Here is a 121,896-nt window from a genome sequence, read left to right as displayed (position 1 = left end):
TTTATCTTGACTCTAGTTCGTAGTCATGTTGATTCATATTCAAATGAAGTGCATATAAAATGAAATATTTCAGTAGGTTTCACGGCGTATTCACACTTTTTAATATCCTTAATATCATTTGATCTGCTTAGGTGCATTTTGTCCTTGTTACTGTGGTGTATATATTTTGGATATTTTCCATCATGTGAAGGCCCCTCACAACCGTTACAGTTTCTAATGTGGCCCTTTAGGAAGTTGAATTGCCCACCACTGTGCAAACTGACCAAAGCAGTCTAAAGCATTACCATCACCAAACCTGTAATCACATTTATGTTACTTATAAGTCATTAAACTTTAACTTTGGTTAAAAAAAATACATTCTGGTCTCCTTCTATCGCAACTAAGGAAGTGACCGGAACTGAAGCATCTGACTGTAATGTTGTGTAAATAGCAATAGAAAAACTTCTGGGTCATACTGCTGTATAACTGTCGCTTTGTCCATTTGTGTTATGTGTTGTTTTGAAAATGACGCTTTATATTTGCGTTCTAATTTCTCAAATGGGTTTCCACAGCGAGGAGAAACATTTCTCCCTCAAATAAAATCCATAAAACTTACTGTAAGGATCTGCTGGGTGGCCATCACCCTAACAATTAATGGCTTCTACATGGGTATTTGGCACACGCCAGCGAAATGCTGTCATGATTAATACGGACTGAATAGAAGGCGCCTCGCAACAGAACCAACATCTCCCGGGTGCAGGATGATTCATCACAGGGCAGGAGCTCTGAACTGGGAGCTGGACTGAAGCCATTCTGGGCTTTTCCACTCCACTTCCAGGGTTGTCTAAAGGAGAACCCTAAATATACTGAGACGTGTTAAGCTTCACAATCCGACCTCCGCCCCCTTCCCTCTTCCTCCAATATGTAATTCAACCCAAAGTAGTGAAGTGTCATGTGTGTTTCACTCCCTCTCACTGTTATATGTCAACATTAGATGAGAAGCTTAATAGTCATTGTTTGATGGTTGTCTTTGGTAAACGGTTTTAGCGAGGATGAAGCTTCATGAAGCTCAGTTGCTGAGCCTGTTGGTAGCACTCTCAACTAGATAATCTTGTGTTGATACCTCAGATAAATTGGGGGGCACCCTTGTTTACTGATCCCTGGCGATAAAAACACTGGTTCATGAAGCTTCACTGACTGATTTGTGTGTCTTTCTTCGCTGACAAGGATCCTGTCCTGACGTACACATTGTATATAGTGGGTGACACTGTTCCGAAAATCCACAAGTTGTAGTGCTTATTCTCACCAGATGCTGCCTACAATAAAGAAAGCCACAGAACTAGTGATGGGCAGATGAAGCTTCATGAAACCGTGTCATTGTGTTTAGTGCCCACAAGATGGCAATCTCTGCTCTGAAAGCTTTGAATCCGATCAACCAGTTCAGTTACTCCTCACATCATTTTTAAAGCCATCTGCTCGGCCACAAAAATGAGGACATCAAAGCTTTTGACCCCATCACAACGTGGAACCCGTGCAGTAAGATCTGAGGAGCAGACATTTCATCGTCTTCTAAATACTGCCTGTTTTCCAGTTTATTTAGTCGGGAAAAATAATTCCAATTTGGGAATGTGATCACACATGAACTACTTCTAAATCACTCATTTCACTCCTCACGTACCAAAATGAAATTCTTTGGAATCTTTCTTGAGTTCTGTTGACTGCTTTTTAATATTTACTAAGACATGCCGCCTTTAGGTCGAGAAAACAGCAGATTCAAGTCACTCTGGTAAATTAAAAGGCGCTGCTTCGAGCGACGGTGAATGAAATAATGGAACGTCTCCATCTAGTGGAGACGCTTCCGTAATTACAATCATATCTTGGCTTTTATTTGACAGTGCAAATGAATAAATAATTGGAATAAAACTTTCAAGGCCAGAATCATTGTTATTCTGCTACTGTTGTGCACTTTATTAACATTCCGTGCGCATACTTCAAATGAAAAAAGAAAAAAAAAAAAAAGAGACTACAGCAGCACATTGATCTTTAAAATAGAGTTTATTTACCATTGTTGTAATTCCAACAGATTACGATATACAGCAGACAGGACTACGAACATTTTGGCCCTAAAGAAGACGTGTTAGATCGACTGATGTGACAGAAGGTTCCAGTAGAACTGTGTGCTCTTGTGCTTTCGCTCCCCACTCATCCCGTGAGTCCATTTACCATAGCAACTTTGTGGCCTGTTATTGTTTTTTTCCCCACAGGAAGACCACAGGATCCATACAGAAATGTGAAGTATTTTCTTTTGCGGACTATATAAAACATAACTCTTTAAAGTGCGGCGGATGAGATGATGCTGTGATGAGTAGAGAAGCACAGACACAAGGTCCAGTGTTTGTTTTAATCAAAGGAAAGAAAAAAAAAAACATTTGTGCTTTTGTTAGTCCCAAACACACCGCTGTGTTCTTGGATTAGAAATACTGCATGTTTGAGAGGCTGTGTTTACATGTACAACACCACCCAGAGTCTATTGCGAACACAGCACAGATGTATTTTTGAGGGGCACCAGAAAGTTGGGAACCTATTAAAAGGCCTGCGTAAGTCAAGAGGCAACACAGTTGGTGGTTCAACTCTGTTGCTGATGCTTCTTTCAGTCTTGAATAAATGATGAGTCATTGGGTGTTGCACTACTTGAGTTTTCATCTTCATTTGTTTAGAAACACCAGAGTAAATTCAACAAAAATGATATAGTGAGGTGTAGGACGACTGAAACACATGAACTTTATCATATTCCAGTTATCACTGGTGTCAAAATCTGACTCCAAGACACAGTCTATCTATGGAAAAATGACCTTGAAAATTGAGATGTAAATAAAGAAAAAAAAGCAACATCTCAAGCGCCCTCTACAGGTGGTCGCCACCAACAGGACAGATGACCATGCCATCTTGTCCTTGACTGTGTGAGCTCTATGACCTTAGAGGAGTCCTGTGCTTGTTCACCACACAGGCACAGTCAGGGTGCTACTTGTGAGTTCACTGCCTGGGAACATTGAGCAGGAAGTCATAGGTTCAGAACCCAGCGAAGCAGCAAGGGTAAAAAGCACCTGCTAAACAGCATCAATATTTATCTTCACTTCAATTTGTGCCTTAAAAACTAGCAGCTTTTGACCCACCGTTGTTGTCCATGTAAACACAGCCAATGAGAATCCTGGTATAGGCAAATAAAAATGAAAAAAAAAAAAAACCATCACTGCAGAAATAATTTCAGTGTTGATCTCGCTCCAGTTTAAACGACATGAACAGCAGCCGAGCCAGTCAGATTTAAGGGCCACGACGTTGTAAACAAAGCTCAGGTGACATATACAGAGAGGAAATCATTAAAACATGGCGGCGCTGTGTTGACCGAGCAGACGGTGAAAAACCAAGTTCAAGTTTTAACCCAAAGCTTATTTTTGTTTGGCGAAACTGTTAGTACCAGCTGGCTTCACCTCACTTGTCTGCTCTAGTAGCAAAAATTAAAAGGTCACAGTGGATAAAATCCGTCATTTTGTTTCCTTCATTTAGTATAAAATGTCTTTTTTTTTTGTAATTATTCATTAATAAGACTTACGTGTGCTAATTTTGTTAGATTACATCGACATCGATACAACACCTGCTCTACCTGGCAATAATATGAGCTAGTACACTACACACAAAGTACACAATACATCTGACCTGGTCTACGTTACGCTACAAGCAACATAAAGAAAAAAGAAAATAAAATGAACAAGACGGAAAAAAAAAAAAGACAAAAACAAAGGCGAAATGATACCCGACCCAACCCTCGCCTGCAAACACACGCCACAACCTGCCTCCCGCAATACAAGTAAAACACGTACGCACAGTCTGATTATATATTTCTTTACATTACTGTACAAAGGGAGGAAGGGTTGTGGAGCCAGCAGAGATGGAGAGGGTTGGGATGTATAGCGATGGCATGATAGCATGGTGGCTAAGCGTCTTACAACAACAACAAGACTTTACAGAGAGAAGACGGCCTCGGCGTGACAGTCCAAATATACACAGATCACTAGGCTCAAAGTCTCAGGAATATTACTGTAACTTCTCGATGCAGGAAGCAGCATTTTGACAATGAATCCTGCGACAGGTGAGATTCTTTTCTAACCCTGTTCCTCTCTCTGTGCTTCCTCGTGCCACACTTCAGCGTAAGATTGCCCCATCAGATTCAGAGTCCAGTAGAACCCTCGGTGACCTAGATTCAGCTGTGCTTGACCTATATTATACATATCTATTGTACCTGCCTCAGATGTAAATATGCTCACTCAACTGTGATCAGAGGCAGAATGTAGCTGTTCCGTTAAAAGTCCGTGATTTCAGTGACTTATGTAAGGATGCAGATGAATTCCTCTTCCTGTCACTGAACATGGATGAAATGTCAAGGAATCGTCTTTTCATCGCCGAGCTCCAGGTCTATTATTTCCAGGCTGACAAGAGAGTCGACTAGTTGCTTGGCAACTGCTTCTTTTTGGGAGATGCTCTTCTGCTATGCAACCGCCAATCACCTTCAGTTGAAGGCGCCAAACTCAGCAGCTTTTGTTCCCTTGGTTTGTTGAAGTGAATTTTGGGATGAAGCGTTCCTCATCGTAAGGTTTATTAACTAGTGAACTGTATTTTCAGACGCCACTAGATGGCACTCTCTGCTCTAAAATTATTGGATTTGAGCAACCACAATGAAACCACACATCAACCCAAGACTGCCATCTAGTGGGCTCTGAAGATAAGGACACTGTTTCAGGAAGCCTCAACTGACCCATCTCAGCAATGATCATCACGCCTTTGCGAAGCCAAGAGACGGGTTGTTGAGGTGTTAAGGTTCTCACCCAAAGGACGGGTTCGACTTTTACCCTCACATTATTTTGTATTTACAGCAGTCTGGCTATATGGGGCCGATTCTCTAGCATTTCACCTGCTTTTGGAAATATGTAGCTTGAAAGAAAGAGCAAATGGACCACAGCGCGGGCGGGTAGAGAATATTGCTTTCAAAGAATGTCAGCGATATTGTGCTTTCAGACCCTACAAATCAAACCATTAAAATGTAATTCCACAAACATAGAGAACATTAAGAAAAAAACAGTATATACATACTAGATATACCAACAATTACTTGTGCCTAACTACAGTGTTGTGTTTTTTGGTTGCGTGTGATTTATGGGGCGACTTGCTACCAACCCAAGAGGACTACTTCCTCCAGACTCGACCTCCTCCCAGGAAACAAAGGCTTGGAAGACTTGGGAAGATGGCACTTGTATGTACAGAGTTGCATCCACATGTTTTGCACGTATTGGGGTGTTCTAAGACAGGAAGAGTCAGGCGGTGCTGGTCCTGAATATCTAAGAGCGTGAGAGCTTCCACAGGCGAGGAACAACAACACAAAGATTCAATTGGACCCTGAGAAATGGGTACTGGGGTTCTCATCAGTCAAAAAAAAAGGTTATATATATATATATCTATATCTATATATATATATATATGTGTGTGTGTGTGTGTATGTGTGTTGGTTGAGTGGAGGTGGGTTCACTTTAACTCGCAGACTGGGGACAGCAGCTCTCTCTCTCTCTCTCTCTCTGCAGCAGCAAGCGGCTCACCTCATCCTGCCTATGGCGGTGACGTATAAAAAACATACAGACAGAAAAAACCGAGCTGCTTCTTTTAAGATCAAGTCGTCGACAACCCGCACACATACACACAAACAGCAATCACTATTTTGTCTTGATTTCTTTAGAGGCAACACACAGCTAGATAGAAGAGGTTAGGGTCGATATAATAAGCCCTTACAATATGTAAAGGTCTCCAGCGAATGGGATCTCCCCCACAGTGGACTGCAGGAAAGCGGGGTTAGGATAAGGAGGGGGTCGTGGGGGGCGAGGAAGGAGATTCGGGTGGCGGCGGCGGCGGCGGCGTTGGCCGTCTATGCGCTGGGGTTTGGGTTGGTGTGTGTGTTGGTCGAGCCGTTGCTTCCCTGGATGGTGAGGCTGATGTCATCCTTGATCTCCTTCTCCTTCAGCTCTTCCTTGTCCTCCAGCGGGCGAGTCTCCATCGTGTCTTCAGAGACCACCGCGGCGTAGCGGCCTGTTCTATGCTCCTGGAGGGCGGGACCCCACTTCGGGTGGGGCTTGCACGCGTTCCTTAGCCGCTGAGGTGACAAGAGAAAGAGAAGTCAGTCTGTTTCCCTCTAGTGCCCATCCGAGGAAGTGCATCAATTTGACCATAAATAATCAAATAAATACACAGACAAAGATTCATATTTGTATCAATGACAATTCAGATGCCATTTTTCATTTCCTCACTGCGCTTTCAAAACAGTTCTCACCTCTCTGAAGGTGGCACCTGGGGACTTTGAGATCTTGTAGAGGGCGTAGATGGGTATACAGACCACCGAGGACAGAGCCATGGCGAAGCCGATGGCCAGGGACCAGCCGGGGTACACGTAGTCGTTGTAGGTGATGGGCTTGTACTGGATCACTGTGAAGATCAGGATGAACTGGAGAGACACAGCAGGATTTAAACTCAACAGTTCAACAGAAATAAAGTATGAAAACTGCCTCACCATAATACATATTAAATGTATATATTATATAGAGTTTATAAAATACATAAATACAGGTTTTTTGCTTCCAAAAAATCCTCTTTTCTTTAAAAAAATGATGTATGTTAAGTATTTTTCTTTTTTTTTCTTTTTCATTTCTTTTATTAAAGTATTATACAATATTTTTTAAGGTATTTGTAGTTGGTTATCACCACATCTGTCTTCCATAATTTCTTTTTTTGTTTGGAACCTACACTTTCTTCAATTGAAAACCTCACTGTCCAGAATCTGTGTAAAACTGGTCGTTTGTCGAAGTTTTACCATCTATTACTAAGTGGATCGAAGGAGAACTCTCATTCAAATCTTCATGCCAGGAGAAATGATCTGCAAACTGATATATCGGTTGAAGAATGGGAGGAAATCTGTTTTAAATGTCAAACCCAAACAATCAACACCAGATTCAGACTACTGCAATACAAATGGCTTCATAGAATTTATATTACACCGGCAAAGTTGCACCATTTTAATCCAAATATACCAGATGTCTGTGTTAAATGTAACAAGGAGAAGGGAACCTTGTTCCACTGTGTGTGGGAGTGTGAAGAAATACTAAAATTCTGGAAGGACATAATGGACTTGATCTCAAAAATAACAAAAATAAAGATTCCTTTGGATCCTCAATTGGCTATTCTACACAAGTTTCCTATAAATCTTTCTATTAATGCACATAAGAAAAAGTTGATAGTTTTCTGTTTGCTACAGGCCAAACATGTTGTTGCATTGAATTGGAAAAATGTTTCCGCTCCTACAGTTGGTCAATGGATCAGGGAAATGTCCAGCAATCTGGCTCTCGAAAAACTGACCTATTTATCAAAAAGGAAAGTGCATGTCTTCTATGATATCTGGACACCTTTTATGCAATTTCTGCAAGAGAAACCATTGTTTTCTTTGCTGTGATCGTGACTGTATGTGACTGGATTTTGTACACTGAAAGTAGATTTTGTACACTGAGAGTAAGTTGGCGTTGAGGGCGGGGGGTGGGTGGGTAAATATGTATTGGTTGTTTATTTTTTTTTGTCTTTGTTTGTCATTTGCAATTGTGAAAAAACTAATAAATATATATTTGAAAAAAAAAAAAAAATTCAACCCAGTCACAGTATGAGTTTGCACATTCACAACATTGACTCCACTAAATTGTAAATTCCTGTACATGTCAAAGACACTATCAAATCATCCGAGGACGGTGCCATGTTGGATGCCAGCTGACAGATTGAAAATCTAACTTGTTTGCCTTCCTATTGTTTGAGTTTGGGCTTCACTTTTCAGTGGAAAGCCGCAGGAGAACATGCATTCATCAGATCGGTGAAAGTGAGAACAAAAAGAGCATAAATCTGACCAGTAATCCAAAAACCAAAAAGAAAAGAAAAATCAGGGCTGGAACCCAGCTGCTTATACGGAGGTCAAAAACACGCCTGCGCGTCCCAGCCGGAAAGATTTACTATTAGAGGTTTGAGTTGGAAACAAATCCGGTCAGATTAGAGTCAGCGGAGGCTGTGAAATGTAGGTCAGAGTGTTTCTGCAAGGGTCGGGCAGAAAGTTGTGTGTGGCAAACTTACTGAGATAATGACCGGCGAGATGAATCTCCAGCAGACTTTGAAGAAGAGAGGAGGAGGGAAGCCCAGCATCATCTCCACGTCTTTGAAGTAGTTTCTGTGACCTGCCGAGACAAAGCAGGTCATTTGACGCCGATCGAAGGTACAAAAACCTGTGTGTCCTCTTGGGTTATTTCAGGATTTAAGTGTTTGCACAGACAGCAACTTTTTTTTGTTGTTGTTTAATGGTGAGTCGCAGTGGTCACAACACGTAGTACAGATGCAAGTCAAGTTTAGTGCGTGTCACTGCTCAAGTAAGACAATGTTGACCCCAGTCACCCAACGCTTTAACATGATGCCGGAGACTATGATTCTGGCTTCTGTGGGGCAAATTTGGTTCCTCTCAAAAAGTTGTGGAAGGAGGACTTGTGATATCCGTTTGAATTTTGAAGTTGGTTTCACAAAATATTTCACGTCCTTATACTGACATCTGAGAAAGATTACAAACTTTTGAATGTTTCATTTGTCCATGTATTTTGTCCACACTGCAGACAATAATGTTCAGTTGAAGACATGAAGCCGGATTCATAAATGAACATTGTTGAGATGTTAATGTTTAATACCAAAACGATACATCTGAATTTGTATACGTCATGAAATTACACATATCTTTCTGTTTCCATACTAATTGTATTTATTTGTATTTTTTAGTGAAATTTCTCATCCATCAGCTTTGGTTATAGCATCACGTTGTACAGCAATTGATGTACTGAAAAATGTTCCCCGCGTAAAAACCTTTATATATTACATAAACTAGAGCATATGTTTCTTTATTTTTGTAAATAATGAAATGAAACTAATGCATTTAATAGTGATGGGCTTCATGAAACAGTCTTGCTATTCCCAGAGCCCACTAGATGGCACTCTCTGCTCTAAAATCATTGGATTTGAGCAACCGCTTCAATGAAACCTCGCATCAATTAGAACTCCAGAGCACCATCTAGTGGGCTCGGAAAATAAGCACATGGTTTCATGAAGTCTCAGCGTTAAACAAAAAAAAATCTAAGTCACCCGCAGAAGCAGATATGGGCAGACGAAGCCTCGTGAGTGTCCTCAATTCATACAGAAGAGTGCCATCCAGTGGGCTCAGAAAATGAGGTCCTACATGAAGATTCATGAAGCTCACTATACTACTTACCGTAAACATACATGACGCAAATACACATGATGCAGGAGATGATGACCAATGAGAAGCTGGCAGCGTAGTTGTCCATCAGCAGCAGCCAGTAGATGCCAGCCTGCGGGGAAGGAGGGAGGTCGAGTCAAGGTCAGCTCCACCAGTCAAAATTCACCTGAGCTCACCTGTGTGGTCAGAGGCACCCCCAGCAAAAAGCCAACCACAGCAACACACAGCGTCACAATAGTCTTGTTCCGGATGATCCAGTCGGTACCGATCTCATCCACGATGGCGGTCACCAGCGTCTCCAGCAGACAGAACTGAAGAGACAACCCCACATGAGAGAATGGAGGTGGAGATGCTTCTGCATGGTAGGGTTAGGTTACCCCACCTGAGTTCCAAGTCCCAGGAGGATGAGCATGAAGAAGAAGAGCAGCGACCACAGAGGGGAGATGGGCAGCAGAGTGAGGGCTTCTGGGTAGGCGACAAAGGCCAGGCCTGGTCCATGGTCAGCCACTTCAGACACCGGCACGTTCAGGTGGTGCGCCATGAAGCCCAGAATGGAGAAAATGACGAAACCGGCGTAGACGCTGGTCGCGCAGTTTGTTATGCTGATGATGATGCTGTCTCTGTTGGGGTAAATAATGAGAAAAGCACATGGTAAACTAATGCCAAACAACCTCACACTTGATTCATGCTTCTGAACAAGAGGAAGACAAGACCTTCATCCATCAAGAACACAAGAACAGGGCTCTAAATCTTTTGTAACAAGGTGGTCCTATGGGGAAAGAATGTGGTGGAATCCGTTGACTCCTGTTTTGTGCCGTCCTTTAACAATACTAGTTTGAGGTCACCTCCACATCATGACCAACCTGCAGAACTGCACTATAAAAAGCACCACACAGCGATGGATGGCTACACTGACAACTGTCCCTGACCAATCGGGAGGCTGCGTTTCCAGGATCAAGAGGAGGGTCAGGTGACATGCCTGATGATAGGGTGGCCAATAGTTGGTCCGTTGATCTTACACCCCAATGATATACTGGTCAGGAATGCACATAAGTCACAAAATTCTTGATCCTCAATATAGGATCGGAGGGATCAGGCATGTTTAAGGTCTGACACTGTTCAGATTCCACGCCCTGTGTCTCAGTGAAAAATGATTCAGCCTCACCGGCACTGCTCACTTTAGCAAAACACATCATTCCCAGAATTGGAACCTTAAATGAAAAGCACTCAGCAAGAGCGTTCGCGAGAAATAGAAATTGTAATTGCTGTTTACAAATGTGTTTTACTTATGCATTTTTAGAAGCATTTTAGAATAGACAGTGATGGTGCCTGTCTTGCGTGAGGAGGGAGGAGGGAGGATATTCCTCAGCCAGACTGAGAATCCCCAGGCGTCACTCACCTTTCTTTTTGTTTTCGGGGACGTCCAGGAGCAGCCCACTAGATGGCACTCTTCAATGAAACCTCACTTCAATTTCAACCCGAGAGTGCCATCTAGTGGGCTCTGAAAATAAGGGCACCATTTCATGAAGCCTCATCAGCCCATCACTAGTTAACTCACATGAAAACCTCACATAAATAAAACAAAAAAAAAAAACAGCTGTGACAATAAAAGCAAGGAGCATGTTTTTATGCTGGTGTATGGCGCAACACCTACAAAATAAAAAGCAGGTTTCTGCTACTGTGAATGGAAGTGATGCCAGGTCAAAAAAAAAAGTGGCCACCTGGATTCTGGATCTGAGGTTGCTGCAGTTGGTCAGGTCTAGGTTCAGCAACAATATGTGCTCAAAGAAAGAGGTCAGCTAACTTCCTGAATATACTGCATGACCAGGTTATTCCCTCAATGGATCGTTTCTTCCCTGGTGGCACGGGCATATTCCAAGATGACAATGCCAGGATTCGTCGGGCTCAAATTGTGAAAGACTGGTTCAGGGAGCATGAGACATCATTTTCAGACATGGAGTGGCCACCACAGAGTCCAGACCTTAACCCCATTGAGAAGCTTTGGGATGTGCTGAAGAAGGCTTTGTGCAGCGGTCAGACTCTACCATCATCAATGCAAGATCTTGGTGAAAAATGAATGCAACACTGGATGGAAATAAATCTTGTGACATTGCAGATGCTTATGGAAACAATGCCACTGCGAATGCGTGCTGTGATCAAAGCTAAAGGCGATTCAACAAAATGTTAGAGTGTATGACCCTTTTTTTTGGTGGCAACTTTATTTTTTGGCCAGGCAGTGTGTGATGAACTCAAAATTAAAATAAATATAGGGAATGCATTGGGATGCTGATACGTTGGAGATTAGCTATAGCTAATCCAATTTAGCGTGCTAGATAGCGGCAATATCTTTCTCAGAAAACGTCAGAAAATGCAGGTTTTCTCGCCATGAAAGAGGCCAAGGAGGAGTTATCATACGAACAAATAGGACCCATCTTGCTAAATGGCTCTGTTGGTTGCTTCAACATTATTAAATAAAATTTAAAAATTTTGAAAAGCCAGAATAACAATCTAGTTTTTTGTGGAAATGAAGGTGTTAGGGAAAAAAATAAAAACAGCTTTTCTCCCAAAACATTATCCTTTTATCCCTGCACCACCACCACTGCTGTATTATCTCCTCAGACGTTTGAGGACTTTCATGTCACTCTATCTCTCAGAGCAAGCCTCCATTCAAGTCCTCTCAGTCTCACACAAGCATCTGGCCTCCGGCTCACACACCAAACGCTGATGCTCCAGGAGAGGAGGGCCGCTCCACGGGGACGGAGCTGATAAAGCGCAGCTGTCGACGCGGATAGCACAACTTCAAGCTCCTGACAGAGGGAGAGCGAATTATCTTTGGAGCCTCTCCACGAAGATGTCGGACGCTCGGACCACGCTCATGGACAGGAGTGAATGACAGCGTTTTGCGCGGCTTATCTGCACTTCAGTCCTGCGCTTCCTGCGACTTAACCTTCTCTGCAGCCAGTTTGATGCTCCCTTGGTGACGATAACTTCCCAGACAGACTCATCTCAACTTCTTCCTCAACACTCCACACTGAGAGGTACATGCCAAAACTTCATCCAGCTTTGTATGTTTGCTTTGTAAAACTGCTCAGAAGTTTCAACCCCAACGATCTGTGGCGCCAAGTTCTGACGTAGCTGCACAAGTCTTTCGTCGTCGTAGGCAGCTAATACACGTACAAATAAGTAGTTTATTGATGGTAATATATGTTCCCTAACCAAAAGTCTGACCCAAATATACCGTCATAGAACTTTACGGATGCGGATTCTGACAATAACCAAGCAACTAACAGACATTCTTTGCGTGGAAAACATCTTTTTTAACAAGACTTTTTTTTTTAACTTCACTACAGATGGAGCCAAGTAGTGTGCTACTTTCTTTTCAGCCATTTTATGTGGACACATCCTGCTTCTTTGACAACTCAGAAATGACAAGCCCGAGTCCGTAGAAATGTGGTGAAAACTTGAATTCTATTGAAATAAACTAATGGGTTTCATTGGGTAAAACACATCACAGTTCAAAACACTAGCGCTGCTAACATGCTAACAGCAGGTAGCAATATTATAGACCAATCTAAAAACACAGGCATCACTACATAAACACTTGTGAATATTTCCAAATGATGTATTTGTAAGTACCTGAAGCAGTTGTTGTGAAACTTGTTATAGGAAGCCATGGTGATGAGGCCACCCCAGGCACAGCCCAGGGAGTAGAAGATCTGGGAAGCAGCGTCGCCCCAAACCTAGAAGGTGGCCAGCAGAAAATGAGACAAGACATCCTGATGGTTCCTCATCCTGCGGTCTCGACTCCACAGCACTTAAATTACCTTTGCATCCAGGACCTTCTGCCACTGTGGGGTCAGGTAGTACTTGATACCATTGATAGCTCCATCCAGAGTGATGCCACGGATGAACAGGATGGTCAGCACCACATATGGGAAGGTGGCGGTGAAGTAGACCACCTGCGCAGTTATTGATGCTTTATTAGTCATATGATGTGGTATTACACTATCATTATAAACACTCCTAATATTTCATTATGCTGGATATACAATTGTGCGTACAGAACTGACACGTCTCACACATGCCTGACCTTCAGGAGAGAACAATACACCTTAAATAGAAAGCTAAGCTAAGCTCTACATTTATGTTTGCTATTATGTAGAAATATGAGCAACACAATGGTCTCTCTTATTCGATCTGTGATGAATATATAACCTCATGCTCAAGGAAAGTATAATGGATGAAATGTACTTAATATTCAAAAAGATTACGGCAAAAAACAATAAAATATTTATGTAGAATTTAAGAGTGGCTCATGAGTGAGTCACACAGGATTTGATGTAAAAAATCAGAATTATAGCGTAACGGCGGATGTGTACAGTCTTTGACTGACCTTTCCAGAAGACTTCACTCCCCTGATGAGACACAGGAACACAACAAACCAGGACACCGCCAGACAACCCAGGATGGGGAGACGCACGTCTCCGAAGTTGCCGATGTCGTCAGAGATGTCCAGCACATAGTGTCTGAAGGAGTCAGAGGAGTTAGTAACCTAGTGACTATGAGCTGAAATAATATATTCCTTTCTTGAAACTGTGTTTTTTGTGGTCTCAAAAGTAAAATAAAAATGTGTGGTGTTTTAGATAAGGCTCATAAAAGCAGCAGTGAGAGAATCTAGAAAACCAAAGATATGCTGAGAGACAGATACAGTATATATATATATATATATATATATATATATATTTAAATATATATATATATATATACACAAGTAACATCTGACTTATGACCAGGATCGGTCATGACCCACCCACCCGTAAGTCAGATTGGACGTCACTCGAATGCCATTCAAAATAGCCGACGCGAGGGTTAAAGGCACGACTGTAGTGGTAGAAGGCTGTGTGAGAGTGAGATGCTGGGATACTGTGCTGCTGTAACTGTTGTACGCAATGCCGGCTGGCTGCCATAACTGTCGGACGCATTGCCGGGATGCTACGTGCTGCGGTGCCAGACATTGAATAAAAAATAAAAAATAATAAGCATCTGCTGGACGTGGTCGTAAGTATGGGTGTACATAAGTCAAGCAGGTCGTAAGTCGGATGTTACTTGTGTGTGTGTGTGTGTGTGTGTGTGTGTGTGTGTGTAGAGTCCAAAAAAAGTTAGAGCAATGATAAAAACTAGAGCAAAAAAAAAAAAAAAAAAGGAAAAAAAAGCAGCCAAAAACACCACTGCCTGAGGAAGTCGAGTTTGCCTTTCTAAACTAAACATCTGTTGTGTTCCTTTGCTTTGGGGATTGTGTATTCTATTAAGCATTTCAGTGAAACAAAAAAGCAACAGAGCGGCTTTGCCTCACAGTGTGATATTGCGTAGTCTTTCATCTGCCCTGTGTTTAAATATTTCCTTTGGAATTAATTAATATTATGGTGGAGTTATTACCATACTGAGATGGACTGAATCCAATATTTGTCTTGTAGTCGTGATGTGTACATGGATTCATTGCTGTGTGGTTAATAGCTCTGTGTGGATTCGTGTTTAAAGGTTCACACGGACTTACTTCCAGTACTCCTCACTGGGGCTGGTCCTCTTGGTGCGGTTCACCACCTCAGTGACTCCAGTGACCAGGCTGGTGGTGGCGTTGGCGAGGCTTGCGTTGAGCGGGTTGCTGACCACACCACTGCAGTCGGGCGTGTTCCAGGGGTTGTTGCAGTACGTCCATGGCAGCAGGTTGGTCATGGACATGAAGAAGTAGTAGAAGGCAATGCAGATGACCACATTGTAGTAGATCCCGATATAGGTCGACACCACCATCATGCCGTACCCCACACCTGTCAGGAGACACACATCTCTGGTGAGCGTTCGCGTCCTTTTTCTAGTTAATACTATCTTTTTATTCATGATCACTGTCTGGCTTCAAGTGCATTTTGATATCACAAGTGGAGGAATCCCACCTTTGAACATTGGGCTGATCTTCCAGACGCCCAAACACCCCAGGCTGGCGAACTGACCGAACGACAGCTCCAAGAAAAACAGTGGGATCCCACAGAACACCAGCATGATGAAGTACGGGAGCATGAAGGCACCTAGCAGAGGGAGACAAAACAGAAGGTCACTTGTTTGCACTGAATGGTAGTCACCGTTTTCTTAATATTTTTGGTGGTATTTTCCAAAACTATTCCAAAGCAGAGATTATGAATAATGCATTGTTAAAATAAGAATTCATTCAAGTTGTTTAATGAAGCTTTACAAGCACCTGCAAATACGAATGAGATTTTATTAAAATATTATTACATTTAAAACGCAAAATAGACTTTTTCATGCGACAAAATAGAGAGCCAGGGCTCATCTGTGATTGTGATTTCCCTGGAGTGAGCAGAGAGGTCACTACACATTCATCCGAGTCTCTAACTCTCCCGTGGGTCGGCCAGGATCAGGAGCCAGACAGACCGCTATTCTGGGAAGTGGTGGAGTTGCGTGTGTGAACCCACTGGGAATCAGGTCACTACAACCAGGTGTCGCTGAAATGTCGTCCTCATGTCTACAGTGCGGGTAACAGCCCAGGTGACTTGCACTGAATGAGCAAATGTACATGGAAAAATTGTGGGGTAGCAAGGTCACCTGACGGAGGTTTAAGATATTCTCATTGAAATGTTCTACTATTAATGCAATGAATGAACAAATCTGAAATCTGAGTTTTATATAAAAGAATCACAAACTTTTATTCATGTTTTTTTGTGTTCATGTTGTGTGATCATTGCAAATGTTTTATTAGTGTTCTCCAGTGTGGAAGAAGAATTGTAGTTCAGTGACACTCTACAGGCGCAGAACCGTGGAGTGGGATTTAGATTCAGCCGGTACATTCCATCCTTGGTCTTCAGGTCACACAGCCATGTCCGCACCTCCTTATCTGACCATAAAAAATAATAAATAACACAGTGGAGGTGTCTTTCCACAAAGTCTGTCCGAACAGGTATTTATCCAGGGCAGTGAGTCATCACTCCCATGATCCTTTGCAACAACAACTACACCATCTAAACAGTTTGAAAATGAAATCGAACTGAATATTTTTCAATACAATTTTGGATTCATGATGTGGTTTGATGTAAAGGATTCTTACATTTTTTGAAAAAACTATTCCAAATTCCCACGTAGACAGGGTAAGCTATCACTGTTATCTAGACACAATGACTAAAAAGTGCATTACAAGGCATCACTGTTCTCAGCGTAGTCACCCTAAAATAGTAGACAAAGTCAAGAGCCAGACGTTGCATCCTTCAGTCTCTTAATACTTCATTAACTCAACATGGCAGCACGAGCAGCTGTTTGAAAGCATTCATGTGCAGAACAGAAGTGGAAGCAAGAACTGGCATCGTGCCTCAGTGACGTCGCAGGAGTCGCGCATTTGGTGCAGGTAAACAAGCATCAGAGAAGAGATGCTCAACTGTTGCTATTCTGCCCAGAATATGCAGAGCAGAAATGGGTGAACCAACTTGAAAGCAAGAGGCACGTGGCATCCATCCACATTTTGCCTTTTGGGTCAAAAATTCACCTCAAACGGGTTATGAAACTAACTGCAACACCCACTGTTGTAAACCAAAACAACATTTATTTATAGTTATGTCTTGGTTGACATAAGAACATGTCATTTACACATTAAGTGTCTCCTTCAATTTGCCACTTAATTTCACTAAACCAGTATTCATTGTTGATCTACTTAAACCAGACCTGGGCAAAGTGCGGCCCGGGGCCATATGTGGCCCGTTGCCTGTGTTTTCGTGGCCCTCATGAGGTCAGACAAAAAAATATATATATACAACTGGTAAGTCGTCATTTTTTAAATCCTGTTTTTGTTTTAGCCAGTACTGTTTCAACAGTAAATACAACACATTTGTGACTAAATATTTGTTTCTTCTTTTCATTTGTCAATTAGCATTTACCCCAAAATTGATAAAAAGAAGATTATATTTTGACATAAATTGTGTTTTTTAATCTTAAATGTTTGGTCCATAGGTTTATTATCATTTCTATAATAAGATGCATGTAAAACATTTTTTATAGGTTTCATGCCATATTTACACTTCTTATTATCCTTGTTTCCAGTGAATATTTAATGGTTCATTTTGTCCATGTTACTGAAGATTTTTTTCCATCACGTTTCGTAGTCATCAGCCCCTTTCTTTTGGCATGATGGCCCCTCACGACAGTCACAGTTTATAATGTGGCCCTTTAGGAAATTTAACTGCCCACCTGTGACTTAAACTATAAAAAATGTAATTACAAAAAATACATCGCAAAGAAATATAAATTCAGAACTGAGGTCACAATATCAACTTTTTCCATTGTTGAAGAACCTTATGTCAGACATCTCTATCACAGATTCTGCTACGATGCAGCGAAACCTGACAGGAAGAAACAGCCTTAATGGAAAAGCTGTCACTCAAAGAGCTTTCAAATAGATCAGGAATAATCCAAGCATCTCAGCTCCCGCTCCTTCTTTCTTCGGCTATACTTGACCACATAACTGGCAGACATTGCTTTTACTCAACACCTTTTCAGCTCCTTTCTTTGTGCGGTGTGTTGGGGTTAGTCTGACATTGAGGTATCGGCTACACTCCAGTCCACAGGTCTGGTCTGTTATAAATAATTCAACAGTTACTCCCCTACCAATCTGACTCTCTGACATCTTTCTGCCGCTCAGCTGCTGGATGAGTTGAGCAAGAGTTGACATTTAAAATGACAAATTTAGCAGTAATACCACATAAAATACAAGTCATTTCTCTGTCCTTTAAAGAAAGTACTCACACAACAGTGTACAGGAGTCACATGTCTTTGGGTCGACTAGAGAAGAACGCAGTAGGTGGATGGGCTGATATACATTGTTCGGGAAGTGGATTAGAAATTCCAGCAGTGCAGCAGTGGTAGGTATCTATCATTATGACCCCTCCCAACGACAGGTGAAGGGGCTGATGAAGCTTCACAATGCCTCATTTTCAGAGCCACTTAGGTGGCCCTCTCTGCGCTATAATATTTGGCGTTGAACGACTATTGGACACATCAGTTTTTACAACCGCAGCGCCCAGTGGGCTCTATGAATTGGGGCAATGCTTCATGGAGCTACGTCAGTGATGGGAATAAGGTGATAACAGAGATTCTCTTGTGAGCACTGAAGTGGTCGAGGTGCTGGTAGTACACTAGGACGCAAGCAGCACATTGAGACTTTAATGTAAATAAAATGCCTGTGATTTCATTGGTCTGTTAAATATGCTGGCAACATGATGCACATTCAGAACATCGCTGAGTTTGTTTTCATCTCTTGATGCAGGATCCCATTTTCAAACCTTGTTCAGAAGTAATGCTATGCATTTACAGACCACTGTCACCTATGTATCTACCAAAACTATGTTTTTTAGGTGGGCGTGGCCTATATTCAGGTGCACTCAAAACTCAGTTTTCAAGATGGTAATGTCCACCAACTATGTGCATGCTGTTACTAGCCAGAGTCCTCTATTCCATTCACAGCCGAAGCAACAACATATGCAGTCGGAGCCTGGTACTTTTTGTCCAGTCATAGATGACAAGCGTGTTGGCAGTTTGACTTTGCCAACTCATCCAAAGCGCCTCCATCACAGGCATCATGAAAAGCATCATAGACTGGGTAACACGCAATACTGCCATCCACTGGTGAATTTCCATACAACATCAGCGGGGCTCAATTTTCATTCCTCCTCATGTCGTCCTTTACTACATCCCTGAACCTCAATAGCTGACTTCCTCTTCCTCTTTTACCTGGTTCCTCCACCTGCCTTCATCCAGCATCCCCCCTCTGTCCTCTCAACGTGGCCGAACCACCTCAGCCTCCTCAGTTACTCCCTGACTAGGCAAACTAGTGCACACTCACACTTACAATATAAAGCCACCAATTAATCCAGGGGTGTTTTTTGGAGTGTGGGAGGAAACCAGAGTGCCCAGAGTGAACCAAAGCAAGGGTGAAGATACAAACTCCAAACAGAGACAACCCAAATTCACTCCAAGAATTCAGAGAAAATATTTGAAGTTATTGGACAGCAAATATCCCAATACTTCAGAGTAGAATACTGCTTGCAAGATTACTTTGGGACGGTCATATTTTACTGGTGTTTACGGTGGAAGCCATTAGCATAAAGTTCAATACACTCACCTCCTCCATTTCTGTAGCAGAGGTAAGGGAACCTCCAGACGTTGCCCAGGCCCACAGCATAGCCCACGCTGGTGAGGACAAACTCAATCTGGTTGCCCCAGTTCCCCCTCCGGGAGTTCTCATCCTTCTTCACAGGCTCGCCTGGAACTGCTCCATTCTGCAGCGAAACACAGCAGGAGGTGGCTGTGACTTCAGGTGAGGCATCAGAAAATCAGCTTCACAGACCGACAACTACACACAACTGCCATATGCAAGGGTTTGACAGACAAAAAATGTCAAAATGTTAACATATAAACCGACCAGAAATTCAGATCTGTGCTCTCATTATACTTCACTCATCTCAACCATGCAATTATTGTCCATTTCGGTGACATGTCCTCTGGCCTCAGTGAGCCGTGCGCACAGACATCTGCTCCAGGATTCATTTCACCTCTGTGTTTGCGGTTTGAGATGTACTTTATGATTCATTTTCTCAGCATTCGCCTCATTTTTTAGCAGCATTTTGTCAAACAAAACCCACATCTAAAGCAGCAACCTTATAAATTGGAATGCAGAAGAAGAAAGAGGCAACCACAGCTGAGGTTGTGGAGCGGGGTCAGCATCGTGGGACCATCTGATGCCAGCAGATGGAGTGATGGAGGGAGAGAGGGGGAGAGAGAAATCTGGAAAATAAGGACGACCAAATGCTTATCTGCTGCTCTTAAGGCGCTGATTTCACTTTACATCCCGTCTGCTCCAGCGCTCCAACCGCATGTTTGGACTAGAGCGTCCAGGCGATATTCATTTGTGAATCCCTTCTATGACCTTGAACCACGCTGTGTCTGCTAGTGGAACATTCAAGAGTTTACCATACACACGTGGTTGGAAAACACAAATGGTCAGATGCTTCCTATCTGGTTTTATAATTTCAGATCATCTTATAGAATGAAGACTCCTCATCCTTCCGAATAGTTGACTTTCACAGGTAAACCATGGTATCTCAGGAAACCTTTGGGTCACTTGAAGTGGGCGATGATCCCTGGTCTGAGGGTCATGAGTCAAAGTCAAGGCCTGAGATCCAGGTGTTTGCTGCTGCTTGCGAAAGACTTCAGCATGTAGTGGGCTCAAACATCAGAAACCAAGTCACCGCCAACAAATTCTGCAAGCAGATATTATAAATATCAGCAGGAAGAGAGGTGGAAACATCACCATATTTTTGTTTTTTTTAGTTTTTTCTTTTTTTTTCTTGTGACAGAAAGTAAGAGATGATAAAATAAGAAGATGAATAGATTTGATTTCCTGCTCAATCCCTTTATACATATGTTGTTTTGTATATTACTTCCCATTAATTCTTTTAACTTATATAAATGAAATTATTTACTTAAATATCCACCCAAGTTTGGGGTTAATGTAAGGGATGAAGGAATAGGGGGTAACGCTTGGGGTGCTTTCACTTGTAAGAAAAATAAAAAATAAAAAATACATTAATACAAATATAAAAATCTATAAATAAAAAATAAAGACTTCGTATCATGACTGTGTCTGCAGTCATGATATTTTATGGATTTGTCAAACAATAATCAATCATAATATTTTGGGTTTTTTTCTTCCAGTTCCTTATTGCAAGTTAAAAGAAAAAAACAAAATCAACACAGTCTGATCAGCTCATTCTGGCTTTATCTGAGCCACATGCTCTCGTCCCATTGAGACTCATTTGCTGGCAAATAAGTGGAGTCACAGTCATTTGTTAACGTGTCTGTGATTTGGTCGGAGTTCCGATCCAATTTGGCAGAAGAGAGTCGCCAACTAAAGCTGAGCCGCTGTGAGCCCCTGGACGCATCACTTAAAAAGACAAAAGGGTGCAGCTACACTAAGTCACATCTGACAGAGAATGATGGACTGTCACACCACTAACACAGCAGGAGCCTCCACTTCCATAAGACTGTCCAAAAACCGACTTGTTTTTTCCTTCAACGTTGAGCATCGGGAATCCACCAAACAGTACAATTCTCCATATGGTACTATTTCAACAAGAACTTGAGAGTGTCAGCCCCAAACCCAAGCTCAGATCTTCCTATAGAATCAGCTTCAAGAGTCTGAAGGAGAGAATAGAGAAGTTCTTGGCAGCTTCCCTCAAATCCAGGCTGGTGGGGGATCACACAGCGTAGTTGTTGATGAGGAAAAGCTCCGGCTGAAGCAGCGATCACAGCATGTCGCGCACCTCCTGCTTACTCTGCGTGCAGTTGATTTTGGATGGAAGCTCCATCAGGACCGCAGTCAGCGTGAGCAGCTGTGGGTTCTTCACGTTGCAGCCGGAGCTTGTCACGTCCTTCTGAATCAGCAACTAGGTGTTCAGAGGACATGTGCACCGCTGACCACGCGGCCTCAACCTGGTAAACACAGTGAGGCTAAAGGCATGTGGTGATGTGAAGGTAAATAAATATGAGCTACAGGTCAGTGCCAAACGCAAAGTATCTTAGTCATCTCAGACCACCAAATATGTCCGATGATTTTTGCAGTATTTGCAGTTGTTTTGCACTTTATATATTTTATTCAACAGACAACTGGAGGTCAGCTTTGAAACACCAATACAACACACACTTGTTTTCCAATATCCTTGAATGCACTACCTATTATAAACACACCGCTGGTCATGTTGACCAACCATACCATATAAGGATGCAGTTACTTCCTATAATTCTGAAGGCACCAGAGGTCATCGTCAGCTTTACCTTAAATGACACATATAGCTTTATGAAACTGGAACTTAAGGAAGCTGAATGCACATGTATTTACAAATGTTAAGACGTATGAATTTCAGTTCCTCTGCCTGAGGCAGCAACGTAAACAATTTCATCAGTCATTGACTCCTATGACGTTGATGTTTTTGATGTAAATTTCTGCAACTGTCAGGCGTTTCCAAGTCTGTGCCAGAAGTCCAGAGTAGTGGCAGCAAATCATAACTGCAGGGATGTTTGGTTGCTGGCGATGCTCAGTGGAAACAAGGGCAAAAACAACTGTGCATAAGAAAGACTGAGCTCAGTCTGCTGCTGTGGTGGATAAGTCAAACACCCCAACATTCAAATTCAAATTTTATGAACGATGTGCAAGCCACATCAGCTCAATATACAGTCGTACACATTTCAGCAGCCCTTACTAAGCCATTCAAAAACAGCCCCCGCTTTGTTGTGCGTCATCTTTTACTGGAACTGACGGAGCCAAAAAAGAACATGCTTGTGAAATCGCCGGGTCAAAGTGGAAGTAAACAGTTATAGTATTCGCCCAGCACATTCTGCTGTCAGTCAACAAACATGGCACGACCTTTGTTAAGGACAAAGTACTCATGCAAAGGTCACAAATGGATTTCTGTTATTGATCAGTGATAAAGTCTGGATGGGAGGAATTCTTCAGGTAAATCGAATCCCGGATGCCAAGAGATGATTGAGTGATGACATTGCTCAGGGATCATGGAATTTCCTCTTCAGTTCAACAACTCATCACTGCTGCATTGTGTTTTTATACACTGCTGACACCATTCAACTCAAAACTCCCAATTCAAAGTAATAAGTCAATTCTTCCTTTTCACTAATAATTTTTGAAATTTTTTTTTACCTCAGCCAAGGAATAACCATCCTCAGCCTGCTCGCACAAAGACTCAAAAATGGCAACACTGCGGCATATATACTAGCAAATACACAAATATGGTGACTGGTGTAGTTCCTACTTTTCACAAGCAGACGGCAGACACCTGTATCGTCAATCTGAGCAACATTTGACAGCGTGTTTATATAAGTTTTGAAGTAAAAAATGTTTGAAAACACAGCTCGGTCGCAGAATGAAGGGTGGATATAGTTAATACTAGGAGCAAAGCTGAGTGCAAGAGAGCAAATAAGACAGTATGAGAATCAGTGACGGCAGCGCTGTCTGTTTGTATTGACAGCTTCACAAGGAGCCAACCATGACGGCTGTAGCGTGAGTGTAAAAAAGAAACATGGAAACAGCAGCAGAAGCCGCAGGAGAAGATACAAACAATGGTGGATGCAGCAGCAACATTCATGATGCGGCTGTAGATGTTGAGCCATCATCGTCATCATTGTTGCTTGAGCGATGAGGAAGACTGTCACTGCTGGATCAGACAGATCAACACCTCCAAATCGTAATTCACGATGCCCGACGCCTGGTGACGTCATAATGTACACATGACATGAGTGAATATACTCCCATCCCATACTTTGGGTCACACTGAAGTCCACCTTTATTGCACACCTTCATCTCTAACAGTCTTCAGGCTACAACCTTTTGAAATTGCGATGTCATAATTGAATACTTCCCAACTGTTTAAACAACTAGCTACAGTCGACAGGTCACTGACTACTTCAATTGGTTTGGTCGACGAGTCAGAAGAAGTAAATAATGTTTTAAAAAAAACACTTGTGAAGTGCTGAATGTTGTTTTGAAATTTGAAAGGTAATTGTTACATCTTACTTTAGAGTTCGATGACTCTATTAGATTAGATTAGATTGAGAAACGGCCCCATACTTTTGCGATTTCGGGAGGCCACAGACATTTCGTCCCTTGTAGCCGCTTGTGCTAACAGTGACACAAGTGGTGAGGCCATGACTAGCACATTGTGGATAGAAATAAGCAGCGTGTCTCTCTTGTGCGCCTTATAGTATAGTATTGTGTTTAGCTGCACCCAATCCCAAGTCGGAGTGTGACACCAAAGCTTAAGAATGAGAGGTAGTAAGGGCCTAGGCCTAGAAGTCTAGCTAAGGAGACACGTGTGCATTATCTGCAAACAAACAGAGTCTGAGGTCCTTGAGTTCTAGTGTCTTAAACATTCCAAAAACGCAGAGGCAATCTAATCTTATCAATGACTAGAAAAGCACAGAGTGCGCGGACCTTCGCCCAGCACCTTCAGTCTACCCCCCAACACAATCTCCCAGTGTTAAAGTGTTCCTTTGCAACATTCCTGTATCCAGACGATGATCCAGATCACTCCCAAAACTGAATCATTAGTTCCTCGTCCCATTTCATGAAAAGTTCTCCAAATCCGTCCATAAGTTATTTTGAATAAAGACAGACCAAAGTGGTTGAAAACGTAACCTTGGCGGTGGTAAAAACAAACACCCGATAACGAACATTGCCAATTCAAAGTGCAACATCACGCCGACAAAAAGTGCTGCCACAGCAAGCGGTTTTTGGACCCACGCCCGCGGGGGCTGAGATGAACTTCATGTTGTGTCATGACTTCTCTCTCTAGACTGTCGCCCTGTGTCTGTCCCCTCTCTGTCCAGGTGCTGAGGCCTGGGGTGCTGGCTCCTGGCGGTCCCTCGGTCTCTCCCCACACACACACACAGCGAGAGGGAGATGCCCCCTCCATGTCTGTGTCACATGCTAATCATGGGCCATCTGTGCCTTTATATAAGACCACACATGGTCTCGTCTGTCTCTTTCACTTTCAGCAACTTTCTTCACTGCTCAAGGTCCCACTCAAAAACAGCTGCTCAGATGAACAGGCTTCAAAGAAGAATTTCTTACACCGCATGTCCAGGTATTTCCTCCTGGCTTTCTGATCATTCATAAAAAAACCAACCAACCAAAGCGGCACAACAGACGTCATTCATTTGAGGCAGGGGAGGGACAATATGATCACAAGTCAATACTGTCACAAAATAGCCATTAAAGTAAAACAGATTTCATGACAGATGGATTCCAAATACAAAATGGTGCTGAGCGTGACAAAAATATTTCACCCAACCCTGTAGTTATTTATTTAATTTCCCTATGCTATCTGGGAAAAGAAGGGCCAAAATATATCATAAATATATTTTAATTCGGAAAATAGTTTATTATTACATGTTATTATCTATTATTACTTGCCTAAAATATGTCAGTTTTTAATCAAAAAATCTTATTTCAGAAATATGGATCGAATGTAGTCAGTTAGGTGATTTATTTTCTTTATTAATTATGTATTACTATTATTATTAGCAGAACTCTTTGGATAACATTCAGACTATCCAGTTTATATTGAATTAAATAAATATCACCAGGCTGGAAGGAAAAAATAAACGTATAAAAGAACACGGGGTCTCAGGAAGTGAGTGAAATTAGTTACAAGTTACAAGTGGCAACTGAGAAGTGCATCCAGTTCACACATGCAGCAATGATGCAGCACTAAAATATTTCCTGTCTGTATGTGGATCTTTAACTGCTGGAGAGAGCATGATGACTTTTATTTGGTGCTACCCCAGTGCAGACCTTTACTAAGGGAAACAAGAACTGCTAGTTCCGATGAATGGAAAAAAAATCCTCAAACTACTTGAGCATATTTTAAGTGAAGGAGGACAGAGGTGGTGAAGAAGCTGCTGTTGGAGGAAAGACGCAGGACTGTATCTAGATGTGCAGAAAGGGTGGAATTGAGAGGGGAAAACTGGTCTTCCAAAACAACCTCTGACCACTTAAAATGCATAGCATTTCCGTCATAGACTCAACACCTCAAGCATCAGGGAGGCACCCTTTCACCAACTAATATATTTCCCTGTCAATCTTTCACTTGGGCTTTCAAAATTCTCATGAAATATTTCAGTGAAATACTCTCCATCTGTCTTTGCAGGATCAACACCACTTGTTTATTTGTTGATGAATCACATTTGAGTCGTAACATAGCAGACAGCATAGTGAAGTACAGTGATGCAGATTCATAAAATAACTCCAAAATGTTTTATTGCTTTATCGATACAGTGAATAAACAGTCAATCTTTTAATATTTCTGTCGTAAACTAAATTCCTGTCATTTTCAGGACAAGCCCGACCAAAAGCCATGAACATCATATCATGTAAAGTTAGATATTTCAGTCATAAAATGTATGACTGAAAACCTTGAATATTTTAAGGGATGCGATTGGTTGACCCTCAAAATAGTGTTGACATATCCTCCTAAAGTGTCAGATGAGTCTCTGCCACCCAACTCCGATTCATCTTCTCGGACATGTTAACAGTTTTGAAGCCCTTCCAGTCAGCGTCCTAAAGTGAGAGTTTGGTAAACATGTCTGTGTGCACTGGCTAAATCCACTCAGCTATTATAGAACTAAAAGTCCACCGGATCCCCCAAAAACAAGCCACTCAAAGCCCTCATTATGAGTGGGCTGTGAGGTGAGAGTAATGGGCCTTAAGACAGTGTAAACGTCGGCTTCCGAACCTGCAACCATGGAGGCCACATACCAAAACATTCCATTGGACAGGGCCGGAATTAATCCTCAACCACGGCTGATTAATTGAGCCCAATGGCTGGGGTGTCAGGAAGGAGGGAGAGATGGGCAAGGAGGAGGAGGAGGAGGAGGGAGCGGGGTAGGAAATAACCAGGGGGATATAGATGGGTCCCCCAGATGTGTGGGGTCCCATTTGGCCAGCTCAGTCCAGTGGCTAAGAAATGTAAACAGCAAATCACAAATGCAGCTAAGATGCCTTCTACGGAACCAAATTCTACAAGCACAAGCGGATGGTTCCTCAGGAAGAAGAAGTGTCTGACTTTGAAAAATCTATTATAAATCATGTGACAAGTTTCATGTCTTCCGTCATTAGTCTGGACAGTAAAAGTGTGAGTCAGGTGAGCAGCTTTGGAAACTGTGCCAGTGCGTCGTGCTTGTGGCACTAGAACAATAAACAGCCCAGATTTTCAGGCTTTTTATTACAGTAATAACTATTCCAGAACATGCCTTCTTCCTTCTCCGCTCGCATGCTGTGCACTGAACAGATCCTCTGGTGCATCTTGGAATTTCTTGTGGCACATTTGAAATAACAAAATTATTTTTGAACGACGGATATGATGAAACATGCCGAAAGCCAAGAAGCCACCATTAAAACTGCAGAGGCAGAACACAGGATATTTACAAAACAGGTTTAAATCCAGGCTCCAGGCTCAGTGTTGGGGAGGCTAGGAAAGGCCCTCCTCCACCAGGGTGGAGAACAATGATGACCTGAACTAGTTCTACTGCAAATTTAACCAACACCCAGCTAAACAATTCACACCTCACTCATCGTATCCACCCACTAAGGCTACATGAACGTGATGTGAAGCAAGTCTTGATGCCTGTCCACCACCTTCACCTCAACATCACTCAGTCACGAGCAGCAGACCAACATGCTGCAACAGATTGTCAGACAAACATCTCAAGCAACAGGTCTCCCTCCTCATCCAGCCTCTTCTCCCTGCGGTAAGTGCTACAAAGCAGCAATAAGACAGGGGCACAGCTTCTTTCTCCAATTCCTACAGCACCTCTGCAACAAACAAACACTCTATATTATTGTAGACTGCTAGTGTAGTTCATCACATAAGTGTTTTAGTGATGAAAATACTGAATAAATAAAGATGATCAGTGGACAGTTCAAGAAGACGTCAAGCTCAAAGTATACATTTGTGGTGGACAAACTAAAGCAAACATTGACATGTATGAGATATAAAACATTAAATACGTATGCAAACTGGAGAACGATTCATCTTTCACACAAGAATTGTATCAAAATTCTAGTTGAAAATAGTAGCATCTACTTGACTGTTGACCACCAGGAGGTGGTCTCTTGCCCTGGTTATTCCCTGGAATAGTACATTGATGCTTATTGTTTAAATGTTTTAAATATCAAATTGGGAAAACCCAAAGATTCCATTCAGTAAACTATGACGGCGAGAGAATGCTAACTTCCACTGTTACTCCAGACAGCCATATTGTCAAGGCAGTGTGAAACTTTCATGCTTATATCACCAGCCGACTTCCTTTCTAGAAATACAGCCATCAACTGCTGCACGCTTTATTCATGCGGGTCAACTTCCATGCGCACAGTTGTGACAGTGCTGTGATTTATTGTGAAGAGGGGAGAACCAGTTACATTTCATTGATGCAATGCAAAAGCCTTTGGCTAAAGCAGAGATCACAATTCAGCTTCATAATCTTTTACCTGGAGCGACCCATTTCTGATTTAGAAACATGAATACAGGCTGCAGATACTGAGACCACGAGGGAGGGAGAACATATATCTCTCATCATCAGTCCCCAGAATGAAACAGGAACGTGATCAATTGTCTTCAAGAGCCTTTAAGGAGTCACACTAAATGTTGCACATTGCTTGTATGAGTGATGATGAAAAACAATATTCAATGGTCGTGCTGTTTCAGTGAGAGGTTAAAGGTTTCATGTATTTGTTTTCGCATTTAGTTTTGTAAACCTGAAGGGCACAGAATCTTAATAAGCTCCAACAGTGTCTATGATGACCAAAAAATACTTTGGAAATATTTATCTTTCATGTTCCTCAGTCTCTATACAAATGATTTTATGACAAACCAAAGTTTACCACAGAACTATCACTTCATGACAACGGCAACAGATGTTGATAAAATTGGATATATGAACACAAGAGCTTCCCTTTTAACACATTCTCACTGTCAAATAGCAGTGTTGCATGTACACATGTTGGGCTTTCAAGTGAAGCACACACACCGCAGTGTGTAGCGTGTCGCAAAAAGACAGAGGTAGGGATAAAGATTAGACATTGGATGGCACGCCATACGCTCCATATACTACAATATATACTGTGTATATAGCGCCTCAAATGACGAATGACGTGTTTCAGTCCCGGTGATTTTGAAAGGGAGAGCGATATAAGGTGCTATACATGCCAAGTGACATCCAATGTAACATAGTGAAGACAGCTTCTCCAGGCGAGCCTCAACTCCCACTGCTTGGATCGTCACACTGGGTCCTTTTTTTTTTCTAGTGTCAACATGGACGCAAAGGTCACTTAGCGAGAGTCGCTATTCGACACCATGGGAGTGAGTATGCATGTTCCCTTTTATTAAATGCCGCACGGCTCCAAACATATAGAAGCATTTAGGAAAGCTCATGTTCTCACTCACCATCTCATCTAAAATTTTACTGCAAAACAGAACTGACAGAACACAGTCTATGCAACATGGTTTTACTGGTCAGCAACACATCAGAATTTCTGTCGGAAACCCTGTATACACGCATCTGCGAGTGCCGACAACTTCCTGACACAGGACTGCCAAAGAAACTATTGACAACTTCTGAACTGTGCATCTCAAAAACTGAGACGTTGACAGCTGGAATGCCACCCATCCCACACTTAAGGCCAACTAAAACTTTTGAGTACCCACAGCACCCACAAGAGGAAAACAACCTGCATGACATTTAAACCCCAAAAAACCTTTAGTCCACCTGGATTTATTACTGAACAACAATACACAAGAGCATTTCTGACCATCTGGTACCACTTGGTGGGTCAGATGAAATTAACCCCTGCACTTTGGACATTGAGACTTTTAGTTTCCTGTCTGGCCTTAAAAAGGATTTCACTTAATCTTTAGCCCCTTTAATCATTTGCTCCGTCAGACCTGAATATATGACATAAATTCTCTGGTCATCTTCTGCACTGCACTGAACATGTTTTCCATAACAGTCATCACTTTTTATTTATTATGGATTTGAAAATTGAGAAGAAAACTCTGGAAGAGATCAAGATTGTGTCTGTTTTTCACCGCTGAATTAAAACTTTTAGCTGTTTGCACACAAATATTTTTTGAAACAGGAAAAGGAATTTTAAAATGAAAAAAGTTGAAACATAACAGCAACTTCAGAAAGTCAAACAGAAAAAAAACCCAACATGTCTGTTGAAACCAACAGCCGGTTTGTTTCAGAGTGAGGGCCAAGTGTGGCCCTCATGTCAGTAACTCCATGTCAGTTGGTGTTGAGCCTGAAGTGACCCAGTTAAAGTCAAGTCTGGACAGCATCATGGCCACAAGTGCATTCCCATTCAAACAGAAAAGATCCAGAGTGTGAGTTGAATTTAAGTTGAAAGAACCCTTACCTTTCCATAGTCTTCCATGTTTAGGAAGTCTGAGTGATCAGACAACTCTGGTTCCTAGTGGCAGGCCACAGTGCTAATCTCCCACATGCCTCAACACTATACTACTACAGCCATGCTGCAATCCTTAAATGTCTTGCCTCAGAGACAGAAAGGGGGCAGGGAGTTTGTTATGTGAGTGTCTTTGTAGGAGGAAGAGTGAGGGGTGGGTGTGGTGAGGGCAGAGTGCAGGGGGAGCGCATCTAAAGATTGTGACAAAGGCACGGTTCTTCAACGATCGAAAGTGGTCAACAGCGGACTCCGCTATTCACCTGAACAGTATCCAGATTAGTACTGTTCTGGTGAAGCCCCGAGGGGTGGGAGGCGGGGGGAGAGGGCTGCATGGGGCCCAGGAGCAAAGACAAAAGTGTTTTTAAGGCAGCTAAGATGGAATTCCAAACGTGTTGGGGAGTGACGTGACACATCAAAACGGAGACGCTGAATGTGAATACACTCGTGGGCATTTTTAGTTGGTTTCTTCCAGACACATCAACAGGACTACTACTTTTACATTAAAACGTGTCAAGTTGGGGGATGAATCTGACCTGCCACGTCATTTTATACAGCTTAAATTGAAGTTAAATACCGGGAAAAATCCAACGTGTCACAACAGCCAATGACAACTAAGACACAAAAAATACCCAGGACGTTAAAGCTACCTAACAAACATTAAAGACATCCACAACCAGCACATCAAACAACACAAAGCTAAAAAAAAAAAAAAGTCACAAGCTATAAAACACGACAAATAAATAAATAAGTAGCCATAATATAAAATCATGACAAAAATGAATTAGTAAATCAAGTAAATAAATAAAATAAAGGTAAAGATAAGTAGATAATACAAATTATATAAATAATAAATTGCATAAATAAAAAATGAATAAACAAATCGACAAGTAACAAAGGGTGTGATGCAAAAAGTGCACCATCTCTGATGCATGTTGATCTCTTGACCCATGAAGTCTGTAGTAACCAAGCTCTTCAGTTAAACCAACATATTCTCACTTCTAATATCAGCTATTTCTGAATGGATTTTTGCATCCAAGAGAGACACGGAAGTCAGCCGTCTGTTGCACCTCACACAACTTGGTGTATGTGGCGCCACAAATGTTGAAGTGCATGACGACATACTCAGGTATGTGACCCCCCCCAACATATTAGTCCACTGAAACCTCTATGAAACATGCAACGCTGACTTCTGCATCATCATTGGACACACAAAAGCAAAAACGATGATAAGCAAAAACAAGTCTGAAAAATCAATTGTGTGACTTGTCCTATCGGTTGGAACAAAAACCTGGACCGATTTGGACACCCCTGGGTTAGACCCACATTTCCTCTTAAAGGCATGTAGTATACATCTTGCTTGCCTCAAAGCATTGAGTAATAGACCATAATATTACTGCCTTACCTCTAACAATTGATATCGCACAGGTAGAAATAAAAGTATTCTTGTAAGATGAGGATGGCTTGTGTTTCCACAACCTTTGGGGACAGGCATGCAGTAATTCCAAGAAGTGACATCACAAATGGCTGAAGATCAATTTGAAAGACTCTCTAGGAAATGTTAAAATGTAGGCCTTTTTGGAAGAAGAAACAAGCCCAAGTAATAGTATATCACATTTCCATGATCTTCTACTTAAGGGCCCTCGGCGGCACAATCTGTCTACGTCTCATTAAAAAGTCAAAGGCGGCGTGAGTGGGTGTTAGACATGTGTTCAAGCCCAGAACATGGTCAATACATATTGTGCCAGAGGTCTGGTGGCCCTCCATCAAGTCATAATGAGCGTTGACAATGAACTATTCATATACAAGACCACATATGGGTGCAGTTGAATCCTGCGTGAAGGACCCAAGTAATTGATGGGGTACTTGTTTTGGGCTTTGTGTGGTAAAATTACATTCCAAACCGGGGCTGCCCTTTGTCCTGCCATGTTACTAACCCATGAGATTGGAACACTGTGATATCTTTCTTCAACTCTGGAACAAATACTTTCAAAAATAACCTGTTGATAGCTAGTTTTAGTGACATCTAGATGCTACATGAACAACATTGTCATTTCCATTGTTATGACAGTGGCCTTAAGACTAGTTCCGTCGACGCTTGTAACAATACGGATTACAGAATTGAAAGTGAATGGGTCACGTGAAATGATAAAATAAGAAGGCAGATAATGGCTCATGTGTGCAGACAGTCCTGCAGGTGTCGATGAGGCCGTGTGCAGCGCTCCAACCCTCCACTACACTGACCCCAACAGTGCACTCCACCACCCCCTCTGCTGTTCAGTGATTTGCTTAACAAGTTCATTTATGCGTAGGTTTTCATCGTGTATGGCTGTCAAGTGATGCGCGAGACTGGCCCGCGGAACTATTGGCCCTCGCAAGCTGTTCACCTGCATCCCCCTCACCCCACTTACACACACATCAACCCACACATACAGATGTGCCGACGCATATGTCTACACATGCAGCATAAATCCCTATAGAAACAGCGGTGGAGGACAATAGTAACATAGCAAGTAGCCAGTCTCTCAAAACAGGCCGCAGCTCTCACTCGCTTTCAAGTACATCAGCTGCAAACCCTTTTGTTGGTGGTGAATTTTGTGCATTGTCTTTGAAAGCAACTTCAACAAGAATGGTCTCTAAGGAGTCGCCCTAAATCCTCTCTGTGCCAGTGCGGTGCCTTTTACTTTCACCCCGAAATCCTTCCAATCCTCACATTGTGAATCCCCTCATATCAATCGAACTGCTGTTCAATGGAGCACTTGGTAAAGAGTGGTCGGACAATTCAATTTCAATTTCTTTAGCGGATCCAACGGATTTCTGTGACTTTCACCTTGACCTTTTAAGGTTGTTGGGGCAAAACATGTTCCAGTCACAATAGACAGTCGCTCAGAAATGGCTCTGAGCGCTTCATCAATAAAGCTTTAGGAAAGGATGAATAAAAGTAAAATGAAATGCTTATACACAAACTCAAAACAAGCATATGAAAATAAATGTTTCTTCGGGAACAATGATAAGGTGATTTTTTTCTAACCTTGTCTTTGGAACCAGCTGATATTTTCTCACACCACAAACTTAGTCTTGGTCTACTTCCTTCCTACAGTACAACTGGAGTGGGAGTTACTTTATATTATCTTGCCAGCTTCCACTTTAAGTCACTTTGCCTTTAAGGTCAGTCATGTCTTCGGCAAGTCCGCTAGATAAACAGAGGATGAGGGGACTTATTTTGACACCGACATATGTCACATCACAAATGATATTAAGATTGGACCTTCATTGTTTTATCATTAAAAATACAAATGCAATTTTACAAAATAAATAAATACATTTTAATAAGCAAAAGAGTGATCCTAAACACCGGTGGAAAACATTTTTTACATGACAAATACAGAAAGATAAACTGAAATTCTCATGTGATTTACTAAAAAGTAAATGTAAGAATGAAAATTTTAGCAATATTTACAATACTGAAAATATCAATGACCATGAAAGATCCAAAACCTTAATACCTATACCAATGCAAATGAAATGAAAAAAGCTAAGCATCATAATGGTTCATTTCTTTATATATTACATATTATTGTTTAAATACCAGATTTACCATTATGATTGGAATGTTGGCATAAATCGACAAAATAAATGCCAATATTTAATAACAAACTTGTGTCAAGTATCTGTTAACAAACTATGATTCACCTCAAGTTTAAATACAAATGATGAGCTACTCATACTCATAGTTGAAACCTTTCCTTCCAACAGATGGATTGACTTGTGTAGATAAGTGGTTTATGTCATTCAAACATTACAAACTCAGATTTTTTCCAAGCCAAGTCTAAAGAAAACTTTTAAACGCATGCCGAATGAACTAAATGTAAAAGATGCACAGTCCTTGTAAGTTGAATTGATTCGTTGAACTGAAAGCCAATTCTCATTCAGACCCATTGAGTTTCAAATTGCCAGGAACTTAAGTTACGAGCAATGCTACCTTTTGACCTTCGCATCCTTAACACTTGAACCCCACGCCCCCCTCAGCGGTCTTCAAAAGGGTGTTTTCCGACAAACTATAAATGACTCAGCAAGCTTTAATGCTCTGGCTGCAAAATAAGGAAAGTCCACAGGTGGACTTAAACAGCAGTGCTCAGAAGATCAGCAGCATGTCTCAACCTGCGATGACCTCAACCTTGAGTTCCACAGAAGAAACGAAATTGTGTTAAACTTTGGATGTGGGACACTTCCACCCGAGGCTTAATCTGATCAGAAAAACAAGGATGTGCCGAGGTTCATAGCTATTACAGAGAATTCAAACGCTCATGTGGACCACATCAGCACCTATATATGTCAACAAAAACAGCTTGCATAGACAAGACTTCCTCCAGGGGGCAGAAAAATGGGCCAACTGCGGAAAAATTATTTGGCGAAGTCAAGGGTCACTGTCATTCCTGAGGCTCCGAAATTTAGGTAGGTCCGAACTTGTTTCAGCCCACAGTCCAAAGGTCTCGGGTGTCATTTTTGTGTCATATTTCTGAGCACATAAGACGATATGTAGCGCACCCATAAGTGATATTTCAAAGAGAAACATGGCTCCAGTTCTTTTGACAGATGTCACTTGGGTTCATGTGGTTTTCTTATTACACCTGCTTAAGTTCTGCACTGCGTTACATTGTACCCAAAGGGAGACCAATAAAATGGACGGGTGAAAGCCTGTTCTTGAGTGGCTGCTTGGTCTCCAACATGCGGAGAAAACTGTCGCCTTGAAGCACAGGTTCAATCGCTACTATTTCTCTCTCAGATCAAGCAGTTTTTTGTTTGTTCTGTTTTTTTTTCTCGCTATTATTACTATCATTAGCATCTCACTTAACTGACTAACCACTAGCTAGTGGGTAAATACTTTGCTTAAATATTGAGGAAAAGTGGAGATGAAGTCTTGGCATAGCACTCATTAAACAACTCGCGTGCGACATTCTATTGTTGCCGCACATTAGACATTTTGTCCAGTGAAGCAATTCCGGAATATTGATTAGCAGCTGTGTGCATTTCTCTCTACAGCTGCAAGATGTTACAGAGTCAGCAAGTGTTAACCATTTCGATGTTACAGTAGTACGACAAGCACTTGCAAAGACTCAGAAAATGTACAATATCTTCCACAAATTTCCTCCTAACCCTCAGTAGATATGGAAAGTCATACTCCGGATCAACCAGTCCAGTCATTTCTGAGAAGAAACCTATAGAGCACCACTTCTGTGGTCCATTCTCAGTGTGGCCAGAAAGTGTTTAAGACTATCCTACCCACTTATCGGGCCGCAGTTGGATCAGAACCAGTGTACATCCAAAATATAGCTTCATACCCAGTCCACTCTCTCCGCTCTAGTCTCACTTAGAAGCTCACAAATGTTTGGATTCTTGGCCCCAAAAGAGAGGAACTAATGGATGGGGAGCAAGATTAAAATGCAGCTTTTTTCACACATTCTGAACCATGTGTCTTAAACAACAATGATAATAATGTCAAACAAACAATATGTTGAGCCTCCTCACACGTGACCGACAGGCGTTCTATTGACACTTGACGCACTGTTTTCACCCGTGTATATTTCCGGGACTTTCCACCAATGCGCCGTTGTTTACAGAGCTGTTGTAGTGGAGTAATTTCATTCATCTGAAAGATCACCTTCACCTTCACCTACTTCTGCCGCTTATCTGGGGTCGGGTCGCGGAGGCAGCATTCGGAGCAGGAAAGCCCAAACTTCCCGGTCCGCACAAACCTCCTCCAGCTCCTCCTGGGGGATCCCGAGGCGTTCCCAGGCCAGACCTGAGACATAATCTCTCCAGCGAGTCCTGGGTCTTCCCCGGGGTCTCCTCCCGGTAGGACATGCCCGGAACACCTCCCCAGGGAGGCGTCCAGGGGGCATCCGGATCAGATGCCCGAGCCACCTCAGCTGGTTCCTCTCGATGTGGAGGAGCAGCAGTTCCACCCCGAGCTCCTCCCAGATGACCGAACTCCTCACCCTATCTCTAAGGGTGCGCCCAGCCACCCTGCGGAGGAAACTCATCTCAGCCGCTTGTATCCGCGATCTCATCCTTTCGGTCACTACCCAAAGCTCGTGACCATAGGTGAGGGTGGGAACGTAGATCGATCGGTAAATCGAGAGCTTCGTCTTGTGACTCAGCTCTCTCTTCACGACGGTCCGATACAGCGACCGCATCACTGCTGCCGCTGAACCAACCCGTCTATCAATCTCGCCGGCAGTAAATCTGCAAGATCAATAATTCATCAATAACTTCATCAATAATCCAGTTTGTAACTCAGATTCTACTGGTGCACTTTTGTAAGCCATCAAGTATAGAAGCATCCAATCAGGTGGCTGTACTGCAAAGTACAGGGCGGGACAATGTACTCTGCATTTTGAAGAAATACTCGACACTATTCTGCAGTGATTCATTGCAGCATATAGGAAAGTTGATCTGCTACATCTCACAGAGGAGAAGGTCACTCTTGCCCATTAGATGTACAGCATGTTTTGCCTTCCTAAGTTGCTAAAATTCAGAAAAATCCCTCTATGTATGTTGTCATACTGTCCAGAAACTGGTTGTTCCTAAAAAGTTATCTACTGAAAAACATAAAAAAAAACAGTTCAGCAAAGCGCACGTTTGAACTCCTGGCTTTACTTCATCAGATAACCAAGGTTGCTCCGCCATTAATTCTCCTCACACATCAGTCAAGCTCGCGTCGCTCTGGCCAATCAGCCGTGCATACATATCGTCCTTTTGCAGTGTGTGCCCTTCTGCAAGGCAGCTGTGAGCCTGGAAGCGTAACTTTGTGAAATCAGAGGGAGACGAAGGATTAGAGACACCACAGGGAGCTGGACAAAGGACGCACACGTGTACATGCATGCACACACACGATGTCTTGATCTATTTGTGTGCACTTCTCTCCCTGTTTGCCAGTTCCCTTGCTTGCTTATGCTTTTTACAATGAGTAAACAACTATTTTGCACTTCCGCTCCATAAACTGCAGCACCTGCCCCCAGTTGGCGTGTGTGTGTGTGGACTCGTGCACAAGCTCGACAGCGCTCCTGCCGCGCCCTGCTAACACTACCAACACCTACGAGAACACCTGAGTGTTTGTCACTTTTGGATTGTTCCGAAGCCTGGAGGTGCAGTCCTCTTTCCAAAAGCATATGAGGGGTGTTTCATAGCTGTGGGGTGTGTTTTCAGATCAGGGCCATCATTTAAGCACCGAGTAGCCTTCACACTCCTCTGAAATCTAAGGCATGAAGTCGAAAATTGTCTCTTCAAGGTGTAAAGTAATCTATATATATGATAAACAACTCCTCTGTTTTAGTAGGGAAGTGAATGTCGGCACATAAATGGGGAGGGTTCCTCAGCTGATCGCTATTTACAGAAGACTGTGTCGTACTCGCGGAGCTCTGTCGCCAACCATTTGGAGAGAAGTCGATAATTGCTTTGTGAATTAAAATGCTGAGTCAGAACCACCCAATCTCAATTTCCACGAAGGCCATACATATAAATCAGGCGGATGCTGCTCCCAAAAAGCAGAAAAGAGTCGATGTCAACTGCAAAGGCGGAGCAAGCTTTCCATGTTTTGTTCAAGAGCAATGAAATATTTCTTTCAGGAAGACACAATTTAACAAATTATTTATTTTTAATTTTATTTGATTAATAACTTTACTTTTCATTTGAGCCGCAGCTCAAGTTACACTGCAAATATTCTTTCTGCGCTGAAAAACAACACAGCATTAGAAGCATCTGCCACAGAAACTCACACACACACTTTTTATCTATCATATGACATTCACCTAAGGGCAATGGAAAGACGGAAATATTATTACAAGATAGAAAATCTGTCGTGGATAATTATAAAAATGAGTGGAAAGTGTCAGAGCAGTTCATCAGTTCCATCTTCTAGACATACTGTTGTTGAAGACAAATATATTCGCAATAAAATCTGAGTAAATAATGCTCCTCTTGTGTCATTGCAGCAGAATACAATACATGTTTAAGATGAAAAGCAAGAATTAATATGACAGGCATTTCTATACAGTTTGGAATCCAAAATACAATGTGCACCAGTCAACATAGTGGTTGATGTACTGGAGGATGAGCAAACAAGCTGCCTTCTTCCCTCAAAACCTGAGGCTGAGAGGCTACATGCTGATTCAGTGGAGTGTAGTATATTACTGTGCTATTTACAGTGAAATCCGTTCAAGTGCGTGTTCGAGCTGCTCAGTTGGCTACACAGTGTCAATGTATTGACTCACTCAAGATAAACCGTGGTGTCAGCTCACCAGCCCACACACACAAAACATCATTAGAACAGCAGAAGTTTCCAGCATCACCTTGGGTTGGGAAGCTTCAGAATTAATCTGGAACAAAACTCTTCAGTCTTTTTTCACAAAACTGTATGGAACCCGTGACTCCTTGCTAGCGGCTGATGGTGGTGGTGCCATGCAAAACTGTGCCAAAATGGTCATGTGTCTCATCTGTTCACAATGAAATGGGGCTGAACTTTTACTAGATAGCTCAAATAAAAATATAACATATTAATATTGAGTATGAACTGTCTCATTTTTCATTTTCTCAGTTCCAGGTGCACCGCATTACAAACGGTGATGTCAGAATCAAAACATTTATGATGGAGGAGATCAAACTAGATTGCGCTGAAGGATGGAAAACTTACGTTTAAGTTTCTTTTTTAGGTTTCAGAATAGCAGTCAAATATTGATAATGTGGTCAGATGAAGACAAGTTGGGAATTGGGAGGCATTTCTGTCACTATTGTGTTGTCCACACTGCAGCCTGAGCTTCACCGTCTTTCTATTCTATTATGTCGTGCCACCTATTCTCAGAATGCTGCTGCCACCTGCTGTCCCACTGAATTTGACTTGTATCGGCATCTACGATATTTGAAACGCAAAAAACGGATTCTAATAATACATATTATTGAATGCAGGACAAAAGTATTGAGCAATATCGGTGGAGATGAACTGCTTGGTGGTGGACAGCCCACATTTTTAACACAGAATTTAAAGACTCAGACTTGTAATATGTTGGTAGAAATTGAAATAAAAAGAGATTATATTACCACCGTAAACCATTAACACCAATGACTTTTTACAACATCCTTATAACAGTAAAAGCATGTAAAATCATTGAAGCGAAACTCACTTCAGAATGGACGAATGAAAAGTTTTCTGCTGAGGTTTCTATTGCATAAGAGCCTTTAATTGGAGGCATCGATCAAAATATCCAGTCGTCCAGCTCATTAATGTGCTCCGCATGTCGAAGGACGTCAGGAACAATCACCGGCCAATTAGAAGAGTACTTATTACTAGGATTATTAGTCAAGCGTGCATCCTGCTACACAGAGGAGAGAGGACAGAGATGCTGCAACGCTTGAAGATTTGGCCACTGGTGGCTGGAACCTGCTCAGTTCAGTCTGAAACTGAAGAACGTGAGTCAACATTATATGGGATTTGCAACCGTAGGCAATAAACTGGACACAGACTGATGCATTTTACGCGACATTTTCAGTCACAGACCTGTGAGCTGTACATTAAACCAGATGGGAGTACTTCTGTTTCTGGGAGTGTTTCTGTTACCCATCATTTTCAGAGCTCAACATGGCCATCTCTCAAAGCTTAGCTCAGTAACTATTCAATTCAAATGATACTGGTTAAGAGAAGTCATCACAAGTGAGGAAAGATTTTACATGACTTTAGAAGACACAGTGTACAATTTAAATCAATAAAACAACTTCCACAATTGAAAATAGAATTGAAATTAATTTAGAACTTCTTAAGATAGTTTACTAAGAGACAGGTGTAAAATTAAGATTATTATTACTAACAATTTCTATAAAATGTAAGTAGAAGCACGATAGACAAGAGGCAGTTGAGGCTGTAAGACAGACAGGAGAAAGGAGGAAGTCGGAGGACGGAGAAGAAATCCAAGTTAGAGAACAGAAAGAATTGTCATGGACAGGTGTGGATTTGTTTGTGGTGCGATTTCTTTACTTAAAATAATGTATTCAATTTAAAAATGTAAAAGGACAAACTGAAAAATAAGGGTTGTGTTGCTGTTCTATAAATTGTTTGATGGATACAAATGCAAACCGCTGTGCAGTGTCAACAGTGTATCACTATAGTAGCAGTGAATTTAAACTCCTTTGTCCAATATTTTCTTTTATTTTGTACTGCTTAAATGAATCAATAACACTTGGAAGTGAAGGTAGCTGGAGGTCAAATCTACACAATATTCCCCTGAATATTTGACTATTAAGCACAGCTTTCTAAGATCCAGGACCAATGTACCCATACATGCACTATACATATTTATGATAAATATAATGCCGTAAAGTGTTGACATGCATTTTAAAACACATATCTTCGTAGGACTCTTTTGGTTTTCTCAGGCGCCACGTAAACATGGTCGCTGCCTAATACATAGTGCACGTGTGTGTGATGATGAACTTTTTCCAACACACCATCAGTTTGTAGATTCCTTCTTAGCCTCGGAAAAAATCTGTACCGTCGCCCCCTTCTGGACATCATCATATTTTGGGCTAATAAGTGTAGTTTTCTTTCAAGAACTCTTCATCACTTTCGATGTGGTAGGGCTGTTAGGGGATAGTGCCGACCTCTTACTTCCCATATAGATATGATCTCTGACCCCTCATCCCCTTTGTAAAAGGCCTTGGTTCAGACTATTGGCGTTACCCAAGTGGGATTGGTGCGTTCCACTTTAAGTGCATCTTTGATTTTGGAACAGCTAAATGAATACATTTGAAAAAAGAAAAAACAGACACTAACAGTACAGTTGCAAGTGGATGCAAAGATGACAAGCTCAGTTTGCCTTTCAAGTGAATATCTTTTAAATCTTTAAATCTTTAAATCAATAAAGGTGATATTGATTTATAATATATTAGACTTACTAGAGTCGTCCGTATACTGAAGAAGAAGAATCCATATGTGAGGGAATTGCAGGAGGGAATTTAAAGCTAGTGTGGTAATGCCATGCTTTAAATAAAAATGATATTGAGAATCTGATCAAAAATATTTTCTCTAACTCAAACACTCCATAGAGAGATTTATTGAAGTAGAGCTTACCTCCAACTGTTTCAAGAAACTTTTTTCCACAGTACTCTATGGTAACAGTTTGAAGTGGTCTTGCGTCTATTGAAAGAAATAGAAAACTCCATTTGTGTTTTATGAGATTTTCCAGGCTAATGCGGTTTGAAAGAGACGGCAGGTCAGCTCAAACATTCATATCACGGACCCAGGAATGTTTAAGGATTTATCCGTCGGGTCGACTGAAGCAAATCAAAGCCTGGGATCACAGTTCTTTAAGATTTAAATAAGTAGACTTGACTCAGGTGTTGGATCAGCTTCACTCTTGGCATAAAAGGATTCCTTCAGTTATGAATCAGCGACAATGAACGTCATCATGAAGACTTTCCTGATAAAGGCGAAACAATCCCAGCAAGTCCTGGCATGTCATTTATGAATATGAAGCTTGACTCTGGGAATAATATAGATTCAACAACACCAATATTCTCTGGTATAAAACAGTTTTACACAGACAGCTATTAAAAAGAGTGTTTTTTTTATTTGTCAGTGTCACACATTCCATTACAATATATATATATATATATATATACATATATATATATATATATATATATATATATATCATATATCTCAACCAAATATGTGCATGTGTCTTGGATAGAGCTTTTACAACATCTAGCCAGATAGCTGAAGCACACGTGCTTATGGATATTGTTCTTTTAGATTTTATTTAGAAAACACGGTTGATTTTAAACTTTCACCAGTTACTTTTGTTGCAGAGTGATTCAACTTACAATTACAGTCCAAACGTTCAGCCATATGCTTTGGCAGCATTCCTCAGCAAGGACTCAGTCTACATCAAAATCTGATTGATCCTGTCATTCAAAGCTTTTGAGCGAAACACGTCTGGCCACATTGACAAATCTACACAGCCCAGAATCAGAGGATTAGTGTGTACGAAGCGCGTGCTTTGGGAGGATTGTTTTTAGCTCCGCATCAGACCACACACACGCTTGTGTTTATGCTCTTCCACATCACATTCTGTGGCTCCAAAACATCTTCTACCTTCCACCCACTCCTTCATTTGATGTGCGATTTGTGTACTGGCGCGTTAAATTTGTGCGTGCGAAAACTTGACACGTTTTTATTGTGTGCCACAGCTACTGTTTGTGTTTTTTTTTTTTTGGAAACTAGGAGGCTGACTCAGCTTTGACAGCAGCAACAGGCAACTTACGATTCGGCCACAATTTTGCCTTCAACCGCTTCAATTCACCCCACTCCAGCAGGATCATAGCGTTTCAACTACTACTCAAAGACAAAAAAAAAAACAAGAAAAAGAATTTTTCAGGGCAAGATCATAGTGGCTGTGGGTGGGAGAGGGCAAAGGAGGGACGCTGGCATAAATATCTCCCCTTTCTGGACACTTCTGCTTTTCCACTCTGTCACTCTCTTTCACACACACTGCTGACCGGCCCACTTCCTTACGGACCCCGTCTCTCACAGTGCAGCCCGGACTTCCCACTGCAATTACTTATAAAAACTTTTCAGGGCTGCCACACGTGGTCGGGTTTTTAAAGAGCTGCCTCCCCCTCCTCACGGGATGCGGGGGGTATTGAGTCGTCACAGACCCCCTGAATGATCACCGAAAAATAAGGCGGCAGAGACAATAGCTTGTCTTGATGAATTCAATTCTTTCACGACCCTGTACCGTTGTCCAGGCAGCTCCGGGCCAAAACAATCGTTGCTTTGATAGTCCAAGAAACACACACTCGCATGGTTGCTCTTAGAAACTCCCTCTAACTACTTCCTAATCGGGACGTAAAGATGACATACATCAGACCGGGGCAAAGGAGCCGGTTTGTCATCACCAAAAGTCGTCCTTACAAAGTGGGCAAACAGGCCGGAGTAAGGTGCGCCTTAACCAGAAGCAGAATGACAACAACGAAACAGCTTGGACTGACCTGGTCGGCGGTGGAGGCGGCAACAGTGTTCGACTCAGACATGACTGGATGCTGTGACCTAGAGGTGATGCTCTGCTGGCCACTGTAGGCTCCTTCATTCACACCTTGCCTTTCAGTTCCACAGCGAACGAGGGGTAAAGAAAACACAGTATACCCTCCCTTTTGCCCAGTCTTGATTAATGCCTGAATTACTTTCACCTCATTTCATCTGATGGAGCTCTGTTTCCTCTCCGCCTCTCTCACTCATTCGGCATGGTAGCCCACTCTCTCTCTCTCTCTCCCTACACCCCCACCCTCCTTCTACGACTCCAATGCTCCCTTCCTGCCTCTCCTCCCGCCTCTTGCAGCCTTACTTTTTACCCACTCTTTCTCCAAAGCCTCAATTACTTTCTATTTCCGCCCCCTTTTTCTGCCGTATTTTACCATTTCAGGAATATGCACCCTCCTCTCTCCTCAAACACCCCCAAGTTCCCCCCACAAATAACAGACATAGGAAAGATCCACAGTCGTTTCTCTCCACCGCCACAATGAATGGCTCGTTGTCACTCCAGCACCTAGACAGAATACAGAGCAAGTTAGCGGGAGAGAGGAGGAATCATGGGGGTGGCTTTGGTGTAGGGGACCAGGGGGTGTTGAACTTTTAGTTTGGCTGGCCGGAGTAACGCGCCACGGACGGGGGGTCTAGAGCACCCGTGGGCAGTGGCCAAACTTTCCCTCGCTTCCCCACTTTTCTTCCAACAGATTAAACTGAGGAAACAAAAAGTGAGGAGCCCACAAGTGACAAGTCTCAGAGTGAGGAGCCCACACGCCATCCACCGGACTGCCATGCCTCCCCCCACTCACCCTTCATCCCATTCACTCTGTCTCTTATTTCTTCAGTTTGTTTTCAGCGGCAGCTGCTGCAACTCTGCAGACCACCAACAACTTCCCTTTCAGCAGCACTTGACTCTTCCAAATCCTCATCTGTCTCTACAACCTGACATTGCCAGGGCCCCCACCTCACCAGTACCCAAGCCTTGCATGGTGTCGCACCAATAGCCCTAAAGATCCATGGCCCACCACTTCATGCGAGACCCTTTCAGAACCAGGCGCGTCCCTCTTGGTCCTCTGTTTGGTTTCACACATTGTGTCCTCCACTTGCCACCATATGGCTAATAACCAGCCACAAGTGTAGAGAGAAAAGTGGGGTGTGAGAGCCCGATGACATTGGCCCAAAACAATAGCTCCACAGAGATCAACAAGAACATCACTCATGCAGCCGAACGGAACACATTTCCTCTCAGCGATCCGACTTGATTTGTTGACTGGACATTGTGTCAGCGATGTCAATTGCAGACGAGGGTCTGGCACGGAGCCTAATGTGAGTTTGATTGCTTCGGATAATGGCCGCTGCCACTTGAACGGAGGGCCGCCAGTCATGTTAAACATGAGACGAGCAACGTGGACAGATTGCCATTCATCCGGCCTGTCAAGTCCAGGGACTGAAAATCCCATCAGGGGTCCAGCAAAAGAGTGACTGGCATATACCCACCCAAGTCAGTGTTCTTGGAGGAAGTGGTGAAGCAGTGAGAGGTGGTTCGCCAATGTCGTAAAATTTGATGAAGCTTTTGTTGCCCATATAAAACACTTGGTTGTGTTTTTCTTCCAATTTTCTACCAGAGCAAAAGGTACCAGAAAATGTGTTGTCACTGAGGACAACAAGTTATCTATCACTTAGCCCCTACAACGCATTGTAGCCAGGTAACATTCACGCTAACTGCTATCATGCTACAGTCTTTCTTGCTCTACTGCATGGACCGACTCCAAGTCCAACATTGGACAACATGAGTGAACTCTCCTCTCAAGGATAAGTGTTGCTTACGCAGTACAAGTACAGTGAAGAGGCAGCCGTTGTGACTCACATAAGATCCTAATGGCACCAGGCATCGTCTTAAAATCAAACCATGATGCAACCGCATCGACCTTGTGTGTCCAACGTTACATTACATGATGACATTGGTCTCCACAAGATGGCTCTGTAGTGCAAAGGCCGCCAAGCAACAACTATGTTATGAGCATGGGGTACATATTTTAATGAATACTGTTTACATTGACCACATAATTTGGTTAAGTTCCCATTTAGCTAAGTTATGTGGGAGTGGGTCGGCCTCACCTGTGACCAGGACTATGCATATTAAAGAGGTCAGGACATATCATTCCGAAAAAAGTGGTGTGAACAATAGGATCAAAATATGTGTCAATACTTACGAACAGTACCTTGACTTATAAGTGTCGAAATTTACAGGTTTTTCCAATCCGTGTCTCGAGTCCAGGGTTGTTCCCAGTACTTTAGGGCCTCTTTGAGTTCCCCAGCGTAGAGGTGGAATCCCTGCATTTTCCATAGCTGTCAATATGAGGCACGCCCTCTCTGTCTGTCGGGCAGGACTCCATTGAGCTAAAGAACATGCTCACCCCAGGTACAATCACACAACTATATATAGCACCTTTAGTGGCCATGTACTTTCATCATCATGATCATATGATCATATATTTACATGTGAAATAAATGTATATCTCTGCACAAAAAGAGCAGCACGCCAACCTTGACTTCTCCGTTTTCAACACATAATTCCACTCTTTTGCTAGTGTCACTATTCGACACTAATGGAGTAAGAATGTGTTGTCTCAGTGAATGAGAAGTAATAAAGGATGATGTCCATGAATTTGACTCAAATATTGACACGCCTTGAATGACCTTTGTCCAATCCATTGAAAAAGTTAAACAAGCGGTTTGTGCAAAGTCCAATTTACATGAAACACACTCAATAAGACGTACACACAAAAAAAGAACTGTTGACTGTAAAAGATCTGTGTAATAGTGAGAGGAGTGTGCGAAAATATTGTTTTTGCAGTGAGCTAACAGAGCACCAAATTCCTGCGTGTAAGTAGACATGAAAACCTTTTAGTTTTTGAGGTACGTCTATTCGAAAAAATAAATGCAACAATTCATCAAAAAAAAAAAAATGCTCATGTGCTATCAACGTTTCCTTACATTCATCTGACCTATAAAATGCACGTATAACACTTTTTTTTTTTGTTTTAGCATTTGAAAGCTCAGTGACAGCAATGAGATAAGTGGGACATCAAGTGGCACTAGTTTGCTGGAAATGCCTCGCTATTTCCAATCTCATAACTGACGCTCACAGAAAACAAGGAATCCGTGAACACAGCTGACAAGGCAAACCATATTTGGGTCATTGACATCTTCAGGGAAAAACTATTGGCTTTTAACATGGAAAAAAAAAGACATTGATGAGAAAATCCCATTCGTCAAGGTCTGATTTCTATTTCTATGTGGTATGATTCACCAGATTACGAGGAGTCACATTTTCAACTGCCGGCTCATTGATATCATTTATTAGTCAAAATGTGGGGGCCTTCATCGAGCGTTTGCACACTACTATTTTTGGACACATGTGAATGGCGATGAAGAAAGAGGTATTGGAGTAGGAGAGTTGGCAGTTGTGCAGCACTTGGAGCAAATGCAGGTCCAGTGCTCTGCTTCAGAGAACCCGAGCGGCGCCTTTGAGGTGGCATCACCATGTCAGGGCCGAGCCACTGCTTCCCACTGTTTCACCCACTCTGACTCTAGTTTTAGTGTTGGTCATTTTTATTTATTTTGAAATAGTTACAGAAAAAAAAAACAAGGAGTGTAATATTGTATTCAGTTCGGACCTCCTGCTGTTGACAGTTGACAGTAAATCCGATTTTCGTTCAGCACAGAACTTGGCCTGTCGTCAGAATTTCGGGCCAATGCGTGATTGAGTTTGTCACCCGTGTCCATAGCAATTAGCTTTGTGCTTCTCCTCTCCTGAGTCCCATTTCTTCCAGGTAAATCACACGCTTGGGCGTCCCAGTTAGCACTTTCACTGCAATGAATGGATCGTTTTACATGCAAGGTAGCATGAGCAGGGAGGGAGGACAGCAAATGAATGCCACTCGCTGAGGAATTCAACAAGCCGAGGTGTTGGGCAGAACGACACGGACAATATTTAATGTCTCGATATTCACTTATCAATATCGAGATATCGCAATATCTGGAAAAAATAAAAACATTGCGGTGTAGAAAAGTTAGATGTCTGTCAGTAATGATGTTTAGTTGGTCTGAGTTGTGCATTACAGGACTTGGCATGGCTTCACATGCTGGACTTCAATGTCCCGTTATAGACACGCTAACAATAGATTGTTTATTTCGCAATATTGGTATCTTGAAGGTTCACATCTGAATACCTATATGTTAAAACTAATATATTTCAGCCATGCCGGACATGTTACGGTGCACACATGGCCGCAGTGATCTCAATAAAAAGGAGATATCCTCATTCAAAAATAGGTTTTAAATCAGCAGTGTCTTTCATTCTCACAAGGACACAAGTATTTGACACACAGTACTCCATTGATTTGCGTTTCAACAAAGTGTTATGTAAAAGCTGAGCCATTTTAGGCATCAACATGAGTCCACTGTTGACAACCTAATGCGGTATACTACATCTGCCAGGCCTTTAAAGGCCACTCTGACAACAAATGAAGAAGACAGCAGGGCACTTGTGCACGTTAGCTTCTATGTGTTAGCATAGAAACATAAGGTGAAACTTCAGAATCAACTTTATTGCCATGGTCAGTGGGGATCCCACCAACCAGGAAAGTGCTTTGGATTAAAGCACTGTCATGAATAAAATAAAATAAAATAAAATGGGGGCCACAGACACACAATAATCTGTTGCTCACGATGTGGACACATGACACTTGTGTTCAAGCTAATATTAAGAATTAAACTTAAAAAGACGAGAGCTGAGAAAGGTGGGGCAGTGACATCATCATTTTAAAAAGTTGCGGATCAGTTGTCCACATGGACTCGAATTTATCCACTCTGGAACTGAGTTTCCATAAGTATCGGATATGGGGACAGCAAGCGCCAGATCTGGGTGGATGAAAGGCTTATCCGACACAGAAGCTACTGACTCTGTCTCGCGGGGACAGAGCCGCAAGCACTGTAAAACAAGATCATTTTAGAGGTTCCGAGGACAATCGTCTCTCGGAACTGGCCGTGTTACAAACCGGGAAACATAAACTGGACACTATACTTGCTTCTGCTGCACTGAAACTGTAGCAATTCAATGCTAATTTGAGAACTTCAAATGCCCACAACAATAGTACGATCACATATTTTAGTTCACTGAAACGCTCCTCCTGGAATGGCAAGGCATCTATCTCAATATTAAAACCATATCTGAAACAATTGTCACAGTGATTAATGAAGAATCATTTCCACTTGTTGAGATCCTCTAATCCAATTACAGCTCTAGTTTTCATTCAAGAGTCTGTTGAGTCACTCCGCATCTACATATCCGTCCACTCCATCAATTAACTTAATATCGTCTTGCCTTAGTCATCCAGTGCCAGACTCTGAACTGCAAAAGCCATGGACAAGGCTGACATTTTTTTTTTTAAATGCCAGCAAGAAGAACAAGCTAAGCAGGTCGGCAAGTAAAGACGGAGAGGATGATGTGATCGGAGAAGTCGAGGGAGCTGGGAGAGAAGGAGCGTCGCATGGTCACAATAGGACACCCGCTGACGGATTGCTGCAGAAAAACAGATAAAAAAAAAGCTTGTTTTGCAGCAGCAGGGCGGCTTTCTTCAGTGATAGGACGAACGTGTGAAGGCAGAGCTGGAGGAATAATAATACTTTCTTGTCGATTCCAAAGCTCTTTAATTGGAGGCAGAGGAGAGGAAGCAAACAACACGAGAAAAGAGAAGCCATGTTAAAAGCTGAGGAGTGAATGGACTGATGGTGAGTGACTTTTAAATGAGTGAGTGGATATTTGTCCGCCTGTCTGGTTTAACGTGACCTGACCTGGCCGCTGCCAGAGAAAAAAAAAAAAATGGAGAGAAAAAAAAATGAGGGAGCAGAGAGACATTTCCAACGCTTGGTTTAACCTGAAGTTTCCATGATAATTTCTCTACCCCTCCCCCGACCCTTCACCCCTCACTGCTTTGGCTGGGAGGGCCCCAGCTGTTAGGTCTGTATAAATAGCGTGAGGCTTCAGCTTGGACCCCCGGGGAGAGCGGGGCTCATTGGAGAGAAGGCAGGGGGAACAAATCAGGCCGGAAAAAGCGCACAACATACACATTTTGACAAACATATGGGACCATTGCTGGGAATGAAAGTGAGGTACATGTGACTGAAGTTGTCCACACGTGGCAGAAGTCACCGTCGGGCTGAAAATGTGACGCGAGGATGAGCAGCATCTACAGAGAGATTACATAGCCTCCCAGTATTAAAGTGCCGATGCTGCACTGACTTTAGTAAGGTGGGCAAAATCCTTAATGCGACACAGCTCAGAGGATCGTAGGAAACTGCGGATCAAAGTTCATGCTGGGCAACATTTCAGAAGTAATTCAAGTGAGTAGGGTGATGTTTTCACTGCTATGTGAATCCACCTTTCTATTGGAGAATGAACATAGTCACAAATGAAGGAGACTCAATGAGTCAATTTTGAAGTATTTAATAACTTAATTTATTGGTATTTAGAGTAGATTAGAGTAGATTTTTGTTCAAATCTTCAGTAAAAAAATTGAAATAAGTGAGTCTCTGCCGCTGATCTTCTTTCATCGTCCAAATACGTGGACTGGTTGTTACTTGAAACATGCGTCATGTGAAGTCATTCAGATCTTTAGGAAGCTGCAGTTCGATGACTCAAAAGAAAGAGCCGCCACCTGCTGAGTCAGTCATCAATTCAGTTCGAATCATCAACTCGATAGATCTGCGGCATTCTTCTGCACCAGGGAGCCATCTGGTGGGTGTCAACGTCACAACAGAGAGGAAGACAGACGGAGGACAAGATAGTGGGAGCATCCAGGAGCAGAATGTTTGCAGGGACGACCAAGGACAGGGAAGCCTGGAAGGGGGCAGCTGCTTATATCACTATTAATCTGCTGAAGTTATCTTGAGGAAAATTGAGGCAAGGATTTCAGGGGAAGAAAGACAAAAATACAAGGACACAAGAAGCAAATGATCAACCATTAAAAGTGGTGCATGAATCAGACACTCGTATGGGTTCAGGTCGCAGGGGCAGCAGGCTCAGCAAAGAAGCCCAGAGACTCTGCGCTCCAGTCTCTTCCAACAGTTCCACTGGGAGTATTCCTAGGGCGTTCCAAGGCCACCTGGGAGATGCAATCGCTCCAAAGTTGCACACTATATCGTAAAGAGAGAGCTCAGCCATTCGCAACGATAGGAGCCAGATGAGGTTCTCGGTAAGAGTACGCATCTATGAAGTCTCCCGGCGGGACTTTTTCCGGCATGTCTCTCAGGTAGGAGACCACGAAGCGGGTGATGCTACCTAGATTTATTAAGACTAAATAAGTACTGGGAGAGAGCTAGTGAAAGAGAGGTAGCAACAGAGAACCGCCAATAATCCTCGACTGGTTTTCATCAGGGGTCGGCCTCCTCCATCTAAACCTATCCTCTGCTCTTATAAAAGTTTAGATCAAAGCGTTTTAACATGAAATATGAAATATGCCATATGGAATGTAAGTTGAACAAAAGACTATGCTTATGCAGATAAAAGGTGTGGAAATCCAACACTTTTTGATGGTAAATTGACCATCAAATGAGTTGTTATCGCGGAACAAAGGTGTTGAAACAACTCAGATTTGATGGGCAATGAACGGTGATAATGGAGTAATAGATCACTTGCCGAGGACATCGACTGAAAGGGGTCAGCAAATAGCATAATGGAGAAGCAATAAATAAGTGAGGGGAGGTGTGGGTCAGAGTCGGAGAAGGGTGTCCAGCCCTGAGAAAAGCTGAGCCCCCCTTGTCCCAGGCTTATAGCTGCCATTCAACACTCACATCCTCACACAGAGCCAGGGAGCAGGTTGGGTTCAAGCGCAACAAATTACCTAAATATGGTTCTGAAAAGCGTTCATTGAAAATGATGATAGTACCAAAAGAAAGTGGCAGAGATTTAAGAGCCCTGTTGTCGGGACACAATGTCACAGCCCTGTCCATAATTTCCCCGACTTCAGACGCGGAGTGAAGTTCTATTTTTCCAGCTTAATTTGTGCGAGCTTGAAGCAGGAGGGAGGGGGAGCCATTAACCAGAAAAAGCAGGGGAGAGTAAAAAAAAAAAAAGGAAATAAAAGAAAATTTTCAGCCTCAGTGGGTTTCCCCAAATAAGGTCCAAAACAGAAAGCACTTCCTTTTTCCCCCCTTCTTACTGTGTGTACATGGCAGTTGGTGGGTTACCTTTTAAAGGCTGCCCAGCAGTGGACGTGTTTGGCATGTCTGCCTCTTGTCCTTCAATTGTACGACAAGCAATGTGTGGCCTGTACGGCGGCTTGTAACTTTTCTGCTACTTCTCATTCATGTGGTCAGTTAAAGCCGAATGGCTCAAAAATCATTTCTCTTTCACGCCCCCCCACCCCGAACTCCCGCTCTCTATCTCTCCGTCCTTTTCTCCCGGAACACATCTGTTTGTTGCCCCCTCAGCCCAGAGGCATCATCATGTTTGCTGAGAAGTGCTGTAGACCAAACTGGCTGACTGGCAACTCAATATGTTGCTTACATAAGGTCATATCAGTTAAGAGAAAGTCAGATTTGATGAATACCCAAAGAGGAAATAGTCGTAAGGTCAAGAGTGCACTATGAAGCTGTTTTATATATATAAAACAGCTTCATAGTGTCCCTTTGAAAATGCTTCATCATACACTATGAAGCTGTTTAAATATATATATATATATATATATATATATATATATATATATATATATATATATATATATATATATATATATATATATAAATATATATATATATATATATATATATATATATATATATTTTTTTTTTTTTTTTTTTTTTTTTTTTTTACAAAAGTGATAGATTTAGTAGTCTGTGGAAACCGGATCTGATACATTTGGCTCTCCCTTGCTGGCACAACTAAACAGAGCCCCGAAACCAAAGCACCCCCTTAAACTTGCCCCAAACTGGAAACATTTTAAAGACAAACACGTGCAAAGAAGTCATTTGGGAGTGAAAACAAAGGGACAGCTTTCTGCCCTGTAAAGGTTTGTACCAGGGCACCATCTGCTCATCCGCCCAGTGGAAGTAGCGGCTTCCAGGCCAGTCCAAGACAACGCGGGAAGATTGAGGATACGAGGCCAGCAGTGAACTCTGTAAAGGAGCCGGGGAATAAAGTTGTGGAGATAAAGAAACCTGACAGAAGGCTACCAGCCAAGACGGGGAGGAAGCAAGCGCCTTTTTCATCGTACAAGATTTACAGTGATGGGTTCATCCACCAGCCATCTGGGAGGGCAAATGTAAATCCTTCTATGCAAAAACACTGGAAACAAAACCGGCATTAGCACACTTAATAAAAGGTTAAAAAAAAGAGAGGAAATACATTATAGCGTTAACTTCAACGTCTGACTTCAACGTAACCATGTATGTAGACTGAGTTATTGTATAACTTTGTGGGGTGTTTACCTTCAGATAAGACCTGGGCCCCAGATAGACCCTTGCCCCAATGGGTCGAGTCAAATCGGGTGATGAGGCTGGTCAGAAAATATTGTGTATATATTGGTTTTGTTCAATAGACTAGAATCGCTCAGTACCTCTAGTTAATGGTCCTTCTAAAGAGTGTGCCCAACTCTAGCGCAGTGATAAAAACCAACAGCAGTGGATACCAGAATTTAAAGAAGTTTTCTATTGGAGCCTTGTGTGACAAGTCATCTCCCAGTGGTCACTGACATCAGTCACCTAAAACTTAACGCATACAAGTTTAAACCTCCTTCCTGGTTGGTCTGCTGAATTGGACCATAGGATCCTCTCTTAACCCAAGCTTTTTATGTTCCTTTGACATGGTACATACGGTAAAGAACATATCTGAAGAAATGTGTACCCAGGAAAGCACAAACTTACATGGTGAATCTACTAGTGCTGTAGTAGACCACTGAACCCGAGGCCAAGCCAAGACCAAGACCAAGACTTTGCGGGTCCAAGAACGAGTCAAGACTAAAAGAAAAGTGAGCACAAATACAGAATCGGAAGTCAACTGGAGTCATATGGAGGCCCACGTGTATTTCTTACTGCAAAAGAAACAGTAGTCATTTTTTCTGAACGAATTAACAACTGAAATGCTATTACTGGAACAAATCTATTTGTTTGTTCTATATTCACTTATTGGTCTCAGGTCATCAAAGTCCTGTGTATCCAATGGCCTCTGTCTCGATTCTGTCTCAGGTAAACATCTACTATACGCCTTCTATCTCCCTGCTGAGAGAATGACTGGACTCCATGGCCATCTATTGTTTTATTTTGTGCATCATGGGTACTATACCGCTACAGCACGGGCATCCAGCAAATCCATGTCAACTGCACTGTTCTGGATGGTACTGAAAGATGCAGAGCGTAACATCTTTCGTAACATTCTCATGCCGGATTCATTCACAAACTTGTTTCTTCTTCTGAAACAATTTGAAGTGTCATTGAACGCTGAAAGAATCCAAGGCATACAAGGATCTAAGGCACAGTTTTGTGCCATCATTTGCCATAGATTTTCTTTAATGTGCCACTGACATCTATAGAACAAGATCACTTCCAGGTCAGATCCAAAGGGAGGGCCCCCACCTCAATTGTCAACATCAATTTACCTCCACTTTTTGAGAGTGTGGGAGGAAACTGTAGTGCCCAGCACAAAGAGAACACAAAAAGGACACTCAAGCATGAAGCAGACAGCAATACGCGATTGCTGGAAGCAATGTAACAAAATGTCTCAAACTGACAAGACAAACAGGAGCTGGCAGATTGTTTGGTATCACGTAGTCGATTCAACGACACAAATATCTCCTTCACTACAAGGCTGACAAACCCCTGCATAGCACATATGTTCGGATGGAATGGACCGTGAAGAAGAAGCATCATCTGTATGTATGGAGCTGGTTCAAAAGAGCGTCATGAGAGATTGGGTTTATACCCCTCTCAAGACGTGTCGCCGGACCAAACGGGAAAGGAGAGGGAGAAAAGGAGAAGTGACCTGACTGCCAATGATGCCAAATCTGGAATTAAAGCAACAGCAAAAGCCTCAGACCTTTAAACCGGATCCCATCAGGAGCAGAAAAATATTGTTGTGAACCAATGCTCTGTATATTAGAAAGCGTATAGAATACTGGGTATAACCAGGAAAACGTTGCTGTTGGTGAGCTCCAGGAAACAGCAGGTGATGACAGCTATCCCTATTGGGAGCAGAAAGTCGGTTCACGTCAGGTCTCGGGGGGGAAGGATGACAAGATGATTTTAAAATACACATTTACAGTGTCACCTCAGGGCCAAGGAAAATGACAACATATTAAGTAAGAAAACAGATTAAGTGTTTGTGTTCGGAGGACCATGTGGTGCAGCAAGATTAAACAAGTTAAGTGGAGGGCGACTCATGTGGTCGTCCAACAGCTGCAGACCCACATCAAAAACAGACGGGGGGTTGAATCTCCGGCCAGAGAAAAGGTCATCTTCAATGTGCACTCACAGTGGGATGTTGCCTGGCTCGGGTGTTGAGATATAAATTGTGAAAATAGAGCACCTTTATGCAAACATTTTTGTGCTTTTCTGGGTTGTTTTTTTTTCAGCGAATGGGAATGAGGATGGGTGGCCTAAAAAAAAAAACGTCTGAGGTTATCTCTCAGACATTGCAAGTCACACTTGACTACATGTTGACGTAAACATCTGAAAACTCATAATGGGGTGGCCCATAATGCTGCTGGAAGCGCTGGGAAGGATACGTTTTTATTTATTTACACAGCAGAAAAAGAAATACTCACAAACTTCCAACAAGCTCAATTCCACTCCTGTTCTTTTATTGTTTGTTTTTGCCCAATATTACTGCCCTTCAAGTGTAACATCTGAAAAATCATTGATATCAATGAGCTCGAGGAGACAGCAGGTGGCAGTAGCTTCACAGAATTTGCTCGCTAGATGTTTGAGGTCATACTGCAGCTTTCTCCACAACTCTGTGGGTGATGAAATCTTTATAAGATTTAGGGAACAAGGTGGCAATTTGGATGACCAGATGTTCTTTTGCCCCATTTTCCTAAGCCATGGAAAGTGAGTTATATGTCACAGAGCGACAAGACTGATGAGTGGTCAGAGAGCAAGAGTCAAAGGGCATGGAGTGACCCAGACTACATCTCCAATCTAAGCACAAATATAGTCACGTGACCTGCTTGGATTTTGGTTGGTGGGTGGTTCTTTTAGCAGTAAATGAATGAGCTGATAGATGTAAATGAAAAACCATCCATTAGTTTTGTATGTTGTGCACCGATCTTAAACTAAAAATCAAACAGAAATGGAAGAATTTGAAAAAAAAAAAAGGAAAATGTTAGTGCTAAGAAAACAACTGCTGAAAGTCAACCACTAAAAATAAAGCTAAAGCTGTGCATTCACAGGCTCTTCAGAGCATTTTCTGTGTTTTTGTTTTCTAGTTGTTTGGTTTTTGTTTGACAACTTCATGCCATGTTTTCTTCAGACACCCTTGTATAGAGTAGTTTGAAAGTTGGCACAAAGTGACTGGGCCTAACAAGTGTGTGTAACAAGTCAACTTACCAGGATTCCGGCAAATTGCTTATCCTCCATCCTACTCGACTTTGTTGGCAAAGATCCGCTGCCTCTGTGCGGCTGTCTCCGCTCTGATGCCCCTGCACTCCTCGTGTCCGCTCGACTGTCTTCCCCTGCTTCGGTTCTCCGTTCCTCCGCCTCTGGTATTGGGGAGTGCAGCTGGAGTGGCGTCGCCGCTTTTGTGTCGTTTCGGCTCTAATCCCAAAACTTTTTTCTTGCCCCTAATCTGTGAAAGGGACATGTGACATGAGGTAGGGGGTGTCAGGAGAGAAAAGAGGGGAGAAAGACATTAGGTAGGGCAGTGGACGCTGGAGTAGGAGGGGTACAGGCGTAGATGGTCGCCATCAAAACAGTTTCACCAACTTTGTACTCTGCCGGTAAAAGCCTTAATCCCGACATTGTACACAAAATAAAGACGGCAGAGAAAGAATCTGGAAAACATGTACTGGTGACAGATTTGCATTTTTGTTGCAAAGCAGCTGCAATAACAAAGTGCCCTTTTGTGCGGAGAGATTAACTGTTAGGGCAACGATTAGACGACCCACTGACTGTTGAAGTGAAAACAAACTCTTGGAAACAAAAAGACGCCTGGCATGTTTGGTATAGGCACCATCATGTTGGCCCTATTTTCCTATCTGTTCAATGAAGAAATAGCTTGTTCTTGTACACCAAAATGGCACCATGTTGCCGCCAAATAATGCTCCGATTGTTTTCTGTGGACACAATAGAGGCTGACGGTGCTTATCAGCACCTCTGGTTTGAATCCCACAGTCGAGACCAAAAAGCTTGCTGGTTTTTTTTTTTTTCTGCCTCAAGCTTGTACTTGAACACCTGTGTTCTGGAGATAGTCTGAATTAGACCCAAATACTGGTCAAACTTACATGTTCTTCATTGAGATCAGAGAAGTTGTGGCACGTGATAACTGCTGACACATCAAAAAATGTTATTTGCGTTGCTGGTAGAGCGTACAACAGGGTGCCACGCCTTACTGGCACCACATCTGACCGATAAAAAAAACCTGTTGTGCAACATTCCTTTAAAATAAATAAGAGGGCAGCACTCTTTTGTGAGCAAAACTGCCTAACATGTTTTGGATAATTTCTTCTCAGAAAATACCAAAGTTTAGCTATCGTCACTTATCTTTGTGATAAGTTTTTGCTACACCCGTAGAGATAATTTAGAAGGCTTCTACAGAAACCCTCCAAAGACCAGAGTTTCAGGCGATTTTTCCTTTGGCTATTTGGGACCTGACAAGGGTTTTCAGATTGTCCATGCTTGTGAACGGTCAGTTCATAACTACAGAAACCACTAGAATGAGGCTAAACGCCATGGCAGATGCGGCGCAATAAACTGGGTCCATCTTTTTTTCCCCCACTCAAATGGGTGTAATGTTGTTATGTCACAACATGACCGAGCTAGCTGTGTCCCAAAATGCTGTGACAAGGTCAACATTTCAAAAAGAAAGCCTTACGTCCACGTAGGTCCTACGAGGTTCAAATCATATTCACTCTGCTGACTTTCATAGTTCTAGCATCACTTTGGAGGATAAAAAACAGGCCGTCTCCCCAGCCAGCTCACCCCCAGCACAGTGTTGGATGAGAACTCAAAATTAGCCATCAAACAGTGAAGTAAGTAGAAACAAGCTGTTTTTGTTTTTGTTTTTTTTTGGTTAAATCTTTGTCGCCGTGGCAACAGCAAAGGTTTCTCAGCGAGTGTCAGAAGACAAACGTGTTGGCGAGTGCCTCTTATTATGTGGGAAATTAAAGTGAAGGTTTCATGTTTGGTGGCTGTGAATTCAAGCGTTTCCTATCATCTCTTTAAATATGCATATTGTGTTCCATAAACCTACATGCTAGCTGCGCAGGAACAATGTGCTTCATCAATCGACTACACAGTTTGGATCACTCTCATCCTATAACTGTGCTGCATGTGTGAACTCTCTTCCTGCTGCTGGTTGATGATGCAGGGCCTTAGCTCAACAGCAACCCTGGCTATACTCGCAAAGCATCCGACAATGGCTCTCTATAGTACGTCACAGGACCCTGAATCCTTCACATCACTGTACATTATACAACTGTGCCTTATATAAACTCTCAAGTTGGATTACACTCACTGTACAAGTGTTGACTGCTAATCCACAGATTGTAACATCTCTGCCGAGAAATGCCGAGCATTTAGATAAGAGCACATACCTTATCATAAATAAGCCATTTGTCTTGCAGCGCAATGGCAGTTATTTATCATGTCTAAGCACTTATGAGCATAGGCCCAAACTTGGCAGTATTTTCACTACAATGGTCGCGAAAAGCCTCAAACACTGCAATTGCTTATTATTTTTTCCAAAATTTTAGGAAACAGGTGCATGTTAGACTGTGTTTCAAACTGAATGTTACTAATAAACTTTAACCGTAATCTAATACATTCGAAAAAACACAGAAAATAAACATCATTTTTAAGGCAAACAAAACATTCATACAGCATGCTGAATTATGTGCATTCATTCATTCATTCATTTATATTAACTTAATACCGGTAACATTGAGAGACAGAATTTGGATGTAGACTAAATGCAAATCAAATTTGAATTCAGCAGCACTATCTTAAAGAAAAAGTGCACTGTTAAATACTGTAGATTTGGATAATAAAGTCAGTGCTATTAAGTATTAAAAGCCACACTCACTCAGGAGAGCCAACATGAAAACAGGTTTTCTTACTGTCCAGAATGATGAAGATAACAGAAGCCAGAAAGTAACTGCTCTGAACCGGGAGGCAGCTAACAAGTCATGGTAGCTCTGGTTGCATCCCACTGGGCAGATCTACTCACGTATGTTCACACAGAAGGGACAGGGCCATTGGTGGATGCCAGTAGGAGTGGCAGGAGGACATTACTCGAAACTTGTCCAGGGACTTGACAGGCTGCTGGGACTTATCAGTCTTTCCTCTTGGCCAGACCAACCCCTCATGTCACCAGTGCTCATTTTACCCCTCTAATTCTGACACCTCAACTTGAAGACAAGTCTTTGAAAACGGTGAAGTGGGACAAGGAAAACTTGTCGCGAGACAGAACAATGGCACAGGACTTATTCAAATTCACGCCACATTTTTCTCATCTATTCATAAGAGGCTTCAAAATAAATAAATACTATGCCAAATCAAAATGCCAATTTAAAATGTTCAAACAAGCAACCTTTCTTTAACTGGATGTATTTCTGATCACAGGATAAAACTGCAATAATTTGATTGGTAAACAAAGGCATTTTTGTTTTGCCAGTTTCAAGAGTTCAGGGAACAAACACTTAACTCAACATGTTTGTCCTGCACTTCACAGGTAGCATCCTTCTGTTGATCTTAAAAAATGGAAAACAAGTCTTTTTTTTTTCTTCTTCAAGATGTATTGTGCGTGTATATATATATATATATATATATATATATATATATATATATATATATATTCTCCACACAAAAAATTTATTTAAAAAAATATTATAAAAATGTGACCAAACCTCACCAAAAAAACGCAAAAAATATATATAATAAACACTGCAATGCCATTGCTCTCTGAGTTGCTTTAAATAAAATAAGTTTTAAAAAAAATCCATGCAGCATCAAAACAATAGATCTCAGCTAGTAATCTAGAATATTTCTCTGAATAAACACTTTTGAATTATCTGAGGCATGAAAGAAGCAGCTACGTCGACACCAGGTCCAGGTAAATATGGGTGGTCGCAGTCATTGTACATCACTCCAACTGATGGCTTGCAATTTATAACAACGATTAACAATCCTAATAGTGCATCTTGAAAAGGAGGTGGGAGTGACACAGTTCAAAAGTTGCTGGTTCCTATTATCCAACAGTTTAAGTCAACCCCGTTTAAGGTTATCGCTTCTGACCTTAAGCACATTGAACCTCTCGATGGATGTATTTGCTTAGAATTGGTATGAGGCGAAGAGGAGAATGCTCAGGTTAAATATTAACCTCCAGATGGCGGGTGCGTTACCATAGATATCGCAGAACGGTCGCAGTCATGTCAAACTAGACAGTAAAGCTGCACATTAAAATGCTTACCTGAATTATCTCACTATAACAAAGTACTGACAACTGCAGATGTGTCCATCTGAGGTGAATCTGGGTGTTTAGTGTCCTATGCAGCGGCAGCATCTGTTGAAGTCAGAGGTCAGGAACTGGACCCTGTCGTCTAACCACCACCGTTCAAATGAAATGTATAGCTTTTGTGAAATTCAAAAGATTTATTTTAAATCTTTTGCAGGGTAAAAGAAAAGCAGGTCACATATAGCTGCAGCTGAAAAGCCTTCAAACTTCTTATCAGTCCAAACAGAGCTGAGACCTTGGTCAGCAACAGCTGCAGGGGAATGGTACGTCACACCACAAACGCTGAGTTGGAGGACTGTGTTTAAAGCCGACTTTCTATTGAATGAAGTTCCTCTCGCAACAGATGAGGAAACTCCTTATTGGGTAAATCACATGACTCACCCAAGTTCTGAGTCATTGGTGTATCTTTAATGTTTAAACAGTATAAATCAGTTTGAAATGCTCTTTTTTCTAATGTGACCGAGCCTATGGAAACACATTTTGAGAACATTAACTTCACCACAATTTCACAATTTCTACTCAAATACCCTCAAACCACCTCAGACACGCACCAAAGTCAGTCTCATCTTAAATCCGGTTCATAAATCAGTTGCCATCTACCCAGCAGCAGTAACAGACCAGTGGAGCTGTTGCACCGGGGAGTCCTCTGGTGGTCAACAACATTATGACCTATTCAGAAAAGTCACAGTACCATTTAGAAGTGTGTGTTGGGGAGGGTGATTATATTTTACTTTACATTAGGGCACTATAACAGCATATGCAACACACCCATGTGTTTCAGCGCTTTTTTTTTTTTAGGTCTGTAAATTTGTTTTAATAATTTGTTTTAATATACTTTTTTTATCGTGACATTTTTGTCCACTTCAGGCCACCGTAGATCAAGCTAATTTTTTTTTTTTTTTTTTGCGTGAGTTCATCCGGCTAGAGTGAACAAGGGATGTGTTTTGTTCACATGCAACAATCCGCGGACGTCAAAGTTCCGATAGGCTTTTATTTCGCTCCCTCGGGTGGAGCGCCGTGTCACTGCCTGATGTGGTCCGCCTGCCTGTTGCGGTCCGCCGGAAATTGGGGACTGGACTAGACCGGGACTGGAAGCGGACATTGCGCATGTTTTACCAACTGACGTTTACTGCTAAGCGCATGCGTCCATGGTGATGAAGTTTTTTTTTTTTCTTTTTTTAAATCTTTACTTCTACAATCTAGATTAATGGTTAGGGTTAGGGTTAGGTCTGTGCAGTTTGGCTGCGACAAAGAAATAAACCAAAGTAACGCTTGTTTACCGTAAAACTGCTCCAGCCCCATCATTTCCGGCGGACCACATGCACGTAAAAACGTATAATATCCAGATTTTACTGTTAAATATAGACTATTTTAACAACTATAAAAAAAAAACCACAAATTTACGCCATATAACCAGTAAACACAATTGGTAGAGCTCGCGCATGCGTGTTTCTAACATCCGGTTCCAGTCCAGACCTTCCGGCGGACCGCATCAGGCAGTGACCCGCCAATCTATGTATCTCCGATCTGCGCCGATGGTGCCAATTTTCTAAACTACTGAAAATAACCGCAGTTTGTGTCTGGTGGGGACAAAACGACCCCTACACATACAGTAACTTAAGCAAGCCCAGTCATGAGGTTCCACTTCTCTGTTTTTGGTTTTACTAAATATAGATTATTGTCAATGCAGATACTAGTCAGTCCTGAGTCACCTTGTCAGTTAGCTAGATTTCTTCATGATGGCTACCTTTGTTTAACAGGTATGTGAAGTGATTTCAAAGATCACTGACAATGCAAACACGAGAAGAATCAAGACTGTCTTGAGATTGAGTCACAGAACGCAAAAGTCTACTTAAACAAATATGTTGATCAACCTCTGCATGACTGAATGATTTCATTGTAGCTATTTCACAGCATTCTGCCAGAGAGAAGAAGCCGTTTTACGAGCGCTAGCACTAGCACGTAGCTATTGATGAACGTGTGACATTTCCTGTGTTTTATTTTCTGGTGGGTAGAGGAGGTTGTGTTCGGGTTGTGAAACAGGTGTTACAATTGGCAGCATTTCGTTCCGTTTGCAAAATAATTCAAAAGTTCAAAAAGTTTTCAGGAAAAAATGATAATGGGAAAACTTTTTTTTTTACTTTTGTTTTATCAAAAAGCAGCATCAAACGTATTAGGGTTGTTGTTTGGGTTGGCCATGATGAGCTAGCTACTGAAATAGAAAAGAGTCTAGTACGCTAATATCTGCATTCCACGCTGTGAAGTATAACAGAAATGTGCGCACACTTTCATACAGTCAGATATTTTTGTGTGTGGATTTTATGGCACCCCATATTTTACTTAGGAAATCTGCCAGGACATTGGTGAGGTCCACTTCAATGAAACTGCACAACAATTTGAACCCAACAGTGCCATCTAGTGGGCTCTGAAAATACAGACACTGTTTCATGAAGCCTCATCAGCCCATCTCTAATTGACCAGTAACAAGCAGATATTCAAAACCATTGTCTTGGTTAAAAGTGAAGTCCTCGAAAACTAACAAGCAAACATGATTCACTGTCCCATCTGATGAAGGGGGGCCTTATCTAGACCTCAATTTCACCTTAGAGAACCGTGTGCTGACACATCCCCAGTACGCAAAGAATCTGGGCGTGATACTTGACGGCTAACTCGCCCTGAACTGACAACACTGCTGCAAAACCCCTTGCAGATTTAAGGTGCACAGTATCAGGAAGACACGCCCCCTTCTGACCTTGAGGTTGGGACACGTTCTGGTCCATGCTCTCATAATCTCATGCCTCGACTGTAGCAACTCCCTCCAGGCTGGTCTGCATCATCAAACCCATGTAGCTCTTCTGGAATGAAACTCTTCGTCCTGTTGTCAACCAACCAAAATTCTACGACAAGACAACACTCCCGCGTGGCCCTCTGGATCTTCTGGAACTGAGCTGCAGTATTTTATTATGGTATTATGATGAGAGAAAAATACATTTGAGGTGTAAATCTTGAATAAAAAAAGCAACTTTCTATTTCTAAAATGGTCAAAGAATATTCGGTTCATGTGAATAGTGCTGTTGCTCTGACAAAGGGGAAGGTTTGAAAATAATATTGCAGAAAATCGCATCTTCTTTCATCATGCATGTTGTGTGTGCATGATTTCAGTGGCTGACGTTCCAGGCGGCTGACACATGAGGACAAAGACCTGATTCAGCTGTTTAGTGGAATAAACCTTTTTTTTAAGTCAACACTGAGCAACCCAAGCGCGCTTGTGAATGCTGCCCCCTAGTGGTCAAAGCTGATAAGACCCCTGTTTGAACACAAAGGTCAGGACAAATCTTACATCTACAATCACCACATAACACTTAGATTATTTTTTTTTTTTTAATTTTATTGTTTTTTGGAATTAAAGAACATCAAGAAATAGGTAGGCATCAAGAAATGTACAGCTAAAAAATACTTTGAAATAGATAAACTCATGACATCACTTTTTAAATTTACTGGGGAACAACCACATTTCTATCTATTTTTACCTTCATTTTTAAGCCTGGTTTATGAGGTTTTATTCTTTATTATTTTATTTGATTTTATTAATTTTTAAAATAATATTGTAGTTGTATTAAAAATTATTTCGTCTCATCAACTTGAGACCTTACCATACATTTAGACATTATATTTTATTATTGGGTTTTTATGATTATTTGTGATGTATTTTTTGACACTCCTGTTTTCATGACAGCAAAAAAATGAACAATATTGTCCAAAAATGAGTTGTGACTCCAGCAATCTTAGTGTACTGTTCTGAATTGAAGTGGGTGGATGGATGGATGAAGTGTTTATACAATGAACCCACCTCCGCTACAACTTCAGTCACACGCTGATGAAGTCCAAAAATATTCATGTTTATTTATGTAGCTAATTTTAGCCGAGAACAAAACACTCTCTTTTCAGGTATTTTTGTTTGAGTAAGATAAAATAGATGCACCTGATAGTATCACATTCAATCCATTTCTTGAATTTCCTTTGTCGTTTTGTCCCAAAATAAATCCATAAATCCATAGCCAGGATGACATGAACAGAGATGGAAAATAATTTATCATTAATGTGCAATGCGCTTTAGTTATTTAGATATTATTTTGTTTTTTCTGTGCATTTTTTCAATGCTGTTGCAAGCTGACACTATTGTAGTATCATATAATGTCTCCTGAAAATGGCTTATGTCGACGTCTTAGAGTCAATTTTTCCATAGGCAGATCAGAAGAGCTCAGCAGGACGAATAAATTAAATTCTGTTGGAGACACACTAATGTTTTAGAGCAGGATTTTATCATTACGGAAATGATAAATTCGAGGTTCAGATCAGATAATAATAATTATTATTGTTATTGAAGGCAAAACATATGATATAATTGTGATTTTGTTTTTTTTTTTTACAAAATAAAGGGCCATAATTAGAGGCAGTCATAACTTTGGGTAAATGTTACAAAAGTTACAAAAAAGGCATGTCATGAAAAACAAGTCAACAGGGAGGTATGAGCGCATCAAAATACACATAATGATCAAGTTTGACTCACACTTCACTTCAGAAAGGAAGCCATAAAATGAGAGTTCAAAATAAGAATACATATTATTATTATATATTATTACTATTTTCTACACGTTGCTTATTAAAATATATTCTTGATCATCTGCTTTTAAAAATTGCATTTTTTGTTTCTATTTTCACGTCAAACTCTGCCATTGTCAGCAAAACAAGCGCATATTCAGTAGAAGTAGCATATGGCGCGTGGATCTACATAAGGTGAGCAAACATGCTGTAGAGTGTGTTTGGCTGATATGGAGGGAAGTGTGTTTGAGTGTGTGCATGCATGCACAATGTGCGTTGACATGGTCCGGTTACAGTCCAGTGGATGCTTGAGGGTCAAGAAGACGTGACTCGGACGGGGCCTGCATTATGTAATGTGTTGTTGAGAAGAGCAGCAAGGACAACCACCTGTTTTCCACCCATACTGTGTTTCTTACACAGATGAGATGAGGCTTCATGAAACAGTGTCCTGATTCTCAGAGGCCACCAGATGGCACTGTCTGCTGTAAAATGTTTGGACTTGAACAAGTATTTCAATGAAACTTCCCATCAGATCTCAGGCAACACAAAGTAGACAAAGGCAACAACGTCGAAGACGATCGCACAGCAAGTCTCAGGGTCCAGACGGTAGTGCAGAACCGCAGAATAAACTGAATGACTTGTTTCTTCTGCCATTGTCAACAATACCAAACACTTAAAAACTGCATTTTCAGTTATTTTGCTCATGGGTAGACTACAAGAGGGACACATGCAAAGCAAAGTAAAAACCAGAATATACTGTACAACAGCTATTCAACTGAGATACATTGAGAAAACATTATCTGTGATCCACATCAACCGCAGATGCATTTATGCAGGCATCTAAGACCTTCAAAAAGCAGTAGCATTCAGCAAAAAACACAGAAAAAAATCACAATTCAAGCTGGAAGCACTTGACCTCTCCAATAACACTGAAGTGATGTTCTGCAACTAGGTCACGCAAACAAGTAGACACACAGCAAGAAAGTCAGTCGAGCTTGTGCTGCAATATGGACAAGCAATAATACCCTAATATATCAGTTCCAAGGGCCATTCATATCTAAGATATCTTAGAGAGTCATTTGGAAGACTGGTAAAAACATTGGCAGAGGTAGTACAAGTACAAGTGAACAAGAGGTAGAGATGATTATCAGATGGGCTGGAGCACAACCACAATAAAAATTAAAAAAAAAATAATAATAAATAAATAAAATTAATAAAAGGTAAAGAAAACAAATCAATAAATATGGTTATAATAATAAATAGAAAAATACTGCGAGAAAAATATAACCATGATAATAATGAAAAGAATAAGATATATGTTACATATTTTATACATATTTATAGATTTTATACAAATATATAAAAGGCAGTTATCACCTAACTAGAGAAGGAGTTGTGTGTGTGTGTATATATATATATATATATATATAGTGCATAATGTCTCACCATACTCATTCTGGGAACTTTGACATTGAAAATACATACAAATTTAGTGTATAAAATTATGTTTTCATTTATCCAAGGAAACCAAATTCGTTTTTCAAATTCCCCTTATCTTACATGACTGTCTTTGATCTTGCTGATAGCAGTTACATTATAAGAGTGAAAATGAGGTCCATCAACCTTTTTTTTTTTGAATGTAGACATTTGTCTCATTCGTTGAATGCAAAGTGTTTGAAATATTAATAACACTGACATGTCCGTCATTTTGAGTTTATTGATCACCAACACTGTGAGATAAATAAATAAGATTCATCAAAATGAACCCACTATTTCAATGCAAAGTTCACAGCCTCGAACCAAGGAATCATAATTCACCAACTGAAACACTTTTAACAAGGTGATGTTAAGTTACTTCATTCATTGAGTGAAGAAGAAAACGCGTGAGTCGTGTTCATTTCAGTAACCGAGTCCCCTTGAAGACGGCATCCCGCCACTGACCTGGATCTACTCCACTCTGCCTTTGAGAAGTTGAGTGCAGACACACAGAGTCTCCCACCTGACACCCACGGCGAAGCTCTTCCTGCCTGTGATGGCGTGCTCCTCGTGGCGAGAGCCTGAACCCACGCCGCCGTCTTCACCCCGCCGAATGAGGGGCTGCCGGTGGGGCTCTGTTGCATCACTGTCAACTTCCTCCTCGGTTTGACCAACGGACTCCTCCTCAAGCCCCTCCCTTTTGCTCAACCCCCCCAAAATCCAGGAGCACGAGGAGTGGGGGGCTTGAGTCACGTTTCTGCCGTCACTTTAGTCAATTCTGGAACTTCAAGACTTAATTTATGTATTTTATTTAACACAAATAACCGACATATTTTTGGCTGACTTGATCGGTTTGTGTCTCTAAAATAAAATGTTTCGGCTGTTTTCAAATGTGTGTGTTTTAGAAGACTCATACAGACACATTTCTTTCAGCATTTAAGCTCAGCTCATGCGCATAAAAACCGATTACTAATACGCGTGAATAGTTGCAAACGAACGCACGCGCTTTCAAACGGAAACCTAACTGATCAAAATCAGAGATTTTTGTCTTTAAAGAAAGTCGATTTCCCTGCAATATGATCATTAAATTTGCCAAAAAAAAGCGGCAGACGCTGACGCGTGACGGCCATTCATGAATCCACGCGCGGATCTGGAGTAAATATGTTGCGCCTATTGTCGGCTGCAGTAACCGTTGCGTCCAGGGCGTGTGTGTCGGTGTGCGTGTGTGTTGACATCAGATAGCCGCTACAGACACTCCACGGACGACTGCAGGTGTGGATGGACGGAAGGAGGGAAGGAAGAGACGCTTGCAGAAAACAAAGAGATGGCGGATGCAGATGGATGGAAGATGAGAGTCTGGCATGCAGGCGATTTACCTGGTTATTTTTTGGGGGGGGGGTGGGAGCGTTTGCTGAGGAGACAGGCAGCAGGCGCGGTGGTCCTCTGGATAGACTGCAGGGTGAGAAGAAGAAGGGAGGGGTGGGGTGCAGCTGGAGGTGGGAAATATTTGGGGAAGAGATCCATACATCAGTTACATGTGAGGTGGAAAAACATCTGAAACACAACAGTGAGAGTCGCAAACTTTGAATCTGAAGTTTCATTATGGTGAGTCAGGTGTCACACTTATGTTAGCTGACCATCAAAACTTCCTTGTTTCTCTGTCGGATTCCTTCTTCATTGGCTACATTCTATTCCACATCACCGTTCAAGTGGTCGTCTCGCTTCTGACCGCATCACTCTTTGTTGTTGTTGAACTTTGTTGTTTAACATTTACGATTTCACAGCCAATTGCTGCGACAAATTCACTCTGAACACACGGCAGTCTCTTACTGGACAAGGTCTGGAGATGAGGGAGAAACAAGGCCGACCACCGTTATGTGTGTGTGGCCCCCATAACTTGAGTCATTTTATTCATATAATGTGGGGGGGTGGCCATTATGGCACCCTATATGTGCATGTTTATGACGCAGATTCCTTTCTACGGAAGCTGAGAACTGCCAAATGGCAAAACTATTTTTGCATCCATATGTTATGTTACATGACACTGGAGGATCGGCAAGACCAGGCAGTTGCCGCACAGGCGACTCCAGGATGATGGCGATGAAGTTCTACTGTGTTGCCTCTCATGCAGAAATGAGGGTCCATTTATACGTGACACCTACCTCAACCTGTTAATGTCTTGAAGCAGAAGATTCTGATGCTTAAGCTGAGGACAGAAACTGCTTTACTTTACTAGAAACCAGACCTCAACCACTTGCCTCAATTCCAACAAATGTGTCTCTTCTAACTCATTTTCCAAGTACAAATAAGTATCACAAAATCGCACGATAAGATCATGAAATAATGTGGTGATATCACAAAATAAGTTGGACAAAACAAAGTGCTACTGATCCAAAATTAGTTCCCCCCACCTGGCAGCTCGGAGCGTCAGTACTTTTCACCTGGGAAATTGGGCAGAAAAAGGACAATGGACTGTGAAAAGATATGGGATCGTGATCACAGAACCATCAAGCATTTCACAGCAAAAATAAATGTGAAGAAAAAAAAAATCTAGATGATTTACAAAAAAAAATAATAATCAAGTGTGAAGCGGCAGGGAACATTTGTCCTGCTGACCTTTGAATACCCAGAAGTCTAGTGCTCAAATACTTGGCCAAGATAACAAGCAAGACACTCAAGTTGATAAGCCAGGACACGGCCAAGAAATGGCCCAATACTGATGGTTCTTTAGTGTCATGGACTGGTAGAATTTGAGTGACCTTTGATGGACCAATGGCTGGATTACAATACACCAAACAGGAGGGTCGTACACAGCAGCAGCTCATGAGCGAAATCTCTTCAGGCAACACCGGAGTGAAATCAGAGTGAGAAAGATACTGGAGAACAAGAAGGATGGATTTCCATTGGAAGAGAGCAGGAGAATGACATGAAGACGGAGTCATCTTCATCCAAAACTTGCGAGATTTGCAATGAATATGACAGCGATGAAGATGTAGCTTTGGAGGTGAGCAATGAAACAGGGTTGGTACGAGTTGAACAAGCTGAGAATAATTGTTTGTCCGTTGTTCTCACATTAAAACTAAGAAATAAACAAGAAAACATGCATAAATAAATACATTTTCAGAAAGAGCTGGCTTTTAATTCATTCAGTGTAAGTTCATATACGGCTTGTGGTACACATCAAACATAAGTAGTTGTTTTTTTCCCTCCAAATTTCACCTGCTCTAAGGTTATAATGCTGGTTAAATCTGGTTTTCACACCCCACACCATGGGTCAACCGCGGTAGTATTTGCGAACAGTTTCATTCTGCTGTTGGTTAGAGTTATGTCACGCTTATATTGAAACTCATAAATTTCACCTCTGGTGCCGATCTGACCTTCTGTTTGTTCTGAAGATGTGGAGACCTTTTACCAGTCTGTCTTTTTTTGCTTGTAAGCAAGATTTGGTTCTCAAATTCTGCTTTCGCAATATTTTCAATGTGGAATTCAGAATGAAGCAACTTCATATTCTTGGCAAAATCATATTTTTGTGCCCAGATTTGGCGACTCAGCAATGTTCTTTGGTGCTTTTTCACCACAGAAGTTGAGATATCTTCTGGGAAGGGTGTTGGTCGGTCAAATACTGGGAATTCACAACTTCCTATTTTGCCCTTCAATGAAGTGGGCAGCAGAATGATCCCGTGTCATGTTTTTACGATCTGAAAGATGCGACCTTGCAAGTGCTATTTGGGTTGTTTTCTATCTTATCATGATGAATTGAATCTTCTGGGGAATACTGCAACATCTAAGAGTCAAAGTCGTGCAGTGCACCGCGGCCTCCCAGTTGCGAAGCTTAGAACGATATATTTCATACGTATAGAATCACTCTACGAAAACTAGCATGAGTGCCATAGTACGTACTTCAGGCGTTTACACCTAAATTAGCTGGTCAGGACTGGGACAATACATATCAGCGTATTTACCACATGTTCAAAAATACGCCTGCAGTGTTGTCTTTTCAAACTCACCTGCTTCCAACCAGGAAACAATCTGGTGTATACTCTTCGTTCCGACTCAGTTTGTAGACACAAGTGTGATGTCCAGTAGTGGGGACTAAAATGGTGTTTTTCTGTGTTTATTACTTAAGTTAAGGCCCATGGATGCTAGCGCTACATATGGATCCGGATACAGATGGAGCCTTCAGTCCGCGTTCTGCATTCATTTAGTCTGTATTTCAACACATTTCCACAAAGCTTACGGATACGGACCAAACGGAGCAGTACCACTGGAAACCGTGGGGGACAGTGTTGCTGTTACCACCCAATACATAGCTGTAATGAGACATAAAAAAGACATAACAACGGCGGAAATTCTTCATCCTCCAGACGCGATATTTTAAACGGCCTCACTGACCACCGCCTCCTACAGCACTGCCTTCATTGCAGTACATTATCAATACTTCTTCCTCCGCCAAGTTTGTTTTGGATTTGGAGCTGAAAATAACATTTCCGTTTTTTCTGTATCATTAACCAGAACTGTCCTGTCCTGACTCAGCATTAAACAGCCACTCATGATGTTTCACCTTCAATGTTAGTGGCTCCAGATGAATGAAGTTTCAGTTGCATTTGAGATGTACTTTTCAACTTTTACTTTCAGCATAAGCTCAAGGGGCACTGACTGAATACGTTTAGTACAGTTAGTATCTGTTTATTTTTACTTTTACTCAATTGATCAGTACTCCTTCCACCTCTGACTCTGACTAACAGCGACTGCAAAAGTGTTTTGTGCGCTATATTTGTTTTGACTCATGCAGATGGATTAGAAACACTAAATATGTTGCACTACATGACTGACTTATTTCACTCAGCTCACTTCATTTTGTTGTAAAATTGCATCTACAGCAACGTGTGTGTTGGAAAGGAGGGATTCCTGTCCCCCACTCTGTCTGATCAGTGTTATATACACTCCATGCGAACACAAATACAACATTATTTGACTCAAAAGGGCCATCATTTTTTATGGTTTCAGAAGGTGTAGTCACTTATTGCCATTAGAGAGTAGAAGGGGACAGGTGCTTGTCCCAGCTAGATGGGGGGGAGACATTGGACACCACTTGTCTGAAACTTGTCTTGTCCGAAACCTGATACTAAAATAAGTTAGGATTTTACCCAACAACATACCTTCACAACACACACAAATTTCTATCAGAGTTTGTAAATTAGCTGCAAGGTATTGGTCACTAGAGATGGGCTGATGAGGCTTCATGAAACAGTGTCCATATTTTCAGAGATCACTAGATGGCACTCTCTGCTTTAAAATCTCAGGATTTGAACAAGCATTTCAATGAACCCCACATCAATTTTAACACAAGAGTGCCATCTGGTGGGCTCTGAAAATAAGGACACTGTTTCATGAAGCCTCATCAATCCATCTATTGGTTATGATGAGAAAACACTTTGGAGTGTTTGATGGGTGATGGAGAGAGAGAAGGAACAAACATGCAAAATACAAAACAACAAGGCCACACGTGGGCTGTGGTAAAGGATATTACAGCAATTTTTAATGTTTTTATTTAATCATTTGAACAAGCATAATTTACTCTGCACACACATCAACATCACAGTGTTATTGATCTCATTTTAAAGAAACAAATCCACATATCCATGACCCAAGCATAATCAAAAATAAATACATGAAATTATTATTAGAAAACTAAGTAACTTAAGTGTTCCTGCACACGCATCGCACGGCAGCAGGGGCCTTTTAAATATACATCCACAATTAGTTTATCATTTTTATCTCTAAGTACAGAGTGTTGATGACTAAAATACACAGTTACCGCCTTGAAGCCAAATGTGGTGACAGAGTGATGAGGTCAGAAGAGGTTATTCGGTCACTCTGTGTCGGGAAACATCTCAGTGATAAAGACAGAAGCCGGTGACGTAGCAAAGGTATTGAACAGCACAGAATGTAGTTTTTCCCCATGACTCCTTGTCATTTCCCCTATGTCTCATCACCATTACTGCTGGAACTGTTTGTTCTGTCATGACATTGTCATCCTTGCTACTTCTCTTTTTTGGAAAAAACCAAAGCCTCACCAGCACCAACACAGGATGTGGCAGTTAGTCATTTACGATAATTCTTTTTTTTTGTCATTTCTTTGCAAAATAATGGACACAGACGTGTGTCGACATCATCGGTTCACTCTCTGAGTTTGCTCATTATTTTCCTGGGCTTAAATGATCGTTTGGTATTAAATATTATTCCCATATATTTAGTATTTATGTTCTAAAAATAACTCCACTCATCATCATCAGGGTTTCAAACTTAGAGCCCAGGGGTCAAATGCTGGCCGATAAGTCTTTTTATATGGCGGTTGCTCAGTGTCAAAGTCAGTGTCAACTAATATAGATATTGTCAGCATATGATGTCACCCAAACATTTGTCTAAGATCCAGGACAAGTCTTTGGAAAAGCTTCTTCATTGAGTATAAGCAGTATAAATATATACACTACCGTTCAAAAGTTTGGGCTCACTTAGAAATGTCCGTATTTTTGAAAGAAAAGCACTTTTTTTTTCAATGAAGATAACTTTAAACTAATCAGAAATACACTTTATACATTGCTAATGTGGTAAATGACTATTCTAGCTGCAAATGTCTGTTTTTTGGTGCAATATCTACATTGGTGAATAGAGGCCCATTTCCAGCAACTATCACTCCAGTGTTCTAATGGCACAATGTGTTTGTTCATTGCATGAGAACGCTAATGGAGGATTAGAAAACCCTTGTGCAGTCATGTTAGCACAGCTGAAAACAGTTTAGCTGGTTAGAGAAACTATAAAACTGACCTTCCTTTGAGCAGGTTGAGTATCTGGAGCATCACATTTGTGGGATTGATTAAATGCTCAAAATGGCCAGAAAAAGAGAACTTTCATGTGAAACTCGACAGTCTATTCTCGTTCTTAGAAATGAAGGCTATTCCATGCGAGAAATTGCCAAAAAACTGAAGATTTCTTACAACGGTGTGTGCTACTCCCTTCAGAAACAGGCTCTATCCAGAGTAGAAAGAGAAGTGGGAGGCCCTGCTGCACAACTGAGCAGGAAGATAAGTACATTAGTGTCTCTAGCTTGAGAAATAGATGCCTCACAGGTCCTCAACTGGCAGCTTCATTAACTAGTACCCGCAAAACTCCAGTGTCAACATCTAGAGTGAAGAGGTGACTCCGGGATGCTGGCCTTCAGGGCAGAGTGGCAAAGAAAAAGCCATATCTGAGACTGGCCAATAAAAGAAAAAGATTCATATGGGCAAAAGAGCACAGACATTGGACAGAGTATTGCTGGTAAGGTGGGAGATTTGTTCAGGGTAAAAGGGATTTTGAATAAGGAAGGCTATCACTGCATTTTGCAACGCCATGCCATACCCTGTGGACAGCGCTTTATTGGAGCCAGTTTCATCCTACAACAGGACAGTGGCCCAAAGCACACCTCCAAATTGTGCAAGAGCTATTTAGAGAAGAAGCAGGCAACTGGTATTCAATCTGTAATGGAGTGGCCAGCGTGGTCACCAGATCTAAACCCCATTGAGTTGTTGTGGGAGCAGCTCGACCGTATGCTACGCAAGAAGCGTCCATCCAGCCAATCCAACTTGTGGGAGGGCTTCTAGAAGCGTGGGGTGACATTTCTCCAGATCACCACAACAAATTATCAGCTAGAATGCCAAAGGTCACCAATGCTGTAAAGGCTGCAAATGGAGGATTCTTTGACGAAAGCAAAGTTTGAAGGAAAAAATATTATTTCAAAAACAAATCATTATTTCTAACCTTGTCAATGTCTTACAAAATTGACTAAATTTTCTATTCATTTTACAAGTCCCGTTGGTAAATAAAAGTGTGACTTTTCATGGAAAACACAAAATTGTCTGGGTGATCCCAAACTTTTGAACGGTACTATATATATATATATATATATATAAGAACGAGAATAGACTGTCGAGTTTCACATAAAAGTTCTCTTTTTCTGGCCATTTTGAGCATTTAATCGACCCCACAAATGTGATGCTCCAGATACTCAACCTGCTCAAAGGAAGGTCAGTTTTATAGTTTCTCTAACCAGCTAAACTGTTTTCAGCTGTGCTAACATGACTGCACAAGGGTTTTCTAATCCTCCATTAGCTTTCTCATGCAATGAGCAAACACATTGTGCCATTAGAACACTGGAGTGATAGTTGCTGGAAATGGGCCTCTATTCACCAATGTAGATATTGCACCAAAAAACAAACATTTGCAGCTAGAATACCGTATTTTCCGGACTATAAACCGCTACTTTTTTTCTCGCGGTCTGAACCCTGCGGCTTATATATATATATATATATATATATATATATATATATATATATATATATATATATATATATATATATATATATACATAGTGGTTTGTAATAAATGATTCTTCGTGCAGTGTTCCATCATTGTCCATCTAAGTCTTTAGGATATGACCTCATTGTGCTAACACTGTAGATAACTCAAATATAGGCCGCCAATATTAGCTTGAATGCTAGCATGCTACATTTGTCAGCGTCAGTGACAAACTTAGCGAAGGATTGTATCACTTCCCTTTTCTGTCTTTTGTTTGCCAATAGAGATTCAAAGAAACGCTGCTCACCTCAATATAAAGGAACAAATAGTTCTCATGGTGTTTCTCATGGTCCTCGAATAGCATTCCTGTTTATCTGATTCAGCAGATTCAACACACGCAGGGAGAGAAAAGAGGAATCAAGCTTTCAAACAATTGAATGGATATGTTGTTTTAGAATACAGGAATTCCACATATTAAAGTAGAAGGCTGGTAGATAAAGGGTGTAGATGAGGTGTAGGGGATTTGTGAGCAGGTGGGGTTGGAGTTAGTCCTGCTAACCACAGGACACACACCCAAGATGGATCCAACCATGAACCAACCCGACAAGAGAGAATACCCTGAGCAGTAATTCAAGAGTTTTGCCTTGTAGTTCAGCTCCTTGCCCACATGGAGCACCAGTCTTTATGATCAGAATACTGATAAACACTTTTATTTTTTTGGCTGTGACATGCATGACTTTATTTATTTATCCCGAGATAACAATTATCACAAGATCATTTTTATGTCGTGATAATTCGTATGTCGAGATAACAGTTATCTTGAGATAAAGATTATCTCAAGATACAATAGTAAATGTCAACGCGTGCCTAACTGCCTCTCTGGCAAAGCATTTTCTCCTGTAACCACTATGTAACCACTATGTCTCCCATGGCTTCGTAACGGTTTGTCAACGTTGCAGTCACTGTCTGCAAGTCGGCACTTTAAACACTCTGATCAAGTAAGTAGTAAGTGACATACATGACTTTTTTTTTTTTTTTTTATCCTGAGATAAAAATGATCTCAAGATAACTGATTTCTTGGGATAAAAAAATTAAGTCATGCATGCCAATTCCAATACCTATAGCTTAGCCACATGTGGTATTATTTTGAGTAGAAACCACTAGATCAGAGTGTTAAAAGCGCACTGACTTTGTCATTGGCAATATTCCGACTTGCAGACAGTGACTGACAACGTAGAAAACCAGTTACGGAGCCGTGGGAGACATTGTGGTTTCAGGAGGATGTATACAAAAAGCTTTGCCAGAGAGGCAGTTACGCATGCGCTGACATTTACGATTGGATCTTGAGATAAAAATTAATCTCGCGATAAATGTTATCTCAGGATAAAAAAATAAAGTTGTCCAAATCACATCCAAAAAAAAAAAAAAAACACATGCATGTCACTTCCAGGGCTCCGTAGAAAACAACCCAAATGGAAATTAAGTACTTTTTGTGGCGCCCACTATTTTTCAGCACTGGCGTACTGACTGACTCAGACTACACCAGAAGATTGTGATGTGTTTTAACCTATTGAGAGCCATTGTTTTATCCAGGATCTATTTGTGTTTCTGTCTTGGATAAGAGGGATGTGAAGAACGATATTAAAATTATCTTAGTTATCAAAGTAGTTTTTGGAAAAACAAAAAGCTACAAGATAATTGATACTTAGATATTATTATTATTATGATTATCACTATTATTATTATTATGTTATTATGAGGTAAAAGAAGTGCGGGACACTTCTAAACAACAGATGATTTAAGACTAAGGACACCTTTTTTCTTGTTACACTGGTTAGTTTATCAATTCTGGATTTGGATGCATACACTTTAATTTTTAATGATGATTTTCCATTTCGTTTTCAAGTCTCTCCACAAACACGTGATCTATTTTCTATGATGAAATGAAGATGTATTCTATCGTCATCAAACAGCAATCGATTCGATGTGAATTTATGCTTCATCAAAATGTTTTTTTTTATGTATTTACATTTAAATTGATGGTGCACACAATGATAAAATGCATCTATACATGACATATATATTGGGACAATGAGGTATCATGAAACAGTATTGTTGATGAATCAGTGTCCTAAATCAGACACCACTAGATGGCGCTTTTGGTTTAGAAATGATGTGAGGTTTCATTGAATTGGTTGGTCAAATCCAAACATTTTCGAAAATAAGGTCACTGTTTCATGAAGCCTCATCAGTCCACCGATACTGTGTCATGAAACCTCATCTACCCATCACGGATGGCAGACGGCTCTCAGTCTCTGTCAAAAATGTGTCTCACCAACTCTGCCAGAGAATAATGTGTATTTATTTTTTATTTTATTATTATTATTATTATTATTTTTTTTTTTACTGAAGGAGCATCATTTAAGTCAGAAGCGTCAAACTCAATCGCTCAAGGGCCCAAAATATACACACTCCGAATCACAGCACCAACGGACTATAAAGCTGCACTCCTTTCAATGGAATTCCTTCACCTTCCTACATTTTTGGCGGCCAATTTTAGGTTCACAAATCTCTGTGGTTAATTTCAAGATGTGGTCTTTGTGAGTGAAGGGAGCAGCAAGAGATGGCGGTAGTCTTGTTTTGGTGCAGTATACATCAGCAATTCATTTTATTTTGAACATATGTATCTAAATGGAGTGGGTGAGTGAGTGCAAGTGAACCAAACAAATGAAAGCAACTGTCCAACTCATTGGTGATGATGCCATCAGACTCTTTAAAGCACAGCCCTGCAACATCAAAGTGGCACAAGAGAAGCGTCTGCATGAGAAGGCAAAGTCATATAAGGATCTGGTCGACATGAAAACAAACGCTGGCACGATGAGTGTTCCGACTGAAAGCCGTGACGCTCCAGTGCCGAGGGCGGCCTCACCTGGGAGCAGCAGCTCGCCCAGCCTCAGCTCACTTCCTGCTGAAAGAAACACCAGTTGGTTGGCCAGACAAACATGTAGGGAGCTACAATATGTGGGTGTGGTGTTAGCCCACATCTTCAGTCCTTTCACGGCGTTTCTGATAATCCTGATTTTGATCCTTTTTGTGTTAATCAGGATGTATTTTCTAAAAGAAATGTAGTCAGGGCTGAATAGAATGTGGCATCTTCAACTGCTGGTTGGCCAGGACTGACAGTAGGACGTTCAAGAGGATTCTGTCCTGTGTAACTGACATCTAACTCTATGGTGGTCAGAAGAAGAGGACCTGGTCGTATTCTGAGGCACTTTGGGTTCATCCTCTGTGATGAAAACTTCACTAGTCCCAGGAGGAGGCCAAGTTGACATAGTTGTCCAGAGAGTGGAAATACTACAAACTGAAGTCTGGCTGCAAAGCTGCAATAAAAAGTAACCTCCCACTGGGATTAACAAACTTATCTGTGTGTCTGTCTTGCTTAGATGTTGTGTGAATGCGTGTACTTTCTTAACTAACCAGTAGATGGAAGCAGCAGACCAGAAACTTTGTTCTATGAAAAACTTCCTGCCCTTTTCCCCTCTGAACCTATTCGGTTTTTCACTCGTGGCGGAATCCAATACATGCAGGAGTTGTAAGAAACCAAATCATATCATCTAAAAATAATTGTGGATACAAACGTTGGTTTATTTTTTCGTGATGGTATGTTAAAGTATCTCTAACGTAACCATTTAATATGCGCGTATCTACCGTAGAACAGAAACTACAAATCATATGTATGTATGTATGCATGTAATAAAGTTATAAAAAAATAAACTAAAATTATATTGGTTATTTTTTGTGTCAATTGAATCCATGTTTACCATCTCATGTATTAAAAGTCAATTGCTCAAAGTGTACTGAATTATATTTAAATTTTTTAAACAATTGTTTGGCGACCATGAACATAAAACTTGCTCACTTCAGACCTGATGGATGGAAGTTAGTGCGCATTCATCCATGAACACTTCGCATCTGTTCAGATCACGTGTTTGTTGCTTATTTCAGCTCCATTTTTTGATTCTCTTGATAACTGCAATGGCTCCTGCATGAATTCGTAATTCGTGTTTCAGAGTGGCTTATACTACTTTTTATTTCGGTCATATCGAAAGCGTCATGCACTGAGGTTCCATATGGCAAGGTTGATGTAATGTAATGCCAATACATGGCCATGGTATACGATGGACCGAGTCACTCTGGCGCCACCTTCCGGGGGTCTTATGAAAGACAACAATAAAAACTATAGCCTTCTGTCAAATACATTTGCTTCATACAAACAATGCCCCCCAAAATAGCACTTGGTATGGCAAACAGTGTTATCTTCTTCGTAAAGATAACATTCCCTTCTTTCATTCGTTGCGCTTAAAATAAATGTATTTTCCATTTATAATAGTGTAAATGTCTATTTGTTGGGTATAATACTTTGCATAAAATGTAATGTATATTTCACGGACATTTTAATCATCACATTACTTCTATTACTTACTTAAATGTATTTTCCATTTATAACAGTGTAAATGCCTATTTGTTGAGTATAATACTTTGCATAAAATGTGATGTATATTATACGTATATTTTATTTTCCATTTATAATAGTGTAAATGTCTATTTGTTGGGGGTAATACTTTGCATAAAATGTAATGTATATTTCACGTATATTTTAATCATCACATTACTTCTACTACTTACTTAAATGTATTTTCCATTTATAATAGTGTTAATGTCTAGTTGTTGGGTATAATACTTTGAATGTATATTTCACGTATATTTTAATCATCACATTACTTTCGTTATAGAAACAGATTATTGTTGGGGTTTTTTTCCTCAACAGAGCTTGAACAACTAATATTAACACATTGTATTCCAATTTGCTTAGTATATGTGTCATAAAATTCCACATTTAACTGTGTGAAATCTGATTTTTTTAAACCAGATAATCGTATGAATTCTGACAGTAATGGCTTCAATGTGTAATTCTGCCCTTGTGGAATAAAAATAAGAAGAAATATCATTTGAAAAAAAAAAGTGTTTTATTCATACAAAAAAGTACATTCTTGGCAAACAAGAAAAATAAGTAAGAATCAGTTCATTCCTTCATTTAAAAGACGTCCGTAAGGAATGTGTGCCGTTTAGCAAAAAATGCAATCCCTGACCGGATATGTAAACATCATCCACACACTTCTGGGTCCAGCCCGTGGTCAGTTCTCCTGTCAATAACTTACTGACAGATTAAATATCTAACTATAATTTAGCACAGTGGTATAAACAAATGTACAAAAAGTCCATGAGGCACAGAGAAGTATGGCTTCAACAAGTGGAAGAGTCTACATGTGCCTCTTCATGTGGAGAGCCAGGTGGTCAGAGCGGGAGAAGGCTCTCTCGCACAAGTGGCACTGGAAAGGTCTGTGTCCAGTGTGTTTCCGGAAGTGGCGTGTGAGCTCGTCGGACCTGGCGAACTTCCAACCGCAGCCTTCCCAGTTGCAGTGATAGGGCTTTTCACCTGAAGAACAGAGACTGAATGAGCAACCAGAGCATCACCACTCATCTCAAACGTGCCACACAAAACCTTCTTACCTGTGTGTGTCCTCATGTGAGCTTTCAGGTGAGAACTCTTAGTGTAGGTTTTCCCGCAACCGGGGAACTCGCAGTTGTGCGTAGCTGCGCGTTTTCTCGCCCACGACCTGCGACCCCGCTTCTGCTTGATCGCGCCGACGTCATCGTGTGCGTAAAAGTCCATGAGTGACGGCGAGGATGGAGGGGTGAGCATCGCCCTCTGGTGGTGGTGATGGGGATGCAGCTCTCTGAACTGCTCTGGAAAGCAGGGCTGCGCGTAATGTGGCGGATACGGCGCGTACTGGTTCTGGTGGTGGTACTGTTCTTGTTGCATGTGCTGCAAGCCGAAGTCCATGGCTGAAGGGTGGTGCGTAAATGTAGCAGGGTGGACATAGTCCCCACTTGGAGTGAGCACCATGCAGGACTGTTCCGTGGGCTCGGTTTTGATTTTGTATCCAAGTGAGGATGACGCGTGGCAGTTAGCGCGCAGCTCGGTGTATTCCCGTCTGTCCGGTGGGGTTTCCGCCGAGTAGCCAACGTCCGGAGTGAGGAGCTCAGCCATGAGTCCTCGGACGTGATAGTCTGGCACCAGGTGAGGAGAGAGGCGGTCTGAGCAGCTCTGCGGAGACTCCGGCAGCGAGTATGCGCACGACTGCTGCGCTGGGGAGATGCCACCTGCGGCCTGCCGCGCTCCGCTGCTCTCGGAAGAAATCGAGTTGGACAAGATGAACTCGATGTCGACGAATTTCCCCAGCTCGTCCTCGTCCTTCGGCGGCGGCGGCGGTGGAGACTCCACGATGCTGAACTCCACTTCGATCCGTGGAGCTTTTACGCAGCTGCGCGCATCCACAGCCTGAACAGGAGAGAGAAAGTCAGGGAAAATCCACAGAAACACAGCTCAGAAAAGTCGGCTTTTACTTACAAATTGATGATCTGGGAAGGTCTGGAAGTGGTTCACGGGCATCACTGGTTCCACAACTGCCATGGTGACTCCGTTATCGAGTTAAGACAAGCGCTCAGAAACTCTGCCCTCCGCTTCCATACAGGTGAGTGAGATGTTCGGGGAGAGGATGTGAAGTTCGACGGTGCAGCTCGGGCTTCTTATAGCTCGCTGAAGTATGCCAGAGGTGTGGCCAGCCCCCCCGCCCTCCCACCCCCCACACACATAGCGACACACTCATTCACACTCCTCCCCCAGCAAGGTGGATCTCAACCAACGGCATTCAGGTGAACCGAACTGTAGCATCATTAATAAGTTTTTAAACGTAAATATTTACCCTAAAAAATTAATAAAGCAAATTTGAGCAAAGCCAAGATTCTGTCCGTATGACCTCCGTTTACATATACTGTATATAGCAAACGGAACGTACAACACCGCGTAAGTTTGCGTGGTAAATAGTTGTGTTTATCGGTAAGATTCAAGTTTTTATTTCGTTATATATATATATATATATATATATATATATATATATATATATATATATATATATATAAACATTATGCGTATATCTCACTGTAGAAAGAAACTTTTCCATTTCAAATGCTTTTCTTTTTTTATATTTAAAGCAAAAACTTTTTTGACGTATTTTTGCACTCTCTTTCTTACAAGAAAGTGTGGTCAAAGACCCTGATTCTTGTTTTGCTCATGACGGTGCATCGCCGTGTGCTTTAAAATTCTAATTTAACCCGCAGTTTCGCTCCTGACTTGCACGCATGCTCAGCCACACGCACTCGCATTAATGCGCCGGGACGTGTTAATCGTCGCCTCACTATCGCGATCCATCGAAACACCTTGTTAATCTGACTGTCAACAAACGGGTCCATGTTTTTTAATGACCCCCTCTTAACCCCCGTCCCTCTTTGGTCTTGGAGCCATTGCTATGATAATGAACGAGCCAGCGATATCAGGTACGACTCAGTCAAGCAGAAAAAACTACGAAACCACTCACATGTACCGCAGGTTATTCGTACAATTTCACGCAGCTCGCACATCCATACGCAGTGACCTCAGCTCCTCTCAATACTCCACTGACATTTTTACACCACCTGCAACACAACTACTTCTATTACTGACTTATGCAGAAACTGTCTATTTAGGATTCCCACTGAAACGAGTAGCTCTACTACTTATACAACGACAAATGACTAATTATTATTACATATATATTGTCACATATCCAATGAGTATTTATTCCAAATACTTCTACTAAAATAATTATTGATACTTTCTCAACAGTTTATTGTAACCACAGATACTTTTAACACTTCATTAATAATATGTACTCAGCTTTTACTGCCCGTAGTCAATACTACAACTTTGTTTTTGTCCATAACTTCTTACTTGTTTTTAATTTTGTTGTTAACTCAACTAGGTTCAGATCTAAGAAACATTTCCCCACCGGAGGTCCTCCCTCAGATGTGTCAAACACAAGGCCAGTGGTCCATGTTTGGCTCACTGGGTCACTCTATGTGGCCTGTAAAATTATATTTAAAGTGTACCAAAGACATGATAGATTGTAAGAGGAACATCACTGTGTTTTGTGTTAAGAGGTAAAGGTGGTGATGAACAAAAAGGGACAGTTATATTGTGTATTGTTTACACTTGCATTGACTGTGTCTGATGCTACTACTTTAAGACTATAATGTGTTTTGAATGTATTCATTCTTTTTGCTGGTGGGACACCTGTACTTTTACACCGCTACCACCATTGTCTCCAACATTCTCTACTACAAATCATTCCAGAAAACTCCTCACAAACTTTACTGCCGCATGTGTTTACTTCAGCAGGTACTTTTATTCAAAAATTCAGACTTGATTGAGTCGACAGCCGCTCAACTGCAGATGTCCTGGGAGTGGTGCTTTTATACTCTTTTATTTTTAGCTGCCGAGTGCCAGAAAAAAAAACGCTCTGCTGTCCATGATTCAAGCGGAAATGGACTCCACTTCCTGAGGAAAAACGGGACCGACACTTCCTCCACTTTCACTCTGATATCAAACTTTAAGATCACTCACGCACGAAAAAGGAAAGAATGGCCATGTGTTGAGTCTTCTTAATAATGGACTCGCGAAGCTCTTTGATGTAAAATGTGAAGAACGAAAACTGAAACTGAATCGGTTTCTCTCGTGTGGGACATAAACAAAGTCATGTAAGTCACGTAAGAAACAAGCAGCTGAGAATAAAGAGATCGAGATAAAGACTTGCTCCAGGGCTTCAGGTTTCTCCTTTTGTGTCTCTGCGAGATGACTGAAACTCGTCCAGCTGAAGTGATCTCCAAATACTTCACACTCAGTTCTTCATCCAAAACATTCCCCAGGCTGGTTATGGTAATTTAGCTGAACCTATCTGATGGAAAGGAGCACTAAATAATTTAACGTGGGCTTTTTTCCCCCTCAGAAGCGTAGATAGAACATTTTTAATAATAAATAGAAATAGAAATGTATACATTTCTATTTAGTTTTTTGCTACTATTTGGTAGTAGCAAATATTCAAACAAAAGCTTTGAAGGCCGAAGTGGAGAAGGGTTCCATGTGAACAGCAATTTTTTTTATTTCTATTTAGTTTTATTTTAGATTTTTATTTTATGATATTTGTCAGTGATTGTAGAGTTAGTTCTCAGCCACCAAGGGTACAAAAACAGCTTTTGTGAGCTCTGTTTTCTGGGTGCCCTCTAGTGACAAAAGACATATAAAGATTGTTTTTCTCAAACTTAAACTCTGTCTCTGTATTTCTGATACATAAATGTTCAGATATGCTTTAGGTTTTGTCCTTGCCTCCAGTTGATGACCCAATAACAGCCTTCCAAAGAAGGGGGCCTATTGTTTGGGGACTATTTACACTGCTAAGTGGTGCGAGAGATATTTTTTTAAAAAAGGCTCCTTAATTTCAATGTAGTGGATGTCATTGCCCTACTTTTCTAAACCATTTTAAGTGTAAGGAACTGAAGCTTTGAGTCAACATTTCATCCCTGAAAGTCCAGGGGTTGCACTCGAACCGCCAACCGTTGCTGAGTTGTGTGCGGTGTGTGCATCCAGAAGCTCTGTTCTTAAGCATCAGAAGAATGTGGACACACACAAACACACACATCAACAGTAATTATTCTCTGAAGTGCGGAGGGGAAATCCAACTGTTATCTAGAATAAATATGCTGCCTTGCAAGGCATGAAAAAGCAACAAGACCATTTTGGGTAGGGGGGAGGGAGGGGAGACGCTGGTTACCTTTCAAAAAGATATCAAAGTGCAGCAAAGGAAAGACCAGCAAACCGCCGACAGTAATCACGAGGGCAATAACAGATGCCTGAGGGGCCACAATCGCTAATTCTGCTCTTCCTGGAGCTGGAGTTTGACGCCTGCTCAGCCAAACAGTCTGCAAGGATGGAAGTTTTTGTTTTTCTTCCATGTCTGTAGGCGGCATCTCATCCGTGCAACACGGGTTTCAAAGCACCATTGAAGAAAACATATTTTAATGGGCTTTCAGTCGCAAAATAATAGATACCAATTTTGAAAATATTCATGGAAAATGGACTACTAAATAGATATATTTGAATCACTTTTGAATGTATCAACTGGGGTGAACATTGGTCAGTTTTAAAGCTGAAGCCACATGTGTCAAACTCAAGGCCTGGGGGCCAAATTGGGCCGGTCAAGTCATTTTATGTGGGCGGCCACAGCTTTAAACACTGTAAGGCTGCTGTAGTTCAACAGTTACATTCGCCGACCAAAGGGTGGCGCAGGTCATGTATTCAAGCTCTGTTTGTCCATTTCTTTGTGAACAGAATGACTCCATAAAGTACGTAAACATATTTTACTTAACCTTTCAGGGTTGCTAGGAAGTGGGTTAACTTAGAATTTGGTGGTGTTGTGCTGGTCATTTAAAGTCATTTAAATGGACTGTAGTTCAAGTCCAGATCACCGCCAATGCATGTAGATAACTTACCAGGATTGGTTTCAGGTATTGCTATCAGAACAGCTTTATATCAAGTCTATAATTCTACCATGATAATTAAATTATAGATTAGATAATAGAAGGTTTTATATAGATTATAGAAGAAACAATCCATCTGGGCATTTCTATAAAAAGAGAGCGATGATAAAATGATAAAAGCAGGTGAAAATATTGAGATGGAGTTGCGGTGAAGAAGCTCAATTATCTATTTATTATTATTATATTATTATTATTATCATTGTATAGTTTTTTTAAGGCTTCCTTTGAAGTGCTCCAGTCGACACCCATGTCTGAAGCATAGGGCAAAAATTGATTTTCGGACACTAAACCCCAGAAAGTCTCTGTAATTGAGTTTATTGCAGACACAGATACATGCACACATACACTGGAGGCTGACCAGAGGAATGGACCAATGAAGCTGTGGCGAATGAGGACATGATGAAGATCACTAACAAGGTTTGGTTCAAAGGAAGAGGCTGACCTGCTGTGGCAACTCCTGACAGGAAATGCCAAAAAAATGCCCTCATTCCCACAATAGAATCGCATCATTATTTAACATATATTGGGCAATGGGAGGAAACCTGAGCGCCGTAGGGGAAAAAATATGTATATATATATGATGGATGGGAGGACACAAAATGCACGTGGAATGACGCTCGACTGACTAGGCAGCCATACAATCCCACCTGCAACTTTATTCAGGGCATGTGAACAAGAAAAAGTGTCATATAATGTTCATAAAAAGGCATAAAAAGTACATTTAAAAATGACTGCAGACTGGGGAAGATATGATCAGAAGATCAGTTAAAAGATTCACCATGAAAAACACTGATGCAGTTGTACCTCATTGAAGTGGTGAGGACATTTTACCTTTTCTGATTATAGTATGTATGTATATATATATTGTTCTGAATTACGTACATTTCTCAAAATGATGCGGCAACATCAATAAACTATGGGAACATTTTGAGTAAACATTTACTTGAAGCATTGTTTCTAACAATACTTACTGTGGCGGGCAAAGTGTAACTGAAACTGAAATGTATAGATATTGAAAAAATACTAGTAAAAATAGTTCCTTTATTTCCTATAAAGTATTTGATTTTCATAGTCATATTACAAATATATCCACCACTGTTGATTTTTATGATTTATTTAGACAATTGAAAATAGAAAATAAGTAAAATAGTAAAATAACACCATTTTCTTTTGTTTTTTGTTTTTTGTTTCTAAAAGAAAATCCCTCTCATCCTTAAGTTTGTGTCTTCTGTATTCTCAATATACCGTATAGGGAGTGAGTTGAAGTTTCGTATACCAAAGTTGGATCATCTTTTGGACGTAAAACTGCGGTCACAACTATAGTCCCTTCATTTGAAATCCGACACAGTTCCACCGGTAAAATGAGTTCAGAAAGCCTTCGTACCACGGATGGATATCTCGTTGTCTCCCTGAGAAGAAAACAAACTTCACACCAAATGCTAATGGCGTCATTTGTTCGGTCAAACAGCAAGATCATCGGCGCTTAATATCGGCGCTTAAGTACCTGCCGTGCTAACAGGTTTAACGCCTGGCTCATTAAGCCAATAGCTCTCGCGGACTAAATGGTTTATTCGCATTAATGAAGTGTTTGGCGGCTTGTCGCCAGCCTAATTAGATCATACTTAGCGCCGCTGAGCAACAGCCTGCAATCTGGATCACTGCTAGCTAAACATCATGAGGGGCTCGATGTGGAGCATAAAACAGCCCACAACTAAACTGTGACATTTTGGAGTTGCTACATTTCAGCAATAATTTTTTAAACTCAATGAAATACTGAATATCTCTGTCAAACACGTGTAAATATCCATTCAGCTTTATAGATTTTGATGCATTTATTTAGATTTTTCACACACCTGGTGGTTGACGAGAAAATTGCAGGTAGAACACACATTTTTCTAGTAAGAAAGTTAAAAAAAAATAGAGCGACCAGTGCAGGCTAGGATGTATACTGTATGCAAGTGGAAGAACACCCTAAATTGAGGGGGAAAAAAAGCCCAACATCTGATATTTGTTTTTGACTCCTGACTTCTTGAGGAAAATAGCTTAACATGCCACATGGAGACAATAAAGCCGAAGCAATTTGAGTAACAATAACAGCAACTTAATGCTGCTCAACGGCGATTCAACCCGATCCGCCAGGTTTCATTAAGTCAGTTGTTCTGAGCAGAACTGGTTTGACTTCTTTGTGTCTTCAGTTTCAGTTCTAGCCTTCAGCTGGAGCGGGTCTAATTCAGGGGTAGGTGGTTCCTCTCCAGAAGAGGCCAAATGTGGTAGATAGATAGATAGAAAGACAGACAGACAGACAGACAGACAGATAGATAGATAGATTGATAGATAGATAGATACATAGATAGATAGATAGATAGATAGAAAGAAAGAGACAGACAGACAGACAGACAGACAGACAGACAGACAGATAGATAGATAGATAGATAGATAGATAGATAGATAGATAGATAGATAGATAGATAGATTGATAGATAGATTGATAGATAGATAGATAGAGAACAAAATCTTGACTGAAAAACAGAATGTAGACATTGAAAAAAAGAATATTGCCTAAAAAAGTAAATATAGAACTATGTTCTTATTTTAGATTTTAATACCATTCTAGTTTTCTACCTCAATTCAAAAATGTTCCAGCCAATAGCCATTTTTTTTCAATGCCAATGCAAGATGTCCTTGTTCTAGCCCCATACTGTCCTGCTTTAGCTATAGAGCAGATGCCTGAAGATCACACCTGACACTCATTTGGAAGATTGCAAATGGCAGCGTAGTCCTTTATTAAAAATGGTTTCTCATGATATGATCAACCAAAGTGAAAGTAGGAGCTATCTAAACGCATTTAGATAATGTAACATCACTGTTATTTGAACGTTTCTGGATAGTCGCTCAGAATTATAATCTCTGGCGAGTAAACACGATTTTATTCTCGAAGAATGGTCAAATCCATATTGGGTATTTCTTTTAAAAATAGAAATGCATCTTAGAATGAATCGTGATTATTCAATATTTACAATTCAATATTTGCCTCCAGACTGATCACATTCAAGATGTCCTGTTGGCTTAAGCCTTAACACCAAGCTGGAGGTGCTCCAGTCATGAGTGGACTGATGGCCTCCGCACAGAATGGGCTTCAGTCCTGCAGCTTTTTTTTTAACTTACATCTTCCTTCCAATGTGTCTCCTTTACTCTCTCCTGTTAGATTAAATGGCCTTACACAATTTCCCTTGGGGTTAGTAAAGTTTTTCTGATTCTGATTCTTTGCTAGTCCGACAGTGGGGAAATTTAACGTGTCTGCGAAAGACACCAACACATATCAAAGACATCAAAGGCTCACTACAAACATCAAAGACATCCCCAAAGATGAAAAATGGTTATTGTCAATTCATTTGTAATATTTATTTCCAATATGTCATGTTTTTTAATGAATTAACTAAAGGTCCCAGCACAGATGAAAAACCTCACATTTGATTTTAACCTTGCATTTTGATCACAGTTATGCCACCATGCCTCACAGTTTCCTTTTATAATCTCAAAAAACTGTGTCTAGGAAATACTGTCTGTTTTCATCCAAATTCCAATTTGTTCCAGTCGTCCCCACATTACAGCTATTGTGAGGTTTTTATGTTTACTGCAGTTTTCTTCAGAGTAAACCCGCTGGTTTGTCTAAAGATTAATGCCTGTTCTGAAGTGCACAGGTCAATACCGATTCGAATGGTTTGGGGCTTCGCTGACATCGTCCATTGTGTACCTTTCCACAGGTGAGAGACAACCAAAAGACCCAGAAGGTGAGTGAGAGGTCGGGCCTGACGTGTAGCGTGTAACACACAGATGGAGTCTGTAAGAGGCGAAAGAGTTCAGTTTCATGATGGCCACCTACATGGATGATGGATGGACGTCCACTCACAGCAACAGATTCAACAGGAGTTTTCGAGGGACGGACGGGGAATGGGTCGCCAGTCGGTCCCTGCTCGGTCAATACCTCGCGATTGTTAAAATAGCGAGGTTTAAAATGTCACTCGTAATGAGATTGGACTGTTTAAAGTCAATAATCTGGCTCCAGCAATACTTCCTCGTGCATGTTTTCCCTTCGCAAGCACAAAATGGAACATCATCAAGTGAAAGCGAGGCGCTAATGTGTTTGTTTGATCTCCGCTGCGGTGCTGAAGTGTTCTGAAAGCTAGAAGACAGACAGGAGAGCAAATAATTACCTTTCCCAGGTAGCCATGCTGAAAGTTTGTGGGGTGGAGGATGAGTGAAGGGCCCCGTGTGTGTTTGTGTGTGTATTTGTTAAAAAAAAAGTGTGTCCTTTTGACCCACGCAGAGAGACGGTTTTGTGTCCCTGCAGACAGAAGGTGCACTTTCAACTGAGCTGGCTGGCTATGACAACCCTGACCCCCACTGTGGGGACAAAAGGGAGGCCGAGTGACTGGGACCACCTTGAGTAGAGAGGGAAGACAGGGTCACCACGCAACCACCGACGCCGCATCTGAATTTACCGGGCGTGTCAGCGGTGTGAAATGAATTATGCACTGACATATTTGTGGTCGCCAATTTCCTCGAGGGAATCCAAGTAATGACATTCCTCTTTGCCGTCAGGTGTTCCAGCGCAGGTTCAGGCACTGTCAGCTGCACCTGCACGGAGTTTCATTCACATATTTGGCTCGGCTTCAGCCGCCTTGTTGTGTGGTGGTGAGGGGCCCAATTCCGTGATCAGTGTGGTGATGTGCAGCCGTCATTGTGTTCAGATGTTGAACAGTGATGAGCAAATGCGGTGTGTCAGTGCCAGTGGAGTTGGCACACAGAGCTGACAGGTGGAGAGGTGACTGTTATATTGGACTGCTGGTGCACAGCCATGGCTCTGAGTTATCAACCTGTTTAAATAAAGGCCCATTTGTGCTCCCTTTAGCTACGGAAATGTACCTGTCGCAGAGTACATACTTCTATGCGTTCTTTACATCGGTGATGCAGTACACCAATATATCTATCGAGGGCAGTCCAGAGTCAAAACTGTTTGACAACAACAAACTCCAAAACAAACATGGCGAATGTTGAAGAAGATAATGATTGATAATGTACCTCCTGCACAAAAGAGGAAAACAACGGCAGCGTTGTAGGAGGCGGTGCCCAGTGAGGAAGCAAAATATATCACGACTGCAACACTACCCCCTATAGCTTCCAGCGGTACTGTTCCATTTGGTCCGTATCCGTAAGCTTTGCAGGTCTGTAAAGAATGTTGGACGAAATGAACGCAGAGCACGGACAGAAGGCGCCATCTGGATCCAAAGTAACATAGTTTCCTGTCCCCAGGTAGTGTAGTCCGACTAAGAAAAATTTAAATTTCTCTCTCATTGTCAGACTGCGCTGTGCTTTTTCCTATATATAAGTCCAATCGTTGGCAATTTTTTTTTCTGTATCACTGGTCAGTGTTACAAATATATATACTGAGAGAGGAATTACGTGTTTTAAGTTGTGTATTTCAGTGTTTTTCTTTAAATATCTTTTATGGTTCATCTGCTGTATTTGCATTTTCATAAACCTAATATTTTTTTTACAATAACAATTAGAATTATTTTTATAAAAGTATTACTTGAAGAAGTAGTACTCGTTGATGTAGAAGTAGTAGTAACCTATGTCAATGTAGGTTACGGTGATGGTGTCACTGTAGATATAGTAGTGGAGATAGTTGTCAATGTTGTCTTGAAGTGTTACACCTACATCTGAATCAGAATCAGGATCAGAATCAGAATCAAATTTATCGCCATGAGTCAAAACAAAATGTTTTAGTTTGTCGGGTTGTTTCAAAAACTGTGGATCCTGAGGGCCCCCGGAAGCTCGGCCACTCCTCTGAGAGGTCATCAGGTTCGACTACATCTGGATCTAAAAAAACCTTTGATATTCATAACTCAATGTTGAGATCTTCCACTTGAGAAAAGCATGCGCTGGCATCAGTATCCGCAAAAGATCTCTGCTGTGACACAAAACAAGCACATTAACCTTCTTTGTATTGAACCTGTTTTCGTACCGGAGCTTGTTGGGGCAGACAATTAAACCTCGGAGTCAGACTTAGTCAAACAAGTGTTATCTGAAGTGGAGCCCATTAGCCCTCCAAATGTGACTGAGGGTTCGGGGCTGGAGGGCCACAGGTGGGGGTTTATTTAGCTACGTCAGCGCGCACATATGATGATAAATTGGGGGTGAGAAAACCTGTCAACCCCAGTTGAAAAACCTAAAGATGAATGAACGCTGGTTAAGACCTGTGCACAAAGTAAAGACCACCTCAGTGCTTACACAGCGGAGGAATTTGGCTGCCTCACATTTTGAATACATTAGATGACAAAAGTGGAGACCAACAGCCACCAGAGTGAATCCTTGGAAAGATCTTTCTTCCTCGTCAGAAAAGCAAAAACTCAACTCCATGCCCTTGTATCGCGATGAATACCTGTCACCTGATCATTTAATGTGAGGTGGACAAAAGAAGACGACTGGAACACATGTGGCTCCAAAACAGGTTTGTGGTTTCATGGTTATTTAATAGAACATGTTGATTCACATACAAACCTGTTTCGCTCAAAGGATGATGCAAATTGTGGAGCTCGATGTGGCACTCTGTGATCGCGTGTGTCGAGCGTTTTTACTTTTTGTCCAGTCTAATGAATGCATCTATAAATGAGCAGGAAATTTAGCTGTCAGCTCAGATTTACAGCACAATACACTCTGACCTGCACGACAACTTTGGTGCTGGAGAGTGGATTATATACTTTACTTTTTCTGCTGTAACTCATGACATTAATATTCATCGCCATTTAAAAATAAAAGCTAGCATTTAAAAATGTAAAAAGAAAGACTGTTCCTTTTATCTTATTAAAGGAACTATCATGACATGTTTGTACTGTACTGAAAACACCAATGCTTTGATGTGTTGTTGGCTGCGGTGCATCGCTGGTATTCCTGCCCTGCGCTTTACTCTGGTAAAATTGAAGAATATACAACAGGAACTCATGCTAATGTTACAAGGGACATGTGACGAAACGCTGGCCGTGTTCTGGACTACTTATATGTTTGCTCTCTACATTCATTGTTCAGAACTACGGTAGCAAAACAAACCTTTCGAATCACTAAAATGGACCACTGTGTGACTATTGAGTAGCTCATGTTGATCTCTAGCGCCATGAGGGGGAGAATTCTGTCTGACATCACAGGTGGCGTTCATTGTTACGGCCCATGCTCGATTCCAAGTGAGGGATTTTCTTATATTTCCTGAGCCCACGAAAGGTTGTTGCGTGTGACCACAACATAATTCTTGAATCATCTTCATCTGTTTGTGTTATTTATTTCTCTTTCACACAAATTCCCAAATAGTGACTGTTTTCATGCAGACATTTTTACGTAGCAGAGTTACAGAAAAATCATATATTTCTCTAAGAATTACCTGGTGAAACGTATTAAAATGAAGATAAGTAGATAACACATCAAAAAATCTTGAAAGAAACTTGAAACTGAATGACAGGAATACGTCCGCTTCTTGGGGATATAAAGTCACACATCCCCCTGGACATATGTAGGACGTTGTGTATTGTATTTTTTAAAACCACGCGACAAAAAAATTAAATCTCCCCCCTCTGATTCTTGTTTCTCTGGTGGATCGCCTCCTGATCGGCTCTGTCCCACGCAGGCGGTGGTGTAAAGAAGGACGCCATAGTTTCAAACAATCCTGGCAGAAACCACGCTTTCAATTGAAGCACATTTTGCATAGCCACATATGGGGCTGCACATACGTAATATATAGGAATAAGTAATAGCTAGTCTGACATCTGACAACCACGGTGGCCCCAAAGGGCAAAAGACAACACAACAGAAAAGTACGACCACAAACCAATAAGCACATTTACAAAAACGGCATCACAAAATCAAAATCGCAATCCCCATAGCAGAAACACATTTACAAAAACAGAATCGCAATTACAAAAACAAAATCGCAACTGTTGTTGTGCAATTTGTCTATATACCTGCGGTTTGCGTCAATGTTATTGTTTTTGGAAGTTACGATTTTGTTTTTGTAATTGCAATTGTGTTTTTGTAAATGTGCTTTTCGGTTTGTAGTCGTACTTTTCTTTTGTATTTGTCTTTTTCCTTTCAGGGCCACCACATCCAACAAAAGTAATATTATGGACATTACGATTTCACTGTAGTGGCAACCTTCAGCCGATTCATAATGTATTCAGAGTACAGTTTGCTATATAGTTTCTGAGTCAGGCTCATGTAGTGTGACTTGGATGAATGGTTAAATTCCTCAAGCAAGATGCTAATCTGTTTTAGTGGGGTTGTTATAAACTATGGTTTTCACGACAGCATAACTTATTTGAGTTTCACGTGTACAGTGCAGTTGAGAAGCTTTTGTGTCCCTGACACGCGAAGGTCCGGTGGCCTGATGAAATCATCACGCTTTTGAAATGAAAAAAAAGGTTTAGTCAGAATGAAACATCTGAAAGGAGAGATGGATTATATGCTTAAGGCTGGTGCCACTTCATTAATCCTCACCTGGAACAAAAGCCACCTCTCCTGGCTGCCGTCTGTCTCTGGTTCGACGCCCCAGGCTCTGAGGCGCTGAAACGGGTCTCGCTGGTCTTTTACAGGACGGGAGCAGGACTGGGAAAACCTCGCATGCTCCCAGCAGACGTGTTATGTTGATCGCTGTAACAGGACCTGCTCACCTTTCGCTGTTGTTGTTTTGTCACTCCGGCTGGTAAAGTGAGACGGGACCATTCTAGAGGATTTCCACGGGAAATTGTTTGTGTTGGTGGGATACTGTAACTGCACGAGTGGTAGAACGGGTCAAGTAGGTCTGCGAGTTCCTGAGAAAGGGATATGAGTGTGTGTATGGGTGAATGGGGGATCAGCTACCGTGGATACTTTTCACTGTCAACAACCCTTTTTATCCATCTGTAGTTATGAATTGCAAGTCAGTTTCCTGGTTTGTGACATCACTCTAGGAGCCAAACTACAGTACAACAAGCATGTTTAATAGTTCGGCCGCTGAATTAAAGCCATACTGAACATGAGTTGACAACAAGTCACGAGGAATAGCGAGTTCATAGACTATCGCAACTCAAGTTCCACAATGCAGTTTTGTGTTTAATAATTCGGAGCTATTCCATAGTGGTGAACTGGAAGCCCTTCTCCCAACACCAAGATAGCTAGCTTTCAAGGAAGTACCCGGCCGTCCATCACTACTACCGATGGGTGTCAGAGTTCAGTGGGAACGCTGCCTCACCTTACCCTGAAAAATGACTTTGACCCCTGCTCTCTTGACTCTCTGACCGCCCAGAGGGATGAACACATGTTGGATGTGTGATGCTGGACGCGCAGGTAAAATAACCAGCATGTAAATATATCCCCAAAAATACTTGTTCCCCTGCTGGAAGAGTTAGTTACTCCATCTAGCCAGTACATCAGTGGCAGCCAATAAAATTCACTTAATGTTTTTTGACAACAGAATGCAGGCGGAAAAGTCTATTCACTATATGGATGCACAGGTTTATTACTGCAAAAGCGACAGTTTTAAAAATAAATCAAGACCTTACTCTAAATATTTTCATTGGCACAAACTAGTACTGCATTCAGTTTGTTCGCAGTCTTGGTCTCGACTCGTGACTTGGACTCTCTATGCTCTGGTCTTGGGTTAGATGGTCTTATCTAGGACACTATCCAACACCCTCATACTGTACAACCTGATATTTACAGTCCATTGTCTTTCATGTCCTCTTGACTTTGCCTTGCTACTTTAAGTTCTCTTTTTCAGCGACCTAGTGAAACGTTATTCTCCCGGAGTTTCTCCTCCCTCCCGTGTCACTGCGACAGTATAACCCAGCTCTGCTGACCTCTGTCTTTCCTTGACACTTTGCATTCTCCACTCACGTAACCAAAACCTTCCAGAGTAAAAACTTCCTTAATCTCCCCCTCCCTCCTGCATTTTCTCTTTCAGCGCTATGATCTTTCCGGTGTTCTCCGCTTCCCTTTGTTTCCTGGCCCTCCCTCTCACTGTGTCACTCGCTGTCCTGTAGTGGAGTCAAGGGCCAAAGATAAACACCCTCAAATGTCAAATCAATCAAGCCACAGATCTAGCCCTGTAAACCACACAGAGGCCGTGTCCACACGACCCCCCACTTCTATTCTGAAATCAGTTTGCCCTGCAGCATTTGCTTATTTCGCCTAGCGGTTCTTTATTTGTGGTGACATCAAACATTTAGCGGTGCTTCATGTGTGGAAGCTTCAATTTAATGCTGCTATGAATTGATTCCTAAAAAAAATAAAACAAAATAAAAAGAATCACAAGTTCAAAATGCTGACCATCACATGTACCGTGTTGAAATAAATACGCGCATTTAAAAAAAAAAAGGTTTTATGAGTTAGATTATTAGGTTTTACTATCTCAACTACCAAGTACTACAGTACTTTCAAGAACTGGTTCGTGCATGCTTTGGCACAGTGCCAATTGCCATCCATTGCGTGTGTTGTGGTAACTGACTCATGTTCAGTGGTTTCCAGTAAATGAAGTACCAACTGCCTCACAGTTACAGCACAAGCTATTGTAGTCCAAGACTAAGTGTAATATGTCCAAATAAAACGTTAATGTTAAGGCCGCCAGAGCTACTCCTATTTTAGTGATACTTAGATTTTATTACTTCAGTTTTTCATTCACTATAGTACTCATTCAGGCGCTGTAGTCTCTCTCAGGTACACAGAATGAGTGAGGAAGGTGAGGCCCCAAAACCAGGGGTGGTCACTTCAATTTGCGAGGGGGCCACATTATACGATGCACTGTTGTGAGAAGAAGAAGAAGAAGAAGAAGCAAAATTTGTAAAAAAAACTTCAATACAATATAAATATCATATGCTGCAAATACATATTTAAAACTGTGGGTCGTATGATACTTCATTTTATATACATTTTATTTTAAGATTTAATTGGAAATCAATGCATCTAGCAGCGTAGTAGCACCAGTTTTAATTTAATATCTCCATATTAATATGTCATTTAACATTGAGTTCAGTCCTTAGTCTGACTTAAAAGGGATTTTGTTCTTAACTTTGTGTGTTTGCTTGAGACGATACGAAACATGGATTTAGTGGGTGACAATTCAATTTCCTTGGGGGCCACATTGCTTTGACCATTCTGAGGGCCAACAAGCCCTGGTTGAAAAAAAAAAATGTAACGTGCAATATATAGAATTAATGTCCAGCATTTTAAAACTCATTATACATCATGTATATATACGTTTTTTTTATGTACGTAGTGACTATCATGATAAAAGAACAAAGGCAAAATGTTTTCAGCAATGTCTTTTATTATTATATTTATTTTAGTGAGTAACAAAGGGCCACATGTGGCCCTCAGGACAGGTCTGGATTAAATAATCTGTTCATAAACTGTTTGCAGATTTCATGTGTTGACTGTGATAAGCAATTGATTTATATTTGTTTACTATTACAATTTCATTTTCAGAGGGAATTCCACGGTTCAGCCCTGCACCGTCACATGCTTGCGTCGCACACTTTCATCCACAATTCTATCTTGTCATGGTTCCGTACAATGGACTCCTTTCTTTCCGTCATTGTTCCCTTTCACGAGTTTTCTCGTGCAACCTAAAGTAGACTCTCCTCTGTTGCCTCAGTCAATGTTTGATGTTGTTTGCACAAAAGTCTGAGCACACACAAAAGCTGGAACATGCAAATGACGACAGAATAGCAGAATCCGTGAGAGCATCCTCCAGCCTTCCACCAGGAAGTTCCCTGTCAGGCTGCCATGGCCAAACAAGCTCACGTTTGGTCAGCACAACAGCACATAAATCGGGGGAACTTAGGTTGAATAAATGGATTTTGTTGACAACTTTGAGTGATAAGTCCAAATTAAATATTTGTTGTTTTAAAAGAGCTTAAATCACTAGCAAAGCCTTGCAGCTAAACAATATGGCTGTGTTTATACTGTCATGGGGTTGGAGCTATTTCAAGTTAAAGTCTAGAAGAAAACAGTGTGAGCCAACTTCAGGCACGTTGAAAGTGTTGACGTACATATGCAGAAACATATGAAAAAGAAGGAATGGTTTATGTATTTATTAGCAACGCCCTGCTCACTCAGTGTAGCTGCAGTTGGATGTTTTAATCCATGGTCTAAACCAGGGGTCTCAAACCTTGACACAACCTCGGAGAGACTCCGGGATAGGGACCGGTCCTGTGTTTTTAGCTCACATTTTAATAAATAATTGTGTTTATCTTTAGAATATTATCTGATCCATTTAGATCAATAGGACCCCCACAAATGTCTGAATTATTTGCATTGTTTTGATGACACTTGAGAGGGACTGTGGCCACACTGAGACTTTAGTTGGACACCTACAGGCGGGGCATGAAACTGCATCCTGTGGGCCACAAACGGCCTGCGAGTTTGAGAACCTGGGTCTAAACCTAGCGTTCCTTTATCATATTTAGATGTTTGATCCACTTTCGATTAGATGAAATAATCATCATTATTTACGTTGAGAAATAAATAACACATAACAACAGTATAAGTATACAATATTATAGTGTTATTATTTTAGAAAGCTAGAGTAGCAAAATTGAAACACTGTCCAGCTTTCTTAAGAATTGATGGCCCTTCATGTTAGTCCAACTATGTAATGTGACCCCTGGAGAACTGAGCATGTGAGTCAACTTATTGGTTATCACAGTTGAATAATGAACATTACTCCAAATATCTAGCTGTTTGATAACCTAATATTATTTATATTTCTTATGTATTCATATTATTACATTTATGATATCATAATAGATTTTTTAAGTCCTCCATTGAGTGTGTTTCTTAAATTACAGATAGCATCAAGAGCATGTTTTTAGTTTGAAGAAACACATTCTTGATGTTTCAGATGACAGTTTCAGTGGCTCAGACTGTGTTTACTTGGTGTGAAAGTACATGTTGAAGATGTTTTGAAATTTTAACTTTTTAAAAATTCGTTTCTGTATATTATGTTTTATTTTGTTATCTCAATACATTAGATAATAAAATACAAATTTCCCTTAACATTTGGGCCATTTGTAGTAAGTTCTACAAATAAATGCCAGTGACCATTTATTTGTAGAATTTACTCTGGTTTTTGTCAGAAGTAAATAAACATAATGAATAGATTCAAAAGACAATTCATGACACATTTTTATTAGACATTAAAATGAATGAATACAATAAAACAAAAGTCACAATATAACATAAATCATAATATACAAACTTGGGTGAATTGTTTGGAAAATTTGAAGAAGAAGATTGAAAAAAAAAACAACTTAAAAAGCAGATAGAAAAGCCGGTTTAAAAAAAAAAATATAGAGTTGAAAGGGATGGTGTGTCAGGTGTTCCACTGGAATTTGTAAAAAATCTTAATACTTTAAGTATAAACTTGTGCTGAGTCAGCAAATATTAGCCCAACCCAGTTTGTGGCACCACAGAAGCAGCAGATGAATGAATCACGCCAGTAACTTGCAGCTCAGCTTGCAGGGGAAGATAAAACTGCATTACTGAGATCATACCCGCACAAATAGACACAACTCATCCCTGCTTCGTCATCCTACGTGTGCATCCTGTCACCGAAGAACATGCAGGATGTTTGCTTGCTGCCGACGGAAGACTGTCAAGTCTGGCCTTTAAATTCTTGGATAAATTTGCCCTCCACTTGTTTATGATCAACAAATACACAAACTACACTTTAAAAGTAAAGCTTCCTCTATTGGATGAAGTGTGATGACCCTTTGGGAGACGATGCACTAAGTCTAGTGAGGTTAAAGTAATATTATTGCATATTAGACTATTTTTATGTGTTGATACTTAACAAATGGGCGAGTAACAATTATATTTATTTTAAATTTGAAGCCCTCGTGCTTCTGAGCTGGCTCAGTTTTTCTATGCAACATTAGGTATGATGTATTGCCATAATCTTAACATGTCATTTTAACTATATATGCAACTATAAGTCGCACCAGTCAAATAAGCATCATGAAGAAGAAGAAAAAAAAACACATATAAGTCGCATGAAACATTTTTGTGGAACTTATTTTGCTAAATCTGTGAAGCGGTAACACCACGAAGGTCCACCAGCAAATTTTTATTTGTCACTGCCGACTTGAACTGTGATGCGGAATGGAAAGTAGCCAACAAGTGACCTGACCCTGAAACAAGGAAGAAAAGGGCTGGGCTTTGCCCTTTATTTATTCGGTATAATTTGATTTATTTATTGCACTGATGACAGTAAAAATACTCGCTTTTTACCATGAGAAGGAAACAAATACGACTGTCTCCGCGCTGTGCACATGAACTTTAGTTTATTATGAACTTTTATCATAATGGTGTTTCTCTCTGGTTACCAAAAAACACCATAACTGTCTCCACGGTTATGACACCTGTTGTGTTGTGTTTTCCTGTGGTTCTGATGCTTCATCACACGAGATTTTGGTGACCTCCGGCATTGAGTAGGACATTCTTGATAGGTGGTGAGACAGACTCAAGATTATTGGGGCACATAACATAATATACATAATATAGTGTTTACTCCTTATTACTCAGTTGAAGAGAAATAATATTTAAGTTAATGTTTGTTTGTTTTTTTTAAATTTACAATTCGTACCAGAGTACAAGCCGCAGGACCAGTGACACTTCAAAAAAACCAAACAAACCAAACTGACCAGGTTCCAGTAAATGAGCAGCTGTCGTCCTTCAGTCCCAATACTCACCATTTTATCTCATAAATCTGTCTCTTCCTTGTGAGTTCCTGTTCTATTTTGAATCTTGCTCTATCTAATTGCGACACACAGATTGGAGTGTGATGGTCAAACCGCCTCACACGCAACTCCTTGCTAGCCCAGTAGCTTTCACAAGTGCCTCATCTTTACCCTCATTTTCTGTGAGTTCTCCATGGTCTCTCTTAGTTCTCTCTATATTTGAGCTAAGGTTAAGGTTAAGGTGACACCAAACATCATGCTCCAGTCTGTTGGCGCATTTGGAGTGCTGTTAAATGTGCTAGGACACAATCCATGACAGGACTTGTTGGACTTTATGAGGAAACTGAAGAGCACTCATCTGCAAATATTACAGAACAATTGAAGCGTTAAAGAGCATGTTCTATATTTGGCATAAGAAAACAAGAACTGCTTTCCATCGATTTACAATCCCAAACAAAGTTTTTGACTTGGACTCCATTATATAAGAGTGCACGGTGCATGTGGCTTCACTGGGGACATTCCAGACTTGATCTTCTTCTTTGTCATTAGGCATTTTCTGTCAGTGTGACTACAGCAAGTCTCCACCTAAACCTACCTTGATCATCCTCCCTGGTCAAACCTATCCTCTGCTTCACCTGGTCGCCCTGCTCGTGACCTATTGCCTCGCACCTCCACTCCAACATGTCCCCTCACTCCACACCACAAGCCCCACCCATCTGACCCTGGTGTCCCCGGTTCAGGACATCTATGAACCAAGTCCTCATCATCTCAAAATCACCTGAAGATCTGCCCTACGATTGGTCGAGACAAAATACTAAAAAATGGATGTATTAAAACAGGAAAAAACTAAAATCAAATTTCTCAAACATGTCTTTTGATGATGATCTGCATATTTGAGTTGTGCACACTAACAAATATCCGAGACACGGCATGAGTCGTCACTTATTCTTCGGCTAATGATCTGTCCTCACGCGACCTGGCATAAGACAAGAGGGCGTCTCATGTGATCTTCCTAATGACCGGTTGCCGGAACACTCTTTTTGTGCTCGCAAAGGAGTGGCTACTTACGAAAGTCGTAGCTTGAACTGTTTCCAGAAAAAGAACGCAAGAAAGAAGGCAAAAGAAATTATGTAACAAGAAGAAGTGAAATGCGAGAATGTTGTCAGACAGGGTTGCGTGATGTGGTTCTAAAGATTGAGCGTTAATATATTAACGCTATATATTAAAGCACAGTGTGCATCTAAAAGGGCAACGTTCCCCTGCATATTTTCGCATCTACTATTGAGTTTAAAAATGGTAAACATGCTACATGTACTAGTCAGAATACTGTAATCCAGTCAAACAATGTTTTTCATAGTGTTTGGCTGATGAAGCTTCATGAAACAGTGTCCTTATTTTCAGCGCTCACTAGATGGCACACTCCTCCAAAAGGATTCGAGCAACCACTTCAATGAAACCGCACATCAGTTTTAACCTAACAGCGGCATCCACATCTTATTCACATGTCCTGAATCACGTTTTGTTTGAGTTTCAGCTCTTGCATTGAGCTGAGGGCTTCATTCAGGTCACATCTCTTGTGTCAAACGCTCAGGTTGGAAAGATCTGAACTCTAGCAACAAGTCTGACCAATCAGAGTCTGGGTTTTATGGCGACGTGCAGAGAGGGAAAATCTATCTGCAGAAATGGTGAAGGGTGCCACCACCACAATTCACGACTCATGGAAGGACCTCATGCACCTCAAGAGTCGGGGGGGTCCAACTTGAGCAAGAAAAGGATGCCGGTTTTGTTGCCACTTGGGCACAAGTAGCGCAACAAGTGTCGCCAAATTGTTGATTTGTTGTGAACCTTTCTTCGTGTTATGTATTCTGGTCTTTTCTAGCATCCCGCATTGAGCTCATAAAGACAGATCCGTACAGATAACCTTCTATCATTTGTCTAAATATTTGTTGGTATTTCACTGTCACATAAGCAGATAGCGGTTAGTTAGCATTGCTACAATGTAGTTCCTCTGATAGTATCATTTTTTAACCGTAATACTAGTGCAGATATTCAAAGACTCAGAACTTGGGAAAACTTGATTCACCATTCACTAGACCAAATACGATGATGATTTATGTGAGACGCTGATTTGTTGTGGTGAGCTCTCTTCCATGTGGGTACGACAGCGAACCGACTCCCTCTGGCTACATTCCTGAGAGGTGTTAACTCGACTCATTTGAAGTAAACGCCGTCATTAGTGTCACACTCAGACGTGATCAAGAAGCCCGGACGCACCGGGAACTTGGTACGGGGCGACGTCAGGATGGAATTCCATCGCTCACCACGGGAGGCGGGTGTTGGCTCGGCCAGATTTTATTCTCGGGGATGGCAACCTTTCTTGTTACCTTTGGCTCACAGGCCTGCACAAGCCTGGGGTGTTGATTCTAGAAAGCATAATTGTTTCTTGAGAACTTGCCCTTTCATCGCCGCTGCCATCTTTTATTCTTTACATGCCTTTGAACAGGCAACTATCACAGATTCAATTGTGCTTCCGTCTTGTTTTGCGGGCATCTCATTTCTGCAAGTGTTTCGGGACAAGAAGAATAAGTGAGTCAGGTGTATTTTAGCGATCTACTGTGTAGTTTTGTCACCTGTGTCTTATTGGTGTGTTTGGCAGTTGCACCGCAGAATGCTCAGCTGCAACTCCTGGAGATTGATGCTATTAGACTCCTATCCTATAAGTATGTCGTAAATGTAGCGCACTTTTAACTGACCTTTTACACTTGGAATGTTCTCTTTAAAACAGAGTTTGAGCAACATCAGGCATGTGGACACAAGCTATGGTATATGACATCATCAGATGGCCAGAAATGTCACTTGTTGCAACCCATTCTTTTTACGTTCTATACCGACGCTGAAGGCTGCCTTTGGCGTCAGTATAGGACGCAAAAGTCCCCATTCCCAACATCAGTATATTACGCCATGGGAGTGCGGTTCTGTTGCTGAGGATTAAAAAAATCAGGGAAACAGAATTCGATTCATCTCTTTTACGGGTGGGTCCTACTGTAGTAACATTGACCCATGCTGCACTCAGAACTTAATCCAGGTCACCAGGGTTCAGTTGTCATTGCGTGTGAGGCAGAGTTTGCCATTGTTTTTGGCTCCGTTGAGGCTGGTTTAATTTTTGTGTCTGATGTTGCTCAAGTTCTCCAGAAACTCATTCGCTTTAGTACACCTTCCCAGATGTGTTGCGATGTTCAGAGAGTCATCTTATTTCTCATTTGTTGTTCTCAGCAGTAGTTGGCTACTCATCACTGGAATGGTGGAAGGTTTTTGTTGAGTTTGTGTCAATGAAAAAGTTCTTTTCTTATTGAGACCCCTGGATAAACACCTTGACTCCCCATTTCAGTTTCTATTAAATAGAAAAATACACCTATGGATACCCACCTAAAAGCGATGGGTATATTTTCAAACATTCTTATGGCTCCATATAGCTGTGGATTTGTTCCTGCAGACTCTGGAGGTGTGGATTTTAGATGTCCCTGTGCTCTGATTTCATCCCACAGTCCCACATGAGTATTTGTATGCAGTCGTGGCACCTGTATCCCTACGATGGACAGGTAACCGTCCACTCAAAGGTCAGTAAAATGAAAGAAATAGTGAGACAATTTCGCTCTGGACTCTCGACACCCAGGTGACCTCTGACTGTGAACCTCTGATGTTGCAATCATCCTGCGTGTCCTCGACTCAACCTGAGAGAGCTGACACCTGGTGAGCAGACTGTCATCAAACTGCCCCTGTTAACACAGTTTGACCCACGTGTCCCCCGGAGTTCACTTTCGGCAGCTTCATGCAGTATCAACATCCATCCTCACGACCGATCCGCACACTCCAAAACCTTCCTGTCACACACGGACAAACCCACACAAGTCCTCCCACAGAAGCTTTGCAGAGCAAACAGTGACATTACTGCGCGCTGCGTCTTTGCTTCTTCCTCTCGCACGTTGATCCTCGCGTGAAAGATTCATGCAGCGGCTGCTTTTGATTCACCGGCCTGCTCCTCGCTGATGACAAGCTGACCTGGTTGTGTAAACAGCTGCGGTGCCTGTCGTGAGATAGCTGACGTGCGTCCTGTGAGGCGGGTTTGATGTGTGACTGTGAGATCAAATGTGAGTTTTTAGACTGATTTACTGTTGGGATCCTGACCTGGGAAATATTCTGGCACGAGTCGACTGTTATTTTAAGGGTTTGTTATGGATTTAGATTTAGTGTTGTCATGACAATAACTTCAGGCTTTTTTTACTAAAGGAATGCTGATGTAATGCAGAACTTTTTTTGAGGGAAGAATGAGTTGAATTATATTATCATTATTTTTAATGAGAAAAACAGTTCGAAAAAATAAGTTTGCATCTTAATATAATTCGATTTTTTTTTTATTTAATGGTGCGCTTTTCATATACCTTTTTTTAATTAAAAAGAAAACTTGCGAAGTGAGAATAACAGAGTGTATTCAATCTTTTATGCTTTAGGTCACAAAAAATTTAAGTATTCGATCAGTTTTTTCAAATGAAAAATATGTTTCAATAATCTTGATAAAGTGACACAATGAAAACATCTTTTGAATTGTCATTAATATTCTTCAATTGAGTTGTTGTCATGGCAAAACATATTTATAGTATTTTAAGTGTAAATTAATGCGTTTATTAAGAAATGTTTTCATGAGACGGATTAAAATGGTTAATCAGAAAATCAAGAAGAAAACCAGAATTATTGTTTATTTATGCCATGTCTATGCTTTTATTGATATGTATGTAGATTTGGAGTTTTCAGTGTGTTTTTGTGTCATTTTTTTTTGTTCATAGTAAAGACAAAGGTTTTAATGTTAGCAAACACTTTCTTATTAATTAATGTTAGTAGTTCTCTTTTTTAAAATAAAAAGGTTATTAACTGAAACTATCTATTATTATGTATTGTTATAATAATAATAATAATAATAATAATAATAATAATAATAATAATAATACATTTTCCAAATTGTGTTTTCTGAAAAAATGGAAGCAAACACAAGGATTATTTATGCATTTTGTACGACAGACAACAGAATATTGCAAACTGTAGTTATCAATGGATATTTTTGACTAAGTGTCTGAAATAACCGACATTCTGCGCAGTCATGACCCAACAATAATCCAAATTCAAAGAGGACCCAGTTCAACTTTCCTGTACTTCCACATTTCACTCAACACAATGGCTCCTTGACTGTCATAAACAAGTTGTGACAGTCCGTCTCTGCCAGTGTGTGTGTTCCTACTCCTGCAGTGTTATTTGCTGTTATCCCGGGACTACGGGGGTGTTTGATATTGTCCCCTGTGGTGTGCTCTTTAGACCCTCTTTAGCGCCTGGTGGGCCAGCCCAAAGGCTAGGGCTAGCCTGTGATTGTAGCCCCCTGCAGAGGCAAGAATGAGGTGCCTGCCTCCCTCCAATTACACTCAGCCCTGCCCCATGAAACGTGGGGCTTTACGGCTCTTATCCAATATGAACCCCAGGCAATAGAGGGCAGCGAGAATGGGGCAGCAGCAGGTAGTAATGGAGCTTAAATGGCAACAGGGATTCCGCGGTGTGAGTCCTCTCCCCCCACAGGAGTCCACCGGGGCGACAGGTGAGCGATGGATTGTGCTGCCGAGGGGAGGGTTCACGCACTGACCCATGTGAACACCGTCCAGGGGAAGCAGGTCTCCACACGCACCTGGGAGCTCTGCTGATATGAATATGATCAGAAATGCAGCAAAAATGTAAATACCCTGGCAGGAATCTCCCCATCCAGTCAAGGTCAGGGCGTCAGAACACCCAAGCAAGACCTCTGTTTTCCACCAACAACATTCACGTTCAGAGTGGAATGATAAATCTCTGTCAAGCAACTGCCTGAACAAATGGGGGAATACAGTAATATTCAAGTGAACTGATGGTTGAGACAAAGGTTGCCACACCACATAGTAAACCATCATAAATGCAAAACTTGTGCTGCTTAATACACGTGGCATTTTATGATTATTATGTAGGGCATGCAACAAAAACATGTTTGGTTTCAATTTATGTCATGACTGGCAACAATTAAAGTAATTTTTCAAGCACAATTCTTGATTTAAAATAAAAAAAAAAGGGTTGATATAGTTTATGAGAAAGCAAATATTGATTGCTTTACTTCAAAAATTATTTAAACAACATAGTTTTTTTTAAAATTTAAATTCATATGCACATGCATATGAACATGCACACCATTAACAGCATGAATAAAATCGTGAATAGGCTCCAAAATTGATTCTAGATTTGGATTTTTTTTAATCAGTTTATTTAATTTATTATTTAATTTATTGACATCTTCTCCACATGAAAGTTCTTTCTGGTATTGATACTTACAAGCATTGAATATATTTTTCTCTAGTCATATTTAGTTAATATTGACTTTTTTTTTCTACAACAAATGGCACCATACAAATTAATATATAAACAGCACTAATAATATTTTTGTTATTTTCTTTTGGACTTTTTGAGCTACATGTTTGTCCAAATTCAAGCACAATAGGAAAAAACGAAAGCATCATATGCAAGCTAATGTTGCTAAAGTTGATAAAGTGGTTACCCTGAAGCCATTTATTCCCAACTGGCATCAGTTGTGTCCATCAAGTCTACCTACTGTACAGTGAGTTATTTCGAGTCAGACCTCCAAAAATGTGACTTGGACTAGTAAATAAATAAATACTTTCTGACAATTTGTCGAATGTGGAATCTCTCTCCACACAGTTTAATGTGATTCTTCACTTGAAAGTCGTGTTTCAGTGAGATGCAGCCTGTGGAATAAAGCGCGAGGGCCTCCCTGTCATGTCCTAAAAGCCCCGGGGCTCCAGACTGGTCGTGTTGGTGCAGCACACTTTGGCAGCGAGGGTAGAATGGTGCCATCGTTTACCTGCCATCTCCTGCCCATTGTCCTGCGACGATTTCACAGAGTATTTAGTTCAGACATCAGACAGTCGATTGGGCTGTAGGCCATCCATAAATGATGATTGTGACTTTATGGTGGGAGGAGGTGGGCTGGTATTGTTGCCCCTGCTGTGAGGCCCACTGGCCGCTCCTCCCAGTCAAAACACTGTAAATCAAGTGGCGCATAAAACAGAAAAGAAAAATGGGTGAAATTATCCAGAAATTCAAAATAGAATGGTCTTGGTGACTAGTTGGGGGGGATCAATATTACCATCACACTTGCTCGGGAATGTCAGCTGAAAACGACTGGGAATCTTGTGACTAAGAAAGAGACGTGCAGGTGAACAATGCAGTTTGATAAAAACATAACTCAACTGCCCATTCTTGCTTCTCATAAAACAAATTTGTGGACATGTAGCCTCCAGAAAACACTTCCCTGGATTCCCATCTTGACCAACAGTCTTGTAAATATCCTGCTGGTTGTGCTTCCTCGAGCATCCTTGCCAGCGCAGTAGCGTACGAGACAGGGCACGGATGAGCGCTAACGTTAGGGCCCACAGGAAAAGGTGTTGTCCAGGTAATAGCTTCCCCTGCTGTTACCCCACTGTGTAGCCCCCATGGGGTCACCTGACAGCGCCCCAGCCCAGGTCTCAGCCTTGGATTTACCCCTCATTGTTCACTTGACTCCCCAAATATATAGTGGACATTCCTCTGGGTAACCTGAGCCGGCTCCTCTCAGTCCTGCAGTCATTTCATGCCTTTCAAGATGATTGTGATTTTATGGTAGGAGGGACCCAGGAAAGGGGCTGAGCAGGTATTGTAGCCCCTGCTGTGAGGGCCGCCGGGCAGAGGTGAGGCAGCGGAAGACTCCAACTTCCTGAGTCACTTGTTTCTGCCCCAGCTGTTCAGTACCTCTGCCGCCTTCGATAAATGGTCTGGGATCCACTTTGTTAGAAGTTTTGCTTCTAGCTACCAGCTGCTCTCAAACATGAAGTCATGACAGCAGGAGGAGAATTGGTGCATCCAGTTCCATAGCTGTGTTATACTCATATAGCTTCATTTATTCATGAATTTTAGTGATGGTTTTGCTGATGTTTAAATGTCAAGACCGTCCCGAATGAACAGGAAGCAGGTGACAGTTGAGTTCCTGTTATGAGACGGTGTACAAGGACGGGTGCTGTGGGGTCAGATTGGACCCAGTAATGGATATTTCTATGACTTCTGTTTATGCTTTAAAACATGCTATTTGACTAGGTACTTCAAATAAAGCTACTTTTCCAACCCTCTTTTCCTTGACCTTACATGAGTGGCTCAGACATCTGCTGTGTCTCCTTTGAATCAAAGATGTTCTTTTTTGAAACAACCAGGATACATGAGTTTCATGGGAGTAAAGGTAAAGTGACTCCATGAGAACCATCCATGAGGACCGCTGGTGACCTCACTTGGATTCAAACTAGTAACCTCTGACTCACAAGCAATGTTGCTTTTTTCTAACTGGCAGAAAACACATGAAGTGAGGAACTTTATTTTGTGGTTAAATAACAAATAATGTTTACATTTCACAGCCTTGTTTGAGGTGGTCTTGAGTGGAGGCCATCAATCCACATTTCAAGGCCCCAACTTCATTTAAATATGAACCACCCCTGAAATAGTGGCGTGTAAACGCGAAGGAATTCCCTTTGTCCGCAGCCAGTTTGAGGCCATTGATGTGAGAATCACAGTGAAACCATCCCGCTTGTAAATGCTCCTCTTATTTAACGGCTTGTTCAATTATAGACTTCGGGACAGGGAAGATGTTCAGAGGATAAAAGGCACTTTTTTTTAAGGCTTTCATTATTCCAGGTTTGACATGACAGCAAAAACAGACAATGAGTGCTGCATTAATAGAATAGCAGGAATATATAGATGCGCAATAGACATGTTTCAGTCAGTTTGTTTTCAATTAAGCAAAATCCTGTGAGTTCTATAAACCGTGATCAGGATCATGTTTATTTTATTTTATTTTTTCGTTTTTGTGGAACAGAGGAAATTGTTTTAGATTTGTTTACAGTGGAAATCTAGGTTTTTTTTTCTTTCTTTTTTTTTTTTTTTACATATCGCTTGGTTTCCAAACTGTTTCTGAGTGCCACACTTTAAGTTAGATCTAAAGTTAAGGTGCAAAATGTCAACTAACCAAATGTGTTGTTCAAAACATCTATGAAGTGGCCAGTCTTTCTAGCCTCCGATGGCGAGGTCTATTCACACCATCTCTGTTAAGCCGCTGAGAGAGAGAGATGGCCAGAGCAGAAGGAAATTATAACCCAAACACTGCACCGACAGGAACTCAATCATTTATTCTTGTTGGAGATACGAGCAGCTCTGATTCATGAGGCATTTCACCAAACACACTGGCTCTTTTTTCCCTGGGATATGATAAGACATATGCAAAGACATTTTCCCACGTCGTCCTGTCTCCACCGCTCACCTCAACCGTGGAGGTGGGAGGTGGTGGGGAAGCCCCGATGGAAGCTCAGCGACACATGTGTGGCCTTCATACCTTCATTCATTGACTGAAGTCAGCTGTGTGTTTCACACTCAACTCATGTCTTTATTTCAGATTAGAGAAATCTCTATCCTTTTTTGATGTTTAGTCACTGAAAATGGAGAAAAAACATGTTCTTTTTGCGTTGTCTGAATGGCCGAGGGACTACAGAGACTAGTTGGACCTGACCACTAACTGCCCCCCACAGGTCGCCATAATAGTCTGGGCTTGATGGCTGACTTAGACAAGGCTGAGTGGAGACCCAGCAGAGCCGATGCGGCTCATTCTAAGGTCTTGTTCACTTCCTCGACTGGGAGAGTGGCAGCACCAGTGGGGACGTGGGCCACAGGCCTTCATTCATTATCTCCTGCTCAATCCCTACAAGGAGGAAACCCTCAATGAACATGTAATTGCCTCAGCCCGGGTTAGAACTTTGAATTGGAGCTTTGGTTTGATATGAAGGTTTGTTCTCATGAAGGTGGTTTCATGCTTATAACATCACTAACTTGACAGTAATTCAGCTTTGTTATTACAGTTAGACAGACTGGTCCTGAGATCACTTTATGAACACGTTTTTCATGCTGTTAGGGATGAAACAACATTTACTGAAGTGAAGAATAAATTCAAACCCTGTTGTTGTTTTTTTTGTTTTTTAAAAAATCATTATTTGTGAGACTTGTCTCAATAAAAACATTCTGATAAAACCAACAAGGCATATCACCACCAACTTGTTCCCTGTTGTGGGAAGAGAGTCTTATCTCAATTTATGGACGACATCCTGGTTGTCTTCCTCTGTTCCTTCTACCTTTGATCCTGCAAGGAAAGATCTTGTTTTACAATTCAGCCAGTCTTCTTTCTCCTGTAGTCCTTTCCAAGCCTGTTACTGTCTGCGTAGATCTAGTTTTCAGCTTTTGACATGAGTTGGATTCTGTATTTTCGACAGCTTCTAATGTCAGAGCTAAGTTCACATCTTCATCCATGAAAGTCAGACTCTAAGGTCCCTGAAACCAGAATCATCTACTAAACACAGCCACCTTCTCTGTACCATAGGGGACCATCTACTCTTTTCATCAAGGGTTAGGGTTAAGGTTAAATTGCTCAAGTCACCTGACAAGTTCTCGATCCTGAATTTAGTTGAAAAGTAAAACAGTAAAATTAGCATAATTTCCAAATATTTTCACCAGTAAAAATGATGAAAATATTCATCATTTTATATTTATATAATATATGAATATTTTAATTTCATTTTATATAACACAGAAAATGTTATATTTTATCTGATGTTATGTACTTAAAAACATTAGTGCAGCTACAATTTTAATCTTTTCATTTTAAAATGATGTATACTATGTATTCTGTATGTTCAACTGTTTGTTCCATCCATGGCAAACCTTTGACTGACAGAAGGAAGGAGGAGTGCAGTCCTATTCTCACCCAGTTCTGTCTGAGCATCAAATAAATCAGCTATTCAGTTAAACAATAATAATTGTCATACATGCTGTATCATTTTGTTGTCAAAATCCACGATGAGACAGATGATAAAATGAAGCCACCACATGTTAAAGAGTTATTTCCAAGAGAAAAAAGGTTGGAAATGGAAATTCAGTTTCATCTAAGACCAACAATAGTCTTCATCTCTGTACAATGACTGAGCCACCTTCACTGCTTGCCCTGAAGGTTGTGATCCGACCTGTCACTGGGCTGTGTTACTAGAATTATAATGTTATATATTATAATGTTAATTTCTTTGTCACAACAGTCTTGTTCCTCTTGTGTTGTAATGAATGATGTTGAAAATGTGAACTCCATAAATGTAATGTGAAGCAACCCCTATTTGCACTTCAGTGAAAATAGTTTAGAAAGTTCACAGAGCAAACACCAGGGCTATAACTGAGTATGGGCATAGACAAAGTACCTGCAATCCAGAACAGCTCTGGCAGTTCTGGTGCACAGCAACATACCCGAATGAAGTGCTGAACATATTGAGGTGGTCCCTGGTGTCTCCTGTTTGATGGTACCAGGTGACAATTCTCAGGATGGTGGAATGATGGCACCCAAATCGTGTTGCAATAGACCTGCTTGATGCGCCGACCTGAAACAAGCCCAAGGTCCACACGCATTCCTGGTGACCATTTTGGCATGGGTGAAGTCCCTCACTGGGTGGGTTGCAAAACCTGTTTGTATTCTATGTCGATGTAGATTTGACCGTTTTAGAGTTCAGAAATCATCCTTGCAGCAGGAATAAGGAAAGTCATTGATAGCACAAGTCCATGCAGTTTAAATAGGGCTGTCAATAGATTAACATTTTTAATCTTCATTAATCGGACTAAAGCTGAATTCACTCGTGATAAATGCTTTTCATTGCCTTTGATGTTATTCTAAAGAATGTTCCTGACAGTATCTGTTATATCCTGAGAGAGGAAGCAATATTGGCCCCTCTGGAGTTGATAATATTTTTTTTCCTTTAATTTAATTCAGAACAGATTCAAAGATGATTAAGTTTTACATTAACCGTGAGTTAACTTCATTAATTGAGATGAACTATCGACAGCCCTAGTTTTAAATACCTTAACACTTCTTTTCCATTTACAGTGGTACCTCGGTTCTTGACCACAATCCGTTCCAGACGGCCGTTCGAGAAGCGATTTGTTCGAAATCTGAATCGATTTTTCCCATTACAATGAATGGAAAAAGAAATAATGCGTTCCAAGCCTTAAAATAGGCTTTTGTAGGAGTGAATGTAGAGTGTCTGCTGCAGGTGCGCTGTTCCTCTATGTGTGTGGCCGCTGCATGTGGGAGGGGTTGCTGAGTGAGTGACGTCTCTCCAGAAGTGAAGAGGTGCCCGGTGCGTGTCCAGCTCTGAATGTGCGCTTCTGTGCAGTTTGGCTGTGACAAAGTCATAAACCAAGTCACACTCTGTCCCAGACTCGCCTCATCCCTTTTTGTTCGTACTCCGATTTGTTCGAATTCCGGGACGTTCTTCTTCTCTCTTGTCAGTTCCGCCCAGGTGTAGCCAGTGTATTGATCCGATCAAGTAGGACATTTTAGAATTATCGATTGGCTGTTAAAAAAAAGAAAAAAGAAAGAAATGGAACACCAACGAAAAATAATATTGTTTGCAAAGGGGTGCACTTTTTCTTCTTGATCACCAGTCCTCCACAATGCCTCAACATTGATGTGTTGTGGAAACAGTTGTGTGTTGGATCTGCACACTTGGTGACTCACTCGAATATAAAACAGAAAAAAACAGAAAACCTACACAGGACTGAGAGAGTCAGACATTCCAATAGGACCAAGCTACACTGCGCGTGTGTTTAGTGTTCTCTGAACTCTTCACATCCATGCATGGATCCAAGCACGTATTGCCGGCTCCCTGGAGAAAACAAGCGCAAACTGGTTGTGACGAGTCGAGCGGAAGCTCTGGCTCTGGCGACCAAAGCGGCTTCAAAGGCGCCCCAAACTGACGCTCATTTACTTGTGGAGATGTTCTATTTAGATGTTGTCGCTGGAGTGGCACCTCCGTCTTCCCCTCGCCCCAACTGGCTAACATGGCCAACCGCTGCTCGCGCTTCACTGAGAAAAACACACAGTGGTTAGCAACCCCGCTCGGCTGCCCACATCAAACAGCATAAACACTTGGATAAGATCAGCGGCCATTTTGTTTGTCTTGCATCTTCGATATCCATCTCCTTGTCATGTTGTTTTAGTCAGAGCTTTCAAGTGTCCCGATGAGTTATTGCAGAACCACCCCCTCCCTCGCTGTGCCTGACTTTTTCAGACTTATTTTTCATCTGACTGTCTTGACTTAATGACATCAAATGACCAAATTACTGTCCCAAGAAATACGCATCAGTGTTTGCGTGGATAAACAAAGACACACTGACATAATTGACTGATAGGAAAAGGAAAATGTGAGTCAACCATTAGTCAAAAAATGATACAATGAGAGCATTTATTTTACTTCATGCTGTAAAATAAACATGAGATGCCATGATGAGAGTACAACAACTATATATATATATATATATATATATATATATATATATATATATAGCCGGAAAAAACATAATGTGCGCGGACGGATCAGCTGACCCACGACGCGCTTTGTTATTGTGTATAACGCAGCCTCTGCATGCAGACGTGTCCCGTTAGCTACATTTACTGACTGTTTTTTTCTTCATATTGAGGTGTAAAACCTTTCCTGTCTCCACACTGGACCGTGGTAGAGTGTCACAGGGGAGGTGCTCGCTCTCCACACCTCTGAGGCTGGAGCGCTCACTCCAGGGTTTGATGTCCTGTTGTGGGCTGGAGCTGGGACAGGGATGAGGCGAGTCTGGGACAGAGCTAAGTTACTTGGTTTATGACTTTGTCACAGCCAAACTGCACAGAAGCGCACATTCAGAGCTGGACACGCACCGGGCACCTCTTCACTTCTGGAGAGACGTCACTCACTCGGCAACCCCTCCCACATGCAGCGGCCACACACATAGAGGAACAGCGCACCTGCAGCAGACACTCTACATTCACTCCTACAAAACGCATTATTTCTTTTTCCATTCATTGTAATAGGAAAAATTGATTCAGATTTCGAACAAATCGCTTCTTGAACGGCCGTCTGTAACGGATTGTGGTCGAGAACCGAGGTACCACTGTATATATATATATATATATATATATATATATATATATACATAGTGCATAATATTGTGAGGTGGGAAAACACCTTTCTTTAAAAGACATCAATAAAGACACCAACTAGAGCACTTACTTTTGCTAACTGGCTAGCGGTGAATTCTACTTCCTGTATGTGCATTTTGTTTATGTGTATTTTTAGAGGCTCATTTTGGAGTTTGTTGCGAAGAATCTGAGGAATTTGTTCAAAAGGGTCTTCAAAATAAACAGGAAGTGTGAGTTGTCTCAGGGGCTAGTTTTTCCACTGACACACAACCACAGAATGAAGTGGCAACTATGACATTTTGGATGAGTAAAATGGCTATAGAAATGACTGGTTCTTATTGGGATCCCGCAGCAACAGACTTTATCACGATGTCTATTGGAAGTGGGTGAAATTATGAACAAACTTGAAAGGCACTCATGCAATAGCAACGTCCGGATTTAAAGCGAATTCTTGATACACTGTGTTTCTCCAGTGAGATGGTTAGCTGAAGCTACCAAGCTAATCTTCTTTAGCAACCTTCTGTGATGGTGACATATTATAATACAAATTATGTTTTCACATTGTCTTGTTTACATTGCATATATATATATATATATATATATATATATATATATATATATATATATATATATATATAGTGAATATAACGCAGATCCGCTTGTATTTCTTTTATTTTAAAGTGACTCTAATAAAATGTTTTTAGAGATGTGATAAATACTGCCCTCTAGTGTCAGTTAGAGGAATGGCATTACTCTCGCTTTGGTTGGTTGGCTTCAAATTGAACTCCATTTTTAAAGTCTCCTGCGCTGCATTGTGGATTTTGTCAGGTAAATAAAGTCAGAAGCAAAGGGAAGAAATCTTAGGGAACGATAGGTAATTTATTATATATTTATTTTTTGCCAAGAAAATTTGGTTTATTTATATTTTCTTGATTATTTTTTGCGAGAAGTCTGCAAGTGTAAGTTGCGAGAATGAAGTGCAGCTATAGGCACTTCTATTCACACTCAAACAACAACAACCAAACATAAAAAAAACCACTCACTGGTTCTTAGTTTCTTGGTTTGACACTCCCTGATCGACAGTTTTCTGTCTGCTTCCCATCAAATGTCACCTCTTGTGTTTTATCAGCGGGTTTGATCATAACTTTTCACCCACGTCTGTAACAGGATCCACTTCTGAAACACACACACAGGCGCACGCGGGTTTTGTGTTACAGCTGAGGAGCTAATCTTGAAACAGGACTGGCTTGTGTGGCGATCAAAGCTGCCTGCTCTGTCTTTGCTGGAGGCTGCGAGAGGCCACAGACGTGCTGCCGCTTTCCATTTGCACTTCAACACGTTCATTTCAATTAAATGATTCCAGAAAAATCGGCATCTGATGCAAATATATTTTCACTACACCAATTCTCGCTGCCACAATACACAATGTGACGTCATAACCCGCAAAAAACCTGATCATACTACAAAAAAAAAAAAATCCAAAAACATTCATGTTACTTCTGAAATCCACTTCTCTAAAGCGCGTGTATTTTGCTCCCTTCGCTCGGAAGCTTGTCGAGGCAAGTCATGGCAGATCTACTGACATTTCTTCATCATCATCATCACTTCCACCGTCCTTGTCGATCCACATTAGCTCCTGACTCGTCACCCCCGTCATCCTAATTCCACCCTTGGACTTGACACGGAGGTGACTGACTTCCTAACGTTTCAGAGTGAGTGGCGTTTCGCACAAATCCGGAAGCAAAAGTGATTGAGCTTCTGATGTTACTTTGCGTCGCCGAATCTTCACAGGAACCTGAATATGTTTCTGAGCGCTCGGCCATTGTCCGTCCCAACAAAAGCGATTGTCTTCGCACAAAGCTGATGTCTCTGCTGCACTGGAGAGAGGATCCCTGTGAAAGACCCGGCTGCCAGTATCGAATACACAGTTAACACTGCGCGTCAAACCCTCCGTCACTGGATCCATCGGATAAATCATTAAATCACGCCACAAAAGCAGAGGACGCGTCTCTTTCACACAGACCACATGAAAAGAGAAGAAGAGAAAGAGGGAAGTCTGACTTCCAGGGCTGAGGCCGGGCAGACAAAAGGCTCCTGAACAGCCCAGCCTCAGGACAAAATCAGATGACACTGGTGCGCAGGAAATCGCCCAAATTGTCCTTTGTCTGGGGCTACATCAAAATCCTTCTGACTTCTCATGGACGTGGAGGACAAGGGGGGAGAAGATGGATGGGACGGGGGGGGAGGAAGGAAGCAGGCTTAAGATGAGTGGAGACCGTTTCATCTCATTCTGAAGGTTTGTCTCAGCTGCTACGTGAACCTCACTCTTTAAACCTCACTCCTCATATATATATATATATATATATATACATATATATATATATATATATATATATATATATATATATATATATATATATATATAATCATTGTTATTACTCTAACATTAGCACAGGCTAGTTAGTATGTTTGCACGTAAATGTTTTGGTTTTTTACTTGCAAGTATTTGCAAGTGGGGATAATAGATATGCATCCAATATTGACACTGAAGTCGGTGTCTCTTATTGCATGACTCACTGGTGTTTCATTGGAGTCCCATGATTCCCCTCCTGTGTGACTTTTGGGCGACAACACGGAAGGAAAAAGAGGAAGTTCTTTTACAAACTTTTTGACGCCTTGCGAGAGAGAATGTGAAGTCTCAGATTATGATGATTATGATTATCCACCATGTGGCTGTTCCAGATGATCCAGAACTTAGGGGAGATTTTAGAGCAAGAGGTGCCTTCTGGTGGGCTCAGAAACCAAGGACATCATTTCATCAGGTGGTTATGAGCCAATGATCCAATGCCACTGTCTCATCGTGGCACATGCCGGTGGTGGTATGGATGTTTAGTCCCAGTGCAACCCGTCCTCACCCTCATGGCATCATGTATTGATGTTGGGACTTTTGCGTCCTATACTGACCCTGAAGGCAGCCTTCAGTGTTGCATGTTGATGCATCGGCCTTTCAATGGAGCAAAAAGTGTTTTCTTTTCTGCGTAGCCTTCCAGGTGAGGGGTGTGTATCGCATGAGGAGGCTTGCGCATGGTGGGCAAGGCACGGGGGAGTCAGCCAGAGAGTCACTGTGACTGAAATGCACGAGTTTTAAAAAGCAATTGTCACAATGTGGCAATTGCTTTGCCACATTAAACACACTAAACCCAACCACCCCTTTCTTACCTGACGCGCCAAGATATGCCACGGTGGTGCAGGTGCTTCAATTGAAAACCTAGCATGTAAACATGCAACACTGAAGGCTGCCTTCTGCGTCAGTATAGCAAAAGTCCACTTTGCCAACGTTGGAATGTTACACCATGGCAGTGAGGATGTGTTGCTCAGCATCAGATGTTACAGGGAAGATGGATGAGTAGTTGTTTACTCACCTCACCTGGTGACTGACCCCTGCCTTCGGAGAGGAATCTGGAGCTGTTCATGCAATGGAGTCAATCTGACCAAACAGCTTGCGAGCGATGTTTTTTTTTTTGTGGTGTCTATTTAGTAGGTGTCGCTACATAAAATTTGTGATTTCCAAATTTTCAATGATTTCTGCATCGCCACATAAACCAGCTGAACATATTCCTGCCATACTTACTCTCGGTTAGTGCTGAGGTTGTTGGCTCGAGAGATGGACCAATGTAACTTGCTAGGCTCATTTGAATTTAACCACAAAATGTATCAAATTAAACAGGTAAAATAAATGTAGAACAATGATACCTCAATGCTTGGTGGTGGTTAACACTTTCTGAAGGGTTTTCTTGTCACAAAGCGCTTTCGGAACATGGCAAGAATAGAGTGTATTATGCCATTTCAAGTGTAGAACGACAAGTTCTCCGACAAGTGTTTTTTTGAAGGTGAAGGTGCACGTTGAGTTCCAGAGTTGAGCTGCCCTCATGGCGACAACCCCAGATTTAAGTCTTGACTTTGGTGTAACCAGAAAGTACCACAATGGGGGCAGCGCAAAACAAGCTTAAAAGTTATCCAGCAGTAAAGCTAGAAAACATGTCTTTTTCTCACCATCCAAGCGCATCATGTTCTGGGAACACTTTGTTTGTCAGCTTGATAGGTGCTAGAAGGAGTTTGCGTAAAACATTTCCCATGTTTTTTTAAGTTATGCATGGGAACAGGTGAGTACGAGTGGGCTGCCAGCCAGCCGGTCAGGTACGGCCCGGGGCAGCACCAGCGCTCATCTGTTCAGCTAGGCAGCTGATCGAGGCAGACGTTTTCTCCTCACATCCTGAGTCATTCACGCACATTCCTCCGCTGGATTTGACTATAAGGCTGAGGCCAGACACGCCATGTTTGAAATGGGCAGGTGTCTGTTTAAAAAAAAAAAGTGACTGTAAAATATAAAGAATGGCAGGTACAGAATTAAACATGGCGCTGGTAAAATATTGACATGTGACATCACAAGCTGAAACACGGAAAAAGAGTTACATTAGCTCCATGTTGACACTGTGGTTTAGGAAAGGCGCGGGATGAATGTAATAATTTCAGTTGAGACGTTAATCATATTTACTCAGAGGATCTAATCAAAACAGTCCACAGCTTCGGAAATCCAGTGGAAACACAAAACATCGGTTGGAGCCAGTTTGCTCTGCATCTCAGCCAGCAAACGTGCTTGTGCACACACCTGAATCTGAAGGTGCTTTGTTTGTGGTCCGTTCCATCCCAGTGGGAATGTGTTTACCAGCCTACTGGTCGAACACAAGCTGAAGCAGCGAGTGAGACCTCCGCCAAGCAGCTCGCTGACGCTTTTCATGTGACAGGCTCTTGGCTTCTAGTGAGACTGTTGGCTTCACTGTCGTGTTTCAGCGCTGTTTTTGTCCCGATTTCGCTCCGTCCCCACCAAGGATGGTAGACTCCCGCAACCAGACATTCATGTAGAACACGTAGCTACCTGCTCCTTGCTGCATCATAAACATCAAATATCAAAATAAATATTACAAAAAATCAAATATTGGCTGAAACTTTTAGAGTGTTTTTGCTGCGAGATAAAAATTATTTTTTTGTGGACGAATTCGGGTAATAATCGGGTTATTATTATTGGGTTTCAGTTTAGTTCAGGGTCTTGTTTGAGTCTTAGCCAGGGTAAGAGGCCGGAGGATATGAGTCATGTTAGAAGCCTCACAATGTCCCCACAAGGATAGCAATACAAACATCTCTGTGTGTGACTGTACAGTTACAGTTAAAGTGTGTAGGAACCTCTGAAACACCTGATGGTTCAGAAGAAACGTGATCCCCTCAGCGATAGGCCAGACAAAAACAAAGCTGATAAAGAGCAGCTGAATCAAATGAGGGAAGCTGGAGAGGCAGTTGAAAGAAGTACGTCACAACTTTCATCTGATCGGTTCATTACGTAACTGAAGGAGCAGCGGAGTCGCCGCTCCAGCGAAGTGACAGCTCACAGTTGAAGAGCAGACGCTTCACAATGAAGCCCAGTGTCACCACATGTGTGTGTGTGTGTGTGTGTGTTTGTTCTCATATGCAAATGTGGCTAGTCCCACCTGAGGACCTCACTAACTGCTCATTGTTTCCTTGTTTGCTTGTGGCATGAAGCCTCGCTTCACACAGGCCACTGCAACAACAAGCTGGCCGGACTCTTCCCCTTTGACAAACTCCCGCCTCTCTCCGTGGCGGATCGCCTTGTGGATTTATCCCTCCTTTGCATGGGACGGCTGCGAGGTAATCCTCAAGTTAAGGAGACGCTGAGCAAACAGCCGTCGCCCAAGCGCTTGATGTGTGACTGCAGAATGAACAATGACGTTTCATTCAGCAGCCCAGGGACATTCCGGAGCAGGACCTGAAGATCCTCCTGAGAATGACCCACTGTATCCCCTTTTAAAGTTTGAAAAAGTCCCTACGTTACGATGCTAAACTTCGTCCCTTGTCTGTCGCCTTGTATTGATCTTGGCAGCAGCTCTGGGTGATAACACAAGACAAACTTAGTTTAGAAGATTAGAGGGGCCGGCGACACGCCTCTGTAAGTGTTACGTAAATCCCTTCTGTAAACCAGCATCATGCATGGACGGCTGGTCAGTGTCCACCTGCAGACACAGCACAGCATCCAGCAACAGCAGAGTGCGACAGAGTGACACAAATATTGGGATAAACTTGTCAATATGTAAGTGAAGGTCCTGCAAAGCATTGCACTAGCACTAAACAGGGTGGAAGGGTTTAGCGCCCCCTCTCTGTGAGTAGATCTGTTCGTTAACGCAGGTGTGCAGTGTGACAGAAGCCCGTCCATCCAGGCGTCACCTGATGTGTCTCCACCTGTAATGTCAACACTTCCTGTTTCAGTGGAAACTCCAAAACAACACAAGTCAGGCTTCACTGCTTTTGTGTCTCTACGGGAGCAGGATGTGTGCGAGTTGATATCACACACACATCAAACCCGTGTGACTACGATCGTGCGTGTGTGTGTGCATGCACGCATGTTCTTGTGAGGACATTGTAGCAAGTCCTCATGAGGTTTTTTGAGGGGTAAAACGTTCAGGTGAGCCGTTTGCTTTGGGTGGTTAGGTTGAGGGTGAGAGGCTGAGGAAAGCATCATGGCTATGAGTGTCCTCACAGAGACAAAGATCCTTGCGGGGACTAATTCTTGGAAAGTCCACGCCACAATTTAAGAATGAAAACATAGAAATAACCGGGTCGTTATAATGGGGTGTCAGTTTGGTTCAGGGTCCTGTTTAAGTCTAGCCAGGGTGAGAGGCCTGGCGGATATTAGTTATGTTAGAAATGTCCCCACAAGGATAGCAATACAAACATCTCTGTGTGTGCAGACTGTACAGTTACAGTCGACGCGTGTAGGAACCTCTGAAACACTTGTTTTACAGCTGATGGTTCATAAGAAACGTGATCCCCTCAGAGATAAGGACAAGCCAGACGAGAGGAAGAAGGCTTCCATCAGATCGTGTGTTTGTGTGCGCATGCTTTGTGCCTGATGTCTGTGGAAAAACTCAACGGTGGAAGAGAAACAGTGAAGCAACTTTTGGTGTCTCACGTTCAAAACAAAACTGAAGTGTATTTTTTCTGGTCCATGACCTCGGCAAGTGCTGGGAGCTGCTCTCTACTCCTGGTCCTCCAGACCAAACACATCATGATCAGAAGGCTGAGCCGCACAGACCTCACTTGATGGTGCTCAACCTCCGGCACAGTGTCTTTCTCACTCACAAACAGGCACCTGCAGGGACATTTTTGGGAGGGCAGGTGCTCAAGCCAGAAAGAGAGGGCGCCAGTCTTTTACTCGGTAGTCATGTAATACTCGACATGGCTGCTCCCACACCACACTGGCTTGCAGAGTGTCAAGCTAGGAGCCACCAAGCTTGTGTCAACGTCATCGATGCTTGTGTTCGACCTCATGAACCAGAGCATGACTTCAGTCTGGGCCTGACTGACGGAGCTGTGGGGGATAAAGAAGGTAGAATATCACAGGTTCTTTGGGAGAAGATTTTCGGGGAGGGGGTGGGAGCAGCCTTAGATTGACACACCAACTCACGCTCTACACTCATTTATTTTGTCATCTCCCCTTTTAGAGATCCCAAAGACCCTCAGGACCTTCCCCCCTTGCACCACAGACACACACACACACAGACACACAGAGGACCAGTGTTCTCCCCTGGGGGGCTCCCCGACATGAAAGAGGGGCTGCTGATGGAGGATGAAACAAGATGAGAGCTCCTTTTCCTCTATGTGAGTCTGGAGCAGAAAGTATAGTCACGTAGGTGAGACATTTCATTTAAACGTTTTTTTTTGTTATTTATTTTTAT

At 41.5% G+C, this 121,896-nt stretch overlaps 2 protein-coding genes across 6 annotated transcripts; both read right to left on the bottom strand.

Moving 5' to 3' along the window:
* Positions 1-2,015: 2,015 nt before the first annotated feature.
* slc6a9 (solute carrier family 6 member 9) lies at positions 2,016-66,939 on the bottom strand. 5 transcript variants are annotated; one of them, XM_053884402.1, is made up of 14 exons: positions 66,770-66,939; positions 56,104-56,341; positions 19,518-19,674; positions 15,292-15,423; positions 14,898-15,168; positions 13,737-13,869; positions 13,168-13,302; positions 12,980-13,083; positions 9,726-9,963; positions 9,520-9,654; positions 9,356-9,455; positions 8,182-8,282; positions 6,350-6,520; positions 2,016-6,172 (listed from the first exon to the last, which is right to left on the bottom strand). In XM_053884402.1, the coding sequence occupies exons 2-14, from the start codon at positions 56,131-56,133 to the stop codon at positions 5,948-5,950; spliced, it is 1,932 nt and encodes a 643-aa protein (XP_053740377.1). In that variant the 5' UTR covers positions 56,134-56,341; positions 66,770-66,939; the 3' UTR covers positions 2,016-5,947. The 5 variants fall into 5 exon arrangements, with proteins under 5 accessions (XP_053740377.1, XP_053740381.1, XP_053740378.1 ...); XM_053884406.1 differs by having other exon boundaries at positions 66,828-66,926; XM_053884403.1 differs by lacking the exon at positions 66,770-66,939 and adding an exon at positions 58,830-58,932.
* A 12,732-nt stretch (positions 66,940-79,671) lies between these two features.
* klf17 (Kruppel-like factor 17) lies at positions 79,672-81,255 on the bottom strand. Its single transcript, XM_053883886.1, has 3 exons — positions 81,114-81,255; positions 80,213-81,044; positions 79,672-80,138 (listed from the first exon to the last, which is right to left on the bottom strand). The coding sequence occupies exons 1-3, from the start codon at positions 81,174-81,176 to the stop codon at positions 79,963-79,965; spliced, it is 1,071 nt and encodes a 356-aa protein (XP_053739861.1). The 5' UTR covers positions 81,177-81,255; the 3' UTR covers positions 79,672-79,962.
* Positions 81,256-121,896: the final 40,641 nt, after the last annotated feature.

Source organism: Synchiropus splendidus, chromosome 13, assembly GCF_027744825.2.
Source record: "Synchiropus splendidus isolate RoL2022-P1 chromosome 13, RoL_Sspl_1.0, whole genome shotgun sequence".
NCBI classification, from domain to species: domain Eukaryota; kingdom Metazoa; phylum Chordata; class Actinopteri; order Syngnathiformes; family Callionymidae; genus Synchiropus; species Synchiropus splendidus.
This window is presented reverse-complemented; position numbering and strand designations above follow the sequence as displayed.

What these genes read in the sequence shown, in the direction of transcription:
- slc6a9 (XM_053884401.1), bottom strand. Translation starts at nt 43,508, where the DNA reads ATGTCTGAGTCGAACACTGTTGCCGCCTCCACCGCCGACCAG. An exon ending in AGAAGGTCCTGGATGCAAAG is followed by an intron (nt 13,084 to 13,167) that starts GTAATTTAAGTG and finishes GCCACCTTCTAG; the next exon opens with GTTTGGGGCGACGCTGCTTC. An exon ending in TCCTGGGACTTGGAACTCAG is followed by an intron (nt 9,655 to 9,725) that starts GTGGGGTAACCT and finishes TTGTCTCTTCAG; the next exon opens with TTCTGTCTGCTGGAGACGCT.
- klf17 (XM_053883886.1), bottom strand. Translation starts at nt 81,176, where the DNA reads ATGGCAGTTGTGGAACCAGTGATGCCCGTGAACCACTTCCAGACCTTC. An exon ending in CCTTCCCAGATCATCAATTT is followed by an intron (nt 81,045 to 81,113) that starts GTAAGTAAAAGC and finishes TCTCCTGTTCAG; the next exon opens with GCTGTGGATGCGCGCAGCTG. An exon ending in TCACATGAGGACACACACAG is followed by an intron (nt 80,139 to 80,212) that starts GTAAGAAGGTTT and finishes TCTGTTCTTCAG; the next exon opens with GTGAAAAGCCCTATCACTGC.